Raw genomic sequence first — 131,368 nt, 5'->3', positions numbered from 1 at the left:
CTCCCCCCTCTCCACAACACACATGCAGAGCTGAGTGAATAGAGACTCCACCTGCACTATCAGAACAGATGGGTGCAGCAGAAGACAGTAGCGTTTCTCTCTCATCTCTCTCTTTCCCTACTCTCTCTACATGTCTTTTCTTCATCCCTCATTTTTCCCTCCCTTGAAGCTGTTTTGGGACAAAAATCAGTGTTCTAGCTTTTGTCCTTGTGAAAAAGGACTGTGTGTGTACATTCGCACTGGGAGTTTGCCATTTTAATGCAGCCAATCACAGCACAAAACCAAAATGGCAAACCATTAAAATCAGGGCGTAATATGTGGCCAATAATAAAGCAGGGAAATCACCAAAGCTGACTAATGGGTCGAATGAGGGACCCCTTCCTATTGGCTGGTGTTTTCCTCTACTACTGTCATGTGCAGGGCAGATGGGGGACTAGTAGTCGAGTCAGATGCACATTTTTGGATTTGGTTCCTGAATTGATCTGTTTTGATACTCAATATATACTTCAAACATGAAATGTTATGAAAATGAAGATAGGCAGGTTTTGTATAGAGTATAGACAAAAACAGCCCAGCCATGGCAGTGGTAGTTAGTATAGGACAGTATAGTACTCAATGTTTCTGAAACATCCTCCCTTTTGAGGAGTTGTCATCTCTCCATCCATCCCTCCCTCCCTCCATCCCTCCATCCTTCCTCCACAGCAGTGAGTGTGTGATGAGTGCAGTGCTGACTGAGACAGACTGTTTTGGTCTCATCTATAATGCATCCTCTGCCCCAGGACATGATGTGTGACAAATGACCCTATTTCAGTGCACAGACCGCCATAGGGCCTTGACCTTGAGGGTGTGTGTGCGTGACTGCATTTGTGTGTTCTGCGTGTTGGTCGTGTGTGTGTGTATGTGTGATTGTGCGTGTGTGTGTGTGTGTGTGGGGGGGGGGGGGGGGGGGGGGGGCGACGGGACTGTGTGTGTACATTCGCACAGGGAGTTTGCCATTTTAATGCAGCCAATCACAGCACAAACCAAAATGGCAAACCATTAAAATCAGGGCGTAATATGTGGCCAATAATAAAGCAGGAAATCACCAAAGCTGACTAATGGGTCGAATGAGGGAGGGGGGGGGGTGGGGGGGGGGGGGGTGGAGGGAGGATTATATACATAGGCAGTTGTTGTTGTTGAAGGGTTAATATGTTTTATATGTATATCGTATGTTAATATGTATATACCAGGCGGTGTCAGAGGTGTCCCAAAAGGCTACTTTAACAGCTTCTACCCCCAAGCCATATGACTCCTGAACAGCTAATCAAAGAGCTACCCCGACTATTTGCATTGCCCCCCCCCCACCCCCCGCCCCCCCCACCCCCCCCCTTTACGATGCTGCTACTCCCTGTTTATTATCTATGCATAGTCACTTTTAATAACTCTACCTACATGTACATATTACCTCAACTACCTTGACTAACCGGTGCCCCCGCACATTGACTCTGTACCGGTACCCCCTGTATATAGCCTCACTATTGTTATTTTACTGCTGCTGTTTCATTATTTGTTACTTTTATTTTACATTTTTAACTTATCTATTTTTTACTTAACACTTATTTTTCTTAAAACTGCATTGTTGATTAAGGTCTTGTAAGTAAGCAGTTCACTGTAAGTTCTACACCTGTTGTATTCGCCGCATGTGACAAATACAATTTGATTTGATGTGTGATTATATTTTTGTATATGTAAAATTACTACTTATGTGTTTAGTACTACTTATGTGTTTAGTGTTTGTGTATGATGTTAGAGTGTGTGTGCATGGTGTTTCACAATGTGACTCTCCCACAACAATGGTGTGTTTTCCTGCCTTCCTCTCCCAGACTGACCTTGATGTGTCCTTAGATGTCGCTGCCTTGAAGAAACGATGGGGGAATCAGGAGGGGGATGGGATGATTATTGGCATTGACTGTGCAGGTAGCAGGCATTTGCATTTAGTGTGTGGATGCTATTTTTGCCGTGGAGGACAGTAGTGATGCCCATATCAGGATATCTATCCATTTGTATCACTATGTGTGTTTCAATATTCTCACATTTGCATACATAAAACGAACATGCTTGTATAAGAGGCGGACAGTATGGACTGTGTAGGCGATAAAAGAGGGGACTGTGTGTGTATGTGTGTGTGTGTAAGTTTGTGTAAGTGTGAGTGATAATGCCTTATGTAGCTACAGTATGTCCGGATGTTTACGTGTGCTTATGAGCTTATAGATGTGTAATGTACGTTTTCTATGCCTATATACATTTAGCCTGGATACTGAAGTGAATGTAAATGTAATGTAAACAGTGTTGTCAGCAGTTATAGGCCATAGTATTTGTGGGTTACAGGTTCTGGCCTGAACACAACAGAACTAGTGTAAAGCTGGCTGCTCTAGGCTGATCTTAGCTGCTCCACTGAGTTGAAATAGATGTTAATTCACCACATAATTGTATCGTAACTTCCTGCTCTTTTGCCTCTCTCTCCCTCCCTCTCTGTTTGTTCCACTCCCTCTATCCCGCCCTCTCTCTCTCTCTCTCTTCCTGTACCTCTCTTCCTCTCTCGGTCCTTGTCTTGCAGCTCTCTCCCCCAGCCCAGTCAATTTGTGAATGTGGGCCCTGTCTGATATTTTACATAATTGCCTTACATAAGTAGCCAGCTCAGCTCAGAGCTTGGATGATATTAGCGGAGATGAATATTGCATGAGGAAAGCACTCGTTAAGCGATAATAAGAGGATAGAGATGGGCCCCGCTGTCAGTCTGTCTTAACCCCGCCCCCACTGTTCACTGTTCTGTCAAGCACTGACTCTATTCAGTCTGTACTGTGTGTGTGTGTGTGTGTGTGTGTGTGGTGTGTGTGTGTGTGTGTGTGTGTGTGTGTGTGTGTGTGTGTGTGTGTGTGTGTGTGTGTGTGTGTGTGCGTGCGTGCGTGCGTGCGTGCGTGCGTGCGTGCGTGCGTGCGTGCGTGCGTGCGTGCGTGCGTGCGTGCGTGCGTGTGTGTGTGTAGCCTATGTACTGTACGTGAGTGTCTGCTAGAGAGGCAGATTTTGTCATTAGGTGCTTGTGTGTTGTGTTTTCTGCTTTGTTTGCTGAATAAAAGCGGCTCTTGTGACACAAAGGCGCCCAGGTCTTTTAACTGACTGCAGCCCCTGGCATTTGCAGTTCACACTTAGTGTGAATAAACAGGCTTAATTGCGGTCCCTCATTAGAAGGCCCTGGCTGGCAGCAGGGCAGGCTGCAGCTGAATCCTCCCTGTGGGTAGGAGGAGAGGGCACCTCAAGCACCTATTGTACATCTCTATGAATTAAAGGATCAAGCATTGCTTTTAGCCTGAAAACCTTTTGTTGTTCTACTGATTATTTTCTTATTTCTAGGGGCCCTTCTCGCCAGTAGAGGTGATTAGGAATCCTGTTGCATGGGTTGGGATTCTGAAGGAGCCCTCAGGCATTCTATTGTTCTAACTCATATACGTAGCTGGCTTAATGTACTGATTTGATGTCTGCAGAAACCGTATAGAATGCATATTTGGTGGCACTGGGAGAAATGTATACATTTTGAGCAGCTTATTAATATGTATGTAAAGTTCACAGATTCTGAAATACAATATTCATGTGATATATATCAATTTCTCTCTTAGGTGGAGAAAATAGAATGCTGTAGTTTTTCTGCAAATGTATGAGATACAATACTATACAGTCAGTGTATACTAAAATGAGATTGCCATTGACTATACTGTTTATTTTTGCATCAATTTCATAGAAGAAAACCTGAAGGCTAGTTCAGCTATTAACTTTTTAGATGGATCATTTCATGGCACTCCTATTAATTGAATCAGTCAGACACTTCTCTTGTCATGTCAGGTATGTCCAATGAGTGAAGCACTCAACAGAATATTCACATTCAAGTGCTGGGCCCCAAATGATATGAGGATTAGAAAAGCCAGTGTTAAGATTCATTGAAAAGATGTACTTGTGATTAAACAATTACCATTCTAATTCGGTATCCACATCACACTCCTGTCAACCATAAATGGAACTGCAAGAACAGGCACTACAGTGCATCAACACATTAATGATAACTGTTGCTAGTTGCAAATGAGAAAATTATCATAAATTACAACAATTAGAAATGATAAAGGTGCTGTGCAAAATGCCTACATGAGGATATCAAATGTTTGTTTTTTAACTTAAACTGGTGATGTTTTGTAGTTGATAAATCTCAATAGCTTTTAGCGGTGTTCTCCTAACTGAGAAACATCCCAGTTCTTTGTTTAAACAGAATAATGGAATCTGGACTGGGAATGTGTTCAGTTTCACATGATAATGGCAATGACATTAATGACAGAACAACCAGAAGTCTGAATCAATTATGCATTAAGTTAATAATGTGCTCACTTCCTGTACTAGTGTTACATCACAATATATCACAATACACATTACCTCTTCATTACATGGCGATTACATTACATCATACATGAAGGTCACATTGCATTAAGGTTGTTATTTACATCTTAATGGCTGACAAGTTATTTCTCTCCTGTTTGATTCAATTATCAACCCTTGGTTGCCTTATGACACTGTAGTATGTATTAATGGATGCATGTATGAGTCTGTTTTGTGGGTGTTTTGCGCATGCCTGTGTGTGTGTTTGGGGGATGGGTAGTGATGGAGCAGACAGCCTCAGGTTAATAGTGGTCTCTCTACTGGGGTGAGCTCTGGGCGATGCAGGGTTTCATGGTACAGGGCTGAGGGGGCTACTGCTTTTAGGAATGGATCCACAATTAAATCAGCCCCTCTTTGAAATGACATTTGTTGATAATGGCTATTGGCTTAATTCAACCCCCGCATGTATTATTTGGCATTTCTCTTGGGCTCTCTCTCTCCCTTTCTTCATCTCTCTCTCTCTCGCTCTCTCTCTCTGGCTAGTTCTATCCCTCTATCTGTCTCAATGTGTTGTCTCTGGGCTATTATTAGAGTAGACTGGCTGGTGGGAGGAAGACTCTGAACTTAGATGCCTCTTGTCATCTTTTTACTTATTGATTATATTCTGCTTTCCAAGCTTCTGGATGAGTGTGTGTGTGTGTGTGTGTGTGTGTGTGTGTGTGTGTGTGTGTGTGTGTGTGTGTGTGTGTGTGATTTCAAGCCTGAGTGTTAATGTAGTGTATCCTGTGTTAATGTGGGCCATAGGTGCATAACATGTAAGTGCATTATATTTTGTCATGCGTAGGAGTGTATGCAGTCTACATTAATTATGAATGTGCAAACCCATTATATGTTCAAAAAGTCATAGTGCATTGTGTATTTGTGTGTATGTGTGGGGTTAGAGGAGGTGGGAGTGGGAGTGGGGGTGTGTGTGTGTGTGTGTGTGTGTGTGTGTGTGTGTGTGTGTGTGTGTGTGTGTGTGTGTGTGTGTGTGTGTGTGGGGTTAGAGGAGGTGGGAGTGTGTGTGTGTGTGTGTGTGTGCGTGTGTGGTTAGAGGAGGTGGGAGTGGGTGGGTGTGAGTGCGACCACCCTTTCTGGTAAGGAACATGTTTTACTCAAAACCTCGTTAAATATAGATGTTTATTAATCTTTCATCTCGACCCGTCTGCGTTGGTATCCAGGGAGAAAACCTTAAATACACCCAGCTCTTAGACAATCTCTCTCTTTTCTTCTTCTCCCTTTCCCACTCTCTTTTCCTCTGTCTATCTGTCACATACAAACACCATCACTAAGACACTAAACTAAATGCAATAACGCAAGAGTGTGGGTGTTTCTTCAGCTCATTGTTATTCATATTGTGTAACAGTTCTGACTTTAAAGGCCCAGTGCGGTCAGAATTCTGTTTTATATGATATTGTACAACAGCTGATGAAACTAACACTGTAAAAGTGTGAAAAAGTCAATGTTATTTCTTGATAGTTGCTGGTTGAAAATACAGGACACAGGACCTTCTAAACAGCAGGTTTGCATGGGCTGGGAGTTTGGGCTTTCCATGGTGACATCACCATGCAGTAAATAACAAAGAGAGTTCCAAACCTCTCTGTCAATGACAGCTAGTTTTTAGTTCCCCCCTCCCCACTCAAACTACTCCCAGACAGTCCTAGCTAAATTCGTGCTTGAGAAATAGTAAAAAATAATCAATAAAAAAATAATAATATATGATTTTTGGCCATTTTAATGGAAATCTATTACAGTAAGGTACTTAATTGTTAACCAGAAATGATTGGATATTGATATAAAAACAACTGCATAATGCCTTTAAAAAAAGTCTAATCATTGAAAACGCTTTTGTTTTCACTGTCTCAAATGTTCTCCCTCCACTGTTTCTAATGGAAGCTGTAACATGACTTTGGTCTAAAATATTATTTCATGAGAGAGAGAAATAGAACTCCAAAATAGACACCACAGTCAGTCTGAGAAGACATACGATCCTGATTCTCGATGTCCGTGCTCCTCAACAGCACCCCCACGGTATTCTCTTCCACCTCTCTATCTTCCACCTTTTCCTTCTCCTCACCCTCTCTCATCAGTCCCTCTCCATCCCTCTCTCCCACCCCAATCTCCCAGCTCCAGTAATAGGAGACTTGAAATCAATAGCACATTAGTCTGGCCGGAAACTCCTCTGGAATTAAATATGAATGACTGAGATTGCGGCTCTAGCAACATGCTACTGCGAGAGAGTGAGAGAGAGGCATATGGCCCACAGGGGATATGGGGTTTAGCTGAGTTCTCTCCATACAGACCCATTCTGTTAGCCAGCCCCATAGTGAAATTACTGGGGTGTCTGTTGTCTTGTTCGGTTGAGAAGCAGTGTGCAGTGATTTGTTGATGTTGTTGTTGTTTTCTAGGATCTCCTTTAGCCCATCATAGGCTAATCATCCGTGACATACATGTTCGTACCAATATAGTTTAGGAGGGTCATTCAGTGCTCTGTACTGAACAAGGGCTTTGGCGTAGTTGGACAGAGTGAACAGTGAAAGGGCACGTCACAAAGAGGCGACGGCTAAGGAAGCAAGAAGAATCCGCCAGCCCCGCCCATCCTCCCGTATCAGAGGCAGCAGAGGCAGCAGCCCCATTTCAATATGAAAGAGCCCTGTTCAGTTATGAACAGATTGCATCTTACATTTTCAACATTACCTCTGAGTACAATGTGCTCTCCTTTTCATCAAGCTTTCACATCCATTCTGTGCACTCTCCTAGAAACACTCTCCATATATTTCCTTCTTGTGTCGAGCACCATTTCAATTCCCTGATTTAATATTGTGAAATTAAATTAGTTCCTTTTGCACAGAATGGCTAGATTTTTATGATGGAAAAGTCTATTATGTGCATGTGCAAGGTGCAGCTTGCTGGGTGGATGGATGGATACACTAGAGGTAGGGTGTGGTTAGGCAGAAGCAGACAGAGTGTCTGCTGGGTATACTGTAGGGGATTGGGGGAGCCGTTGCCCCTAGTAAACTAATGCTCTGTAATCATCTAAAGGTAGATGTTTTTAGGAGGTGTCTTTATCCCATCAGAGATGAAGCAGTTGGTTTGTGACAGATGGTGTGATATTGTTCCCCTGTACAGCCCACAAGTACAACCCCTCCCTCTCTCTCTATGACAGATGTAGGGGGAGGAACACAGCCCTCTTCTCTTTTCTTTACATTGATTTGGGTGCTTGAACCCTTAGGGACTGGGAGGGGGTGGTGGTAATGGGGATGAAGGTTTGGTCATTTCTTGCTGGTCAGATAAATAATCTATAGAGGGTACGGTCGAGGGAATCGTAAACACATTGCATGCATTATACTGTACCACAATCTGCATGTCCTCCACCATGAAGCACCCTTCAACAAGCCTGGCTTGTGGTAGGCATTAGTGAGGGTAGAACTGTGGATATCCACATAAATCTTGGTTAGTGGGACAGCGATGTAAGCAGCCATGCATGTAATGAAGGCAGGAGAAAGTGGAGCTTCTACTGCTGCTGCTCAGATCGGTGAGTGTGACGCCTCAACCGCAATTTCCAAACACACGTCTTCAACGCCATCCAACATATACTGAAGGCTACGCTACGGCTCCAGGTTGTTCGACGTATCCTGTACCCTCTGTGTGTATACTGAGTACTAGTGCACTGCATTTTGAAATAATTTAGCTAGCATCATGATTTACTTTGTTAAATGTCTCTCTGTCTATTAGCCAAATCTGCTGAGTGGGAAGTGGAGGGATGTGTACTGGCAACTGGGGGATATAGATTTCTGTATTCTACAGTAATTAACCAGATTTGAAAGGATTTTAGCAGTGATTATCTGACCCCCTCCCCCTGCTTCCCCACCCTCTTAATGGTAGGACAAGTTCCATTAAAGTTCTAACAGCTGTCCGGTGGGGGTGGCAGATGAGGCCTGGTGCTGCACCTCTCCTCTAGCTCCCTGGAGGGTCAGGGGTCAGTCCAGGGGTAGAGGTTAGAGAAAACACTCTCCTGAAGATGTAACGTGTTGATGCCTTTCGATCAAATAAGCATCTGCCTGCCCCTCAGTGGAGGACAGCAAGAGGTACTAGTGCACATTAGCTTGAACGTTATTGATTATAGCTATTGTCATGATGGGTAATTCCTTCATCATCAGTGTTCCGCTTGTGAAGGTGATTGTGAACCTGATACCATTATGTCATCCTTGTTAACACTTTACTTATAGTCAACAGGTGTAATGCTTTATTACTTGTTATAGACATATGAGCCTGTCTTATTTTGTATCATTTCTTTGCATTTGCATTAGTTTCGTACATGTAGCCAATCATACAGAATCTCTGTATATTGATAAAACCTTTTAGCATGTAATTTACGCATGTTTGTTTTCCTCCCCCGACATGTGGTTTGCTAAATTGTGAGGGCTTTCATATGTAAAAACACTAGAGGTTTGTTCTTCCTTTTCTCTCCCTCAGCACTTAATATGGTAAAAGCCTTTTTATGGCTGCTGAAGTAATGTCCTGGAGCTGGGCCACAGTGAGCAAGTGGTTAATGATTTTAATGGGACCCCCCCCCCCCCCCCAAGGCCGATAGGGAGAGGTAGAGGGGAGGGGGTGGAGATGGGGCGTGCTCTGGGCATGGGCGCGTGGTGGGCGAGCAGGTGGATGACGGGCAGCTGAGGAGTGGATTCTGGGGGGGAGGGGAAGTGACATCCATTTTGAAGGACTCTTGGGGTTGCGAGAAACCCCTGAAAAAAAAGCTAAGCCCATCTGGAAGTGAGGTGGGGGCTGTTGTGTGAAAGAGATCCAGTGGGTGGTGTCTGACACGCTCTCTTTTGTTCTTTGGTAATGCAGTAGGGATGGAAGGGCTGGGGGGGAGGGGCAGCGACTCGAACAATAGTGCCGGTCTAGGAATTGAAAGCCTTCGATGAACAGAGGAGGGCTAAGGAGGAGACAAAAGAAGGAGGCTAGAGAGGTGGGAAGAATGGAGCAGGCGTAGGTACTGTCCACTGACAGTATTAATCAGTGCTATACGAACAAACACAATGCAAGGGCACCACAATGTCATTGCCAAACATTCGAGCGCTTCATTAAATTGTTGATTATTGTGTATTTGTATTGTATTTGCTAGACATTCTACTGCACTGTTGGAGCTAGTAACAAACATTTCACTGCACCAGCTATAACACCTGCAAATCTGTGCACGCGACCAATAAACTTTGATTTGATTGGATACTGACATTTAATTCCCAAATATGACATCAGCGTGATATTTATAGATTTGTCTGGACAGTGTCTCTAAGCTTGATGATAATGATGGCTGCATTGTAGTGTGCAAGATGCTTTATGTAATATCCAATTAAATGTCCAATTAGTAATGTGTTCTGACTTACCAATGGGGAAAAGGATCATGGTGATCGACATTGTCTGGTTGTCATGACGGAAGCTCATAGTGGTCGACATTGTCTGGTTGTCATGACGGAAGCTCATAGTGGTCGACATTGTCTGGTTGTCATGACGGAAGCTCATAGTGGTCTACATTGTCTTGTTGTCATGACGGAAGCTCATAGTGGTCGACATTGTCTGGTTGTCATGATGGAAGCTCATAGTGGTCTACATTGTCTTGTTGTCATGACGGAAGCTCATAGTGGTCGACATTGTCTGGTTGTCATGATGGAAGCTCATAGTGGTCTACATTGTCTTGTTGTCATGACGGAAGCTCATAGTGGTCGACATTGTGGTTGTCATGATTGAAGCTCATAGTGGTCTACATTGTCTGGTTGTCATGACGGAAGCTCATAGTGGTTTACATTGTGGTTGTCATGATTGAAGCTCATAGTGGTCGACATTGTCTGGTTGTTGTCATGATGGAAGCTCATAGTGGTCGACATTGTCTGGTTGTCATGATGGAAGCTCATAGTGGTCGACATTGTCTGGTTGTCATGATGGAAGCTCATAGTGGTCTACATTGTCTTGTTGTCATGATGGAAGCTCATAGTGGTCTACATTGTCTGGTTGTCATGATGGAAGCTCATAGTGGTCGACATTGTCTGGTTGTCATGATGGAAGCTCATAGTGGATTACATTGTGGTTGTCATGACGGAAGCTCATAGTGGTCGACATTGTCTGGTTGTCATGACGGAAGCTCATAGTGGTCGACATTGTCTGGTTGACATGACGGGAGCTCATAGTGGTCGACATTGTCTGGTTGTCATGACGGAAGCTCATAGTGGTCGACATTGTCTGGTTGTCATGATGGAAGCTCATAGTGGTTTACATTGTGGTTGTCATGACAGAAGCTCATAGTGGTCGACATTGTGGTTGTCATGACGGAAGCTCATAGTGGTTTACATTGTGGTTGTCATGATGGAAGCTCATAGTGGTCGACATTGTCTGGTTGTCATGATGGAAGCTCATAGTGGTTTACATTGTCTGGTTGTCATGATGGAAGCTCATAGTGGTCGACATTGTCTGGTTGTCATGATGGAAGCTCATAGTGGTTTACATTGTCTGGTTGTCATGACGGAAGCTCATAGTGGTCTACATTGTCTGGTTGTCATGATGGAAGCTCATAATGGTCGACATTGTCTGGTTGTCATGATGGAAGCTCATAGTGGTCGACATTGTCTGGTTGTCATGATGGAAGCTCATAGTGGTCTACATTGTCTGGTTGTCATGATGGAAGCTCAAAGTGGTCTACATTGTCTGGTTGTCATGATGGAAGCTCATAGTGGTCTACATTGTCTGGTTGTCATGACGGAAGCTCATAGTGGTCGACATTGTCTGCTTGTCATGACGGAAGCTCATAGTGGTCGACATTGTCTGGTTGTCATGATGGAAGCTCATAGTGGTCGACATTGTCTGGTTGTCATGATGGAAGCTCATAGTGGTCGACATTGTCTGGTTGTCATGATGGAAGCTCATAGTGGTCGACATTGTCTGGTTGTCATGATGGAAGCTCAAAGTGGTCTACATTGTCTGGTTGTCATGATGGAAGCTCATAGTGGTCTACATTGCCTGGTTGTCATGACGGAAGCTCATAGTGGTCTACATTGTCTGGTTGTCATGATGGAAGCTCAAAGTGGTCGACATTGTCTGGTTGTCATGACGGGAGCTCATAGTGGTTTACATTGTGGTTGTCATGATGGAAGCTCATAGTGGTCGACATTGTCTGGTTGTTGTCATGATGGAAGCTCATAGTGGTCTACATTGTCTGGTTGTCATGACGGAAGCTCATAGTGGTCTACATTGTCTGGTTGTCATGATTGAAGCTCATATTAGTCTACATTGTCTGGTTGTCATGATGGAAGCTCATAGTGGTCGACATTGTCTGGCTCAGTGACTCTTGACTACCTGAGAAAACATTACATTACAAATACAATACCTAGGCTCTCACAATCACTAATGCACACGTGTCGCCTTGTAAGGCAATACTCTTCATTCTTCATTCTCAGGACAACCATGGTAGAGAAAGGGCTAGTGTGGGCATTGTAGTGGAAGCAGTGGACCTACATAGAGGAGAGAGAGAAAGTGAGATTCATTTGTCTTCATTAACATGGTCTCTGGCCCAGACTCCTGCCTGCTGTTAGCACTGAGCCTGCCTGCTACCCTGCTCTGCTCTGAGAGAGACTGGTTCCATGCGCACACAAATCCCCAAGATGTCCGTCCTTCCTCTGCTACAGCTCCAGCCTCTGTCTGTCACACAAGGTTAATTTATCCACACCACCCCCGCCCCCAACCCCCTCTCTCTCTCTCTCTCTCTCTCTCTCTGTCTCTCATTTTTCATAAACCTCCATACACCCCATTATTCATCTGGCATCTTGCAGACAGAGCAGAGCGGGAGCTGAGTACCTGCAGCAGCAGGCCAGGCAGGCTGCTTTCCCTGGTGCTGAATTGGTGGACCATGGGGCAGAGGGAAGAGGGGTGGGGGCAGGGTTGCTGCAGGCAGCTCTATTTGGTTCTACTTTACTGATGGAGGAGATGGGGGTGGGGAATGAAGCCAGACAGAGCGGAGGGAGTGGTTTTACAGTAAATTGACAAGTGGTTCCTGTGGAGAAGGGTCGATAAGAGAAGGAGAGAAGGATGGAGAAAGAGAGGGAGAGAGAGAGATACATAAAACAATACTTACCTTACTAGCTCTGACTTTGCTGAGAGCAACTTTGAGGAAGCATGTACTTACTATGACTGTGACATGTAGTTGTCCCTCCTAGCTATCTTAAGATGAATGCACTAACTGTAAGTCGCTCTGGATAAGAGCGTCTGCTGAATGACTAAGATGTCAATTGTAAATACAATAATGCATTGATTCATTTCCCATTTAGTGTTACCTGCTAATTTCAATTTGAGATGAAAGATGGACCAGCTATAAGACATCAGGGACAACCCTGTGGGGACACATTGTGTCCTGAACTTTGGTGTACCTCCTTTTCATTTGCTTGATTGTAAGTAATTGGATTCCATTTGAAAGGAGGCCATCTCCTTTTGGTCTTAAGACCAACGTTTGTTGTCTATATACTGAAAGGCCACAAAGAAAATCAGAAACAGTGCAACATAACGCTAGAATCAGAGTCTGTCACTACAGTACTAGCTAGTTCTGTTGAGCACCATGAACCACGAACTCAGAAATCAGAAAGAATCATGACTCTGAAGACCCGCCTTTCTTAGAGAAGAGGCTTGGGCCCTACCCCTTTCCCCACAATCATGGTGAACATCTCCCTCTGCTGGTCAACAGCTAGTAAAGCACACTTGCTGAAGGGAGAGGCAGCATTTTGACTCCTGGTTGACGTGATGTGGGAAATGTGATACAGTATATTACATAGATTCCCTCCAAGAGGGGATAATGGAATAAACATGAAATACTTGATCGTGTTATGAATATGAATGTGAGGTAAACATATGATGCTGCTGTAGAGATACACGTAGAGGAAATAACTGTTTAGGGGATGGGCATATGATCATAATACATATTCATCCCAAATATGAACACACTATCCTTGTGTAGTGTGAAGACTATTTTAAAGCACACAACATGATCGAGGTAGACAAATACTTTAAAAGGTGTAAATTAGCACACCACAATGTAGCTCCGCTGAATTAAAGGGCCAGTACACATCCTCTTCGATAGACCTTGTAGGCGCATGCCAGACAGAATTAACAGGATTAGATCTACTTAACCAAATGACGAATGAAATGGCTCCCTCCCTGGCAAAAGGCAGATTATTTTTTTCATCAATTGGATTAGTTGACCGCTGGGTGAGGAAAATAGGAATCAGACCACAGTCTGGTTGACACAGGCCTAGGTCTATTGGCTCAAAAAAGCCTAGCAGTTGAACAGTAGGCTATAAACCTATTTAATCCCTAGCCGGCGAGCCTAGTACTTCACAACCCTACCTTTTCTCTTGATAGCATTGCTTGATAGCCTACCATCCTCTTCAACCTCCTTGACCTAAAAAAATATTGACCTTGTTCAGGTGCCACCTGCCTGCTGTGTTGCACCTGCCTACTTGCATCACTGCAGATTTCACCAATGGGTGCCAAGTAACAAAAAAATGGCCTACTGCAGATCCATATCCGTATTATAGGCCTGTAATATATGCAGTGTGATTTATGAATTTATGCATTCATTGTAGTGTTTTGCTTTTGTTTTGACAGGTAGCTAGGACAACAAATCTGTCAACAGATAACACACCTACGGGCTTTGACATGATGTTTTTCACCTGGTATACATGTTGAACTAAAGTAGTTCTCGCTGTTCAGCAAACGTCCTCAATTTTCACACTAATGAAACCCTAACTGTTGAGGATATGGGCCATTCTCGGGCGTGTGACAGCGTTACTGAAACCGGTCAGGTGAGAATTGCACTGCGGACGATGCCATACAACACAACCTTGTATTTCTGCTCCCAACCACTAGGAGGACCACTGGGATAGGCACCGTAGCGTGGTGTACAAGGAAGCGAACTCCAGCAGGACGACAACGGTATCGAAGTGCAGGAGTGTGAGAGAATAGTTCGAAGACTACACTAAACGGGGACGCGAAATGGCATCTTCAACCAACGAGAGGAGGGCATTTGCACACAAAATTAATCGGTGAGACTCATAATTTGTATGTACTCTGTAGGACAGCTAGTTCGCGTGACATGACGGACAGACCGGGTAGTGCAGGATTTGAGGGTATCACTGATCGTAAACCGCGCAGACTGAATAGGAACTGAGACAGACGGAGGCTAGTCTATTGTTCAGCATATGGGCTTCGAATTAAATGTGAATTTATCATTCACCCTGCCATTGTTTAGAAAACTAAAACGAATTTTCATACCTTGCGATTGTTTCTTTGTTGCACACAGATAACTAGATCACAGCTATCCTTTTGCCATTAGGCTGACAGTCGAGCCATCAAACATGTTGGCTACTAGTTACCTACATTAGTTTATTTTACATTATCTTGAGGAGCCCCAAGTAAAACGGATATAAAACTATAATTAGTAGTTATCTAGCCATACCAGCCGTTGAATTGGCTTTCCCGTCGACCTGTGGGATAACAAGGCGTGGGTTAGGTTACACTAATATTGTTGCGCTGCAAATGAACTCATCTTGATCCTCTTTGCGGTCACTCCTAGTTCAAATCAGACTGTAGATCTCTTCCTGGGGGTAGGTCTGTAGATGGAACTGAAAAGTCTAGTTCTTATGGAGTTCTGCTACACAATGACAACAGAAGTAGGCAAGATGGAGTAACCCCTTTTCCTGTGGGAAAGTAAAGTAGCTAAGGACAGTATCTTTATTATTATCCACAGAGTTAGATCAGACCTATAGCTGAAATATCACCTTGCATGACATGATGAATTTTCCAGTTCCACCATTGTTGAGTTCATACTTGTGTTCATCAAAGCCTTGACCAGGGAAGGCATGCTAAGCCATTGATTGCGTGTTGTATGGTGGGTGGGTATAGGCAGTACATGGTAGTACATGCTAATAGCAGGTGTCGTTCCGCCTCCGTCACACACAAACAAACACTTTCAGAAAAAAAGCACTAGCCTAGCTGTTCACCTTGCAGCCTTCATAGAATCGTCTGAGAACCTCCTTCATATTATGGGTGCGTGGCCCTTGGAGGCTCCTGAGAGCAGTCTGGATATTTGATTAGAGACATGCAGGTGAACATGTCACATCAAAACCAACAGGGAGGAAATCTCAATGACATCATGGAATGTCAGCAGTCCAGTACGAAACAGTCAACAACACCACAACAGGCCCATACCTTGTATCTCCTATTAGGACTCTCCGACTGGGCCAACCAGACTTATTATACTCACCATGGTATGTACGCATATTTCTCAGTCTCACATGATTATCATATTGAGTTAGCCCAGCTAATGGTGAATGGTGCTGCTCCCTCTGAATGTTTACTGCAAGACTACTAGTTCAAATTGTATCAGCTAACCTACCACTAGGCTATAGCCTAACTTAGTAGTAACCGAGTAAGAGTGCTGAATTCAACAGCTTAGGCCTAATCATTGCTACAGTTTCTCCTCTCTCCAACTCTGTTATTGTCCAGTCCTCTCTCCCTCTCCTCAGTGGGAGCCAGTCCATTGTATCGGTTCAGGATGCAGGAAAGGGTGTGACGGGGTGTTCCGTCTATTAACCTTGGAGGCGATAGCTTTTCCTTTATCCTGTTTAAAGTGGGGATTGGAGAAGGTAGCACATTTTAACGGCAGAATAACACTATCACAAACATATTGTTGTGACTGACGCCTCCGTCAAAAGATTGTAGAGTTCCAGCTTAAAAGGGTTGTGTGATTTGGGGTAGCAGAGTTATTATTTCTGAGAGATGGGGGGGGGGGGGGGTGTAGTATGTCATGGGGGAAATTATATTTGAGGGTCTCCTTTTGAAGCAGAGAGCAGTAGCATTTAACGTGTGGAATTAAGACATAGTTTGACCACAGCGACCGTGCCCAAGGAATTTCGGAAGCGTTATGTGTGCGTGTAACTGTACGTGTCTGTGAGAGAGAGAATGAGATGACCAGTCCGTTATAAGTTTGTGGAAGAGCAGCTGCATGCTGTGTCTCTGAGAGGATTGGGGGCCTAGTTTGACTTTGTCCCCCTCTCTAAGCCCCCCATTTGCTGGTCCATAAAGGCCCAGGCCAGGGGTAGTGAGAGAGTTATGGCTCTCTGCCTGGTTTCTGTACTAGGCCCAGCCACCGCTCCTCTCTTCTCCCACAGATCCGGCTTGACTCCCATTCACAACAGCTGCTGGCATTCAGCACTGCTTCTGATACCAGCTGCTTGGACCTGCGTAGTGGGGGGAGAATGGATAGCATACATGGCTGCTCACATCTGATAAGAAGTCAAAACTGGAAAGCTATTATTAAATCTAAGGCAGGCTCATAATTATGTATAAAACACATCCATCTAGCATTATGTCTGGGAGGAGCCTACATATTCAGAATGGTTTAAAGCAGCAATAAGCAAAATGTAATAGGTTTAACTCTGGGTTATCAGCAGCAAGGGTTTGGTTTAGCCTATGTTAATTGGCTTATTTGCATGTGCATGATAATGGGGAGGCAATTAGATTTTTGGCACCTCGCTGGAGAGATTTTAGCTGAGTATCTAGATTATGGAGCATATTTGCATACGAATCTGAGGCTGGCGTGTGCAAGTTTGGGCATCAAATCAGTTCTCCTCAAGTTAACCGTCTTTATCCAGTGACAGAATGATTTCTGTTCTGGTATTTATTATGTCTAGACTTGTTTCTGTTTGGCTTCCTGAAGATACAGCTCTGAATGAAAAACAGTTTTTCCCCTGTTTGAGCGTAACTGTACTCTACCGTTTCCTGTCCGTCTCTGTCAGGACGGTGGCTGCAGAGGTCAGGAAGCAGGTATCCAGAGAGTATGGCTCCCCTCAGCTGTCCAAAAAACGAGGAGCACACCAACCTGTAAGTAGCAGTGTGTTTTATGTTTTTAGGTATATCACCTTGTCTTTGGTCAAAGATGAGGATGGACTTTCTATGGATGAGTTTAATTTACTGCTTTGGAAACAAACAACTTAAGAAGGTCATCAACCACTTAGGATGTCATCTGTTTGTGTATAAAAAGGCTATCTCCGCAGTGCTCTCACTGAAGTGGAGCCAGTGTCTATGTATATGACCTGCCTAGTTAAATAAAGGTTACATAAAAAAGTGTGTCAAAAGTAGGTGACGTAGGCTTAATCACTCATATTATCCATATTTTTTTCTTTGCTCACTATCTCGGTGTGGCCTGTAGCTTGTGTGGTCCTGGTGGAATGTTTAGATGTATGAATATAATGCATCTCCAGGGCTGCGTTCAGTAATAAAAACGGTTAAAGTGAGCAGAAACGGTGCTGTACTGAATGACCAGTTGAGGTTCAAAATGCACCGCTGCCCTTTTAAATATGTCACCCATTGCTTCAAGGCGCACCCACCGAACGGAGCAAACCTCTCAGTCTGTTCAAGAAAACGTGTCGTTCAGTACAAACTGTTCCGCAAACGTTCAAGCAAACTGAATGCACCTCAGGTATTGATTGTTGTGTGTTATTGATTGATTGGTTGTCAGGTGCCGCTGACCGAGGTGGTGGAGCCTGTGGACTATGAGGAGTATGTGAGTAGCCACGCCCCTGGGGCGGAGCCTGGCCCCCTCAGACAGCTGATGGAGTTCCCCCCAGACGACCTGGAGCTCCTCCTGCAGGACAGAGAGTGTACTACACTGGAGCCCCCTCTGCCCGAGGAGGAGTGAGTCACTCTAACACACATACTATGTACAGTACACACACCAGTGTTTCCCCTAGCATTATGTCCCCTTGCTTAGCTCTGTTTCCACCTGCCTAAAAGAGTTTGGCTTCAATGGGTTTCAAATGGTAATTTTGGAGACAGGGGCCTGGATGTTGCGTTGAATTCCTTTGTGCCCCGCCTAGAAAATAATCTAGAGGGTAAGACTGACACACACATGCTCACTCGCATAACTAGGACTTCTTGACACAGCATTATCATGCTACTGGACAGGCAGAACACCCTGTACCTTTCCTATGCCATTGTAATATTTATGTCATACTATATAATTCATGCGTTTTTTCCACAGCACATTTGACCCAAGAGTGAGAGATGCCTTGGGTGTCTACACAGATGACTGGTTGATCATTCAGAGGAAGTGAGTGTCCCTCTATCATGTGTCCCATATGCCTCCCTCTTTTCCATTCCTTTATCCACATTGATTTACAACTGATTTGGTTGCAATGGTGCCCATGATGTGCATTATCTCTGTGATTTAAAGATGAGGATCATGTATTTTGTCATGTCTGTAGGTATCAACGTTACAGTACAACCCACACCCCCCACAACTCTGAGCGCCAGAGGGAGAGGCAGCGAGGGCTGGTTAAGCAGACCTTTGAACTGGACGAGGCTGCGGCCACTGACCGCCAGGATGACCAGGACGATGCTAAACGGCGGTCAGTCTCTCTGGATGACACGCCCCGGGGTAGCTGGGCCTCCAGTATTTTTGACCTGAAGAACTCGTCGCCGGACGCCCTGCTGCCCTCGGTGTTGGAGCGCACGGCTGCAGAGGACATGGACCGCCGCAACGCTGAGGCCCGCCTGCAGGGGCGCCACTCTGACCTGCTGGGGCTCTTCCCTCCTCCCGACGAGGTCTGTCCCAAATAATAATATTAATATCATCCATACACTTTTCACTTCTGTTCAGCTCAGTTGTCTGTCAGCATGTGTTGCTAAAGTGGTAGCCGACTTTGTGTAGAATGATATAGCTATAACATAGAAAGCTACGGAAGCGATATCAAAACTTTATTATATAAAAAAAAAAACATTTTTAAAAGTTAATTACATGTAGATTCTATTGCTAAAAATCAGGCAGTTCCACCATAGACATTGAAGCACATCAATGAAGTGGATGTACAATACCATGGCCTTCTCCTCAGCCATGTGTGACCATCTGTTTGCATATCTTGCCTTGAGGGCTGGGCGATATGGCCAAAATATAATATTAAGGTATTTGAAAAATATATAATGTTTTTAGGGTATTTGATGTTGTTTTATGTTTTTGAATAATAAAAGTTCTACATTTGCTTTGAGTAGTGCGTGACCTTATGGTGGCAACACATTGTTACGTTACAGCCTTCTAAAATGGATTAAATAAAAATCAGAAACCCTCATCAATTTACACACAATAACCCATAATGACAAAGAGAAAACATTTTTTTTTTACATTTTTGCAAGTGTATTAAAAATAAAAAACCGAAATACCTTATTTACATACATTTTAAAACCCTTTGCTATAAGACTAGAAATTGCGCTCAGATGCATCCTGTTTCCAATGATAATCCTTGAGATTTCTACAACTTGATTGGAGTCCCCATATGGTAAATTCAATTGATTGGATGTGATTTGGAAAGGCACACTCCTGTCTATATAAGGTCCCACAGTTGACAGTGCCAAGCCATGAGGTCGAAGGAATTGTCTCTAGAGCTCTCGAGGTGCAGATCTGGGGAAGGGTACCAAACAATTTCTGCAGCATTTTCGGTCCTCAAGAACACAGTGGCCTCCATCATTCTTAAATGGAAGAAGTTTGGACCCACCAAGGCAAAACAGCAATCGGGGGAGAAGGGCCTTGGTCATGGAGGTGACCAAGAACCTGATGGTCCTTCTGACAGGACTTCAGAGTTCCTCTGTAGAGATCGCAGAACCTTCCAGAAGGACAACCATCTCTGCAGCACTCCACCAATCAGGCCTTTATGGTAGGGTGGCAAGACAAAAGCCACTCCTCAGTAAAAGGCACATGACAGCCCGCTTGGAGTTTGCTAAAAGGCACCTAAAAGACTCTCAGACCATGAGAAACAAGATTCTCTGGTCTGATGAAACCAAGATTGAACTATTTTACCTGAATGCCAAGCGTCACATCTGGAAGAAACCTGGCACCATCCCTACAGTGAAGCATGGTGGTGGCAGCATCATACTGTGGGGATGTTTTTCAGCGGCAGGGACTGGGAGACTAGTCAGGAACGAGGGAAAGATGAACGGAGCAAAGTACAGAAGGATCCTTGATGAAAACCTGCTCAGGACCTCAGACTGGGGTGAAGGTTCACCTTCCAACAGGACAACGACCCTAAGCGCACAGCCAACACAATTCAGGAGTGGCTTCGGGATAAGTCTATGAATGTCCTTGAGTGGCCGAGCCTGAAAATAGCTGTGCAGTGACACTCCCTATCAAACCTGACAGAGCTTGAGAGGATCTGGAGAGAATAAATGGGAGACACTCCCCTAAAACAAGTATGCCAAGCTTGTAGTGTCATACCCAAGAAGACTTGGGCTGTAATCGCTGCCAAAGTTGCTTCAACATAGCACTGAGTAAAGGGTCTGAATACTTATGTAAATGTGATATTTCATTTTTTGGAAATTTACAATAAAGTTTTAAAAAAAATCTCATTTTGCTCTGTCATTGTGGGGTATTGTGTGTAGATTAATGAAGAATTTAATCCATTTTAGAATAAGGCTGTAACGTAATAAAATGTGGAAAAAGTCAAGGGGTCTGGATACTTTCTGAATGCACTGTACATTCTAAGTGATTTCAATGGGTCTTTCTCCATTCTGATTGTTTGTTTTACATTTATTTCCATCAATTTCTGCACTCATTTGAGAATTTTCACTCTACCACATAGGGCTGCATGATATGGGCAAACAATCTAGGCCTTATTTTTAACAAAATGTTACAATTGCACTCGTGTGAACTTAAAAACATTTTATTTTTTATTTTTATTTTTTAAACTAAGCAAGTCGGTTAAGAACAAATTCTTATTTACAATGACGGCCTACCCGGGCCAAACCCGGACGACACTGGGCCAATTGTGCGCCACCCAATGGGACTCCCAATCACGACCGGATGTGATACAGCCTGAATTTGAACCAGGGACTGAAGTGACGCCACTTGCACTGAGATGTAGTGCCTTGGACCGCTGCGCCACTCGGGAACTGTTGGAATCATGGAAATAGAATGATTATTCTATAGTTAGAATATGATGGTGGCACTTTGAATACAGTGTTGTTTGACATGACAATGAATGAAAATGCCAGGGAGGAGTTATTGTGACGGAGTAGGAACCAAATTGTTGATAAGTGTTTCCTAGGGGACCCTATAATCTTTGGCTACGTTGAACGTTTTATTTTAGCTACTTCATGTAGTTAACATTCATGCTTTGCTTATTCCTCATTGATTTAGAAGATACTGTTGCACAGACAACATACTGATTTAGGTATACACCATCACTGGTATTATCAGGCTGTATAGCTAGTTATGTTTGTTCTGACTCAGTGCATTTATTAGCCAGCTAACCTCTATGGGCTAGGTGGGACGCAAACCACAGCTAAATGCAGCACTAACCTTTGATGATCTTCATCAGATGACAACCCTAGGACATTATGTTATACAATACATGCATGTTTTGTTCAATCAAGTTGATATTTATATCAAAAAACAGCTTTTTACATTAGCATGTGACTAGCATTCTGACCGAACACTGCCGGTGAATTTACTAAATTACTCACGATAAACGTTCACAAAAAACATAACAATTATTTTAAGAATTATAGATACAGAACTCCTCTATGCACTCGATATGTCCGATTTTAAAATAGCTTTTCGGTGAAAGCACATTTTGCAATATTCTCAGTAGATAGCCCGGCATCACAGGGCTAGCTATTTAGACACCCAGCAAGTTTAGCACTCACCAAAGTCAGATTTACTATAAGAAAAATGTTATTACCTTTGCTGTTCTTCGTCAGAATGCACTCCCAGGACTTCTACTTCAATAACAAATGTTGGTTTGGTCCCAAATAATCCATTGTTATATCCAAATAGCGGCGTTTTGTTCGTGCATTCAAGACACTATCCGAAAGGGTAAATAAGGGTGACGAGCATGGCGCATTTCGTGACAAAAAAATTCGAAATATTCCATTACCGTACTTCGAAGCATGTCAACCGCTGTTTTAAAATCCATTTTTATGCCATTTTTCTCGTAAAAAAGCGATAATATTCCGACCGGGAAAGCGTGTATACGTACAAAGGGAGAGAAAATAAAAACATCTCGTGCCCTCGTGCACGAGCCTGAGTCTCAGAGTACTCTGACCAGCCACTATCCAAACGCGATAATGTGTTTCAGCCTGGGGCTGCCTCGATATCATTCAGCTTTTTACCGGGCTCTGAGAGCCTATGGGAGCTGTAGGAAGTGTCACGTTACAGTAAAGATCCTCAGTCTTCAATAAAAAGAGCCAAGATGAACAACTTGTCATACAGGCCACTTCCTGTTCAGAATCTTCTCAGGTTTTTGCCTGCCATATGAGTTCTGTTATACTCACAGACACCATTCAAACAGTTTTAGAAACTTTAGGGTGTTTTCTATCCAAAGCCAATAATTATATGCATATTCTAGTTACTGGGCAGGAGTAGTATCCAGATTAAATCGGGCCGTGTCAATACTGCCCCCTAGCCCTAACAGGCTAACTAGTGATTAGCATTAGCGACTAAAACAATTTAGGCCCAACTTGCTAAGCAAAGATAAACGAGCTGTTTGCAAATGTAAGAAACACAAACTAATTGTGTAATTCTGGAACACTAGTTAATTTATATTAAGAAGCAAATAGAAAACACATCGCTGTCATCAACATTGTCATTACAAGCATTTTGCTACGCCCGCAATAACATCTGCTAAATTCTGTGCAATTCTGTATACTTCTGGCCCCTCTTTGGACACTGTGTTAACTAACCTCCAGAGAGTTTCAATGCCATACAACTCTCCCTCCGTGGCCTCCAACTGCTCTTAAATGCAAGTAAAACTAAATGCATGCTCTTCAACCGATCGCTGCCCACACCTGCCCGCCCATCCACCATCACTACTCTGGACGGTTCTGACTTAGAATATGTGGACAACTACAAATACCTAGGTTTCTGGTTAGACTGTAAACTCTCCTTCCAGACACACATTAAGCATCTCCAATCCAAAATTAAATCTAGAATTGGCTTCCTATTTCGCAACAAAGCATCCGTCACTCATGCTGCTGCCAAACATACCCTCGTAAAACTGACTATCCTACCGATCCTCGACTTCGGCGATGTCATTTACAAAATAGCCTCCAACACTCTACTCAACAATTTGGATGCAGTATTTTACAGTGCCATCTGTTTTGTCACCAAAGCCCCATATACTACCCACCACTGCGACCTGTACGCTCTCGTTGGCTGGCCCTCGCTTCATACTCATCGCCAAACCCACTGGCTCCAGGTCATCTACAAGTCTTTGCTAGGTAAAGCCCCACCTTATCTCAGCTCACTGGTCACCATAGCAGCTCCCACATGTAGCACGCTCTCCAGCAGGTATATTTCACTGGTTACCCCCAAAGCCAATTCCTCCTTTGGCTGCCTTCTCAGTTCTCTGCTGCCAATGACTGGAACGAACTGCAAAAATCGCTGAAGCTGGAGATTCATATCTCCCTCACTAACTTTAAGCACCAGCTGTCAGAGCAGCTCACAGATCACTGCACCTGTACATAGCCCATCTGTAAATAGCCCATCCGACTACCTCATCCCCATACTGTATTTGTTTATTTTGCTCATTTGCACCCCAGTATCTCTACTTGCACATTCATCTTCTGCACATCTATCACTCCAGTGTTTAAATGCTATATTGTAATTACTTCACCACTATGGCCTATTTATTGCCTTACCTCCCTTATCCTACCTCATTTCCACATACTGTATATAGACTTTTTCTACTGTATTATTGACTGTATGTTTGTTTATTCCATGTGTTACTGTGTTGTATGTGTCGAATTGCTTTGCTTTCTCTTGGCAAGGTCGCAGTTGTAAATGAGAACTTGTTCTCAACTAGCTTACCTGGTTAAATAAAGGTGAAGTAAAAAAATATGTGTATGTCCTCAATAACATTTTTTGCATGTGCTGCATTGACCATGCAGACGGAACATAAGTGTCTTGTGGTCAAAGAACAACAAATGTGCTCCATGAGTGACACACACGGCGTATCACATTTAACAAACAAAACATTCAAATACCGTTAAAGAAGGTAAAGTAAACGCCCAAACCGGTTCGTGCATCAATACCGGTATACCGTTTACTGCCCAGCCCTTCTTGCCTCTGTCTCCTTCTCACGCTCTCTCCCTCTTTCGTTATGTCTGTGTACACACTACTGTGGTGTCTGTGTCAACGTTGCCATGGCGTCTGGCTGTGTAAATGTTGCCGTCGTGTTTATGTTCTCACGGCTATGTGTGTGTTGTCTGACAGGATGAGGCTGTGGAGAGATGTTCTGTCCCAGAGGTCCCCAAAGAACACTGTGGTCAGAGGATCATGGTCAAGTGTCTGTCCCTCAAGTGAGTGACCATCTGTCTGTCCTTATCGTTCCTAAAATGATCCTTGTCGGTCACTCTCACTTATACCCTTTTCACACTAATGTAAAGAGTCACAGTTCAGGTTAGCACAATAGTAAATACATTTTGGCATTTTATTAATTTATCAATCATATTTCCTTCTCATCCAAACACATGTTGTGCTTTTTGAACCCCCTACAGATTTGAAATAGAAATTGAGCCAATATTTGGGACTCTTGCTCTCTATGATGTCAAGGAAAAGAAAAAGGTACCCATGAGTTTTCTAGAAATGTTTAGACTGTACATATACAGCATGTTTATTTTTGAATGATCATATTATGCTTATGTCATGCTGAGCTCATGCTTTGACTGATTACATTATTCTAGCTCTCAGTATGCCTCAAAGGTCTTGTGCTTTAAATCTCAGTCAAAACATAATTAATATCCCATGACGTACATTTTCTCATCTCCTCCCCCTCCCAGATCTCAGAGGACTTCCACTTTGACCTGAACTCAGATCAGATGAAGGGCTTGCTGCGTCTCCACACGCCCCACACAGCCATCTCCACCCTGGCCCGCTCAGCCATCTTCTCCATCACGTACCCCTCTGCAGACATCTTCCTGGTCATCAAGGTACTGGACATAGGGCCACTAGGGGGGGCACATGCAGAGAGTCCAGAGAAGGCTCTATGTCACATTACAAACTACTGACTCTCTGTAGGACTTTCTCTTGGTCTGGTCACATGTTCAGGGGAAAACCCCTAGTCCTGTCCATATGAACTGTTAAAGATACAAAATATTTTATCTTCGATCCACCTACCACAATGTTTTTTAGGTGTGAACTGAATTACACAGCAAATTCTCCGCTGTTAAATAAACACAGTGTTAAATTTAACTCTCTTCCAGTGTCAATACGGGTCCACACTTTTCGGTGTGAAATTAACACTTTGCTTAGTGTAAAGCCTTATTTGCATATTTCCCAGTGTGCCTTACCTTTCGTGTGAGTTGTAGAGTTACCACCCATGACTGTATTTGTTACTTACAGAGACATGGCTGTTGCATTCATTCATTTTCAGTCCTGTAGCCTTCACTAAGTGAGATCCCAAGCGAATATGTTATCATTAAAATTACTATATTTTAAGACAAGACAATCCATATTTTATAAGCCTTATTTTGAGGGCCTAGTTTACCCTAATACAGTGGCCTGCAACTCATGATTTACAGGCCACATCAGGTGTACAAGTCATATTTTTGGGGTACGATAAATATTTTGTTTTTACAAAACATACACATACAAACGACAGCGTACAGACGCACACAAACATCAACGACACCATATCTTTGAACGCGACCCAGTTGTTTGTTATAAATGTTCTATTGCCATACTGGCTGGCAACATTCTTATCGCTTGCTTGCTTGCTTGCTAGCTAGCCAACTATGGCTAACTTGCAGTCATGTCAAAAAGGAGCAGCCAGAATAACAGCAAAGTAGCTGCATTTGTTTAAGCTGTTTTCTAGTGACCATTTATTTAGATGCGTCCATAACAATGAGCTAATGATGCGTGAATTCGCCTGGCATAGAAAATGTGCTCACTCGTCAGGACACTTGTTCAGAGGAGCTAGCCAACAACACAGCTATAGTAACACAATCACTTCAAACTGAAGTTGGAAAGACTGCAAATTAGCTGTGTTCCATTTGACCTTTTTTCAATATAATTTTTTTTGTAAATATCCATAAAAATGATGCCAGCTGATTTATGATTTTGACTTGCATAGAAACGCTGCCTGCCTGTCTGTCTCGTCCCGACTCGTTCATTACTATGGGACAGTAGGAGATCGAATTTGAATATTAAAACAATGTTGCAAATGTCGAAGACACAGACAAAGGTTTATACAAATCTCTGCTGCTGAAAACAAAATGTTACTCTAAAAGAAATGAGATAATGTCTAGATGCTTTTTATATTGGAGATCAAGTTTGTAAGTTGTCTGGCTGGGCTGATGAGACGGTGGATTGCACAGTTAGATGGAACAGAGTATAAAGGTATTTCGACGTCCTAGATTTAGCCGGAGGCAACTTGTGGAATAGACACCGACTGGAATGCGGTTTTAACCAATCAGCATTCAGGATTAGACCTACCCGTTGTAAAATTAAGAAATGACTCTGCCGTTGTACTGTAGAATTTGTGAATTTTGTCTCTTGTATAATAAATTCTATACATTAGTTTATACTGGATTAAGCGTACATTTTCATGAACTGTAATTTAGTGATGTTCCAACATTCCCTCCAACTTGTGCCAATATCAGTTATATTTTGGATAGGCTCTCTGCAAAGTTTTGTATATCTTACCTATCATATTTATATCCGTTTCTGACTCAAATAGGATTCCCTCAAGATTGCTCCGATCTCCAAATGATTTCAAATCGAAACTTTGTGATATTAAACTTTTAAGTTGCATGTATTTGAAAATATCTTCACTGGTCAGTCCAAAATTGCTTTTTAATTCTGTAATGGAAATACATTTATTTCCTATTACCAAGTAATTTACTGTTTCTATGCCTTTAGTTTTACTTGTGGACCAATTTATCAGTGAATTATGAAAGCTATCCAAGGATTGTTCCATAGGATTGTGTTTTAAAGAGTGATTTTGGTTCTTGTAGAATACATTTCATTTTCTTCTATATTGTTATAGTGTTTTTAACTATGAAGTTGTTTCCTGGTTGCAAAAATTCTAAAAGTTCACATAATTTCAGTTTGTGGCAAAACAAACAAGTATAGTGTAGATAGTCATTGTACCATCTAAACCGCTGTGAAATATATTTTCTATAACCAAAAATATTGTATTTTCAGCTGTTTGAAGCTGGTGTACAAAACCAAAAGTAAAAAAGACGCAAAAACTAAACTTAAGAACAGTCAGCATAGAAATAGCGCACATAGAACAGATCTACCGCTTCTTAGAGTTGCTTTCAATGAGAATGACATATCCATGTGAATTAGGTCGGGTTGCCCAAAAATCTATGTATTGCTGCTTTAATGTTCTCAGCTTTATCCTTTGAAAATAGACACATGAAAAGATTCTGGGGATAAGCATGCGCATCTTCAATATGTACCCATTGTTCCTCTGTAGTGCATTTAACTATATGTCACAAGTAGAAGACTTACAATTCCATGTCTGGAAGGTTTAAACCACCCTCAGACTTAGGAAGATGTAAGACTTTCCTTTTTATTCTTTGAGTTTTATTTGCAAATTCAAAGTCAAATTAAGCTGGCTTGCAAAGTGGTGTAATTTCCATTTGGAATCAAGCTAGAGTGGAGATATCCAACATTTTGAAATGTTTTCACCCACAACCTGCATTCAGAATGACTGCCATGGTCAGGAGGACTAAGATGTGACACTACCTTAACCATCTAAACTGGAACAATCATTTCAGTAACGGGTGCAATAAGTCCAACTAACAGATTGGATTAGTTTAGAAAAATGTATGTTATCTTTGTGTAGCACAAGACTAATTAATCAATCAATTGAAAAAAAAATCCTAAAATCTACCTGCAATAGAACACTGGGTACTGTTAACACCCAACACTGGGTACTGTTAACACCCAACACTGGGTACTGTTAACACCCAACACTGGGTACTGTTAACACCCAACACTGGGTACTGTTAACACCCAACACTGGGTACTGTTAACACCCAACACTGGGTACTGTTAACACCCAACACTGGGTACTGTTAACACCCAACACTGGTGTTCTTATGTAACACCGTCAATCAATACAAGGTAACACTGGCCAATTTGCTGTGTAAACTGTATTTGAGCAGACCATCCCAGACAAATCAGTGGATATCCTTCAGCCACCAGAATGATTCATGCCAAGTGGCTTTGCAATACCTTATCATGGCTGCATTATACCACTTATTTACTTTAGATAAAGTTCTGTAAGCTTTGCCACATAGGTGACAGTGAAGTGCAATGACCTATTTGTCTTTACCTAGTGAATGTGACATTAGTTATTGTGAAGATGCATCCAATATTTGCATTTCATATATTGCTTTAGAAATGTATGTGCATGCACCATGTGTGCACCATTTGCAAATAATGGTCAGGTCAGCAATGTTCACCGTTACACACATGTCTTGTCTGTATGTATATGTTTTGTGTGTATGTGTGTGTGTGTGTTTCAGCTGGAGAAAGTCCTTCAGCAGGGAGACATAGGGGAATCCTGTGAACCCTACATGGTCATGAAAGAGTCGGATTCATCAAAGGTAACAGTAAGTTCATAGTATCTATCTTCTATTGGTATTTTCTTTGCATGTGTACATGCCTGTATGGGGTCATGCACATAGGACTGTCCAGCTGGGTAGCCATCAGCATTTCTCAATTCGGCTTAGTCAGACAACTGCAATATTTGCAATTCCCTATTCTGAAGATCAATGTCCAACTAACTCTAAAACATTATATAAATATTACAGTATCACCTTGCAATGGCCTTTTCTCAAGGCCCTTGATAGCGCAAGCTCCCATCCAGGTTTCCAGTCCCCACCAGTCAGTCTGTCTCTCTCTGTTTAGCACAAGGAGAAGCTGGAGAAGCTGCGTCTGCAGGCGGAGACGTCGTGTAGCAGGCTGGGGAGGTACAGGATGCCCTTCGCCTGGACGGCCATCCACCTGGTCAACATCGTCAGCAGTGTGGGGGGGCTGGAGCGCTCCGACCCCGACTCTGACTCTGGTACTTATGACCTCTGACCTCAACCAAACACCCCCTGGTTTAATCACAGTTTGGATATCAAGCACACACACACAGATTCTCTCTTAATATACAGATGGAAATACACATGGAAACACATGGAATTCCTTACATCAGACACTTCTTGTTGAATTGTGGATGTAACAAAAGTGTCATCATTTCATAATAAGTATGTAATAATTGTTATTTATTGTCTAAACGGATGACTTGTCTTTTTGTCAGAGCGGAAAGGCCATGGAACTTGGAACGAGAGAAAGAAGAAAGGGTTTGAGCGGATGAGTGTAGGAGAGGACATGTGTAACTTTTCCACCTTCCGTCCAGCCACTCTCACAGTCACCAACTTCTTCAAACAGGTCAGTCAGAATGTTGTGTGTTTCTGCTACCCAGGTGTACATCATAAGTATTCACCCCTCCTGGATTTCTTAAGCATTTTGTTGCGTTACAAAGTGAGATTGAAATGTTTACAAAATAATACAACTGAATATAATGTCTTGGTTATGTAAGTACTCACCCCCTTCGTTGTGGCAAGCCTAAATAACTTCAGGAGTAAAAATGTCCTCAACAAATCACTTAATAAGTAGCATGGACTCACTCTGAGTGCAGTAATAGGGGTTAACATGATTTTTGAATGACTACCTCATCTCTGTACCCCACACATACAATTATATGTAAGGTCCCTTAGTGACGTAGTGAATTTCAAGCACCGATTCAACCACGAAGACCAAGGAGCATTTCCAATACCTCGCAAAGAAAGATGGGTAAAAAAAAATCAACCAGACACTGAATATCCCTTTGAGCATGGTGAAGTTGTTAATTACACTTTGGATGGTGTATCAATACACCCAGTCACTACAAAGATACAGGCATCCTTCCTAACTGAGCTGCTGGAGAGGAAGGAAACCACACAGGGTTTTCACAATGAGGCCAATTGTGATTTTAAAGCAGAGTTTAATGGCTTGCTTGCCAAAATGTTGTACTATCCCTTTAAATCTCCTAGAAAATGTATGGCAAGACATGAAAAGTGCTGTCACAAAGATCAACATTCATTTGGACAGAGCTTGAAGAAATTGGAGAAGAATAATGGGCAAATATTGCACAATCCAGATGGGCAAAGCTCTTATGAGACTTACCCATGAAGACTCACATCTGTAATGGCTGCCAAAGGTGTTTCTAACGTATGGTGAAGGTGAATACTGATTTTAATCAATATATATTTTTCATCATTTATATTTTATACGATTTTATCTTCGACTTTGACATTGCAGAGTATTTTCTGTAGATCTCTGACATAATAAAGAAAAAAGAAATCCCACTTTGTAACAAAATAAATATGAAGAAATCCAAGGGGTATGAATACTTGTTATAGACACTGTAACCTGTCTCAGTGTGGTTTGTGTCTGTGTGCCAATATACTATGATCTTTGTATCTGTAGGAGGGGGACAGGCTGAGCGATGAAGACCTCTACAAGTTTCTGGCAGACATGCGCAGACCGTCCTCTGTCCTACGCAGACTGAGACCTGTCACAGGTACCTACTACAGTACCTCCTCAGCACACACATATATGTTTATATATAATCACCTGCACAAATTCTATAGGCTAAATAGAGAATATATTTTATGTTTACTAGTGTAACCTTGTTTTTCTCTCTTCCTGCTCCTTCTGTCCCTAGCCCAGTTGAAGATAGACATCTCTCCTGCCCCAGACTCTCCTCACTACTGCCTGTCTCCTGAGCTGCTCCATGTCAAGCCCTACCCTGACCTGAGGGTGCGCCCCACCAAGGAGGTGCTGGAGTTCCCTGCCCGCTACGTCTACACGCCTCACACCACCTACAGGTCAGTCTACACCCCTCACACCACCTACAGGTCAGTCTACACCCCTCACACCACCTACAGGTCAGTCTACACCCCTCACACTACCTACAGGTCAGTCTACACCCCTCACACCACCTACAGGTCAGTCTACACCCCTCACACCACCTACAGGTCAGTCTACACCCCTCACACCACCTACAGGTCAGTCTACACGCCTCACACCACCTACAGGTCAGTCTACACGCCTCACACCACCTACAGGTCAGTCTACACCCCTCACACCACCTACAGGTCAGTCTACACCCCTCACACCACCTACAGGTCAGTCTACACGCCTCACACCACCTACAGGTCAGTCTACACGCCTCACACCACCTACAGGTCAGTCTACACGCCTCACACCACCTACAGGTCAGTCTACACGCCTCACACCACCTACAGGTCAGTCTACACGCCTCACACCACCTACAGGTCAGTCTACACGCCTCACACCACCTACAGGTCAGTCTACACGCCTCACACCACCTACAGGTCAGTCTACACGCCTCACACCACCTACAGGTCAGTCTACACGCCTCACACCACCTACAGGTCAGTCTACACGCCTCACACCACCTACAGGTCAGTCTACACGCCTCACACCACCTACAGGTCAGTCTACACGCCTCACACCACCTACAGGTCAGTCTACACGCCTCACACCACCTACAGGTCAGTCTACACGCCACACACCACCTACAGGTCAGTCTACACCCCTCACACCACCTACTGGTCAGTCTACACGCCTCACACCACCTACAGGTCAGTCTACACGCCTCACACCACCTACAGGTCAGTCTACACGCCTCACACCACCTACAGGTCAGTCTACACGCCTCACACCACCTACAGGTCAGTCTACACGCCTCACACCACCTACAGGTCAGTCTACACGCCTCACACCACCTACAGGTCAGTCTACACCCCTCACACCACCTACAGGTCAGTCTACACCCCTCACACCACCTACAGGTCAGTCTACACGCCTCACACCACCTACAGGTCAGTCTACACGCCTCACACCACCTACAGGTCAGTCTACACGCCTCACACCACCTACAGGTCAGTAGATTTATACACTGTCATAGATCATACCACAGCTCAGAATTTTTTTTTTCTGATTTTTATTTGCACACAAAATATACAAAATGACAGCAGTAAGAATGAATTAGAATTAAAATAAAGAACACGTACAATAAAAAAGGGCATGTGTTAAACACAATTAAAAGTATTCAGAAGTATAATACAGTGGTATAAATATATAATGTTATTGTAATTCAGTTTATTGGGTGGGAGTTTTTGTTCTGTGTGAATTATGCTTGTATGAGTAGACAGGGTACTTAAGCACCAGGGAAAAGTCATGGAGTGTAGTTTCAGTAGCTACAGTAGCTGGTGTTAAGATTCAGTCGAACCATCAGGTGATGTGACAAAGGACTGGCTATCTCCTGGCTTCACTCTGAAATAAAAAACAAAGCAAACTTAGTCAAACACAGCATCCATCACTACATCAATCATGGGCAGATTCTATTTAGAATTGTTCAAACTATGTCCAGCTATTATACCCACCAGTTTCTGTAGCTTGGTCAACTGTTGGCTCTGACTCTCAATGCTCTGTTTTTGGAACTGTGTCCATGTTAGCAGGCCCTCCAGAACACTGGAGTGTTTTAACGCCCTATCCTGAAAACACACACGCACATATTAATTTATGAATGGAACAGAACCGATTGAGCGTGTTGGCATTGGATTGTTTGGCATAATCTGTGTGTGATTGAGAAGTGTACCTTACCTTTAATTCTTGAATGCTGTTGGGGGGGTAGTTCTGAAGGAATGTCTCCAGGTTGATCACCTTGGTCCTAAGCTCTCCCTCTTCCTGCTCCACCCGGGCCACCTTGCCCTCGGCCTCCTCAGCCTCTGACTGCAGCTCAGCCATCTGGCCCTTGGAAAAGAGCATCTGGCTTTAAATCCTCTCCCTCCCACTGATCTCAGACCAGCTGCTCAAACTGGCTTGGCCTCAATATACACTGGCTGGCCAATGTCATTCTCACACTCCCTCTGTTCTCAGAACATTAGGATCTATATTGAGTAAACAAAACTAATATGTACATGGCTTTGTGTTTATGTTGAAAAGCTAGCCAGATAGTTCAGTGCTCAGGTTCATGGCAGTTATTGGCCCATTCAGCCAAATAGCCAATGGTGTCTGTTCAGCTGCTCTCTCTCCCTGTTGGAGCCCAGAGGAATAGAGCTTATCTGACTGACTGGGATTTCAGATTGTTGGCAAAGCAGGGTTATCTCTCTGCCCTGTCGCTCTGTGGAGTGAAATCCACAAAATGATCATCATTTTAGATGCTTAACCCTCTCAAAACGCATCTACCAATTGATGACACTGTCAGAGTTAGTTTGAGGTGTCTGACTGGGTATGTTTTCTCCAGTAAATATATATATCTACTGTACACCTGACAGAGTAGGTAAGGTGCAAGATACAAATTCTACTGAATAAAAAGCCTCTGCACACTTAGATCTATGCACATTTCAGTAATTTAATTGGTAAGTTTTGGTTCACAGTAGACCTTCGTCAGAGCAGGACGAGTACGTTTCCTCACCTGTATCTGTTCTAGCACCTGTCTCATCTGTCTTTCCTTCTCTGCGGCCTGGCCTGCCTCCTGCCCCAGCCTCTCCAGCCTTTCCTCATGTCTCCTCAGCGACCTCTCGATCCGAGCGAACTTGGCATCTGTGCTCTCGTAGACGTGGTGGAGGGTCTCGCTGAACTGCAGCACGCCGTACATCAGCACGTTCATGTCATCAATGGGGGCAGCCTGGTTAGTCTTCTGGGCCTTCCGGACGGGGCTGGCTGGGATCCCTGCTAAACACATGGCCATACACAGCAGGCAGAGTAGTGTGGCCCTCATCCTGACCTGAGGACAGAGGCTATATAGAGAGATTATTTATTTGTCTCTTCAGAGAGACTATCGACTCCAAATCTAGTGAGAATCGCCCAGTGCCCCTTCCTATGCCTGTTTGTCTTAACGCTTTGTTAAGGCTGTTACTCCTCAGTTCTCATTATAAAGTTTCCCTGGGTTCATTTTCTCATCTGTATGTCTAAGTGCCTCAGGTCTGTAGTATCTTTTTCGTCTCACCTCGGATATCAGTAATGACACGACTCTTTTATATCGGGTGTTCAAAATGACTGTGAAACATTAGCTCAGTCGTGGTCCAATCAGAGATCAGCTCTGTGGCCTTAGTCAGGCTGACCTTGGCATTCATCCCAACCTCTGGAGTAACTCTGTCAGGCCTCCAGGTGGCAAATACACATGACCTACATTAACATCAACTGAGTCTCTGTTTGTCCTGGTAGATATGGACCAGGGCCTGGTTGCATACAACATCTCAAGTTTAACTTTAAGTCAGATTCACAAAACATTTTAATGTGAATTTCTCTCGTAAATGAAGTGAAAAAGTTAATGGTGCCCATGAGGTCCCTTAAGTGCTTCATTCAGTATGGATATCAATGTAAACAGCTTTTGTGAAGGTGAATGTTTTCCTCTGCCCTGGTTGCAGAAGGAAAACATCAACCAGCTAGCTAGCTACTTAGCTAAACAATGGAAGGTGCACAATCAATGGTTACAAAGCCAGCTGGCTAGTTAGCTACCTACTCTGTAAGTTAGCTTGATGTTTTAGAAAGTAATAGAAAGAAGTTGAGAAAAAGGTAACTACAATAAATGTTTTATTTGTTTCTTCTGTCTTGAATGTATAAGTTATATTTTGCAATCTCCCAAAATAAATGCTCTTTGACAAGACCTTCAGTCAGTAAATCAGGTCGTCTCCATGGTAACCAGAAATGTTCTTCCGTATATGCTTTCAAACTACCGTAAAACCCCTTAAGTATGCCCTTACCTATGGGGAAACGTTTGAGGGGTTCTGCAACGCCGTTCAACAATTATCTTAGGTAAGGGAACATTATTCCTTAAGGTAAATCCTTAAGAGAATCACTTAAGATGTTTTATGCAACAGGGCACTGTATTATATTGGGCTGACCATCAGACCATGACAATATAATGTCACACTGCTCTGTGTTGTTGAGTGTGTGGATTAACAATGTTCTTGATAAGTAAATGACATTTTGGATCGGAATATACTGGTATGCTCGGAAGTTCTTTCACATGTTTGACTTGGACAGGAGTTGAAGGTCACTCACACCCTGCTAGGTCTCACATGGTTTCTCTCTCCCAATCCTTCTCACTTTATAGGCCTATTTGTTAAGATTTATTTTTGATTTGCTATAAATCTGTGGCAATTACCTAATACTACCCTCTAATTTAGGCTAGATATTCTGTTTTTGTTCCAGAAATGTGGTAAGGAGTCACATGCCAGATAGAATTGATTTGACCATGCGTGCTGCCTGTGGTGCGTGCCTTAGTCAGTAGGGAGGATATGTTGGCAGACAGCCGCAGCGTGTAGGTTAGCTGAGCTGAAACTAGAGTGTAATGACCCCTCTATGCCTTCCGGGTTGTATTATGGAAATCAAATTCACTGCCATTTCTTTCTTCTCCCTCATCTTGTCCTCCTCCTCCCCATTCCAGGAACCTGCTGTATATCTACCCCCAGAGCCTGAACTTCAGCAGTCGGCAGGGCTCAGTCAGGAACATTGCTGTCAAGGTGCAGTTCATGGCAGGAGAGGATCTCAGTCTGGCCATGCCGGTGAGTGATTGGCCTGCTTCACCAGTCCACCAATCACAAAACAGGAAACCTCTACAGATTTGTAACACAGTGCTCTCAGGACAATGGCGTCCCCCTCAAAAAGAAAAGCCTGATGCTGTGAAAAAATGATGTGCCCCACAAGAGTAGGTCACTCTACAATAATGTCCAGTGTAGGTAACCCTAGTTCCTGGTTTTTGGAAACAGACAACCTTTTTTGATTGTTAAAACAAACTGAAGGAGGGATTTTACTGCATAATTAACTTCCTGTCGGAAAGCTGTGGTGTTGTTTAGTCTCAGTGCAGTGGATTCTTAATCCAATTGGAGCCTTTAGGACACACCCTAATCTAATCTGGGACCCTGGCAACAATGTCACAATCCATTGAAGGAGCCCTGTGGAGACTTCTCAACAACTATTGGACATATTCCCAGTCAAATTCAATTAATGATGTTTAGAAACCAGCTAATTATAAATGACCTAATTTGGAAGACTTCCAACTGTAATGCTAAAGAACCGTAGGTTACATTTCATTTAGTATGACATGTTATTTACATAGCAGTTGTGAGAAGGATTCTGGTAAATTCCTATATGGACATACAGAGTTACAAAACATTAGGCCATGACAGACTGACCAGGTGAAAGCTTTGATCCCTTATTGATGTCAATTGTGAAATCCACAGTGTAGATGAAGGGGAGGAGACAGGTTAAAGAAGGATTTTTAGGCCTTGAGACAATTGAGACATGGATTGTGTGTGTGCCCATTCAGAGGGTGAATGGGCAAGACAAAATATTGAAGTGCCTTTGAACGGAGTATAGTAGTAGGTGCCAGGCACCGGTTTGAGTGTGTTAAGAACTGCAATGCTGCTGGGTTTTTCACGCTCAACAGTTTCCCTTGTGAATCAAGAATGCTCTGAGGGCAAAAGGTGGTGCAGGGGGGTGTTTTGTACAAGGGCATAGATCCAATAAAAACTGTCTCCTCTCATCATAATAGGTGATCTTTGGGAAATCCAGCTGCACTGAGTTCTTTACTGAGGCTTATTCACCCGTCATCTACCATGACAAGTAAGAGCCTGTTCCCTTCCACACCTTTCCTGTTACACTCCTCTCATCCTCTCATTCTGTCTCTTTCCTCCTCCCCTTCCCTCTCTCACCTATCTCTCTCTCTCTCTCTCCCCCCTCAGGTCTCCAGAGTTCTATGAGGAGGTGAAGATGAAGATTCCAGCCAACCTGACAGACAACCACCACCTCTTGTTCACCTTCTACCACATCAGCTGTCAGCCCAAACAGAACACGCCCCTGGAAACGCCCGTGGGATACACCGTGAGTACGCTTCACTAGGACCCGGAGGTTTTTCCACTTGCCTGACCAGGGAAAACTATGGACCCAACTTAGGGTGCTTCCCTACCCATTACATACCTCCGTTACAAGCTACTAATATTTAGGCCTTTGAAACACTAAACGTGTCATCAGTGATTAGCTGTGCTGTGTCTTATTTATGTGTTATGTAATAATGTGCATTAAATTGTCTGTGTCCACAGTGGATTCCTCTGATGCAGCATGGCCGTCTACGGACCGGTTCCTTCAGTCTGCCGGTCTCTGTGGAGAAACCCCCACCCAGCTACTCCGTCCTCACCCCTGACGTAAGTGTGCGAGCACATGCATGATTAGTTCTCATGAAGTCACGAGTTTGCATGCTTAGTCTGTGTGTGGCTGGGTTTTGATGTAGGTAGTGTGTGTGTATTGCAGGTGCAGCTTCCAGGCATGAAGTGGGTGGATAATCACAAGCAGGTGTTCAATGTGGAGGTGACAGCTGCCTCCTCAGTTCACACTCAGGTAACTCTCTCTCTCCCTCTACCTCTCCCTCTACCTCTCCCTCTACCTCTCTCTCTACCTCTACCTCTCTCTCTCTCTACCTTTCTCTACCTCTACCTCTCTCCTCTACCTTTCTCTACCTCTACCTCTCTCTACCTCTACCTCTCTCTACCTCGCTCTCTACCTCTCTCTACCTCTACCTCTCTCTACCTTTCTCTACCTCTCTCTACCTTTCTCTACCTCTACCTCTCTCTACCTCTCTCTCTACCTCTCTACCTCTCTCTCTCTACCTCTCTCTCTCTACCTCTCTCTCTACCTCTCTACCTCCCTCTCTACCTCCCTCTCTACCTCTCTCTCTACCTCTCTCTCTATCTCTCTCTACCTCTCTCTCTACCTCTCTCTCTACCTCTCTCTCTACCTCTCTCTCTACCTCTCTCTCTACCTCTCTCTCTACCTCTCTCTCTACCTCTCTCTCTACCTCTCTACCTCTACCTCCCTCTCTACCTCTCTACTTCTCTCTCTACTTCTCTCTCTACCTCTCTCTCTACCTCTCTCTCTACCTCTCTCTCTACCTCTCTCTCTACCTCTCTCTACCTCGCTCTCTACCTCTCTCTACCTCTCTCTACCTCTCTCTCTACCTCTCTACCTCTCTCTCTACCTCTCTCTACCTCTCTCTCTCCTCTCTACCTCTCTCTCTACCTCTCTCTACCTCTCTCTCTACCTCTCTCTACCTCTCTCTCTACCTCTCTACCTCTCTCTCTACCTCTCTCTACCTCTCTCTCTACCTCTCTCTCTACCTCTCTACCTCTCTCTCTACCTCTCTACCTCTACTCTCTACCTCTCTACCTCTCTCTCTACCTCTCTATCTCTCTACCTCTCTCTCTACCTCTCTCTCTACCTCTCTCTCTCTACCTCTCTCTCTCTACCTCTCTCTCTACCTCTCTACCTCTCTCTCTACCTCTACCTCTCTACCTCTCTCTACCTCTCTCTCTACCTCTACCTCTCTACCTCTCTCTCTACCTCTCTACCTCTCTCTCTACCTCTCTCTACCTCTCTCTCTACCTCTCTACCTCTCTCTCTACCTCTCTCTACCTCTCCCTCTCTCTCTCCCTCTCTCTCATCCTCTCTACCTCACTTTCTCTAATACTCTAGTCAATGGGATTGTAAATTAAATGAATACCCCCCGTCCCCCCCAATGTGACTTTGTCTCTTAGGACCCCCACCTGGATAAGTTCTTCACCCTGTGTTACGTCCTGGAGGAGTACTCGTTCCCGTTTCGTCTGAAGGACTGTATCATCAGTGAGGCCAATGTGGAGGGTGAGCTGAAGGCCAGCATGACGGGCCTGCGGGGGGCGCTACTCGACACATGCGTCCGCTTCCTCCACCAGCTGCTCTCCAAACTCATCCTGCTCATCGTCCACCCGCCCGTCATCGCAGGACAGATCGGTGAGTGGCTTGGCGACTTTACAGAGGGCGGGCATCTTAGATTGACTCATCCCTCATGGCCCTTTCAAGATCCTCATCTCTCCCGCAGAAAGACTCCTGGTCAAATAGTTCTCCCAGATCTAGGATACATTTTTTAAATAATTTACGTCTACACTCGATTGAGCTTGCCTTGTACAATGGAATAAATGGAACAGTCCCAAAAGTGCAAACCCAGGTGTGATCTCTGCCTCTTTTTCCCCATTCCCATCTCTCAGTGAACCTGGGCCGTGCAGCGTTCGAGGCCATGTCCCTGCTGGTCAACCAGATCCATAAGAACCTGGAGGGGAACCAGGACCAGCATGGCAGGAACAACCTGCTGGCCTCCTACATCCACTACTGCTTCCACCTGCCCACTGCTGAGCCTGCCATGCCCCCTACTGGTGAGGAATGGAACAGCAGGCACTGAAGATTCACTATTTCTCCACACCAGCTGTAATGATGTAGTCCCAATGCTTTCAAGGAAGAGTATTTTCATCTATCCATGTCCCTGATGTGCTTGGGTGTGATTCATTTAACCTTGTGGTTGGAGAATTCTCACTCAACTACTAAAATGAGCATAAGTGTGTCTTTTGGTATCAGTGTCCTCCTCTTCCTCCTGACCCAGACGGGGCCACCCCGGCCTACGAGCTGCCCATCCAGTACGCCACGTTGTCCAGGGCAACGGCCCGCCCCAGCACCCTGCACCTGGCCCGCTCCAAGAGCATCAGTAACTCCAACCCTGACCTGGCCAGCACCCCCACGTCACCTGACGAGGAAGTGCAGAGGATCATCTCCAGCAAGGTCAGTTCTACCTCCAATACAAATCAAATGGTATTGAATTGAGTTCTTTCATTGGCTTCTCTCCGGTAATACAGCTATCTTAGACATTGCCTCTTTCCTGTCTAGGTACTGTAATTACAACCTGTGCTGTACTGTAAATACATCCTGTTCTGTCCTCTGTTCTGTCCTGTCTAGGTACTGTAAATACAACCTGTTCTGTGCTGTCTAGGTACTGTAAATACAACCTGTTCTGTCCTGTCTAGGCACTGTAAATACAACCTGTCCTGTCTAGGTACTGTAAATACAACATGTTCTGTCCTGTCTAGGCACTGTAAATACAACCTGTTCTGTCCTGTCTAGGCACTGTAAATACAACCTGTTCTGTCCTGTCTAGGCACTGTAAATACAACCTGTTCTGTCCTGTCTAGGTACTGTAAATACAACCGGTCCTGTCTAGGCACTGTAAATACAACCTGTTCTGTACTGTAAATACAACCTGTTCTCTTTCTCCTCTAGTTGGGGAAGTAAAGGCACTATGTGACGAACTCCTGAATATGTTATCTGTGTGCTTATGATAGTGTTGCTGCCTCTTCCAGTCTAAACATAGACACTTTTTCAAGTTGGGGTTAAATGGCATTCTGGCTGTTTAAATGTACGCTGAATGTCTGTCCAACGTGTTTCCTGTGAATAAACATACAATCAGACTCTCCTCGTCCTCCTGTAGTGACGCTCCAGTGTCGTATCTTGATGTGCATGTCTGTGATTCCTGTCTGTCTGTGCCAATGGTTGGTTGGTTCCACATCTGTGGTCAATTATGCAATCTTGTGGTGTGCCTATGTATGTCTGTCCCTCTGTGTTCTATCCCTCGCTATTCCCCTCGCTATTCCCCTCTCTCTCTTCCTTCCTTCTCCTCCCTCTAATTTGACCCTTGTCTCCACCCCTCCCTGATCCTCCCACCCTCCCTAACCTTCCTTCGCTCCCTCTCTCCCCCATGGCCTGTGGCTGCCTGTGTGTCGGTGTGGTGGCTGATGTGATATGGTGTTCAGGGGATAGACCGCTCCCACTCCTGGGTAAACTCTGCTTATGCCCCCGGGGGCTCCAGAGCTGTGCTACGCCGGAACCCCAACTTCACCTGTGAGCTAAAGCAGGTGCCAACAACCCTCCTTCCCTACCTTCAACTACCTACCTACCTACCCCTCCACCATGGGTGCCGGTTCATTCAGTAACGAGAATTGTTCAGAACGTTGCAGAGAGAAATATAATGACCAGAGCGGACGTGATTCCCTATTCTACACGAGTCAATGACGTCTGTTCTACCCGATACATTTCTATCTGAACATTCTGTAACGTTTTGGCCTCCGGAACAAACCCCATATTCACCCCGTACCCAACAACACCCTCCTCGCTCCCCTTCCCTCCTCCACTCCTATGTGGCTGCTGCGCTGTGTTTGTCTACGCTCCGTTTTGTCAGCTGTCTTGTCATTGGTCTGTTCCTTATCCCCTCCTTGGCTTAGCTCGACTCAGCCTCGTTATTCACAATTCTGCTTTTCACTAGGATCACACTTCATCCTATCAACCGCATGGAACATCTGAACGTCACTGGCACTAATGTCAGTTCTATCCAAGCTAGTCATTTGAGTCCAGGAAGTCCTCCAGCCATCCATCACGTTTCTTGTATTTTTCATTCATCTTTTTCCACCTTGCTCACTCCTGCTCTTTGTCTTCATCACTGTGTTTCCATCGCTCCACTACTCTGTCAGGCAAGTGATCGTGGCTGCAATCGCATGTCTGCCTTTGTGGACAGCGCCACCTTCTGTTCAGCTCCAACAAGACAGATTGCCAAGAAGGTACCGTTGTCATACACTGTCTAAAACACTATATTAACACCCTTGTTCATCCTCATCCATTCTGTCTTTGTCAGTATGTGTAACACACACACAGATGCTTATCAGTTCATACTGTGTGTGTGTGTGTGTGTGTGTGAGAGAGATAAGTAAGTGTTTAATGCATTATCTTTTGAATCTTGACACAGTCATCAAAGCCATGTATGAGTGAAGTTTGTTATCTGGGATCTCCTAGAATAAGCCTACATTTATAAGACCTGTCTAGAGTCTCATGTTCCTCTAATGCTACCTACAGGATTCATCACGCTAGTGTTCTACAATAATCCTGTTGTTAGCACAGTAGTAGCTTTTCTCACTGTGTGTTTGTTAGCAGACAGACAGCCCGACCTTTTTATGAGAGATTATATGGTACTAGTGTTAGCTCAGTATTTTCACATTTTTACCTGGGTATTTTAGCTAGCTTTTCCTGCGTTAGCCTCTGTGTTGCTAACGGTGGTGTACTGCACTCAGAGTGTTTCTCTCTGACCCTGTGCCTGTTTACTTCCTGGTGTAGCTGCTCCATGAGGAGCTGGCTCTGCAGTGGGTGGTGAGCACCAGCACAGTGAGGGAGGCAGCACTGCAACAGGCCTGGTTCTTCTTCCAACTCATGGTACGTGTCTGAATGATGCGGATGATGATGATGACGGTTGCGTCTGTATGGCATCGTTCATGAGATCTTGATCTTACTCACTCGTCCTCATCACACAGGCCGTTTATGGATTTCCGTAAATCAAGAAACAGTTGGTCAAATTCCTCATTTAGAGAAAAGCGTGAAGGAATATGATGTTTTACATAGCCAGTGTTCATTTGAAGAATTAGATACAATCCGTGATCCCTCTTTTTCTCCCTCCCTCTCCTCCTCTCCCAGACGAAGAGTATGTCCCACCACCTGTTCCTGTCCTCCCGGATAGACCTTCCCAGACGCCAGCGCTTCCCAGACCGCTTTGTGGATGACATCGCTGCTCTAGTGGGTGCTATCAGTGCTGATGTAGCAGGGCGATACCACAAGGTACAGTGGCCACAACCCAAGGGCCATTAGAACGGAATTGCAGAACATAGGAGTCACGTTTCCCTTTTTTAGGGAATACATAGTGTACCTTCTATGTCCTCTTAACCCTTCCCATATTCTCTAATCACTGACTTTCTCTCCCTCCTCTCTCTCTCACGCTCCCTTTTGTTCTCGCTCCCTCCCTTTCTCTCCCTCCCTGTCTCTCTCTCAGGATGTGGAGCTTGTGGAGAGGTTGAACAGCAGTCTGGCCTTCTTCCTGAATGACCTGCTGTCTCTCATGGACCGTGGCTTTGTCTTCAACCTCATCCGCTCCTACTACAAACAGGTACACACACACACACAGGTCCTGTCATCTGCTCCAACGATAAACACAGACACCCACTCACCCACTCTCAGACACTGAGTGTCTGGTTGTACTACAGACAGGCACGTACGAACATGCATACAGACAGTGTCACTATTCTGCCACTAAAGCCAGTATTTACACCCACTGTCAGTCATCAACGGAGTCATCACAAATGACATCATTTGCTTTTACTGCAACCAGTCCCTGAATACGTTGTCTTACACATACCTGAACCATATGTCTCTCTCTCTCTCTCTCTCTGTCTGTGTGTGTGTCAGATTGCCAACAAGTTCCACACAGCCCAGAACCCCAGCTCTCTGACTGCTCTGAGAATGGACTTCACCCGCATTTTGTGCAGCCATGAGCACTATGTCACCCTCAACCTACCCTGCTCCACCCTCAGCCCTCCCGCCTCGCCCTCCCCCTCCACCTCCTCCACCACCTCCCAGGTAACTCCACTGGACTGGAGGCTCCATTCATTACTAGGCAACACAGTGATCTTGACCAACGGCCAACTTTGTCATCGGCTGACATCTGTAGTAATACTCTTGCTAGAAAGTCCTTCCTCTCCCTCCTCCCACCATCCATCCATCCATCTCCCTCCCTCTCTCAGGGCTCAGCGTTCTCCAGTATGCACCAGGACCAGGGTGTGGCCAGTATGTTTGAGCTCTCTGTCCCCTTCAGACAGCAACACTTCCTGTCTGGCCTGCTACTGACTGAACTATCCCTCATCCTGGAGCCTGATGGGGAGGGGTGAGGAGGCTTCACACACACAAGCTCTCTCACACACACCCAACTAGACACACACGGCACGTACTGACTCATTCAGCCTCCCCCAGGGTGTTTTTCCTGCATAAGAAGGCCATCAGTGCAGTCCACTCTCTGATGAGCAGTCATGATGCGGACCCTCGCTACACGGACCCCCAGGTGCGAACCCACATCGCCCAGCTCTACCTGCCCCTCATCCCCATCGTCATGGACACCCTGCCCCAGCTCCATGACTTCACAGGTGAGAAGGACACTCTGTAGGTCAGGGGTCGGCAACAGGCTGACCACGTGCCAAAAACGGCCAGCAAGTCTTTTGGGGTTGTACTGAAAGACTTAGGTTGATAGAATCAGCAGTATGTTTTGTTCCTGTGCTTGTCAGACACTTCTCAAGCCCGGGGCCGCCACGCCCCCGCTATGCAAGACGACGGGGACCCAGACAACGGAACCATCAGTCAATCTGTCGCCATGGCGATCGCTGGCTCCCCGCTGCCGCATGCCAAAGCCCCCAACTTCACCATGCCCACGGTGGTGAGTAATGAGACACCATCAGCCCCCCTCTGCTGTGTGGAGCTTACTGCCTCAGGCTTTCATATCTCAGGCATTTTTAGTAATTCCAGTAACCCTGGTAACGATTGAACTTATTATCCCCCTCCCTCTGTTATTGAGATCCTTTGTAGTACACTTCCACACTAAGGTACAGTACCAGCATGGGGCAAATCCACAACACCAGAGGGGGTACAGCATGCCTTCTAATGACAGCCTCCATACTGAATGACCCCTCACTACCTGTAGATGGCTCACTGCTCATGAGCTCCTCTGACACTCTTTCTCATCCACATAGTTTGGAACGTGACATAGTTTGGAACGTGACATAGTTTGGAACGTGACATAGTTTGGAACGTGACATAGTTTGGAACGTGAGATCAGGAGAAACTCCTAGCCCTAATGTAGGCGTTCATCTCTCTCCCAGGCTGGTCGTCAGTGCAGCTCTCTGTCGGCAGAGTGCAGTAGGACTCTGCTGGTGTCTTTCCTGTGGGTTCTGAAGAACGCAGACGCTGCTCTGCTGGAGAGCTGGGTGTCAGACCTCTCTGTGATGCAGATCAACAGGCTGCTAGACCTGCTGCACCTCTCGGTGTCCTGCTTCGAGTACAAGGTAGGCACCACTCCTGTCCCCCCCTCACTGATCAGACCGCTGTACCTCTCGTCCTTCACCTGTTACCCCTGTTGGACTCTCCGACCTGAATACCTCCTATTATAGCTGTTCTGACTGCTCCATCTCTGATTGGTTGTCCCAGGGGAAGAAGGCTCTGGAGCGTATCAACAGCCTGACGTTTAAGAAATCTCAGGACATGAAGGCTCGTCTGGAGGAGGCCATACTGGGAACCATCGGAGCCCGACAGGAGATGGTCCGTCGCTGCAGAGGTACCAGCACCGGATGGGCCACCGTAGTTTGAGATTTTCTACATGCAATGTTCCTTTGTGGTTGTTACAAGTGTCCGTATATTTTGTTTTTGTTCAGAGCGGAGTCCGTATGGCAATGAGAACGTCAGATGGAGGAAGAACGTCACTCACTGGAGACAGAACACAGACAGAGTCAACAAGTAGGTCCTCGCCATGTGCACAGATTAATGCCGAGGTAGACCAACGACTTGATAGAGCTTATCATCAACGGTCTGTGTTCAGTATTTGTGTAGGCACGTTGTATAGTGAAGTTTGTACGGATTTGTGGGTGTCTGAGGGACTGTAAACCCTGTTTCGTTGCAGAACTAAAGCGGAGACAGAGCAGGAGTCCGTGGTGGATGGAAACCTGGCCACTGAAGCCTCTCTGGTCGTCCTGGACACGCTGGAGATCATAGTGAAGACGGTGCTGGTGTCAGAGCTGAAGGAGAGTGTTTTGGGCGGGGTGTTGAGAGTCCTCCTCCACAGCATGGCAGGGAGTCAGAGTGCCCTCTTCCTGCAGCACTGCTTCACTACACAGAGGGGACTGGTCTTCAAGGTGTGTGTGTTTCTGTGTGTGTGTGTGTCCGTATGTTAGTTACACACACAAAGCTACGTGTGTGTGTGGATTAAGTGTTGTGTGTGTGTGTGTGTGTGTGTGAGTTCCCAGAGATGCTGTTTGAGGAGGACACAGAGCTGTGTGCTGACCTGTGTCTACGTCTGCTCCGCCACTGCAGCAGCAGTGTGGGGTCTGTCCGGAGTCAAGCCTCCGCCTCCCTCTACCTGCTGATGAGGCAGAACTTCGAGATCGGCAACGTGAGTCTCACTCATACAGAAGCTTGTCATCGCCTGGAAAGACAAACCGCATTCACACTCCGTTTAACCGTTATGAAGTGAAACAATAGTGAAACGAAGCGTGAATTCAGTTTGGATTTCCAGGCTAATAATACAAATCCAATCCAGTATACTTGTCCTATGCACAGGATACACGTGGTGTATATGTTATAATGAAATGCTTACTTGCAGGTTCACCTGTTCAAAATGCAGCAACAATAAGAATAGAAGTAAAGATGATTCCAGTTCAGTCTCAACACCATCAACTGACATGTTGTGGAATCTGTATTGGTCACATCTCTTCTGTAGTCTTGAGTATTGACTCATCCTCTCTCTGGTGTAGAACTTTGCTCGGGTGAAGATGCAGGTCACCATGTCCCTGTCCTCCCTGGTGGGGACATCTCAGAACTTCAACGAGGAGCACCTCCGACGTTCCCTAAAAACCATCCTGACCTACGCAGAGGAGGACCTGGAGCTACGGGACTCCCCGTTCCCAGAACAGGTCCAGGATCTGGTCTTCAATCTGCACATGATTCTGACTGACACAGTCAAGATGAAGGAGCACCAGCAGGACCCTGAGATGCTCATTGATCTCATGTACAGGTATTACACATACAACAGCTGTCTCATCGGCACAACCGCTTTCTCTCAAACACATTCACATCCACAAACTGAGTAAAGAGAAATCCATTGGGAAAGGGGGATACCAAGTCAGTTGTACAACTGAATGCCTTCAACTGAAATGCATCTTCTGCATTTAACCCAACCCCTCTGAATCAGAGAGGTGCGGAGGGGCTGCCTTAATCGACATCCACGTCTTCGGCGCCCGGGGAACAGTGGATTAATTGCCTTGCTCAGGGACAGAACAACAGATTTTTACCTTGTCAGCTCTGGGATTTGATCCAGCAACCTTTCGGGTTACTGGCCCAGCTCTCTAACCACTAGGCAACCTGCTGCCCCGGCTTGGATTGCATTACCTATGTACCGCCCTGATATTCTGTCTTTCTCCCTTCCCACCTCCTTTCTCCCCCCCCCCCTCAGGATTGCTAAGGGCTACCAGAACTCCCCTGACCTGCGCCTGACGTGGCTGCAGAACATGGCGGGGAAGCACTCGGAGAGAGGGAACCACGCGGAGGCAGCCCACTGCCTGGTGCACAGCGCCGCCCTGGTGGCAGAGTACCTCAACATGCTGGAGGACTGCCGCTACATGCCCATTGGCTGTGTCACCTTCCAGGTCAGGAGTGTGTGTGTTTTCCTGTCCATTATAGTATACCTCAAAACCTCAGTTGAGTCTTTTCCTGACTGCTATGTCCCTTACCTGCTGTAGCACATCTCGTCTAATGTTCTGGAGGAGTCAGCGGTGTCTGATGACATCCTGTCCCCAGAGGAGGAGGGTATCTGCGCGGGGAAGTACTTCAGCGAGTTGGGGCTGGTGGGACTGCTGGAGCAAGCTGCAACCTCCTTCCACATGGTATTACTCAGATTTTCTTTACATTGAGATTTTCTTAAATATGTGATGAATAACTTTTTGGATCTCTCTTCGAGTGGGCGCCCTACACAGCATCAGGTTGCCTTACCACCTAGTATATAGTTAGAGCTGTATGTTCACGTAGAGGACCAGGTTTTTGTAATGTATATATGAGTTGTAGTATGCTGTAGGTAGACTTCTCACTGTTTCATACTGTATCTCCCCTGCAGGCTTCCATGTACGAGGCCATCAACGAGGTGTATAAGATCCTGCTCCCGGTCCATGAGGCCAACAGAGACTTCAAGAAGCTGGCTACTGTCCATGGAAAGTTGCAGGACACCTTTAACAAAATCTACAACCAGAGTTCTGGATGGGAGGTAAAGTAAATGAAATATGATGTTTGTTTGTGTAACTTAACGGACATTGAGTTTATTTAATCAATAAGGCACGCGGGGTTGTGGTATATGGCCGATATACAGTTGAAGTCGGAAGTTTACATACACCTTAGCCAAATACATTTAAACTCAGTTTTTCACAATTCCTGACATTTAATCCTAGTAAACATTCTCTGTTTTAAGTCAGTTAGGATCACCACTTTATTTTAAGAATGTGAAATGTCAGAAGTGATTCATTTCAGCTTTTATTTATTTAATCACATTCTCAGTGGGTTATAAGTTTACATGCATTCAATTAGTATTTGGTAGCTTTGCCTTTAAGTTGTTTAACTTGGGTCAAACGTTTTGGGTAGCCTTCCACAAGCTTCCCACAATAAGTTGGGTGAATTTTGGCCCATTCCTCCTGACAGAGCTGGTGTAACTGAGTCAGGTTTATAGGCCTCCTTGCTCACACACACTTCTTCAGTTCTTCCAACAAATGTTCTATGGGATTGAGGTCAGGGCTTTGTGATGGTCACTCCAATACCTTGACTTTGTTGTCCTTAAGCCATTTTGCCACAACCTTGGAAGTATGCTTGGGGTCATTGTCCATTTGGAAGACCCATTTGCGACCAAGCTTTAACTTCCTGACTGATGTCTTGAGATGTTGCTATAATATATCCACATAATGTTCCTTCTTCATGATACCATCTATTTTGTGAAGTGCACCAGTCCCTCTTGCAACAAAGCACTCCCACAACATGATGCTGCCACCCCCGTGCGTCACGGTTGGGATGGTGTTCTTTGGCTTACAAGCCTCCCCCTTTTTTCCTCCAAACATAACGATGGACATTATGGCCAAACAGTTCTATTTTTGTTCATTAGACCAGAGCACATTTCTCCAAAAAGTATGATCTTTGTCCCCATGTGCAGTTGCAAAATGTAGTCTGGCTTTTTTATGGCGGTTTTGGAGCAGTGGCTTCTTCCTTGCTGAGCGGCCTTTCAGGTTATGTCGATATAGGACTTGTTTTACTGTGGATAAAGATACTTTTGTACCTGTTTCCACCAGCATCATCACAAGGTCCTTTGCTGTTGTTCTGGGATTGATTAGCACTTTCGCACCAAAGTACGTTCATGTCTAGTAGACAGAACACGTCTCCTTCCTGAGCGGTATGACGGCTGCGTAATCCCATGGTGTTTATACTTGCGTACTATTGTTTGTACAGATGAACGTGGTACCTTCAGGTGTTTGGAAATTGCTCCCAAGGATGAGGTAAAAAAATGTTTATCTGAGGTCTTGGCTGATTTCTTTAGATTTTTCCCATGATATCAAGCAAAGAGGCACTGAGTTTGAAGGTAGGCCTTGAAATATATCCACAGGTACACCTCCAATTGACTCAAATGATGACAATTCGCATATCAGAAGCTTCTAAAACTATGAAATCATTTTCTGGAATTTTCCAAGCTGTTTAAAGGGACAGTCAACTTAGTGTACAGCTGTGGCCAAAAGTTTTGAGAATGACAGAAATATGAATTTTCACAAAGTCAGCTGCCTCAGTTTGTATGATGGCAATTTGCATATACTCCAGAATGTTATGAAGAGTGATCAGATCAATTGCAATTAATTGCAAAGTCCCTCTTTGCCATGCAAATGAACTGAATCCCCCAAAAACATTTCCACTGCATTTCAGCCCTGCCACAAAAGGACCAGCTGACATCATGTCAGTGATTCTCTCGTTAACACAGGTGTGAGTGTTGACGAGGACAAGACTGGAGATCACTCTGTCATGCTGATTGAGTTCAAATAACAGACTGGAAGCTTCAAAGGGAGGGTGGTGCTTGGAATCATTGTTCTTCCTCTGTCAACCATGGTTACCTGCAAGGAAACACGTGCCATCATTGCTTTACACAAAAAGGGCTTCGCAGGCAAGGATATTGCTGCCAGTAAGATTGCACCTAAATCAACCATTTATCGGATCATCAAGAACTTCAAGGAGAGTGGTTCATTTGTTGTGAAGAAGGCTTCAGGGCGCCCAAGAAAGTCCAGCAAGTGCCAGGACCATCTCCTAAAGTTGATTCAGCTGCGGGATTCGGGCACCACCAGTACAGAGCTTGCTCAGGAATGGCAGCAGGCAGGTCTGAGTGCATCTGCACGCATAGTGAGGCGAAGACTTTTGGAGGATGGCCTGTTGCCAAGAAAGGCAGCAAAGAAGCCACTTCTCTCCAGGAAAAACATCTAGGACAGACTGATATTCTGCAAAATGTACAGGGATTGGACTGCTGAGGACTGGGTAAAGTCATTTTCTCTGATGAATCCCCTTTCTGATTGTTTGGGACATCTGGAAAAAAGCTTGTCCGGAGAAGACGAGGTGAGCGCTACCATCAGTCCTGTGTCATGCCAACAGTAAAGCATCCTGAGACAATTCATGTGTGGGGTTGCTTCTCAGCCAAGGGATTGGGGTCACTCACAATTTTGCCTAAGAACACAGCCATGAATAAACACATCCTCCTCCAACACATCCTCCGAGAGCAACCTCACCCAACCATCCAGGAAGTTTGGTGACGAACAATTCCTTTTCCAGCATGATGGAGCACATTGCACAAAGGCAAAAGTGATAACTAAGTGGCTCGGGGAACAAAACATCGATATTTTGGGTCCATGGCCAGGAAACTCCCCAGACCTTATACCTCTTGAGCATCTGATCCCGTTAGCGGGATCAAAATCCAGCGAAAAATCATATCGCCAATTAGCATTAAAAAATTATCATAATTTTTTACAAAAATTAAAAATATTTTTTTTTTTTTTTTATAGATACACCTCTCCTGAATCGACCCACGTCGTCCGATTTCAAAAAGGTTTTACAGGAAAAGCAAATCATTAGATTATATTAGATGAGTCCATCGTAAAAAGCAGCTTCATAGCCATTTTCCGACCAACCACTTCCATCACATATTATCAATAAACAGCTAAATGTAGCACTAACCTTTTACAAACTTCATCAGATGGCACCCCTAGGACATCATGTTATACAATGCATGCATTCTTTTGTTCAATAAAGGTCATATTTATATATAAAAACAGCATTTTACATCTCTGTCTGACGTTGACTACCTAATTTCCCCTCAAAAGCGTCCCGGTAAACAATGCTACGTTTCAATAAATTGCTATACTATAACGATTTTTTAAATGTATATTGTCAATCTAACATTTATAGATGAATATCTCTTGAGAACACCCGTCATACCAGATTTTAAATTAACTTTACTGGGTAATCACACTTTGCGATAAAAGGAGATGCGATACTCAGAAAATCAGCTAATATACAGTGCTCGGCGCCATCTTGGATGCAACAGTATGAACCATCTCATCTTCAATAATATTGTCAATAATCGCCTACCTTTAGTTGTCTTCATCAGAAAGCATCCCAGGTCCACAACAGATGTATTTTCGGTCAAAAAGTCCATACTTCACGTTCCATTAGCCTGATGTTGGTAGCGCGTCCTATGGCTCTCTCCAAACGCAGCTCTGCACTTCATACTGAAAGCAATCCTCGCGCATGTAGGTTCGTTCAAACATGTCAAACGTTGTATAAAATAAATGTTCAGGGCCACTAACACCAAGAGAGCCAATAAGATTCGAGGGGGATGATTTCATTGCCTTTAAAACCGTTTCCAAAGGTGGGGGCAGACATGGCCGCCGGCGTCATAATGGTGATGGCCCATCCCCTGTGACCAATTTCAAACTCCTGTCATTCACTGAGTTTTGACTCTATAAGGCTCAAACCACTGTGAAAGGACTGGCGACATCTAGTGGAAGCAATAGGAAGTGCCAAAATATTCCTAAACCCCTGTGTTTTTCAATGGGATAGGTTAGAACTCAATACAACACATCAGGTATCCACTTCCTGTCAGAAAATGTCTCAGGGTTTTGCCTGCCAAATGAGTTCTGTTATACTCACAGACACCATTCAAACAGTTTTAGAAACTTTAGAGTGTTTTCTATCCATATATAATAAGTATATGCATGCCCTATCTTCTGAGTTTGATTAGTAGGCCGTTGAAAATGGGAACGATTTTTTTTCAAAATGCGCTGTGGCGCCCCCTATCCTAGGGTATCCTCAAGAGGTTAATGCTATTGAGAACTTGTGGTCAATCCTCAAGAGGTGGGTGGACAAACAAAAACCCACAAATTCTGAGAAACTCCAAGCATTGATTATGCAAGAATGGGCTGCCATCATTCAGGATGTGGCCCAGAAGTGAATTGACACCATGCCAGGGCGGATTGCAGAGGTCTTGAAAAAGAAGGGTCAACACTGCAAATATTGAGTCTTTGCATCAACTTCATGTAATTGTCAATAAAAGCCTTTGACACTTATGAAATGCTTGTAATTATACTTCAGTATTCCATAGTAACATCTGACAACAATATCTAAAGACACTGAAGCAGCAAACTTTGTGGAAAATAATATTTGTGTAATTCTCAAAACTTTTGGCCACAACTGTATTTAAACTTCTGACCCACTGGAATTGTGATACAGTGAATTATAAGTGAAATAATCTGTTTGTAAACAATTGTTGGAAAAATTATTTGTCATGCACAAAGTAGATGTCCTAACCGACTTGCCAAATCTATAGTTTGTTAACAAGAAATTTGTGGAGTGGTTGAAAAACGAGTTTTCATGACTCCAACCTAAGTGTATGTAAACTTCCGACTTCAACTGTACCATGGCTAAGGGCTGTTCTTACGCGTGACGCAAAGCGGAGTGCCTGGGTACGGCCCTTAGCCGTGGTATATTGGCCATATACCACTAACTCCGAGATGCCTTATTGCTATTATAATCTGGTTACCAACGTAATTAAAGCAGTAAAAATACATGTTTTGTCATACCCATGATATACGGTCTGATATACCACGGCTGTCAGCCAATCACCATTCAGGGCTCAAACCACCCAATTTATAAATGCATTTAAACAATAATATTTGATTTCTCTTTCCTGTGGTTTCCCTGCCTTTCCTGTCCTTTCTGGATGATGTTTCCTAACTGGTAAGTGAAATGTTATAAAACTCTTCCCAACACTTATTCAAACCACAGTATTGCATTCACACTTTCACACACTTAACCAATACATAGTTGTGTAAAACAGTTGCACAAGATTGACTGGCTCCAACTCTCTGGGGTGTCTTTACTGGTTGCTGTGGTAGCATATGGTTTCAATGTTTTAACTAGGGCTCTAAATTAAAAAATGTCATTGGTAGCATGGATGTTGCCAACTTAAAAAATGTAGGAGCAGCAGAAAATATGATTTTAAATTGTTTTTATTGAGATACAGACTATATGAATTCAATCTACTTCTGAAGCACATGTTGTGCTCTAGAAATTAATATGTAACCCTTTAAATATGTGTGTTTTATTTCACACAAATACTTTTCATTGAATTTAAAAAGTTAGTTGTGGAATTTTAGGTTTCTACATTGTGGAAAAGCACTTTTCCGATTGAGATGCATTGCATTGAAAATTGTACACAGTTTCTTTAAGAGTGTCAAGTTTGATGAGAACATGCAAGACATTTCGGGGATATGGGTTAGAAACAAGCAGTTGTTGCTGTATTACTGGTGCAAGCATGATGATAATGAATATGTGCTTGGGAACAATGGTACAGTGAAGCCTTATCATTACAAAAATGATTATTGTAAAAATGATCTGATTTAAAAAAAAAAAAAAAAAAAAATACAGTTCCTTCAGAAAGAATTCATACCCCTTCTCAGGGAGGTGACCAAGAACCCGATGGTCACGCTAACAGAGCTCCAGAGTTTTTTTTTTTTGTGGAGATGGGAGAACCTTCCAGTAGGGCAACCATCTCTACAGCACGCCACTTTATTGTAGAGTGGCCAGATGGAAGCCACTCCTCAGTAAAAGCCACATGACAGCCCGCTTGGAGTTTGCGGAAATGCACCTGAAGACTCTGACCTTGAGAAACAAGATTCTCTGGTCTGATGAAACCAAGATTGAACTCTTTGGGCTGAATGCCAAGCATCACGTCTTGAGGAACCCTGGCACCATCCCTACGGTGAAGCATGATGGTGGCAGCATCATGCCATGGGGATTTTTCAGCTGCAGGGACTGGGGAGACTATGATCGAGGGAAAGATGAACAGAGCGAAGTACAGAGAGATCCTTGATGAAAACCTGCTCCAGAGCGCTCAGGACCTTAGACTGGGGAGAAGGTTCACCTTCCAACAGGACAACGACCCTAAGCACACAGCCAAGACAACGCAGGAGTGGCTTCGGGACAAGTCTCAATGTCCTTGAGTGGCCCGGACTTGAACCCGATCAAACATTTCTGGAGAGACCTGAAAATAACTGTGCTGCAACGCTCCCCATCCAAAGTGACAGAGCTTGAGGGGATCTGCAGAGAAGAATGGGATCAACTCCCCTAATACAGCTGTGCCAAGCTTCTAGCGTCATACCCAAGAAGTCTCAAGGCTGTAATCGCTGCCAAAGGTGCTTCAACAAAGTACTGAGTAAAGGGTCTGAATACTTATGTAAATGTCATTATTTCAACAACAACAAAAAACAAATAAATATATATATATTTATTTATTTATTTTTATATTTATTTATATATTTATTTATTTATTTATTTTAGCAACAATTTCTAAAACTCTTTTTTTGCTTTGTCATTATGGGGTATTGTATGTAGATTTATGACGGGGGGAAAACAATGTAATACATTTTAGAATAAGGCTGTAATGTAACAAAATGTGGAAAAAGTCAAGGGGTCTGAATACTTTACGAAGCCACTCCCAAATTAAAACGCAAAGTCGCACAGCAAAATATGTTGTCATGTATGGTGGCACTTTAGATGTCAATTTAGGGCAACTTAGACCAAATTAACATGTCAATTTAGGGCAACTTAGACCAAATTAACATGTCAATTTAGGACAACTTAGACCAAATTAACATGTCAATTTAGGACAACTTAGATCAACGTAACATGTCAATTTAGGGCAAATTAGATCAACGTAACATGTCAATTTAGGACAACTTAGATCAACGTAACATGTCAATTTAGGACAACTTAGATCAACGTAACATGTCAATTTAGGACAACTTAGACTAAGTGACTCTGAAAGTAACCTCTGTATTCTGTTTTCCTATTCTTCCCCCTCTCCCCTCTCTCGGTCTTCCATTCCCCTCTCTATAGTGTGTAGAGGATGTTTGGGACCTACTTCCGGGTGGGCTTCTACGGCTGTCGCTTTGGGGACCTGGATGAGCAGGAGTTTGTGTACAAGGAGCCCTCTATCACCAAGCTGGCTGAGATCTCCTACAGACTAGAGGTACGGTCTGAGGAGAATGTTAATAATCATTTATATAGCACCCAAAGACATCAGTGATCCTTTCTGAAACTCACTGGATCATTGCATTGTGTTATAAGCTGATACCAGTTTTTTGAATGTCTCTCTACATCTTGTTTAGGAGTTCTATGCTGAGCGGTTTGGAGATGATGTGGTGGAGATTATCAAGGACTCCAACCATGTGGACAAGAACAAGCTGGACCCCAATAAGGTAAAAGGCCCAAAGTCTCAGAAAGAGAAATGACTGAAGGTTATAGTTTTTACTTGGGGACGTTAGGAATGACCCGTAGTACTGATCTATGTGTTGTATATCTGCGTGGCTATCAGGCCTACCTCCAGTGCTTATATATGTGTTGTATATCTATGTCTGTCAGGCCTACCTCCAGATCACCTACGTGGAGCCCTTCTTCGACACGTACGAGCTGAAGGAGAGGATCACCTACTTCGACAAGAACTACAACCTGCGCACCTTCATGTACTGCACCCCCTTCACCCTGGACGGGCGCGCCCACGGGGACCTGCACGAGCAGTACAAACGCAAGTCCATCCTCACCACGTCCCACGCTTTCCCCTACATCAAGACACGCATAAACGTCATCCACAAAGAGGAGGTGGGTCACTACATACATGTATGACTGTAGTGTGAAACATGGTGAGCGAACAGTGAAATGATTTATCTTTAGCGGTGTTTTTCCAGGTGCTCATAGAGCTTTACAGTACATAACATTAGCTTAATCCACTCGCAGTGAAGCAGTGCTCATGATCATGTCGCTTTCCCCTCTCCAGATCATCCTGGTGCCCATGGAGGTGGCTATAGAGGACATGCAGAAGAAGACCCAGGAGCTGGCCTTCGCTACCCACCAGGAGCCTGCCGACGCCAAGATGCTGCAGATGGTGCTGCAGGGCTCCGTGGGCACCACTGTCAACCAGGTACTGTGTGTGTGTGTTGTGTGTTTGACATGCTGGAGCGTGTACGTAACTGTCTCTTTCTCTCTCTCTCTCGTGTGCAGGGCCCTCTGGAGGTGGCCCAGGTCTTTCTCTCTGACATTCCTGATGACCCCAAGCTGTACCGTCATCACAACAAGCTACGCCTCTGCTTTAAAGACTTCACTAAGAGGTGATGACACCTTCCAAAGCCTGTACATGGACTATACAGTCTGACACACACACACACATTTCAATAAGCCAGTGAACAGACTTTGACTCCCCGTGTGTGTGTGTGTTTGTTCCTCCTGCAGGTGTGAGGATGCCCTGAGGAGGAACAAGACTCTGATTGGTCCAGACCAGAAAGAGTACCACAAGGAAATGGAGAGGAACTACAATAAGCTGAAAGAGTCTCTGGGACCGCTCATCACCCGCAAGATCCCCCAGCTCTACAGAACACTGCCGGCTGCAGGGCTTCAGTCTGCTACACAAAGGTTACAAATCAAAGGTTATTGGTCACGTACACATATTTAGTAGATGTTATTGCGGGTGTAGCGAAATGCTTGTGTTTCTAGCTCCAACAGAGCAGCAATAGCTAACAATTCACAACAATACATACAAATCTAAAAGTAATAGAATGGAATTAAGAAATATATAAATATTAGGATGAGCAATGTCGGAGTGGCATTGACTAAAATACAGTAGAATAGAATACAGTATATACATATGAGATGAGTAAAGCATTATGTTAACATTATTAAAGTTACCAGTGATTCCATTATTAAAGTGACCGGTGATTCCATGTCTATGTACAAGAAACTGGATTCAAACACTTATGAACATGCATAGACACACACACTCATAATACACAGACACACACACACACACACACACACACACACACACAATATGAGCGCATCCCGCTCTACAGAGCACTGACATCTACAGCCTACACAATAGTAACTCGACACCGTCTAACACAGATGCAAACACACACGCTGTGAGCTAATCCATTTGAACAACCCACTGCCAGCCTCTGCTTTGAAAAACACCGTAGTAACTCGACACTTTACATACGCGTAGTCACACAAACATGCATCACGCCCCACTGAGTACCACTGGTAGTACCCCTTCATCCACACACAATGCAGCTGCTGCTTCAATCATCTCAGCAGATCTGTTTTGGAAAGTGTCAGCACATTGTTGGTTGGTTTTGACTGGGTGTTTTTGGAGGCAGCTGCGTGTCTTATGTGAGAGCTGGAGGATTTCTAATCACAGCCAGATACAGCCACACCTGCCAGAACACAAAATGACATACACCATACCAGCAATTACGAGGCTCCTTCATCCACACATTGCAAAAACCCTCATCCAGATAGCAACATTTTAATCCGTCTTTTGATCTTTCTATGTCTTCACAGAAATTCCTTCAGTAGTTCCAGTCTCCGCCGGGGGGACTGTTGAAGCACAGCAGACCTCGTCAACGGAGAAGAAACCGAGAGCTTGAGACGTACTCTTGATTTCAACTGGTCTGTCTGTCTCCCCCACCCCCTTCACACACCGACAGTCTATCCTCAACACTCACACCATCCTCCTCCGTCTCCCTAGCTTGTTATTCCCCCCCCCCCCCCCCCCGGTGTCAGGCCATACCACCTCTCTCCCGCCTCACTCACTCGTTTCTTGTCTTCCTCTCCTGGTCTGCTCTACCTCCCCCCCATTCTCTCTGTCTCTCACACTCCTATAGGAAAAGCTCCCTCTGTTTATACTGGAAGTTTATCTGCACTGTAAACAGTCGTTTGGACCATCTCTCTCTTTCTCCTGGGCATTTACAGAGACCAGCTTTCAGGAGGAGTCTCTCTGCATTGAGGAGGACCCAGAATGATGCCTCTCCCTCTCTGTTCATCTCCGCTCAGTTTAATTGTAGATTTTCCTGAACTGGAGAATCCAAAACAGCTCCTAGGCGCTTCCCTAATTGTGTGTTTGTTTTGGGCCGCGTTTGAATGTGTGCGCTTGGAAGTTTGTGTTTGAGTGTGTGTCTTGCCCCGACTGCACAGGATATAGGCTTCTTTCCATGTACTTTTGCTGTGGAAGGGCCTGGGTGGTTACACTGTGTGGTTTAGCAGGCCTGTACCCTGTGTTTCGTGGCCTTAGTGAATTTGTGTGTGATTTTTTTGGTGGGGGACCAGTTGCTGCCAGACGTAGTCATTAAATGTTCCCAGAGAGTCGTTCTGTAACCAACGATCCTCATACCAAATAACTGACATTCTTTCACTACTGACTTCTCCTTTTCATACACCCTGTATCAGGACAGGAATTCATTATGATGAAGTATGACATTTTGATCATTAGAGGCCCGTCTGCTCTAGATGAACATACAATGGACACATTGTAGGTTGGAGAGATGTGGCTTTGGGAAGAGAGGGAGCCTTACATGTGGTCTCTGGTGACACTGTGAAATGTTATTTTTACTGCACTGACCAAAAACACTGTCGCATCACTGATGTTCACATGGTAAGCACTGCCAGACAGGCAATGACCTCCGTCTGTCCGTCCGTCCGTCCGCCCGTCCGTCTGTCCGTCTCTTGTCCGTGCTGACACACTCCACATGTTCTGGAATGAATCTTCAACCCTGTGGTTGGTGGAAACATAATGTAGGTCTTTTTAACTACTGTATTGGACTGTGTCTCCTTTATTGTATTGCACTATACTGTATTCACACTGCCGCACCTACGTACCACTGTCTGTACCTACTGTATTTCCTCTGTTTATTGTATTTTCACGAGGCTTGTCTAAAACTGTATTTTTACCAGTCAGGAAAAGAACAAAATGTTTTATTTATTCACTTATTTTGTTTTTTTTGTACTGTTCTGTATTAAAATGTTCTCTCAGTCTTAAGAGGTGAGCTTTCAATCTTAACAGTATGCTTTTATCAGTGCTGATTAATATACAATGTTTTGGGAAAGTATTCTGACCTCTTGACTTTTTCCACCATTTGTTACGTTACAGCCTCGTTCTAAAATAGATTAAATAGTTTTTCACCCTCATCAACCTACACACAATACTTCATAATGACAAAGAAAAAAATTGTTTTTAGAAATTTTTGCAAATGTATCAAATAAAAAAAATAATATTACAATTACATAATTATTCAGACCCTTTTCCCAGTACTTTGTTGAAGCGCCTTTGGCAGCGATCACAGCCTTGAGTCTTGGGTATGACGGTACAAGCTTGGCACATCTGTATTTGGGGAGTTTCTCCCATTCTTTTAGTTTGGATGGGTAGCGTTGCTGCACAGCTATTTTCAGGTCTCTCCAGAGATGTTAGATCGGGTTAGAATCCTGGCTCTGGCTGGACCACTCAAGGACATTGAGACTTGTCCCGAAGCCACTCTTGCGTTGTCCTGTTGGAAGGTGAACCCTCGCCCCAGTCTGCAGTCCTGAGTGCTCTGAAGCAGGTTTTCATCAAGGATCTCTCTGTAGTTTACTCCGTTCATCTTTCCCTCGATCCTGACTAGTCTCCCAGTCCCTGCCGCTGAAAAACATCCCCACAGCATGATGCTGCCACCACCATGCTTCACCTTAGGGGTGGTGCCAGGTTTCCTCCAGACGTAATGCTTGATATTCAGGCTAAAGAGTAAAATCTTGGTTTCATCAAACTAAAGCATCTTGTTTCTCATGGTCTGAGAGTAAAAGGCTGTCGTGCCTTGTACCGAGGAGTGGCTTCCGTCTGGCCACTCTACCACAAAGGCCTGATTGGTGGAGTGCTGCAGAGATGGTTGTCCTTCTGGAAGGTTCCCCTATCTCGACAGAGGAACTCTGGAGCTCTGTCAGAGTGACCATCGGATTCTTGGTCACCTCCCCGACCAAGGCCCTTCTCCCACGATTGCTCAGTTTTGCCTTGGTGGTTACAAACTTGTTCCATTTAAGAATGATGGAGGTCACTGTGTTCTTGGGAACCTTCAATGCTGCGGACATTTTTGTACCCTTCCCCAGATCTGTGCCTCGACACAATCCTGTCTCGGAGCTCTACGGACAATTCCTTTGACCTCATGTCTTGGTTTTTCCTCTGACATGTACTGTCAGCTGTGGGACCTTACAGTTGAAGTCGGAAGTTGACATACACCACAAATGTCTTGTTAACAAACTATAGTTTTGGCAAGTTGGTTAGGACATCTACTTTGTGCATGACACAAGTAATTTTTCTAAAAAATAATACAGATTATTTCACTTAACTCACTGTATCACGATTCCAGTGGGTCAGAAGTTTACATACACTAAGTTGACTGTGCCTTTAAACAGCTTGGAAAATTCCAGAAAATGATGTCATGGCTTTAGAAGCTTATGAGAGACTAATTGTCATCATTTGAGTCAATTGGAGGTGTACCTGTGGATGTATTTCAATGCCTACCTTCAAACACAGTACCTCTTAGCTTGACATCATGGGAAAATCAAAAGAATTCAGCCAAGACTTCAGAAAAATAATTGTAGATCTCCACAAGTCTGGTTCATCCTTGGGAGCAATTTCCAAACACCAGAAGGTACCACGTTCATCTGTACAAACAATAGTACACAAGTATAACCACAATGGTTACCGCGCAGCCGTCATACCGTTCAGGAAGGAGACACTTCCTGTCTCCTAGAGATGAAAGTGCTTTGGTGCGGAAAGTGCTAATCAATCCCAGAACAACAGCAAAGGACCTTGTGAAGATGCTGGTGGAAACGGGTACAAAAGTATCTATATCCACAGTAAAACAAGTCCTATATCGACATAACCTAAAAGGCCGCTCAGCAAGGAAGAAGCCACTGCTCCAAAACCTCCATTAAAAAAAGCCAGACTACGGTTTGCAACTGCACATGGGGACAAAGATCATACTTTTTGGAGAAATGTGCTCTGGTCTAATGAACAAAAATAGAACTGTTTGGCCATAATGTCCATCGTTATGTTTGGAGGAAAAAGGGGGAGGCTTGCAAGCCAAAGAACACCATCCCAACTGTGAAGCACGGGGCTGGCAGCATCATGTTGTGTTGTTGCTTTGCTGCAGGAGGGACTGGTGCACTTCACAAAATAGATGGCATAATGAGGAAGGAACATTATGTGGATATATTTAAGCAACATCTCAAGACATCAGTCAGGAAGTTATAGCTTGGTCGCAAGTGGGGCTTCCAAATGGACAAGGACTCCAAGCATACTCACATAGTTGTGGCAAAATGGCTTAAGGACAACAAAGTCAAGGTATTGGAGTGGCCATCACAAAGCCCTGACCTCAATCCTATAGAAAATGTGTGGGCAGAACTGAAAAACTATGTGTGAGCAAGGAGGCCTACAAACCTGACTCAGTTACACCAGCTCTGTCAAGAGGAATGGGCCAAAATTCACCCAACTTATTGTGGGAAACTTGTGGAAGGCTACCCAAAACGTTTGACCCAAGTTAAAAAATGTAAAGGCAAAGCTACCAAATACTAATTGAGTGTATGTGAACTTTTAACCCACGAGGAATGTGAAAGAAATTAAAGCTGAAATAAATCTTCTCTACTATTATTCTGACATTTCACAATCTTAAAATAAAGTGGTGATCCTAACTGACCTAAAACAGGGAATTATTACTAGGATTAAATGTCAGGAATTGTGAACAACTGACTTTAAATGTATTTGGCTAAGGTGTATGTAAATGTCCGACTTCAGCTGTATATAGACGGGTGTGCCATTCCAAATCTTGTGCGATCAATTGAATGTACCACAGGTGGACTCCAATCAAATTGTAGAAACATCTCAAGGATAATCAATGGAAACAGGATGCATCTGAGCTCATAGCAAAGGGTCTGAATATCAATGTAAATAAGATTTCTGTTTTTTATTTTAAATACATTTGCAAACATTTCTAATCCTGTTTTCGTGTTTTCACTTTGTTATTGGTATTGTGTGTTGATTAATTAGGAATGTTATTTAATCCTTTTAGAATAAGGCTGTTATGTAACAAAATGTGGTCAAAGTCAAGGGGTCTGAATACTTTCCGAATGCACTGTACTGTATATAACCTTGAGAGGGTTAATCATTCAGACACATGGTTTCACTGTCCTGGGAATATGAGTCCCTGGACTGGATTTTAGCCAGCAGCAAAAATATTTAAACAACTAAATTATTAAACATCTTCGTTTATTAATTGATAGGCCTATAGTATATTGTGTTAATAATGCAGATGGGTATCTGATTTTGTATGTGTCTCGACATATGGCATATTGCTTTATTACATTTTTTGGGAGAAGAGTACATTCCATTTGGAGTGGATTATGAATAGGCTGTGGATGGGTTATCCTGGATCAACTGATCGGGTATAGTCATCTGGCTCTCAGGACGCATCTTTGCAGACATGAACCAACCTAATTATTGGCCAGACGATGCAGAGCGGATCCCTCAGATCTCCATTTGAACCTGATGTCGGCTCAAGCCGGACTATGCGCCCCTTTCTGTTATTTTTCATCGTGCAATTAATTTCCTGTGCCGGTGTGCCTGACATTGTAGCCATAATGTTTGTCTGCTAAAGGAAACGCCAATCGTATGGATGTAGTGTGTGTTATTGATATGTAACACGCTATACAGTACCACTTCAATAAAAACACACCCACCCTTTTTAAGCATTATTCAATCAGTGATATAGCTGTGGTGTATCCATTCTCTATAAAAACAGTAACCACATTTACGTCCCTCAATTGACTATTTAGTCTTCTCTAAGACACGGTTAGATTCCAGGGGAGACTAAAGTATGACGTCATGTTACGGGGACCATGGAAGGAAAGAGCAATGCTGACGGACTTTAGGTCACCCTTGCATTAGGCTATATTTCTATAAGTCACACTGAGCCATTAATACGACGACTCTCTTATTCCAACTCTTATATTTTACTATTTTGAATGAATATGCAGAGACGTCTGAGTGGAATGGGGCTTGTAGCCTAAGGTACTAGTCTGGTCTAAGGCGCTCCTGGCCCTTTAAGAGCGGAGGGAGGGGGTTCTGAACAGCTTGGCTGCGGTGTTTTTGTCTTTATCTCAGTGAGCGCTCCTGGCCCAAGACGTCTGAACGGATTTATAAGGAGAGGTAAGTACAACAGCCTTTTGATAAGATCATACATTCTTAATTCCCAGCAGCCTGTATGTTAACATTTACTCAATTAATAAGTCCAAAATGATGTCTTGGGTAAGATTTCTTTTGTCCTATCCGTTCCCCGGTTTGTGTTTTACTTCTAGAAGTAACGGGTTTCTTATTGCCCATTCTCTACCTATTTAACTGCGTTATGTTTGTATGAATTGGTGTGCACTTTTCCCTAAATATTACTACAAGTATTAATGTCCTAATGAGTGGTTTTGTTCTCGTGCATAGTAGGTTATTTGGCTGAGCATCATTGGCGATAATGCTCTCCTCGAGGGAGCGCACACAATGCATTAGGTACTGGCGCGTGTGTTATAGCTAAGACGTTTTGTGTTAATAGGTCATTCATGTTGACTGAATTTTATTGACAGCTGAGAGAGCGGTCTCACATTTCACTGAGGTTATTGTTCAAATTGGAGAGAAGATCTTAAGTTAATATTTGCGTTCTGGAACATTTTGGAAACTTGCCACCCTCACTCTATTGGCTAAGCTTTAAAAAATTAACAACTTTAACTAAAACGTTTTTCGATCAGGTTCTTTCTTCAATCAAAGTTAGTTTTGAAGTTGAATTCCTGAATACTTTAAGATTATTCCCTCATTAAAAGAAAACCCCGTGATTGCCGTTACTCAAGGGAGAGGGTGGGTCCTGCCATTCTTCTACTTTTCATTAGCCTACTTCCAGATGTTCATCACTTTCTCATTGCCGATCTGCCCTTAACTTTGGTCTGGTTTAACCGCCCGTCCGTGACTGGTGGTCAGTTCAGTGAACGGATGTCTGCCTCAAAAGCTCTAGGGCCCAAGGGACTGATGCCTCATCAGAAAGTTGAATTCATTCTATCGGGTTTTCCTCCTCCCTAGAAGAAGCAGTGTCTGGAAGAACATTTAACGCCTGTAGGCCTAATAGGCTACTAATGATTTTCACGATTTGTCTATTGGTCATTATTAAACTGTTGAACTTTGGGGAAGATGGATACAACCCAAGTGTCATTTTGTGGGAATAGGCTACAGTCTAGATAGGTCCATATAATTGTATGGGGTCCTTTGATCAATCATTGATCACTTGATAGCAGTCTGCTTTCACACAGACTAGGACTACTTTATAGGTGACCGACACAGGCCTCCATATGTGTCCTAGAATGTAAGGTGCCCAGTTGGAGTTATCCCATGCTCGTGCCAGCAGCAGCGGGGATGGAATGCGTACCCTGTCTCACCGACCAGGACCACATTCCCAATTACAACGTTTGGAACGAGGGGCGCTCTAGTGGAATTCCAAATGGAGGAATGCAAGGTTATAAAGCCCATTTGTAGCGGTGGACCACACGCTGGGCATTTAAATGATTTAGCTAGACTAATGGAATTACGCCATTAACCTGCATGAAGCTTCATGTCTGTGATTGTCTGGATTTATTAGAATTTGCGGACAGGTCATAGCGGGCCAGACTGTTCCTTTGTTGACACCTCTCTGTTCAGCTGAAACCATGGTTACACACGAGCAATTCATTTAGAGTTGCCTATCATCTTGAATCAGGTAGTGGAATATAATTACAGACGCTCTGTGAGTTAATGCGTGTAGGCCGTCAAGTTATATTTCACTCTACCATTTTACAGTTCATGTCCGCTTGTGGAGTCTGGAAACTAGTCCTATCACATCAGTCAATGAACAATTGTTACTGATTCAGTGAGCAGAAAGCCTTCTACTTCTGCACAGAAAGGCATGTTATACTTGAGCCTTACACTGCTGCCATAGAAGGTGTATAGTAGGCTACAGCTCAAATACACATTTGGACATCATGTATAGTTATATGCAAATTTCACCCAAACATAAGTTTCTTGTTTTGGTGGGAAAATGGATCACTGTTTGTGCACCTTTTTATTGATAGAATATCAATATTTGTACATGAATATGAGAGTAATTTATCACCAAATTCTCCATCAGTATTAATAACTGTTTTGGTGAAGCCTGTAGGCTATAGTGCCTCGCTTATGACCGTGCTAATCACTCATTGTTGTGGAGAGGTGCAGATGTATTTAGCTATAGCAGGGGATGATTACATAGCTCTGATATTAGAATGGGGCCAGATTGGGGGATTTGGCCGTTGAGGGTTAATACCCCTGCTTATTTATCCAGACCTACAGCCAGAGACAAATCCTTTAATGTTTTCAGTCAACATATTCCTTGATCATGCATGTTGAGTCCAAGGAAGCATGAAATCATTATCTGCTGGACTAATCTCTGGAGTAATCCTTCTTAATACATTAATCGTTCCAAAAGGGAAGATGGATTTTTCTATTCACTGACTCGCAACAACCTCCCAATGCCTTGTTGTGTGTTTGTGTATACCTGCTATGTCTATAGGTGTGGTTCAAGTCCTGCTTGTTGTTATCTAATTTACTTCACTCATTGAGTTAGTCAGGAAACAATCAATGAGGATCCCGGTGAACAGATCACTTAAACACAACATCAGGGCTTCAATGCTTGACTACTTCCTTCCGTTACCCCACTGTGCTGCATGTGACCACCACTGACTGGCTCCACTGACCTGAGGCTTTAACCCCAAAACTGCTGTGAGTCTGATCAGCTTTCCCCTGCCTGACCGGACTAACAGCTCTGCTCGGGTCTTCGTCTCCGTCTCTGTCTCCCCTGAACCTTCCCCAAATCCTTCCAGAACACTACATCTCTGGCCTCCATCAACCCTTATCCCTCTACCTCCCCCTCTGCACAGGAATTCTCCCTCTCTCTCTTTCTCTCACTCTGTCTCTCACTCGCTGTCTCTCCCATTCCTTCCATCTCTCTCTCTCTCTCTCTCTCTCTCTCTCTCTCTCTCTCTCTCTCTCTCTCTCTCTCTCTCTCTCTCTCTCTCTCTAATGCATACAGTTTTTCTTCTATTGTTTCTGTTGCAATTCCTGTCTCTAGGCCCCACCCTTAGCCAGGCAGTTTCCTTTTGGAGGGGTCAACACAATGACCAATGGCAGCTCTGATGTTGATGTTTATTCTTCTCCTGTTCCAGACGTAATGTGAGCAGGCAGGCAGGGCTGAGGCCAGGTCAAGCAGTAAGGCCACTCCCTGGCTGTATGGGCCAGACTATTTCTGCAGCATGCCGTCTTTCTCTACATACCCTACTCCTGCTTAATGTTAAAAACAGTCGTCCTATTTGCTTGCAGTAACAGGGCATAGTCTACATAGCTTGGCTGGGTTAAGGCTTCACTGACATTTTCAACCTCTCCCTGACCCAGTCTGTAATACCTACATGTTTCAAGCAGCCCAACATAGTCCCTGTGCCCAAGAATGTCAATGTAACCTGTCTAAATGACTATTCCCCAGTAACACTCACATCTGTAGCAATGAAATGCTTTGAAAGGCTGGTCATGGCTCACATCAACACCATCATCCCAGACACACTGGACCCACTCCAGTTCGCATACCGCCCCAACAAATCCACAGATGACGCAATCTTTATTGTACTCCACACTGCCCTCTCCCACCTGGAAAAGAGAATGCTGTTCATTGACTACAGCTCTGCATTCAAAACACCATAGTGCCCACCAAGCTCATCACTAAGTTAAGGACCCCGGGACTTAACACCTCCCTCTGCATCTGGATCCTGGACGGTCTGCCCCCAGGTGGTAAGGACAGGCAACAGCACATCTGCCACGCTGACCCTCAACACAGGGCCCCTCAGGGGTGTGTGCTTAGTCCCCTCCTGCACTCCCTGTTCACCCACGACTGTGTGGCCGCGCATGACTCCAACACCATCAATAAGTTTACTGACTGCATGACGGTGGTAGGCCTGATCACCGACGACGATGAGACTACCTATAGGAAGGAGGTCAGAGACGCCAGGACAACAACATCTCCTTCAAAGTCGGCAAGACAAAGGAACTGATCATAGACTACAGGAAACAGAGGGCCGAACAGGCCCCCATTCACATCGACGGGGCTGTAGTGGAGCGGGTCAAGAGCTTCAAGTTCCTCAGTATCCACATCACTAAGGATCTATCATGGTTCAAAAACATCAACACAGTCATGAAGAGAGCACGACAACACCTCTACCCCCTCAGGAGGCTGAAAAGATCTTCAAAAAGTTCTACAGCTGCACCATTGAGAGCATCTTGACTGGCTGCATCACAGCTTGGTATGGCAACTGCTTGGCATCCGATCACAAAGCTGGGCCGTAGTGCAGACGGCCCAGTACATCACTGGGGCCGAGCCTCCTGCCGTCCAGGACCACTATACCAGGCGGTGTCAGAGGAAGGCCCTAAAAATTGTCAAAGACTCCAGCCACACAAGTCATAGACTGTTTTCTCTGCTACCGCACGGCAAGCGGTACCGATACACCAAGTCTGGAAACAATAGGACCCTGAACAGATTCTACCCCCAAGCCATAAGACTGCTAAATACTTACTTAAATAGTTAACCAAATAGCTACCTAGACTATCTGCATTGACCCTTTTTGCATTAACTTTTTTTTACTCATCACATACGCTGCTTCTACTGTTTATCTATCCTGTTGCCTAGTCACTTTATTCCTAGTTATATGCACTAGCTCAATGACCTCGTACCCCTGCACAATGACTCAGTACTGGCACCCTGTATGTATATAGTATGGCCAAGTTATCGTTACTCACTGTGTATTTATTATTACTTTTATTATTATGTGTTATTACTTTTCTATTATTTCTCTATTTTCTCTCGGCATTGTTGGGAAAGGCCCGTAAGTAGGCATTTCACTGTTCATCAACACCTGTTGTTTACCAAGCATTTGACAAATAAAATTTGATTCGAAAAATTTGATTTGACTTCACTGTTCCTAGTTCAAACCCACTATTATTTATTCAGAAGCACATCGCCCACAGTAATTTGTTATACCCTGGTCATATGAGAGCATCTGTCCTCCTCATGCACATGTGAAAGTCTTGTTTTTCATGCGAATGATGCATGACATTGGTTCTAGAAAGAGTGGTTTACTTGTAAAGTAACCACATGATGATAAATGCTACCATCTTTGCCACTTCTGAGTAGACAGCAATTCATTGGTTATTAATTCATGACCAGTTGGCTAAATTAAGACATCTATTAGAATGCGAGTTAGGGTCACATACAGCATTCCCCAGCAGATGCAGAAAGCGCAATGGTTTCTCCTCCAGTGAATAATGTATTACCAGCATGATGTATGTATTTGTTGGTTTCCAAAATAGTTTTCATAATAGTTCCAATTTTACCATGTTTAGTTCCAGTTTTTTTTTCTCCATAGTATTATACTCATTGGACAGGTCAATCATAGCCTGGGTGCTGACAAAATAACATTCAGCTTCATTTAGGAACTAGAAGTGCTGCCTCTATGTGTGCTGGGTTTCTATTGTGAGTCTCTTTTTCTCCTTAAACCAGTAGTGGAATGTTCAAAATATGATCGTAATCTTACAGACGGAACAAGTTCAGATGATGAAGAAAGATCTTTTGAAACCTAATTCACCCTTGGCCAAGAGCTCCTCTTAACCCTCTTGAATCCCGGGGATGTCTGCCCTGTTTTGGCAAGAGCAGAGGACCCAACATTATGGTGTGGCCGCTGGGAGTTTCAATGACTCATACTGGTGGATTCGAAATCTCAGAACAGTCATGGTGTTCTCATTCTAGAAGTTTCCATTTAAAAGTGATTCTCTTCTCCCTCCCTCTTTTCTTTCTCTCCCCCACTCCAGTCTCGCCCCTCTTGTTGTTCACCCCCACCCCTCTTTCTTTTCTCCGTCTTTCACTCACATACTGTACCTCCACTCTCCTGCTCTCTCTTTACTTTACTCCCTCATTCTTTCTCCGTCTCATTTTCCCTCTCCCTCTCCTTGTTACTTTTTCTCCTGGGCTTGGAGGAAGTGACTGGGTTGTTTCTGGGTCCTGAGGGAATACAGAGATGGAGCTCCTTTTCCTGTAACCCTTTCTTCATCAGACCTCAGGAAATCACACAGTAAGCTATTTTAATGGCACATCAATGATATATATCCTTTATAATGAACAGTGGGAAAGGGTGACCCATGATGTACCCTCTTCCAGTCTGGGTCTAGTGTTGAGGGGTTGTGGTGTTCAGTGCCTCTGCATGGTGATATCTTTTGAGTGGGTGTACTGTATACATGTCGTCATCTCACTGCTGCCATTGAAAGGTTACTACTGTCATGGTGGATTTGGTACTCACCACTACAATTTCCCAGTATGTTTAGATGGAAGATAAGAACAGAGTTACTGTATGCCCTCCATATTTGTTTCTTCAGAGCTTATCCCTGAATCAATGAACTGAAATGATTCAGCTGTGTTTGTGGATCTGTGGGAGTCCCATGGGTTCAAAGGATCCTGGAGTGTGTGCGTGTGTTTGTTTGTATATGTGTGTGTGTGTGCGTGCATCTGTGCCTGTGTGTGTGTGTGTGTGTGTGTGTGTGTGTGTGTGTGTGTGTGTGTGTGTGTGTGTGTGTGTGTTTTTTCAGCTGTGTGATGAAAGGGTAGCCGGTGCAGAGGTGAGAGTGTGTGTTAACCTATCTCTTCAGAACTGTTTGACTCTTTCACAAAAACAAGAATGTACAAAAGTTTGCATAGCCTACCTCCTACCTCATAACACTGGGCACCGCATACACATTGGTATATACTGTTTATGTTGGTATATACTGTGTATGTTGGTATATACTGTGTATGTAGTTTTAGTTTAGTTATGACATTTTATAGTCTGTATAGGCTAGTTATTCCACTGTTATTATACTCTATTGTGATGTTTACTGACGCCTTCTAGTATGATAGAATCACATTTGTATTGATTTGTGATGACTGATAAGAGTAGGAGTCTTAGACATGTACACAAACTTCCCAGAGATTGGTTGCTCGTCATCACTGGGCCTGTTCGTATTTCCGCTCTCTGAGTGTCTGGATCCACAACAGGGCCTCAGACACCATTACGTTTGTTTTGAGGCTAATTTTCTTGGCTGTAACAGTCTCTCATTCTCTTATCTCTCTCTCTCTGTCTATCTATCTATGTGTCTCTCTCGCCATCTCTCTGCCTCTCTTTCTCCCTCCCTCTCTTTCTTTTATTTATGTATGTAAATATGGGTTGATCGTGTGTGTGTGTGTGTGTGTGTCTCTCTCTCACTCTCTCTGCTTCTCGCTCTCTCTCTCTCTCTCTCTCTCTCTCTCTCTCTCTGCCCCTCCTAGCTCTATATTAGAACCAGCTGTGGAACTAGGGGCTGAATGAATGGCTCATTGTGATTTGGCTGTCGTTCCTCTATAAGGCTCTGTTTCTCTCACTCTCTCCTTCCCTCCCTCTGTCCCATGACAAAAGTATTCAACAATGGACTGAGGAAGATAAAAGTTCATAATGTGACATTCTGTAAATGGAAACCCCTGACGTTATTTGGCCACAACTCCACAATGAAATGTACTAGTTAAGTCCCAGACTTTGCAGTGAAAGCCAAGGTATGAGAAAAAGGAAGAACCTCCATTATCACACAGCTTATCTCCTGGAACTTGCACGTATTTGTGACAGGACGAATCTGAAATCACATGGATTTGCAGATAGGGAATATGGGCTGTATTCCTTGCAAATCACGCGTAAGTATAGGTAATGTTGTGGAGATGCCTTGGCAAGATACTGGGGTGTTCCTGTAACACACCCCTCTGGTTTCACATGGCACTGGGTTCAAGAGTGTGGGTCAAGAAGTGCATGAAAACATTGCTCAGTGTCATGACAGGGAGGTTCCCAGCCATACAGCAGTCTGTGTTGTTGTGGTTCAGACTCAGACGGATGAGAAGCTTTCTAAAGGCACTAGCTGCATGGAGGTCTGTTGTTGCTCTGAAATTAGGTCCATCTACTCCTGAGTTTGACTGGCATGGAAAGGATGTTTTTCATGTGAGGAGCTGTCACTCTGAGGCAGTGGAATGTGTTTCTGAGGTTGCTTTTCTACTGCAGACCTGGGTGTTTTAGTCTTACAGTAACCAGTTCTTGGTAACCTGCCTAAACATTGGGTAATCCCTGTTTTGTAAGAGAGGCCTGTTTGTAGCCCTCTGGAGAGGCTGGGATGGACCTGTTAGAGTTGTCATGGACGTTTTGAGATTTGATGGCTGGTTAAAGATTCACCTGGTACCTCAATGATGTGCTTCATTTGGAACTTGGTTGCATTTATCCCAAGTTTATTTTGTGGGTCTTTCTGGTCTTTTCTGTTTTCTGATCGCTATCTCAGTAGGATTATGAAATGGATGTTATGATTTCTTAATTTAAATGTTAATATCTTTCCATTATTTTCCTCCATGCTGTGCTCAGGTGCTGACCGTGAGAAAGAGGGGAGGGAAGAAAAAGAGGAGAGAAGAGAAGCCAGAGTGAGGAGATTGGGGAGGAGAGAGACCAACCCTGCAGCACTCTGAGCAGCTGGTATGGAGCAGAAAATAAATCCCTCTTTTCCTAATTCATAAACCATTCCCATTCCCAAACTTGTGTAGAATAGCAATCACACAAAAGGCAGCAATTTAAGACATGGGTGGAAAATTCCATGATTTTCTCTTGTTAGTGGGATTCAAGGTATTTCTTACTTCGCTATAAGCACAGCTTAATCCATGTGGCAATAAAAAGGAGGTAAGACGGTGAATAAAGACAATGTGTTGGACATACAGTCGGGTCCAAAATTATTGGCACCCTTGATAAAGATTAGCAAAACAGACTATAAAAGAAATAATACAAATACTGAGACATCTTGTATGCTCAAAGAAATTGGGAAATTATTATTATTACTTTTATTATTATTATTATACTAATACAATTGCTCAGAGAAAGCGATTTTGTTTAACAAAATAAAGCAATTTTTCTAAAAAAGATAGGGTTCAAAATGTTTGGCACCCCTGTTTTCAATAGCTTTCAATACCTCACCTTGCGAGGATAACGACACTGAGCTGTTAAAAAAAATATATATATATATATATATATATATATTGGAGAACACATTGGGAGGGATCTTAGACCATTCCTCCACACATAATCCTTCCAGATCTTTGATATTCTTCGTCTGCGCCCTCTTCAATTCAAACCACAAGTCCTGGTACTGGGTAAAGTTCATAATGCCGTTGACCTTAACAAGGGCCCCAGGACCAGTGGAAGCAAAATATCCCCATAATAACATCAAGATCCACCACCTTATTTTACAGTAGTTATGTGGTTATTTTCTTCATATGCATCTTTCTTTAGATGTAAAACCCAGCACTAGTGTGCGTTGCCAAAGAGCTCTATTTTCATGTCATCTGACCATGGCACTGGTTCCAATCCAAGTGCCAATGCCTTTTAACAAACTACAGGCCTTTACATTTTTTGGATGACATGAAAATAGAGCTCTTTGGCCACTGTTGAAAATATATATCTAACTAAATTCCTACATTATAATCATACATCTTTAGAAAAGTGTGTCTTTAGCAGCGATTTAAAAAGAGGCACAGAATCTGCCGGATCTACTCTAGACTTTGGAATGGCCAACAGTGCCCTGCCAGAGGATCTCAGGCTGCGTCCTGGCTCGTAGGGAGATAAAAGATCTGAGATATAGGATTGGGCAAAACCAAGTCTAGTCTTAAAGGAAAAATCCTCCCAAAACCACACATTCCTATAATTTACTGTGTTAAATAACACTAATATGTGATAACAATATTTGTTGTGATTTTTTTTTTCTTTGATTTTGTTGTTATATTAAGGTTGGTAGCAATAATGAAATGTGAAAATCATTTTGGAAATCTGTTGCATCTAAAGTCGACTACAAAACCCACAATGCAATGATCTCTCTATGGGTTGGCCACCCAGTGGCCAACCCATAGAGAGTGTAGTGAGAGTGCTGGTCACAATGCCATGTCATGTCAGCTGTCTTTCTGCTTGTGTGAATGGCAAGAGATCAAATACACATGAAAACATGAAATGACCCCAGGAATCGATAGAACATCGCTCAGAGATACCCAAAAACAATATAACATTCAAAATGGGTGAATCTTTCCTTTAAATGTGATTAATACATCTATTCTGAAAGTGACTGGAAGCTAAAATAGGTGTGGTATGGTTAAATTTTTTAGTGCCTGTTAAAACCCGAGCTGCAGCATTTTGAACTAACTGTAGACGATGGAGTGATTTCTGACTGAGACATTTATACAAAGAGTTACTGTAATCTAGGTGTGAGGAAATTAAATCATGTATAACTTTCTCCAGATCAGTGATTGAAATAAAAGACTTGACTTTAGCTGTATTTCTTAGATGATAAAGGCAGGACTGGACAACTTTCTTTACATGCAGCTCGAGGTTTAGGTCAGGGTCAAAGAAGACACCAAGGTTTCTGGCCGTAGGCTTTACATTGGTCGACAAAGTACCAAGGTTATTTACAATCTGGGTTCTAGCAAGGTGGGGCACAAATAAAACAGCCTCTCTGATTTCTTATCATTGAGCTGAAGAAAATTGTCAGACATCAATCATTTGATGTCAGCAAGACACTTCTGAAGGGTAGCTACGCAAACTTGGTCACTGGGTCTGATTGGTAAATAAAGCTTTGTGTCATCTACATAGCAGTGAAACTGAATGTTATTATTGTGGATGATGTCACCAAGGGGAACCATGTACAGGGGAAAAAGGATGGGGCCCAGAATTGACCCCTGAGGGACACCATAGTGAATAGATGCTAGGGATGATACTGAAGCATCCATGCTCACTGAGAAGCATCTACCACATAGATATGACCTGAACCAGTCGAGGGCAACGCCGGAGATTCCCCCCCACCTATCCAGCTGGGCAACTAGGATGTTATGATCAATAGTATCAAACTCAGCACTGAGATCCAAAATAACTTTACCCAGTAACAGGGCATTTTGGCCAAAAAACTGGTTGCCTCTGCCCGGAGGCTGAAACTTGGTCGCAAGTTGATCTTCCAGCAAAACAATAATCTCAAGCACACACCAGAGCCACAAAGAAATAGTTAATTGACCACAAAATCAACATTTTGCAATGGCCATCTCAGTCTCCGGACTTGAACCCCATTGATAACCTGTGGTTTGAATGGAAGAGGGCAGTCCATAAGAGCAGATGAAGGATCTGTAAAAATGTGTTATGGAAGAATGGTCTAAGATCCCTCCCAATGTGTTCTCTGAACTCATAAAATGTTTTAGAGAAATAATTTTGACCCCTCTCCTTCTCTGAGCAATTGTATTAGTATAAAATAAAATTCCCCAAAAACATCTGCATACAATATAGCTCAGTATTTGTATTATTTATTTTATAGTCATTTTTGCTCATCTTTATCAAGGGTGCCAATAATTCTGGACGTGACTGAAGTACTAGCCCTGAGAGTCTTCTTCCAGAACTAAACCTACTGTATCTTACCTACTAACCATGATGGTCACCCTCCTCTGATCACAAAGATATGTGCATTGTATATGTGTGGTAAGAAATGTGGTATGTATGTTTTGATACAGGTGAGGGACATCTGTAGCTTTTATTGAGGGACTGTGTAATAACAATGTAGCGGTATATTAGCACATTCTGAAACAGCTTCGGTGTATCAATGTTGCAACAAGTCACAATGATTAAAAGTAGAAAAGCAGCAATCACGTAGCCACACTGCCATCCAACAGGACATCAGCAGTCTCAGAGACATCCTATTTTGTGCTTGAAGGATCTGAGTTTTTCTCCACTTGATTTCTAATCATAATAGTCAGAGTGGGGGACCCTGGAGGCGGGCAATGTTAACTTCTGCTGGTCTGGAACGTGGGGAGGAGGGGAGGCAGGCGGGCAATGTTAACTTCCGCTGGTCTGGGACGTGGGGAGGAGGGGAGGCAGGCAGGCAATGTTAACTTCTGCTGGTCTGGAACGTGGGGAGGAGGGGAGGCAGGCAGGCAATGTTAACTTCTGCTGGTCTGGAACGTGGGGAGGAGGGGAGGCAGGCAGGCAATGTTAACTTCCGCTGGTCTGGGACGTGGGGAGGAGGGCATCAGTCTGGGGCAACTCATTCCTCCTGGAGGAGGGTAGAGAATGGCTGGAGGAGGAGGAGAGGAGGAGGTTAAAGTCCGGGTCTGGGAGTGTATCACTGAAGAATGGTTGGCTGGTTGTGCTGGTGCTGCTGAGGAGGAGCAGGGGGGTACACTGGACTCTGTTCACTGTCATCTCAATGGAACACTGTTTACAGCCAAGAGAGAGGGAGTAAGGTTACCCACATACATGGTGGAGCCCACAGACACAGCAGACACACACGGGTGGACACGCACGTACACACACACACACACACACACACACACACACAAACACCCAACGAGGCACTGTTGTAGAGGAAGATGCAGAAGGTTTGGGGGAGGATAGGAATTGGAGCACCAGGCAAAGCGTTAAATACAGAGGAGAGAGAGAAGAAAGCGTCCCGTAACAGAGTACGTGTGCACTTGATGTGAGTAGGAAAAGAAAGGAATATTAAACTAAATTGAGAGTTAGTATGAGAAGGAGAAAGAGAGCGAGAAGGAGCGTGTAGAGGAGAGTTTTGGCCGTCGTCATTGCTGAGGGCTGGGATGTTTGTCACGCTGTGAAGCTGAAATGAACACTCTAATTATATCTCATCAACTGTGCCCCTGTCAACCAGACCTCCACCTTCCTGTACTCTCTCAATGACACACACACGCCACCTTCCTGTTCTTTCTCATAGACACACACACACACACACACACACACACAGAGACATCTGACACACTCACATTCCATATTTCAGATATGCTCACATAAGCATTTATACTGTACTCATACCAGGAAATACACATTAAACAATAAATCTCAGAAGGCATTTGATTTGTTGCAACTACTTTGATACTAACACTACATGTCCTGCCATCATTTTGCAGAGGTCACATTTGATCATATCAAATTGTTTGCTTGCTTTGTTTGTGTGTGTGGGAGGGGGGGTTCGTGTGGGCACGTGAGCGTGTGCGTATCTGTGTGTGTGTGTGTTTGCATGGGCGTGCATGTCTGTGTGTGTGGCCATATCAGTGTGAGAAAGACAGAGATGGGGAGAGCTACAATATACAGAGAAATTCAGGCTTCAAAAATACCAAGTCAATTTCGTCAATGTTTCCATGTGCCCTACTTTCCCTGAAATGGGCAAGAACATAAACAGGCGCTGACGAGAGTCATGAGATTAGAGGGAGGGAGAGGACGAGCGAGGGGAGAGAAAGAAATTGAAATGAGCAGAGAGAGACTCCTTTCTTGCTGATGGAACAGAACAGAAAACTGGGCATGAACTATAAGTATGCCCTGAGAACAAAATCAATTCAGGTCCAAACTTTTGATGTCTGTTTTACAGATTCAGCTGGTGAGCTCCAGTGGCTAATGCAAGAGATGTAATGCTGAAAAAGTTCATCCCCAGTTCCCACAAATGAATGACCTAGAAAGTTAATATTTAGCGGCCGGGGAGACGCACGGAATCAGAGACCCCTCATTGTGGGCAGTATGTCATCGCTGGCAGCATGTCACTTTCCTCTTACCACAAGCAAACATAAACTGCAAAGGGTGTCAGAAAAATAGCTCGGCCATCACTATTAACTTCCAAACAGAAATGTTAGTACACCAATAGCAAGACATCTAGTAGGCTAATAGAAAGAACATTCACAACAACATGAAATATGCATTGGTTTTCCCAGTGTCGATCCCAGTGTGCATTTGGTCATTGTTTTGATTGTGTTTAATGTGGTGAAGGTACTATCCTGGGTTGAGTGTATGAGAGCAAGAGGAGGGGGAAGGGGGATGAGGGGAGACAGTGGTCAGATGAAATCTCTTTATCGTCAGCTGACGAGTAGAGGGGGAGAGAAAGAATGAAAGAGGGAGGGAGGGAGAGACAGAGAGAGGGAACAGAGAGGGGAAAATAAATGGAAAAAGAGTGGGAGAGAAAGAAAGGGCGAGAGTGTCTGTAAACCCTAAATCGAGAACCTCTGTTAGTGTTCACAAACGATTCCTAATAAGGCTGTAACTGGCAGCCTCCAACCTCTCTCTCCTGGAATAAGCTGCCTGGAAACTTTCCCCTTCTTACTCTTCTCCTCCTCGGAATATTAGAACCAGAAACAAACAAAAGGTGTACTATCGAGCAGAAAGATGTACTATCGAGCAGAAAGATGTGCTATCGAGCAGAAAGATGTACTATCGAGCAGAAAGATGTACTATCGAGCAGAAAGATGTGCTATCGAGCAGAAAGATGTACTATCGAGCAGAAAGATGTGCTATCGAGCAGAAAGATGTGCTATCGAGCAGAAAGATGTGCTATCGAGCAGAAAGAACATAAGCAGGCAGAGAAATGGCTAATTGAGGCTAAATATATCACAGAGAGATTCTTAGGGACATACACAAGATGTTAGATATAGCCAACCCACCATATGACCATCCTACAGTATGACCAATTAAACTCTCAGGCCATCCCAACAAAGAAGCAGTATATTGACCAATACAAACCCGGCTTATACACTACGCCCTCGTGAGAGAGACTCTTCAACTACAAGGGTTGTCATTGTGACCCTACACTCTTAGAAACAAGGGTTCCAAAAGGGTTCTTCGGCTGTCCACATAGGAGAACCCATTTTGGTTCCAGGTAGAACCCTTTTTGGTTCCAGGTAGAACCCTTTTTGGTTCCAGGTAGAATCCTTTTCGGTTCCAGGTATAACCCTTTTGGGTTCCATGTAGAACCCTCTGTGGAAAGGGTTCTGCCTGGGATGAAAAGGATTCTACCTGTAGCCAAAAATGGTTCTTCAACAGGTTTCCCTATGGGGACAACCGAAGAACCCTTTAAGGTTCTAGATTTCACCTTTTTTTCACTGGCCTTTCCCCTGCTGGTGTATCTATCCCCTTTGTGTACAATGTATTGGCAAATATCTTACAGTGGGTTGCTCCATTAGGAGTAGTTCTTCTGACTGTGTTGTGAAAGTGTTTGATAGGTTTGAATGAATGTGTCTTTCTCTCCCCCCAGGTGAGGTTTTGTGGGTAAACGTGTGACATCATGGCTCAGGTGCTGCACATGGACCCCAGCTTCCCAGGAGGTATGGTCCTAACTCCACTCTTTCTATTTCTTAACATCATAATACTGAATCATCTCCCACAAACTATCATGTGAGTGAATAATCTATTTCTCATGTAGGGACTGTTTCCCAGACACAGATTAAGACCATAAAGTCATTTCACTGGAGTTTCTCCCTTTGGCATGCTTTTCAGTCCAGGATTTAACCTAATCTGCCTTGGCCTAAAGTGTTTAACATCCAAAATAACTTAGATCAACCTAAAGTCTTTAGATATCTTAAACCAATCAAGGTCTGGGTATAACCGACTACTTTATTTATCAAACTTTGTTTCTACCTAATTTGTGTAGCTACTATTAGAGTGCATACCCAAGCACTCAGTATCCCCGAGAGATAATGCTATTTTCTGAAGTCTGAGTCCGAGATTAGATGGCAGATTTCCGCTTGTTTTAACTCTATTCCTGTTCCCTGCAGGGAAGCTTACCCCATCCGCTCCCCCCTCCCTGCACGGGAAGGAGCAGGAGGCGCCCTACTCTGTGGAGACCCCCTACGGCTACCGTCTGGACCTAGACTTCCTCAAGTATGTCAACGACATTGAGAAGGGAAACACCATCAAGAAGGTGCCCGGTCAGCGCCGGCCCCGCTACGGGTCTCTCCCCCGGGGGTACGGCTACACAGGCTCCTGGTGGACCTCCACAGAGTCCCTGTGCTCCAACACCAGCCAGGACAGCCGCCAATCATCCTTCTCCTACTGCGCCCCGGGCTACCACCCACATAACTCCCACTCCCAGAGGCCCAGCTTCAGCACGGCCCGGGTGGAGAAGACCCTGCTGGACGCCCGCAGGAAGTTGGAGGAAGAGAAAGAAGGGGGCCCCAGGAGGTTCTCCAGCACACTGGGTAGCATGCACAACAGCATGGCCGGATCCACCACCTCCCTGAGCAGCGCCCACAGCTACAACCGCACCCATGGAGGAGGAACGGGCTCCTTCACCCCCATGAGCTCCGGCCTGTCCACGCCCGTGTCGCCCACCCCGGCCCACCTGCAGCATGTGAGAGAGCAGATGGCGGTGGCTCTCAGGAAGATCCGGGAGCTGGAGGAGCAGGTGAAGACCATCCCCGTGCTCCAGGTGAAGATCTCTGTGCTGCAGGAGGAAAAGAGGCAACTAAGCGTCCAGCTGAAGAGCCAGAAGTTTCTGGGACACACCCTTGGCTTCGGCAGAGTGGGCCGGCCCCGAGGGGAGCTCTACATCGACATCCCAGAGGAGGAGGTGAACTCTGGAGCTGGAGCCACCACCCGGGTTGCAGCAGGACCTCTGTCCCCCACCACCCCTGAGGGCTCCAGGCCGCAGGCAGACTCAGGCTGTGAGATTGAGGACACGGTGATCGTGGGTGGAGCGCGGCCGGCTGGGCAGAGGGAAGTGCGTACCATTGGGGTGGGACCAGAGGAGGCGATGGCCAGCCAGCAGGTGGATGTGGGCATTGGGGTGCAGGAGCAGGACCTGGGGCTGGTGCCGGAGACAGAGGCCCTGAAGAGCCAGGTGGGCCAGCTGGAGGGCCAGCTGAAGAGGATGATGCAGGAGCTGCAGGCTGCCCAGCAGCAGGTGCAGGCAGCTCAGAGGGAGAGGCAGGCTCTGGCCCCCCAGGCAAACCACTCGGTCAGGGCCACCAGTCGGAGCTGGCAGGAGCAGCAGGGACGCAGCCTGCAAACGGTAGTCAGCTTTACCCAGCAGCCCCATCACCGGGCACAGAGGACTGTGGGAATCCAGGTGTACACGCTGGAGCAACCAGCCACTGTGGTGGGGGTGGGCACGTTGCTCCGAGCAGAGGGGTGCAGCTCCCCCTCCCTCCCTCCAGGTGGTACAGTCCTGGAGGGAACCCACAGAGGACATGCACAGGCCCTGGGCCCAGAGGGTAGGTCTGACTTCAGTGATAAGTTACAAGTGATATCAAATTAAATGAACTAGGTTTAAATGGGGTGGCAGATAGTCTAGTGGTTAAGAGCGTTGGGCCAGTAACCTAAAGGTCACTGGTTCAAATCCATGAGCCGACTAGGTGAAAGATGACGTCGATGTGCCCCTGAGCAAGGCACTTACCCCTATATGCTCCTGTAAAATGTACAAATGTTTTCAATAACAACTAGTTGTTAGGTTGAAAAACCATGTGTTTTCTTTGATTGTTTATCCCTTCCATCTTTTGTCCTCTTCCTTTCCATTCCTCCAGATGCAGCTGTTGAGCTGCCCATCGCCATCTCCTCCAAACAGGTCCGAGAGGTCCTAAGAAGTGAGCTGTCCACCTCTGTGCCTGTCACTAATCCTGCCATCGCCATTGATACCATTGGTAATCAGATGGCTTTGCTGCATCTGAAGGAAGGAGAGACACCCCAGCACACTGCCATAAACACCATCCAGTCTCAAGAAGACCCATCAAAGCCAGGTAGCTATCGACCGTACGACTCCTTACCTTAACCCTCCCGCTAACTGTCTGACGTAACATAACATTGTGGCAACATTGGGTGTTCTCTCCAGCTGCAGCAGCCTCTCCACAGACCGCCCCGAGGTCCATTATGAAACATAAGGCTGAAGGAGAACCTGGCTCTCCATCCACCAAGAAGAACCTGCAGTTCACTGGAGTCAATGGAGGGTACGTGTGTTATTGATAGTGTATGACATTGCTTATGTGTAACAGTGTATTCATGTTACACTACAGAGATCGTGAGTTGACGTGTGTGATAGATCAGTTCTGTCCTGCAGGTATGAGTCCACCTCCTCAGACGACAGTAGCAGTGAGAGTTCAGAGGAGAGTGATGCCAGTGAATATCATGAGACCACAGAGAAACTTCCAGAAGCACCAGAGTCTGCAGCGGGACAGCACCAGCGAGCAGCAGCAGTCCCAGTCTCCTCCACAAGGCTAGAGCATGCCACCCCGCTCCCAGCCACTACCGTCCAACCACCAGCCTGCGAACCTGCCTCTGAGCGGAGCACCAGCCAATCAGCAACCATAAGCATAGGACTGCAGCATGTAGCCACCTTATCACCAGCCTTGAACACTGCCGTGCAACAATGTGCCTCTGACTCTGCCCCCACTGAGACTACCTACCCGTTTCCAGCCAATGACTGTGTCCGTCAGGGGAGTATTGTCCAATCATCGGTCCCAGACCCCATCCCTCAGGAGTGTACCTCCATAAATACTAGCACTGAACCCACTACACCTGAGCAGTGCACCATCCAATCAGCAGCTACCTGTTCTGCACCCCCCAAGCCACCCAGATGCCAACCAGAAGCCACTAACCCGGAAGTAAAGCAGGGTGTCACCCAATCAAATACCACTGATGTCACCGTTCAGCTAGATGCCATCAAATCACAAACTACTGACCTCGCCCCTCAGCATTGGGCCACCCAATCATCAGCTACTGAACAAAGCTCCCAGCAGAGGAGAGTCCAATCATCAGCCTCGACACCAGCACCTGGAAACGCCCCAAGTGCTACTGGAGCAGCCAATCAAGAAACCAGGTAAACCAGCACAAACATTTAAAAACTCTAATCAATAGATCTATCATTCCATTAATGATCTCAAGTGCAGTATGATATTGTGTATGTGTGTGTTTGAATTTGCTGTGTTTTCTTTCATTTCTGTCAGACTGGAGTTCAGTGAGAGCCTGATGGCATCTCTCCATGCCCTGCAGAAAGCCCTGGGTGAACCCAATGCTTTCAGCCAGCCAGCAGCGGTATGCTATTCTCTTTTACTCTGCCCACCATGACAGTTTACATGACTTCATCTGTGATTTGTCGTTTCATATAGTCACTTTCTACATAATTGTGTTCATGTAACCGACGGGGATTTGAACTCTGGTCTCCTGCACTTTACAATACTGGGTTATCCCATTAAGCTAAAGCTGTTAGGCCTAGATTCATCTGTGTATCATAAACAGTGTGAGTTACTTTGACCAGTCCTGTCTGGTTGTTAGTCTGAGACCGGTGTCTGTGTTTTCCCTCCCCAGAGGACAGCCTACACCACGGTGCTCCAGGAGTGGCTTCGTGTGTCCTGTCACAAGGCAGCTGACACTGCCATGGTCAGGGCCTATATGGATACCTTCTCCTCCGTCTCCCCACAGCTGCTGAAGTTTGTGGTCAATATGGCTGACGGCAACGGCAACACGGCCCTGCACTACACCGTCTCCCACTCCAACTTCCCTGTGGTCAAGCTGCTGCTGGACACTGGTGAGTGACTGGGGGCTGTGTGTGTTTACAGACAAGAGAATAGTGGTTTACTTTTATGGTGGACAAGTAAGTGTTTGGTTTGTTTGTACAGTACATGGATCAGCACTGTATGAATGTGTATATCTAACACAGACTTGTGGTCTGACATAGATACAATTGACTGTCTGTATAACCTTTATGTACTGCATGACTGTTAGTGGAATGGTTTAGGAATATAATTCCCATGATAAACGTGTCCTGGTCTCTCTCTCCCTGTCAGGCCTGTGCAACGCTGACAAGCAGAACAAGGCCGGGTACACAGCCATCATGCTGACAGCTCTGGCTGCCTTCCACTCTGACAGTGACCTTCACACCGTCCTGCAGCTGCTGCGCACAGGGGATGTGAACGCCAAAGCCAGCCAGGTACACTATGCCCCCTGCTGGACAGCAGGCCTCCCTGCACACAGCCAAGCTCAGGCAGACCAATGACGTCCCTCCCAAGCCCCTGACAAAATGGCTATTTCAGCTACTTCAGTTAGATGGCTCCTTTGCGTGTATGTTGCTGATAGCTCCACATTGTATCTATGTTCTGATGGAATTTAAATTCTCAATTGGTTATGTTGGGCCAGGACATGTCTTTTCTTGCCTCCGATGGTTTTGTAATTTTCTGTAACAAAAGCTGACTGTTGATGTTAGGCCAGCTCTTATAACTACTGCCTGGAGTTTTTCCAGGTCAGAAGGTCACACGGTCAGGAGACTGGTAAAACTCGTGGCCTTCCTAACGGGTAACTGTTGTATGTTGTTAGGCGGGTCAGACGGCGTTGATGCTGGCAGTGAGTCACGGGCGAGGGGACATGGTACGGGCGCTGCTCTCCTGCGGGGCACAGGTCAACATCCGCGACGACGACGGCTCCACGGCGCTCATGTGTGCCTGCGAGCACGGCCACGTCGACATCGTGCGTCAGCTGCTGTCTGTGCCAGGCTGTGATGTCACCCTCACTGATAACGTGAGTCAACAAGCCTACTCCCAAACTTCTAGGATTTTACATAGCATTTTACTTGTTTTCCCACCCCGTTTTCCCTACTCTCTAACAGCATCTGTGAGTCTGTCTCCCATGTCAATACAGTGTCTTTGACTGTTTGTTTTCTACTTTCTCTTCTGTCTCTCTATTTTGCTCTCGGCGGTGCAGCTCTGTGCACCAGCTCCCAACCCTGTCTCTCATCCTTCCCTCAGCCTGACCTACTTTGTCTTGCCTTTCTCACCCTCTCTCTCTCTTTGGCAACCAACCTATGGTTATTATCTCTCTCTCCACTAGGATGGCAGTTCAGCCCTGTCCATAGCCCTGGAGGCCAGTCAGAATGACATCGCTGTGCTTCTCTACGCTCACCTCAACTTCGCCAAGCCTCCTTCGCCTGTAAGTGTTGTCAAACAGAGAAGTTCCGTTAACATTTCAACAAAAACAAACACACACTCATTTGTGGGTGCATCAGGTGGTGATTTACAATATTGTTTTACCCTCAAGGTATCACCAAAGTCTCCTCTTTTGGGATCCTCTCCACCCTCTGGTGAAACAAAGTGACCACACTGTTAGATACCTTTTGGTGAATTTAACAGCACCGCTTCAACCAGCTCCTCAACCATTCCACCACAAGTGTTGATATCTGTGTATATATATGTGTGTGTGTTCGTGTATGTGTGTGTGTGAGTCTGTCTGTGTGTATTTGTGTGTGAGAGAGTGATTGTAATGGTATTTTCCTCTTCTCTCTGTCTGTTCTCTCTGTATGTACTGTATGTGCACGTCGGCATGAAACCCAGCACTTGACACAATCCTAACGCGTCTTTTCTTTAAACAAAAAGGAATTCATTGTGATGCTATACACACATATAGTTGTTTACGCACAAGAGTCCATTTTTTTTGTTGCAGTGTTGGTTGAAATCAATCTCAGATAATATTCACATGACAGAATAAGCAGTTCCCATTGCAACAGCTCAACACACAATCTCAACTCAGCAATAATCCCACTTAAATTAATTTTGTTTTTTTTATTGCCACTAGATAAGCAAGATTGTATTACTTTACCGTAGTTCATTATTGTAGCTTATTTTTTGTTTCCGTTGAATTTGTTACTTATTACTGTACAAGCAATATATGTCATTCTATATATCATTGATAATCGATCAGTTGCAATGACACAGTAGGAATATGTTGTGTCTCATCACAATCATTTATGAAATGCCGAAAGTCACCCATATCACTGTAAAATGATTAATTCACCCATATCATTCTAAAACTACAAAATCACCCATTTCATTCTAAAATACACATATCTCCCTGAAGTGTCCTTTATCGATTGTATCAGTCAGCTGATTGGTGCTAAAACAATTCTGATACAGGACTCCAGTTTAATTTAGTACAATAGATCGAGATTTCTACACAACCTTTATTTACCCTAGAGTATTTTTGATAGTGTCTTTTTATTCAATCCAAATTTCACATAGATAACGGTATGAATCTCCAACACTGTTAACAGATGACAGACTTTACACACAGCATTGCTACTTTAGATGTCAGACAGCTAGCTGTGACGAGGCCTACAGCACCCTTACCAGGAAACTGTTTGAAATGATGGTCTTACTGGATAACTTCCAACCACATTTTAGTCGTGGTAACAGGTAACAATTTTTTCGAATTTTTATCCAAAGATCTTCCCCTCGTAACAACTCTTTTTGTTACACTGTATGTTGTGATCAGTTTGAGTGTAAAGATAATAATATGTATTGACCAGACAGATAATTCCCAACAAAATATTTGGTGACAGCAACATTATCTTTGAGGTCAATAACAGTTGTATTGTTCATGAGAAGGCAACTAGAAATGGTAGCTACTTTAACTATCCAATAAAGGTACTACATTTCTGAAATGAAAGATTGTTTATTTTTTGGAATAAAGATTTTATGAGTGGTTTTACTGAGGGAGGGAGTGACGTGGGGTGGTTGGGTACTGACTAGGGTGTGTAAGGTGGTAGGCAAGGTTAAACTTCCTGTTCAGTGGTCACCCTTTTAGGATTGGTTGGTAACTAGAAAGTGACAGAATGGACTATGGATCTAATGAAGAATGTGCATTGTAATATAGGTATACCAAAATTATAATAATATATGACATTATTCTACAGTAGTAGTGATGCATACAATTATCATTTAAAAATGATTGAAGTCCAGAATACAAAAATACACAGAGTATACCAAACATTAAGGACACCTTCCTAATGTGGAGTTGCCTCACCCTCTGAATGGCACACATACACAATCATCTGTCAATTGTTTCAAGGCTTGAAAATCCTTCTTTAACCTGTCTCCTCCCCTTCGTCCACACTGATTGAAGTGGATTTACAGGTGACAATAAGGGATCATAGCTTTCACCTGGTCAGTCTGTCATGGAAAGAGCAGGTGTTCTTAATCTTTTGTATACTCATTGGTGTCTCAATTTGGATTTCTCTTTTTTAAGTAATCCCCCCCCCCCCCCCCCCCCCCCACCTTTATTACAGGATTTCCTTCACAATTGGATTTTATAACGTTTTATATTTGTTTTACTTTCTTTTTTATACATTTATATTTGTATTACTTGTTCACAACTATAGGTTTACCTACTCCACATTTGTTTTTGTTTTTTTGCCTTCTGTAAAATGCTCAGTTTGTATTTTTCACCATTTTGTTTTATGGGTTTTTGGAAGAAAATAATAAATCAGCCTTCATCGTAAATCGTCTCTGTGAGTGTTTCTAGTAACAGAAGAAACTGGACCAATCTCTCTGATTAGGCCTTCTTGAATCTTCAATACAACGTGGATGATACTGCAATTATAATACATTCCAAGACAATGTTCCTCTGCCCTTACGTAGGCTATTAGCCTAATCCGTGAAACTAATAATCACAATAATAAAAGTAGGCTATTAGCCTAATCCGTGAAAATAATAATCACAATAATAAAAGTAGGCTATTTCCTACTCTGCAGTGGGTATTAAACAGGACCTTGCACGTATTTAACGTTAGGCAAGGAGTTTGAACAGAGCATTTCTCGAGCCAGCTGTAGCCTAATTGTGGATGATTTGACCAACAGAGCGTGCTGTTGCATTTAGTGTAGTAGATGTCTTGGGAACGCTGCGCAGGCTGTCATGTCTGCAGCAGACCAGCAGAGGACACTGGTAGACTGTATTTGTGTTGGAGACCAAACTGTTGTTTCCCCGATTTCCCTCAAAAACAACAAAAACAAAACCATCAAAAAGGCAGACTTCCACTTTGGCAAACAACCCAAATCCACTGCACAATGCAATGCTTAGGCTGCCTATAAACCCCTTCTCAAAATCAAACCGCCTGCTGCCAATGCCATCAACATTATAAACACTTGAATCTGGTCTATTAATCATTACCTCGTGCATTACAAATGTTTCATTACGATTTCCAATTGTATGTGACACATAGGCCTATTGTAAACTAAAGTTGTAAGTTATTAACATGTTCGTCTTGATTTAGCTATGTCGCGAAGAATATAGATTTGCCTCAGAAGAATCAATCATATTTTACATTTTGACACAGTTGACACCATTGATTGATTGGTTTTGACTGATTTACTGGTCTAATGATTGATATGTCGATTTTAAAAAGTTATGTGAAATTACGAAATGTACCTTCATTGTGATACAAAAATGTTAAATAAATAAGTGAAACAGTAAAGCATTGATGAAATTTAGATTGTATGGCCAATGAATGCCCCATGTATGGCCGATGGTACAAACAGGATAATCACAATCAGCATGACTTTCTTACAAAAAGGTAAAATGTTCAGAATGTGCCTATATATGCTATTAATAGCCAATTGACCTCAAACAAGGAAAGTGACTCTGATGTCATAGGGCATACTATCACGGACATATTCTCTGAATTGAAGTACATACATGCCGTGCCAGTGCCACGCTAACTGAGCGACTAGGGTGGGACCAGAACACTGTGATAAAACTGACTCATGTTTCCTGTTAGATAAGCAAAGACAGAGATAGATGCCCTTTATCAATGTGCACCCCACCTTTCGTTAGAGCACCAAATCATCCAAATATGAGCTCATTGCTAGACACGTTTAAATTCACATTCTTTGTAATTGTGTGTTCGTTTTATAGGCCTGTATATACAGTACCAGTCAAGTTTGGACACATCTACTCATTCAAGGGTTTTTCTTTATTTTTACTATTTTCTACATTGTAGAATAATAGTGAAGACATCAAAACTATGAAATAACACATATGCAATCATGTAGTAACCAAAAAAAGTGTTAAACAAATCAAAATATATTTTATATTTGAGATTCCTCAAAGTAGCTACCCTTGTAGCAAAGTAGCCACCCTTGTGACAAGGTAGGGGTGATATACAGAAGATAGCCCTATTTGGTAAAAGACCAAGCCCATGTTCTGTCAAGAACAGCTCAAACAAGCAAAGAGAAATGACAGTCCATCATTACTTTAAGACATAAAGGTCAGTCAATGTGGAAAATGTCCATAATTTGAAAGTTTCCTCATGTGCAGTGGCAAAAACCATCAAGCACTACGATGAAACTGGCTCTCATGAGGACCGCCACAGGAAAGGAAGACCCAGAGTTACCTCTACTGCTGAAAATAAGTTCATTAGAATTACCAGCTTCAGAAATTGCAGCCCAAAGAAATGCTTCACAGAGTTCAAGTAACAGACACATCTCAACATCAACTGTTCAGAGGAGACTGCGTGAATCAGACCTTCATGGTCGAATTGCTGCAAAGAAACCACTACTAAAGGACATCAATAAGAAGAAGAGACTTGCTTGGGCCAAGAAACACGGGCAATGCACATTAAACTGGCGGAAATCTGTCCTTTGGTCTTAGTCCAAATTTGAGATTTTTGGTTCTAACCGCCTTGTCTTTGTGAGTCACAGAGTAGGTGAACAGATGATCTCTGCATGTGTAGTTCCCACCGTGAAGTATGGAGGAGGAGGTGTGGGGTTGCTTTGCTGGTGACACTGTTTGTGATTTATTTAGATTTCAAGGCACACTTAACCAGCATGGCTACCACAGCATTCTGCAGCTATATGCCAATGCTTTCTGGTTTTGGCTTAGTGGGACTATAATTTGTTTTTCAACAGGACAATGACCCAACACACCTCCAGGCTGTGTAAGGGCTATTTTACCAAGAAGGAGAGTGATGGAGTACTGCATCAGATGACCTGGCCTCCACCAAATTGAGATGGATTGGGTTGAGTTGGACCGCAGAGTGAAGGAAAAGCAGCCAACAAGTACTTAGCATGTATGGGAATTCCTTCAAGACTGTTGGAAAAGCATTCCAGGTGAAGCTGGTTGAGTGAATGCTGCAGGTAGCCTAGTGGTTAGAGTGTTGGGCCAGTAACTTAAAGGTTTCTGGATCAAATCCCCGATCTGTTGTTCTGCCCCTGAACAAGGCAGTTACAATGACAGCCTACTGTTCCCTGGTAGGCTGTCATTGTAAATAATAATTTGTTCTTAACTTACTTGCCTAGTTAAATAAAGGTTACAAAAATAGAAAAATGCCAAGAGTGTGCAAAGCTGTCATCAATGCTAAGGGTGGCTATTTGAAGAATCTCAAATATAAAATATATTTTGGGATTTGTTTAAAACTTTTTTGGTTACTACATGATTCCATATGTGTTATTTCATAGTTTTGATGTCTTCATTATTATTCTACAATGTAGAAAATAGTACAAATATAGAAAAACTCTTGAATGAGTAGGTGTGTCCAAACTTTTGACTGATACTGTTTATGCAAATTCCGCCTACCTGAGGCAAGTAAAAGTTAACCTGGGCGACATATTTTCTGATAGATTATGTTACTTTTCCTACGGTAGTGTATTAGAAAACAAGGAATGTTTTGATATAATTACTAAAATAACATAATACCGAGGAATATATTGATTATTCCGTTGATAAGAGCTCGTTGCTACATGTGATATTTTACCAAATCTACTCTCTCTCGTGACCCCAGCGTCAAAGAGAGGTTTCTCAATCTCACTTAGGCCAACGACATAAGAGTTAAAGTAGGCTTGGCTACATTTTCTAATGACCCCTATTTGACTTCCCCCTCAAACAGAATAAAGTTCACCCTGACCATCACTATCTCTATGCTGCTACCTGACCGATTAGCGGAGCTGTCCTTTCAGCACCACATTTTCACAGTCTAAAGAGAATCCTTGTGTTGTCGTGGTATGGCCAAATGTTGACAAAGTATAAACTTAAATTATGACACAGGCTTTGACCCTACTGTCCAGCTCTAAAGTTTTGTGGACTGCTGCGTTCATTCACCCGTTTTCATTGAATATCCATATCTCCAGGGGCCAGGGGTCTTCAAAATTGTCTTGCCCAGGCAAACCGGCTGCCCAAGGAAGTTAGCGGGAAAAAATCCACATCTTGTCTTATGATCAGGTGAATGATACACTATACTGTATATACAAAAGTACACTACATGACCAAAAGTATGTGGACACCCCTTCAAATTAGTGGGTTCGGCTATTTCAGCCACACCCGTTGCTGACAGGTGTTTGAAATCGAGAACACAGCCATGCAATCTCCATAGACAACCATTGGCAGTAGAATGGCCTTACTGAAGAGCTCAGTGACTTTCAAAGTGGCACAGTCATAGGATGCCACCTTTCCAACAAGTCAGTTCGTCAAATGTCTGCTCTGCTAGAAGCTGCCCTGGTCAACTGTTAGTACTGTTATTGTGAAGTGGAAAAGTCTAGGAGCAACAACGGCTCAGCCGCGAAGTGGTAGGCTACACAAGCTCCCAGAATGGGACTGAGTGCTGAAGCGTATATCGCGTAAAAATCGTCTGTCCTTGGTTGCAACACTCACTCTGGAATTCCAAAATGCCTCTGGAAGCAACGTCAGCACAATAACTATTTGTCAGGAGCTTCATGAAATGGATTTCCATTGCCGAGCAGCCGCACACAAGCCTAAGATCACCATGCGCAATACCAAGCGTCAGCTGGAGTGGTGTAAAGCTTGTCGACTCTGGAGCAGTGGAAACGCGTTCTCTGGAGTGATGAATCACGCTTCACCATCTGGCAGTCCGTAGGACTAATTTTGGTTTGACAGGTGCCAGGAGAACGCTACCTGTCCGATTGCATAGTGCCTACTGTAAAGTTTGGTGGAGGAGGAATAATGGTCTGGGGCTGTTTTTCAAGGTTTGGGCTAGGCCTTTTAGTTCCGGTGAAAGGAAATCTTAACGCTACAACATACAATGACATTCTAGACAATTCTGTGCTTCCAACATTGGGGAAACAGTTTGGGGAAGGCCCTTTTCCTGTTTCAGCATGACATTTCCCCCATGCACAAAATGAGGTCCATACAGAAATGGTTTGTCGAGATCTGTGTGGAAGAACTCTGACCCCAACCTCACTGAACACCTTTGGGATGAATTGGAATGCCGACTGCGAGCCAGGCCTAATAGCCCAAATCAGTGCCCGACCTCACTAATGCTCTTGTTGCTGAATGGAAGCAAGTCCCCACAGCAATGTTCCAACATCTAGTGGAAAGCCTTCCCAGAAGAGTGGAGGCTGTTATTGCAGCAAAGGGGGGACCAACTCTATATTAATGCCCATGATTTGGGAATGAGATGTTCAATGAGCAGGTGGATACAGACTTTTGGTCATGTAGTGTCAATGGCAAGGAGAAGTAATCAACATTTCAAAATGAATATATATAATTTGGTAGATTGTTTTTCATTATGTTGACCACCTCCGTTATAGGTGGAAGAGGAAGTGTAAACTCCAAACACATTTTCGCTAAAAGCAGCTGTTTAGCTGGATTAACAAAGGTTGGCAAAAATGAATTTCCAAGTCAAGAAAGCTTAACAGCAGCCAGCAGCACTATTAGCGGGTCCTTTATCAAAGCATAGGTCAGATTCTCCAGTGAGTGTTATTGGGCTCAATATTAGGAGTTGAGAAATAAAGTTGACATCCTTAAAAATAAGATATGCTCCTCTTTTCTACTGTCGGTATGTCATTCAACATTCGTTTATTCTGTTTTTGCCAGTGATTTTCATAACATTCTAAATAGAATAATAATAACAAATCCACTAAAAGAAAGAAGAAAATAACGGTTGAATAACCCTGCCATACGCCCATAACTTCATTTATCTATACTTGGCTGTGTGCCATGAGTTGTAAACAACTAAGATGACACGCTATGATAAGAGATAACCAACGGGTCTCTTTTGGAGGTGGTTTCTGGGCAACAGCATTGTGCTTGGACAGATCAGACATAAAAAGGGACTCGAAACAGTGAGCTCTATTGAGTTGGTTGGCAGCAAGTCAAGAAGTTGAAGCAACAACGAGTCTCTCCGCTAAGGACAAGGCAGGTGCACGTGGCCACAGACAAGTTTGTGGCCCAGCTGGCCCTGGCTCTGTCTGAGAAGTACCGTTAAGCAACGAGCCAGACTTCCACTTGACAATCTTTGTAGGGTGCCAATTGAAATGAAAAGTTGCAATAAAGGAATCCTACAGATCGACTCTGAAACGTTGTTGTCCTTGGTGATTAATCGTAGGCTATATGTGTTTTAATGTTTAGTTACTTATTTATTTAATTAATAGACCTAGATTATTGATAGTGAAATAATTACACAAATATATCCACTATCCACAAAGTTGAAAACTCCCACTACTCCACTGTGGGTCCACATTGCCATTAATAGTAATAGCAATTATATAGTAATAGCTAACCACCGCCTTCATTATCATTATTGTCACGTCCTGACCATAGAAAGCTGTTATTTTCTATGGTAGAGTAGGTCATGGCGTGACACGGGGGGTTTCTAGTTTGGTTTTTCTATGTTTTGTTCTAGTTTTGTATTTCTATGTTGGGTTTTGTTTGGGATGATCTCCAATTAGAGGCAGCTGGTCCTCATTGTCTCTAATTGGAGATCATCCTTAAGTAGGGGGGTTTTCCTTCCTGGGTTTGTGGGAGATTGTCTTTGGGCGAGTGTATGTTTCACCTCTGCGTCACGGTTTGTTTTGTTATTCAGTTTATTTTATGTATTGCATAGTTTCACTGTGAAAATAAAATGTGGAACGACACATGCTGCACTTTGGTCTGCTTAGGCTACCATTAGTATATCCCAATCATTATGACTGTACGTTTGTTTATGTGTAACTCTGTGTTTTTATCGCACTGCTTTGCTTTATCTTGGCCAGGTCGCAGTTGGCCTACCTGGTTAAATAAAGGTGAAAAAAAAGAATGATATGACCTTACATCCTTATATGATAAGTCATTACTGTTTGTCTTCTGGATGGCTACATTACCAGTATTTAGACCAGGTTATTATTTCATGAAATAATCAATAAGCCAGAAGCACTGGTCTTGGATCAGATTTCTCACCCAAACTTTACATGAGAATGGCCCAGCTCTTATAGAGAACTACAATAGGTAATTTATAGATATAGGTTAGTTTGCACCATTTAATATTATACAACTTCATACACCAATCATTATTTCAATATTTGCTCAAACTTGCACTTGCTTGAAAAAACATAGGCACACACATCTTGATATCGTAATTTTAAGTCATATTATTCAATAAAATACTATATCTTTTTTTATTGTGAATGAAAACATGCTTTATCATAAAATGTAGATTAATAAAAGGAAAATATATATATTTTTTAAAACAACTAAAATGCATGTTTTATTAGGCCAAAATAAAAGGCAGGCAACATATTTTCTTGATCGGCTTTTGGCAGAACTTTTTTCTTAATTTGACTTTCTGAAAACCAAAGTGTTAATTATTTGTCTATACATTGGCAGTCACAGGGATATTAAACTGTCCACATTTCCACCAACGCCACTTAAATAATTTTACAAATGGTAATAAATAATGATCATTAACGAATGAGCATAAAAGGCACATAACAGGGCTCTCAGGGCTCTCCAACCCTGTTCCTTTGTGTCATGTTTAATTCATGCATAATGCTAAGCCTGGCTGTTTTCGCCACACAATTGTTTACATTGCAAAATCCGCTGTCCCTTTAAATAAAAACGATCACGATAAACAGTTGATGGGGGTATTTTTATTCCATGATTCATATCATACAACACGTGCAAATGTATGATCAACACAGAAAACCGAGAGGATTTATTTTCTCGCCTTTTAACGATACTTCTCAGAAAGCGCCAGGGCCAACTTGGCGAGGAACTTGTCCACAGACAAGTGCACCTCAGGGGTAAAGTCGTCAGGGAACATCATGGCCAGCACCACCAGGATGTTGTGGTTGATGATCTGTAGATGTAGAGGGAATAGAGTTATTATTATCAAGCGTTTTAGGCCTAGTCCATATGCGAAATATAGTGTTTCTGAAGATTCAATTGGAACCTTCACAAAATACATACATAGGACTCAAATTTGGACACGGTTGCCGCTGTGATATTTTGAGAAAGGGTGAATCGTTTTACTGATTCAGTGAGTTATTTTGTCACCTTGAAGTTGGCGGGATCCACACGCAGCGTGAAGGCGTGAAGCTCGCTGAGGGTCAGAAGACCACTGGCCAGGTCGTCGATCTTGGTCACGGCATCCAGGACGCCTCCCATGACGGTCAGACCGTGCTTCTTGACTGGTGCAGAGCCGGGGCTCAGGTCCGTCCAGTGGGAGAAGTAGGTCTTGGTCTGGGGGTACACCACCAGGGTCCTGGAAATAAAAACATGTGATTATGTATTATGATTTAACGTGCGTAAATGTACCGCATAACTCTGTTACAAAACAATCTGTTCAATATATAAAGATGTCGTTACCTAGAGAGAGCCTCATTTCCGATGTCCTCTGCTTTGCCAGCCACCTTTCCAAAAAAGGCTGTCACGATCTGTTTGTCCTTGGCTGTGAGACTCATTCTAACGGTTTCTATGACACAAGATACCATAAGAGGGGCACTGGGAGTATTTATACGGTCTCTAAAGATCTCTTTGGCTTAGCTCCACCTTCAACTGGAAGTCATTGGACGTACACAATGTAGAGTTTGGTGATAACCATTCGTTATGTACCATCAATAGATTGCTATTTCATTATGATCAATCACAAATGTTACCCTTTACGCACGGATATACAGTATGTGTAAGTGTCATGAAGATAGTGCTGGAAAACGGAACAATCATGCTTCAAACTGTCATGAATCTAAAGGCTACATTATGCATGATGCAACACTGTCTTTCATGCTTCTTCTAATATAATGAATACTGTAAGCTGGACGTTTTATGCACAAGGAATGGTCTTTGGAATATGTCTGATTGCTATTATTTTGGCTATTTAGGCGTTCATTTGTTTTATTGACTCATTCATTGATTAATTCGTTTATGTAATCATTAATTAAATAATTGGATAATACATTAATTAATTCATTCAGTAAATAGACCTACTCCAATGACCAAAATGTACAGAAGGTACTTCTTATTAATCTGACCCTGTTTTGTCAAGGGTGGTACCAAACAAATGATAATGGACATCTCTTTGGCAAAGGTTGAGTGCCAAGATTGCGTTCTTATCTCTGCAACAGCAAGGCAACAATGACACAGCACCCCCTTCCGGTAAGGTGTGTTGAAGGTTGATTGATATACATTTTCTCAGTAGGTGAATAGTTACGGTTAGGCCAGGTCTGTCGTTCAAGTCACATGCTGCTGAATCTCTATAGTCCTTACCACGTCGTGCGATGTCACTCAGATTTCCCTAAAAATAGGTAAATGCATATGTGTGTGCTTTGCATGAGGGTATATCCGGCATAGGCTTTGTTCACCAATATCTAGTCTGATGTTACAGTAGCAGCTTATAGAGAGCATGTCACCATTTGTTAGGTGCGTGGACAAAATCGGAGTCATACGTTTTGTCAAGAATAATATTGATTGTTTGGGTAAGCATGATACATGTATAATTGAAGTATATCTCACTTGCTTTTGAAAGGGTGGCACTGGTGAAACTACTGTGAAGGCTACTCTGACCTCGGCACCTCCACTTCTCTCGACCAGAGAGATAACGAGGAAAGGTGAGCCAATGATTGTCATGTTCCCAATATTTTTTACCCTTTTTATTTCCTATCCCATAGCATAACGCGATTAGCCTATTTCGTCACCAAATGTAACTAGTAAAATAGCCTATATCTGCATTTGTATTGAAAACATTACAGGCCTACTGATAGGATTTGCATGGCTCCAGCACCATGCCTAATGATAACGCTACACACTTCCTAATGTGTTGTAATGATGTTATAATAATGTTAAAGTCCTCTTGGGTCGTCTTGTTTAAATAGTGCCGTTGCGTAATTCAGGTGCTTTTCCGAACATTAAGCACGTTGCTCTTCAAACCCATTTTGAATGCCAACGTTCAGCTACAGTACCAGTCAAAAGTATGGACACACTTACTCATTCCAGGGTTTTTCTTTATTTTCTCCTATTTTGTACGTTGTTATAAGGGCACAAGGCGACACCCCGATGCAGACACAGGAGGCAGATGGTTAGAGTCTTTGTAGTTTATTTATAATCCAAAAGGAGTAGGCAAGAGAATGGTCGTGGACAGGCAAAAGGTCAAAACCAGATCAGAGTCCAGGAGGTACAGAGGGTCAGACAGGCTCGATGTCAGGACAGGCAGAAGGGTCAGACAGGCTCGATGTCAGGGCAGGCAGAAGGGTCAGACAGGCTCGATGTCAGGGCAGGCAGAAGGGTCAGACAGGCTCGATGTCAGGGCAGGCAGAAGGGTCAGACAGGCTCGATGTCAGGGCAGGCAGAAGGGTCAGACAGGCTCGATGTCAGGGCAGGCAGAAGGGTCAGACAGGCTCGATGTCAGGACAGGCAGAAGGGTCAGACAGGCTCGATGTCAGGGCAGGCAGAAGGGTCAGACAGGCTCGATGTCAGGGCAGGCAGAAGGGTCAGACAGGCTCGATGTCAGGGCAGGCAGAAGGGTCAGACAGGCTCGATGTCAGGTCAGACAGAAGGGTCAGACAGGCTCGATGTCAGGGCAGGCAGAAGGGTCAGGCTGGCGGGTACGGAGTCCAGAAAAACAAGCAAGGGTCAAAACCTGGGAGACTAGAAAAAGAGAATAGAAAACAGGAGCACGGGAAAAACACGCTGGTTGACTTGAAAACATACAAGACGAACTGTCACAGCGAGACAGGAAACACATGGATAAATACACTGGGGAAAATAAGCGACACCTGGAGGTGGTGGAGACAATCACAAGAACAGGTGAGACAGATCAGGGCGTGACAGTTGTAGAATAATGGTAAAGACATCAAAACTATGAAATAACACGAATGAATCATGTAGTAACCAAAAAAGTGTTAAACAAATCAACAGACATCTCAACATGAACTGTTCCTGAGGACACTGCATGAATCAGGCCTTCATGGTTGAATTGCTGCAAGGAAACCACTACGTATTAAGGACACTAATAAGAAGAAGAGACATGAGTGGGCCAAGAAACAGAGTAATGGACATTAGACCGTGGAAATCTGTCCTTTGGTCTGATGAGTCAAAATTGTAGATTTTTGGTTCCAACCTCCATGTCTTTGTGAGACGTGGTTCCCACCATGAAGTATGGAGGAGGAGGTTAGCATTTCCCTGTAGCTCAGTTGGTAGAGCATGGTGTTTGCAACGCCAGGGTTGTGGGTTCAATTCCCACGGGGGGCCAGCACAGGAAAAAAAGAAGAAAAAAAATGTATGAAATGAAATGTATGCATTCACTACTGTAAGTCACTCTGGATAAGAGCGTCTGCTAAATGACTAAAATGTAAAATGTAAAAAATGAGGTGTGATGGTTTGGGTGTGCTTTGCTGGTGACAATGTCAGTGATTTATTTAGAATTCAAGGCACACTTATCCAGCATGGCTACCACAGCATTCTGCAGCGTTACTCCATCCCATCTAGTTTGCGCTTAGTGGGACTATCATTTGTTTTTCAACAGAACAATGACCCAACACACCTTCAGGCTGTGTAAGGGCTATTTGTCCAAGAAGGAGAGTGATGGAGTGCTGCATCAGATGACTTGGCCTCCACAATCACCCAACCTCAAATCAATTGAGATGGTTTGGGATGAGTTGGATGGCAGAGTGAAGGAAAAGCAGCCAACAAGTGCTCAGCATATGTGAGAACTCCTTCAAGACTGTTGGAAAAGCATTACAGGTGAAGCTGGTTGAGAGAATGCCAAGAGTGTTGAAACCTGTCATCAAGGCAAACGTGGCTCTTTGAAGAATCTAAAATCTTAAATATATTTTGATTTGCTTAATAACACCTTTTTTGTTACTACATGATTCCATGTGTGTTATTTCATAGTTTTGATGTAGAAAATAGGTCAAATAAAGAAAAACTCTTGAATGAGTAGGTGTGTCCAAACTTTTGACTGTTTATTGTTTATGCAAATTCCGCCTACCTGAGGCATGTAAAAGTTAACCTGGGCAACATATTTTCTGATAGACTACGTTACTTTTCCTACGGTAGTGTATTAGAAAACAAGGAATGTTTTGATATAATTACTAAAATAACATAATACCGAGGAATATACTGATTATTCCGTTGATAAGAGCTCGTTGCAACATGTGATATTTTACCAAATCTACTCTCTCTCGTGACCCCAGCGTCAAAGAGAGGTTTCTCAATCTCACTTAGGCCAACGACATAAGAGTTAAAGTAGGCTTGGCTACATTTTCTAATGACCCCATTTTACTGTCCCCTCAAACAGAATAAAGTGAAGAGCATGGACGTGTGCATAACAATATATTTTATTATTCATACAAAATGTCTTCTATAATAAAATATATATGTGTATTCCACAATAGAACTTGTCTCTAGTGGTACTGTCTGCCCAGCGCAGAGACGACCACGGTCAGGAACCTCTGCCAGGCCGCTTGGACGTCTGGCGTGAAGGCGCGCCCCATCTGGCAGGCCAAAACAATGGAGAGGCAGTCGCCCAGCAGCTGGGAGAAGGAAACTATTGAAACGTTAGTCATTTATTTGCAACAGCAGTATTCTCTTGGATGTAAATCAATTAGGTAAAACGTATTGTTAATTTGTTTTAGGCACGCCCATTAGTACTCACATTACACGTCTTTTCAACTCCAAAATCTTTCCCTGAAGTTGTCGGGATCCACATGAAGTTTCTCAGAGTGCAGAACGCTCAGCTCGGCGTAGGTGTTCTTGATGTTATCCATATTCTACATAGCTCGCTCGAGACCGTTGGCAATTTTTTATTGCCCATGATAACCTCTGTGCTGTTTAAGTCTCCAAAGGTACCAAAGTATCTCTGAGTCCATGGATATACAATAAGACACCTGGAAAATACACATTACATTATGAGATGCATCATATAATGGGCTCCCTGCCTGTGCCATTAAACCCCTACAACTCATCCAGAACGCCGCAGCCCGTCTGGTGTTCAACCTTCCCAAGTTCTCTCACGTCACCCCGCTCCTCCGCTCTCTCCGCTGGCTTCCAGTTGAAGCTCGCATCCGCTACAAGACCATGGTGCTTGCCTACGGAGCTGTGAAGGGAACGGCACCTCCATACCTTCAGGCTCTGATCAGGCCCTACACCCAAACCTGCTGGCCCCCCTACCTCTGAGGAAGCACAGTTCCCGCTCAGCCCAGTCAAAACTGTTCGCTGCTCTGGCACCCCAATGGTGGAACAAGCTCCCTCACGACGCCAGGACAGCGGAGTCAATCACCACCTTCCGGAGACACCTGAAACCCCACCTCTTTAAGGAATACCTAGGATAGGATAAAGTAATCCTTCTAACCCCCCCCCCCCCCCCCCCCTTAAAATATTTAGATGCACTATTGTAAAGTGGTTGTTCCACTGGATATTATAAGGTGAATGCACCATTTTGTAAGTCGCTCTGGATAAGAGCGTCTGCTAAATGACTTAAATGTAATGTAAATGTAAATATAAATGAATCAATTTAATTCAATAAATCCATAGAATTGCACACACATCTAAAACAAGACTAGAACAGTCAAATGATATATTATCAATATTATTTATTTCCTTGCATTATTATAAGCCGACCTTCTCAAAGGATGGGGTCCGACCACTTTGACGTTGATTTTGTCCCAGGTCTCTATGATGAGCTTCCACTTTTCAGCTGTCCAGTCAACCATGTTGAATTTGTTATGTGTCCTCTGATCTGTGAGATCTGTCAGTGTCCGGCACTGGGGCGTTTTCATTTCTATTGAATCCCTCCGACCAAGTGGACGAATCAAAGTTGGAGGATTCATGCCAAAAACGACATTAAATGTCCGCAAAACGTTAATGGTAATCTACCATTCCTTGCCTGCCAGCTGGTCTTATCGACCAACAGCAAATCATCATAGTTCTGCCAAATGCCCAAACGGCAACTGAGGTCGACGTATGGAAAAGTTTCACACCGGCAATATGTGTCTCTTTCATTAGTACCTTATAAAAGCACCATCAAGACGTTTTTTAACCTTTATTTAACTATGCAACTCAGTTAAGAACAAATTCTTATTTACAATGACGGCCTATCCCGGCCAAACCCGGACGATGCTGGGCCAACTGTGGACCGCCCTATGGGACAATCACCGCCGGATGTGATACAGCCTGTAGATAACAGTAGTTGTATATTATTCAGTGCTAGCTTCGTGAACTACTATAACCACCAGTCAGTAAATCATTTTTTGATATTAATTAATTGCGGGGTCAGGATTAGAAATCAATTTATTCACTTTAGTCAATCTAAATCAGTCTCGCTCATATAAAATCATACAACATTCTTATTCCAATTATTACCCATTGTTTACGATAATTACGCATCAAATAAATAAGACATATACCAAATGAAATCTCTGTCATACATTGGCCCCATAAGCCTGTCCCCAATTATGGGTAATTTGGAGGGTCTTGTTTCATAGAGCCTTCTTAGCGTTAAGATTATCGTTAGAACCTTCTTGCGGTTTATCTTTAATAGCCGAGGTGATTCCCAGAGCCTTCGTCAGTAACGTGGCTCTTGAAAACAGCATATCTACGAGTGAGCCTGATACTTTTTTGCACTTCCCGGTCACTTTATTTCCAAATCTCCGCTAAACGTAGAATCAATATGTTTAGGCTATCTGTCTGACTGTGACTGCCGGTAACTGCAGAACGAAGTCGACAAAAAATACGAAGTTGCCAAAGTATTTGCAATTGTTACAAACAAGTGAAGGATAAAATCGAGATGACTGCATTGAAAGATACATAGGCTACATGGGCCTGTGTAGGCTATTTAAATCATATTGAAATCAATTTCATCTTCAGTCAATTGAGTTATATTTTGCAACTAGGTCATTTTTGTCTCAGTGTGTTTCATGATGTGTGACAACATGTGAGGAATGATGCGCCCAATATGTAATTTAGTGTATTATTTTTGGGAAAGCATAGGCTAAATAGCCTATTTGCAGCCATAGGTGGCAATTTGTCTCTAGGTGCTGATCCGTGGTCAGTATTATTGTGGAATAATTCTTATGTTAAGGTGAGAGAGCTGATCCGAGAGCAGCGCTGCTTATCTTTGTATTATATCAGCATCGACGCACTTAGCGAACATTCTCTCTATGTGCTTATTTGGGAAACAACACACTCTTATAAAGTTGGCTCGTAAATAAGGAAGCATCTGGTGGGATCATCGTAATGCTTAAATTACATCGCACCTGGGAAACGAGGCCCATCCCCGTACATCTCAATGTGTAAGTGTCTTGAACATGTTAAACCTTACGTTTTAAAAACGAGTCATTTGTGTTTCAACTTCTTATCTAGGAAAATTGGCAATACTCCAATTTCAACAAAAAAAATGGAATACGTTGAAGTTGGCACGTATCTTGGAGGTGGGTCTCGGGTGTGCCATGCGGCTTGTTTAATATAAAAGCGTTCGTTTTGTAACAGCTCATCGCTGAACTTTTACTTCAGTATCCTCTCTAAAGACAACAATGAGTCTCACCGCTAAGAACAAGGCAGTGGTCAGGGCCTTCTGGGCCAAGGTGTCCGGCAAGGCTGAGGATCTCGGATGCGAGGCTCTTTCTAGGTAATGGAATTATCCAACTACTATATTGTTGTTTTAGAATATACAATTTGGTGTTAGCTAGCCTTCAATCTCGACATGTATTTTTCCTCCCGTGCAGAATGCTGGTGGTGTACCCCCAGACCAAGACATACTTCTCCCACTGGCCGGACCTGAGCCCCGGTTCTGCCCTGGTCAGGAAGCCGTGGCCAAGATCGACGACCTCACCGCAGGTCTCCTCACCCTCAGCGAGCTGCACGCCTTCCAGCTGCGTATAGACCCAGCCAACTTCAAGTGAGGACAGTATAATATTTATTTACATTTTAGTAGGCTACGTTTTACAGTAAAATAGACAACATAGGCTAAAATACCCTACATTAAAGATGCATACGAACTAATTTCCATGTATTTCCTCTTGTAGATTCTGACTCTCCCACAACATATTGGTGGAGCTGGCCATTTTGTTCGCCGCGACTTCACCCCAGAGGTTCATGCGTCCGTGGACAAGTTCCTGGCCGCCCTGGCCCTGGCTCTGGCCGAAAAGTACAGATAAACTATGGGGCATCATCAGACCAGACATATGGCAGCATGTGCTCGATGATCTGTCTTGTTCTAAATTATGAATAAATGTTCAAACGCACATAACCACGTTATCTGTTCTTTACTTTGCTTTTTAATGAGTCGTGTTGTAGCGTCTAGACTTGATATGATGAAATACGTTGCTATTTTTAAGGCTGGAATAACTATTTCTGAAAATCTTGACGAAATGCAAAAACGTATTCATAAAGAAAACTGAGAAAATGCAAAACATTGCCGCATGTCCATGAGCAGTCCTCTAACAAGTTTGCAGTAAAGGTTTCGTAGGTAGTCCAAAAATATAAAAGAGGTAACGAGGAACTCACAGTACAAATACCGGCAGTAGCCTATAGATGAATCAAATAGCCCTCCTCGAACTTGCTATTGAAAATCAAGATTGAACAAACAATTTGACAAACAAACAAATCAAATCAAATGTTATTTGTCACATACACATGTTTAGCAGATGTTATTTCGGGTGTAGCGAAATGCTTGTAAACAACATCGAAAAAGGATTTGATAGACTACCAACATATTATTTGTAAACATTATGAATAGATTGTAATCAGATATTATCTATAAAACTAAAACGTGAAACATAATCTAATGATTTTGATTGGCTGATCATGCTATATTTGCAACATATTATTAATTAATTTTTATTAACCAATGTGGTTCAGTTTCCATAAAATGTCAAAAGTTAAATGTCAAATTTTGACACTATTTAAAATGAAATACACAGTATATCTTGTTTAATTTCTTAGAAATATTGGTTGATTCATTAATTGATTCATTAGTCTACTGTTAATGAGAAGTTAGCAGTAAAAGTTTAAAAAGTAACATTTAAAAATTCGAGAAGGGGAACGAAGTTGAAATAGTAGCTTATAGATTAATCAAATGGCTCACTTAGAACTTGCTACTGATAAACAATATTGAACAAACTATTTGACATAGGACCACATAAACAAAAACAATTTGATATACAAAAATAATATATGTTAGATAATTAGGCTAATTAAGGACTATATATATATATATATATATATATATATATATATATATATATATATTATATATATATTACGAATTGATTTATATTATTTATTAATTACATTTCCTATACACATAAAAATGTCCTAAACGTATATAACGTGTAAAACATAACCTAGTGGTTTTGCTGATCATGCTAAAGTTGTAACATATTGTTCATGCATTTTTATAAACAAATGTGGTTCAGTTTTCATAAAATGTGAAAAGTTACATGTTGCATTTATACATGATGTAAAATGAAATACACAGCCGCTATATCTTGTTGAATTTCTTAAGATTATTGGTTGATTAACTCATTGATTTAATAATCTGTATTCTAATGACTTTAATAGATTCCGATCTGAACACTTTTCGTAAGGTTATGACGGTTCCAAAGCTGGCCATGACAGGAGGTGCCTCTGATAAAGTATGTCATTTTGATCTGGTTAACCTCTCGACCATTCAACAATTCCTTGCCACACTAATACATCAACCAAACGTTGAATAACAGATCTGTTCTGAAAAGTTATGTTGAACCTTTATGAATGACGATTGTGTGTAATTGAACAGGAATTTATCATTGCAGCTCTGCTCTTATTTGACTCAATGTATCAATGCTGCATCTCTGGACACACGTTTGTCTTCATTATATGGTTCGCTCATGCACAGCTAATGTAACATGTCAGTGTTGTTAATTGCAAAAAAAATATTAGTTATTTGCTAAATATTTGTATATATTGCACATTATCCATATCTGGTTAACAAGGTTTTTGCGATATTCACACCCATAGCCTATCATATTACCATATTATACCTATTTGTCTGCTATATGTGCCACCGTATTTATGTTCATGCATGAAAAAAAAAGGCACAGATAAAAATATTATTTTGCAGATTTTATTTGCTTTAGTAGAAGGAACAACATGTGCCTCTAAACAAATGATCAGCGCGTGTTGGTCCTCTGAGCTTGTTGGTCCTCTGAGCTTGTTGGTCCTCTGGTGGTCGTCCGTCTCTGAGTGGAGGGGCTCTAGTGGTACTGTCTGCCCAGGGAGCTCACCACGACGGCCAGGAACTTCTGGAAAGCGCCCTGGACATCAGCGGTGAAGTCAGCACCCATTCTCGCAGCAACGACAATAGTAAGGCAGTCAGCCAGCAGCTGCAAAAGAAAGGAGCAAATGGACATGTAAGAAAACGCATTCTGCCACACCATAGATAGACAAGTACCTTGTGTGAAGTAGAAGATTTAACTTTACCCGGAAGTTGTCTGGATCCACGTGCAGTTTCTCGGAGTGCAGCACGCTCAGCTCTGCGTAGGTGGCCTTGATGTCATCCATGTTCTTGACAGCCCGGTCCAGTCCGCGCAGGACGGTCTTTCCGTGAGCGGCGACCATTGGGTTTCCCTGGATGGCAGCGGCGTTGTACAGGTTTCCAAAGTTACCGAAATACCTCTGGGTCCAGGGGTACACGACCAGACACCTGTAGAAATATTAAACAGTCAAGAATTACACAAACGTGATATCTGCATACACATATCTTACGGAAATCAATTAATGTGTAATTTGGAGATGTCAATTACGCGTTAATTACAAGCATGTCTCAAATACGACTTCGTCTTGAAAATCATATTAACAAGCGCATACTAATTTAATAACAATATAATAACATGACTAATTCCAATAATTTGTAGACCACAGTTTTAAACGCACTACCTGGAAAGAGCCGCGGGGCCTACGTCATCGTAGTCCATCTTCTCGAAGACGCTCTGAATGGTGGCGCGCTCAAAGTCTGTCCACTGGACCATGTTGCTAGCTGTGCAAGTATCTTTCACAGAGGCTAACGAATCATATACACTTGGTCTTAGTTTGAGCAGCGTTTTTAAAAGGATCGGAACGCTCCTCCTTAGAGACAGCGATGGGTGGGGTCATGGTAAGGGGCTGTATAAGCCAAGACTCACAGATTTTACTCAGATAATAATGTGAAGGTTTACTATTTACCATAGATGTTTAAAAGCAATTTGACAATAATACACTGTCCTAAAATCCATTATGAAATCATTAATTTAAGTATTATGTTACATACCAATTATTACATTAACATGATTAGAAATATTAACAAAAATAAGCCCAAAATAGTGGGGAAATATACAATTCTCAACACATGAAAATACATGTGTAATATGCCTACTATCTGGACTTATAGGCCTATTGCACATTAATTACACTTGGTGGGGATTCAATTACTTTGTCTGAGGAACATTTTTCAACTATCTCTGTGTATGCCTATAGTCAGATATTAGTAAGATATAACTACGATATGAATATATTACTAAGATATATTAAATAGCCTACTAAGATATTACATCATTTTTATCCTTGTAATACATTTCTAAACAAATAAATTGATATTTCACCTCTATGTTCATTCTGTGCTAGTAAGGTCGACCCATGTAATATTTATTTGTATAATTGCACTATTCCAATCTATTTTGGAGTAATGCATCGCTACTGCCAACTTTTCCATATTTCTGAATACAGGCTTCTATTTCTTACTTATGATACAGGCAATTTAGCTATTGACAATACAATTAGACTTTTCTCTTTATTGGGTAAATACCATAACGCCAGAGTGATCAATAAATAAACTAATATTGAATTTTTTTGTACTGAAATAAAATATGGAAATTACTGACTCCCTTGTGAAAACTACCAGCATTAAAAAACCTCTCAACACATCTCTAATACTAAATAATTTCGTGGACTTCATTGACTGTGATAATCATGTATTTCTTCATATTTTTTTTATCCATCTCTACCCTGTGTGTTTGATATTGTGTGCTGCTCAGAAGGTGCTAACAATGTCTTTGTAAGTCTTGTATGGAGGATTGTACCAACTTGTGTTTTTGTCCAGTAAAATAAGCAAATAAATGAAATAACTTGTGAGGGATTGTGCCTATTGAACATTAACAAAGGGCATGTTTTATCTTGTTTATCTTGGAGGTGGGTCTGCATTGGGTGGGGCTCGCGGCTAATATAAAAAGCCTTGGTTTGTAAGAGCTCATCACTGAACTTCTACTCCAGTATCGTCTTTAACGACAACCATGAGTCTCACCGCTAAGGACAAGAAAATGGTCAGGGCCTTCTGGGCCAAGGTATCCGGCAAGGCTGAGGACATCGGCTGCGATGCTCTGTCTCGGTAATGGCTGTCATGCTGCTAATCTTATAGCTGTTTTTGAAGTAAAAATGTAGACTGTTTGGTGTTAGCGTTCCATCTTTCTTGACATGTTTTTTTCTTCCGGTGCAGGACGCTGGTTGTGTACCCCCAGACCAAGACCTACTTCTCCCACTGGAAGGACTTGAGCCCCGGCTCTGCCCCAGTCAGGAAGCATGGTGGGACCATCATGGGAGGCATCAGTTTAGCCGTGGCCAGCATCGACGACATCAGCGCAGGTCTCCTCGCCCTCAGCGAGCTGCATGCCTTCAAGCTGCGTGTCGATCCCGCCAACTTCAAGGTCAGGACAGTCACAGCATTATTTATAATCATTTCTTTACCGTTGACACCAAATGAAAAGGTATAGTTAAAATGCATCTAAAATATATCGGGTACTCTTTACAGTAAAATGGACAACATAGATTCTTAAATAAAATATCCTATTAAAACATGTAGCGTACTAATCTCCATTCCTTTCGTCCTGTAGATCCTGTCCCACAACATCTTGGTGGTGCTGGCTATCTTGTTCCCCAATGATTTCAACCCCGAAGCACATGTGGCCATGGACAAGTTCCTGGCAGCGGTGGGCCGGGCTTTGTCTGAGAAGTACCGATAAGATGTGGACAGAAGGCATCAGACCAGACGGATTGCAGCATTGATCAACTCTGTATTGTTCTAAAATATAATTAAATGTTAAAACGCACATAATTTTTTGGTCTTTACTTTGGTTTTTAATTAGTTGTTTTGTAGAGCACAGGACCTGATATGATTAAATAAGTTGCTGTTTGCAAGTCTGAAAGACATCGAAAGTCAAAAAGGTATTCATAAAGAAAATGGAGACTATATGCCAAACATTTCCACAAAAAGCGGTCCTTAGAGAAGTTAGCATTAAAAGTTTAAAAGTAAAAAAACGAAATAGTAGCCTATAGATCAATCAAATGGCTTTCTTAGAACTTGCTACTGATAAACAAGATTGAACAAACCATTTGACATAGGACCACATAAACAAAATGGAAAAAACTATTTGATATAACAAAGTAATATATATTAGGCTAATTAAGGACTATGTATATATTAGGAATGGATTGATAGTATTTATAAAATACAATTTCCTAAACTCAAAGTTGTCAAGGACAGGAGGTGCCTCTGATAAATGTATTTTGTATTTTATAGGGTTCTTTTGACTAACTGATTTATTGTTATTAATAAACAAAAATGTATCTCATGTTGATCTGGATAAAGCTACAATCCTTAACTGAAACAATATCAAAGTAGTCATGGTCTGTTTTGGTAAAAAGCTGAGGGATGGGCATAGAGAAATGTGGCCACTCTCAAAATCGTAGACAGAGCTATGGATGCAAGGACTGACTATCCATGATATCAAAATGATAGTGTTAACCATGTTTTGAGGCTATACAGTGTCTGTTTACATTTAATTTGTTTGCAAACAGAGTAAAAGAGTAAAACAAGCTTATATTTTGGGTTCTAATGGGGTACCGACAGTTGAACTGAGCTAATGAGGCATTTACAAGTTATATTCTTTAAGAATCAATGGGTATATATTATTAATTCCCAAAATCGATGTATAGTTGAAGTCGGAAGTTTACATACACCTTAACAAAATACATTTAAACTCAGTTTTTCACAATTCCTGACATTTAATCCAAGTTCAAATTCCCTGTTTTATGTCAGTTAGGATAACCACTTAATTTTAAGAATGTTTAATGTCAGAATAATAGTAGAGAGAATGATTTATTTCAGCTTTTATTTCTTTCTTCACATTCCCAGTGGCTCAGAAGTTTACATACTGTACTCTCAATTAGTATTTGGTAGCATTACCATTAAATTATTAAACTTGGGTCAAACGTTTTGGGTAGCCTTCCACAGCTTCCCACAATAAGTTGGGTGAATTTTGGCCCATTCTTCCTGACAGAGCTGGTGTAACTGAATGCGGTTTGTAGGCCTCCTTGCTCGCACACACTTTTTCAGTTCTGCCCACACATTTTCTATAAGATTGAGGTTGGGGCTTTGTGATGGCCACTCCAATACCTTGACTTTGTTGTCTTAAGCCATTTTGCCACAACTTTGGAAGTATGCTTGGGGTCATTGTCCATTTGGAAGACCCATTTGCGACCAAGCTTTAACTTCCTGACTGATGTCTTGAGATGTTGCTTCAATATATCCACTAAATTTTCCCGCCTCATGATGCCATCTATTTTATGAAGTGCACCAGTCCCTACTGCAGCAAAGCACCCCCACAACATGATGCTGCCACCCCCGTGCTTCACAGTTGGGATGGTGTTCTTCGGCTTGCAAGCCTCCCCCTTTCTCCTCCAAACATAACGATGGTCATTATGGCCAAACAGTTCTATTTTTGTTACATCAGACCAGAGGACATTTCTCCAAAAAGTACGATCTTTGTCCTCATGTGCAGTTGCAAACTGTAGTCTGGCATTTTTTTGGCGGTTTTGGAGCAGTGGCTTCTTCCTTCCTGAGCGGCCTTTCAGGTTATGTCGATATAGGACTCGTTTTACTGTGGATATAGATACTTTTGTACCTGTTTCCTCCAGCATATTCACAAGGTCCTTTGCTGTTGTTCTGGGATTGATTTGCACTTTTCGCACCAATTTACGTTCATCTCTAGGAGACAGAATGCGTCTCCTTCCTGAGTGGTATGACGGCTGCATGGTCCCATGGTGTTTATACTTGCGTACTATTGTTTGTATAGATGAATGTGGTACATTCAGGCATTTGGAAATTGCTCCCAAGGATGAACCAGACTTGTTGAGGTCTACAATGTTTTTTCTGAGGTCTTGGCTGATTTCTTTTGATTTTCCCATGATGTCAAGCAAAGAAGCACTGAGTTTGAAGGTAGGCCTTGAAATACATCCACAGGTACACCTACAATTGACTCAAATGATGTCAATTAGCCTATCAGAAGCTTCTAAAGCTATGACATCATTTTCTGGAATTGTCCAAGCTGTTTACAGGCACAGTCAACTTAGTGTATGTACATTTCTGACCTCCCGGAATTGTGATACAGGGAATTATAAGTGAACTAATCTGTCTGTAAAAATTGTTGGAAAAATTACTTGTGTCATGCACAAAGTAGATGTCCTAACCGACTTGCCAAAACTATAGTTTGTTAACAAGACATTTTTGGAGTGGTTGAAAAACAAGTTTTAATGACTCCAACATAAGTGTATGTAAACTTCCGACTTCAACTGTAGCAACTAGGGAGTTTAGGTTTAAACAACAATTTCTTGCCACACTAACAACTAACATTGAATACCAGATCTGTTATGAAAAGTTCTCTTGAATTTTTATGAATTAGATGATTGTTTAATCAGGAATGAATCATTGAAAGTCATGATATCATTTAAACGCATTATATCAATTCTGCACCATTAAACACACGTCTGTATTTATTAGTTGCATGGGTTAGTTCATGCACAGCTAATGTTACATGTCTGTGTTGTTATCTGAAAAATATTTTAGTTATTTGCTAAATATTTGTATATATTGCACATGATCAATATCTGATTCATAAGGTGGAAATATTTACACACTTAGTTAATAAAGCATATGTGCCATCCTAATGAGGCGGCAGCCTAGCCTAGTGGTTAGAGCTTTGGACTAGTAACTGAGAAGTTGCAAGTTCGAATCGACAAGGTACAAATCTGTCTTTCTGCCCCTGAACAAGGCAGTTCGTACCTTGTCCTTCGTTGAAAATAAGAATTTGTTCATAAATAACTTGCCTAGTTAAAAAAAAATTGATGTTCATGCAAGAAAAATAAGGCACAGATAAAAAATATTCACTTGCGGAAGATTTTATTTGCTTTAGTAGAAGGAACAACATGTGCCTCTAAACAAATGCGCTTGTTGGTCCTCTGAGCTTGTTGGTCCTCTGGTGGTCGTCCGTCTCTGAGTGGAGGGGCTCTAGTGGTACTGTCTGCCCAGGGAGCTCACCACGACGGCCAGGAACTTCTGGAAAGCGCCCTGAACATCAGCGGTGAAGTCAGCACCCATTCTCGCAGCAACGACAATAGTAAGGCAGTCAGCCAGCAGCTGCAAAAGAAAGGAGCAAATGGACATGTAATAAACGCATTCTGCCACACTACTATAATAGATAGGCAAATATAATGTGACCGTGTGAATTAGAAAAGGATAACTAATTTACCCTGAAATTGTCGGGATCCACGTGCAGTTTCTCGGAGTGCAGCACGCTCAGCTCTGCGTAGGTGGCCTTGATGTCATCCATGTTCTTGACAGCCCGGTCCAGTCCGCGCAGGACGGTCTTTCCGTGAGCGGCGACCATTGGGTTTCCCTGGATGGCAGCGGCGTTGTACAGGTTTCCGAAGTTACCGAAATACCTCTGGGTCCAGGGGTACACGACCAGACACCTGTAGAAATAATAAACAGTCAAGAATTACACAAATGTGATATATGCATACACTTAACGCACAGAAATGAATGATTTTGTCGTTTGGAGATGTCCATTACGTGTAAATTACGCGCATATGTCAAATAATAACGCGTCTAGAAAAGCGTTAACAACATGACTAATTCCAATAATTTGTAGGCAACCAACCTGGAAAGAGCCGCGGGGCCCACGTCATCGTAGTCCATCTTTGAGAAGATGCTTTGGATTGTGGCGCGCTCAAAGTCTGTCCACTCAACCATGTTGCTGGCTATGAGGTTGCGTTGACAGGGTTCTTAATGGAGGTTAACCTGTGCACTTATACTTTGTTTGAGCAGCGTTTTTAAAGTACACTCCCTAAAGACAGCGATGGGTGGGGTCATGTTAGTAGGCTGTAAAGCCAAGCGTCACAGATTTTACTGAGATAATATAATGTGAATGGAAAGGTTTACTTTTGACCAAATGATTGTCACCCATTTTTCTTACTTACTCTGCATTGTTGGGAAAGGGCTCGTAAGTAAGCATTTCTCGGTAAAGTTAACACCTGTTGTATTCTGCACGTGTGACAAATACAATTTGATTTGATTAAGATGTGCACAAAACACTGTATAAAATACATAATACAAATACTGAGCGATATTGTATGCTAAAAAAAAATGGGACAATTATATTATTTTATAGGCCTACTAATATTCAAAATTGATCAGGCACTCGCACATCTGAGCTATCTCTAGTTCACATCTGAGCTATCTCTAGTTCACATCTGAGCTATCTCTAGTTCACATCTGAGCTATCTCTAGTTCACATCTGAGCTATCTCTAGTTCACCAAGGCCTTGAGGCCGAGACGTAAAGCTTAATAAAGAGCAGTGATACTAGTAAGATCAGTGTGCAGGTTTCTTATTTCCCCTCATCTTATAGGCCTACTAACATAATTGCTCAGAGAAAGAGTATACAAGTAATACAACATCTAAACATCTAGGGTCAAAATGATTGCCCCCCCCCGCCTGTTTTCAGTACCCCAGCACCCCCCCCAGCACCCCCCCAGCACCCTCCCCAGCACCCCCTGATTTGTTGATTTTGTGGTCAATTGACCATTTCTTTGTGGATTTTGATGTGTGCTTGGGGTCATTGTCTTGCTGTAAGATCCACTTGCGGCCAAATGTCAGCCTCTCTAGGCAACCAGGTTTTTGGCTAAAATGTCTTGGTACTTGGTGAAGTTCATGGTGCCGATGACCGTAACAATTTAACTCAAAGCAACATATCGTTATAGACCCCTAACTGGCAAGGAGGATTTGGAGTTCGACATATTCTCTTCCTTTATTGATTGTGCCTATTGGGGCTGTAGGGTATAGGCCTATGGATATTTAAGGATACTCTAATTTCAATAAAGGATGATTACAGGTTAGGTAAGTTCGTGGGCAAGTGCAAACTGACAATAATGATCCTCAATAGCCAATACGACACGTTTCATGTTTCTCATAGGCCTAATAAGTTCCATATTAGTAGAGTTGTAATATGGTCAGAAATGTGTACAATACAGCCACGCATCAAGGCAAAATGAGGTCTTCCTATTACAAATCTAGCAGCGCCCTCTGCTGTTACTATCTGGCACGTTGTGGCGCTTTCTTTTTATTGGAAGCAGTTCCTGGATAATTTCCCCCCTCAATCAAATCTCCAGCAGAGGGCACTCTCAACCTTTCATATAAGAGATACCTAGGCATACCATGGAGTTATCAAAGAGGCACACTCATAGATATAGATAGAGGACTAATCTTTATAGCTGTGCCATTTTAGCGTCTGTAACAGCAGCGCCATTGAGGCTACAGCCCATAGGAATCCCCACCCAGTTGACTACTTTGACTAGGCCTACTTTAAAATGGCAGAAGCATGATGGAAGCCCTCAACGGTGCTTTTGGCCACTAAAGGCCTCTATCATTCTCTATGGGCACAACAGAAAACTCAGAGAACGTACAGTATGAGAGCTCACGTTCATGTTGTGGAGCTTCCGTAGGCCGGATATGGAACAGAGGATCAAACCAAACCAGTCTGGTCCATGGAGGTATTGCGGGGGTCCGCAAACGTATCTCCAAATGAGTATTTCTAACAACAGATTAAACTAATTTTGGCCAAGGGATCCGTGGAATAAGTTTAGAGTGTGTAATACAATAAAATAAAATAAAATACAATACAATACAATGTAATATTATCAATCTCCAATGTATGTTCTTAAAGGGAAACTACATAATTATGAGTGATGAGAAGGTGTGTCAGACATAATTATGGCTATAGCTGTATTTATTTCATTTTTGCACCTGGGAGAGTTCAACCAATGATGTCATTGGTTGATTGAGCCTGCTGTCTGATCTAAAATGGAGTCATATTTTGTAGCAATTATTGTGGCCTTTGTGTTTAGCCGATTGCAGATCACACAATCACTCTAGTAGATATGGTTGTTCAATAGAGCCTTCGGACTTGTCTCAAAGATGTTCATATGCACAAGTGGTCCCGTGTGGCTCAGTTGGTAGAGCATGGTGTTTGCAACACCAGGGTTGTAAGTTCGTTTCCCACGGGGGACCAGTATGAAAAGAAATGTATGCATTCCCTACTGTAAGTCGCTCTGGATAAGAGCTTCTGTTAAATGTCTAGAAAATGTAAATGTACAAAAAGTTGCAATCAAGTGAAGGATCAATTTGTCACACAGGCTACCAGCAGCATGGTTACCTAGACTATTGAACAAAAACTGACACCTCAACATTTAAAAAAGAAGGACATGAAAAGTGTTTTGTAAATACAATAAATTAACTAACTTCAAATGATCATATTGAAATCTATGGGATGTAATTTTACATTAGGTTATTGTTATTAGTTATGTGGACTTGGAATGAATTTCTCTAATATTGATCAAAAGTTTGGACACACCTACTCATTCATGGATTTTTGTTATTTTTACTATTTTCTACATAGTAGGACAATAGTGAAGACATCAAAACTATGAAATAACACATATGGAATCATGTAGTAACCAAAAAAGTGTTATACGAATCCAAATATATTTTATATTTGAGATTCTTCAAATAGCCACTCTTTGCCTTGATGACAGCTTTGCACACTCTTGGCATTCTTTCAACCAGCTTCACCTGGAATGCTTTTCCAACAGTCATGAAAGAGTTCCCATATATGCTGAGTACTCGTTGACTGCTTTTCCTTCACTCTGCGTTTCGACTCGTCCATAACAATCTCACTTCAGTTGAGGTCAGGGGATTGTGGAGGCTGATAGTGGGTATGTATTTTTTTGCTGAAAATGTGAGGCATAAAACCGCCCTAAATGACGGGTCACTACTGCATAGGGTTCTGAGGTAAATAATGTTAAAGTGATAAAAACTAAGAAAGGATATTCAGCGTCTCATTACAACATATTTAGTAATGGTATGTAATTGTCAATCAAAGTGACTGCAAATCAAATCAAATTTTATTCGTCACATGCGCCAAATACAACAATGCAATTTTAAGAAAATACCTAAAAAAAGTAAGAAATAAAAGTTACAAATAATTAAAGAGCAGCAGTAAAATAACAATAGCGAGGCAATATACAGGGGGTACAGTACAGAGTCAATGTGCGGGGGGCACCGGTTAGTCGAGGTAATTGAGGTAATATGTACAAGTAGGTAGAGATATTAAAGTGACTATGCATAGATAATAACAGAGAGTAGCAGCAGCGTGGGGGGGGGGGGGGGGGGCAATGCAAATACTCTGAGCAGCCATTTAATTAGACTTCAGGAGTCTTATGGCTTGGGGGTAAAAGCTGTTTAGAAGCCTCTTGGACCTAGACTTGGCGCTCTGGTACCGCTTGCCGTGCGGTAGCAGAGAGAACAGTCTATGACTAGGGTGTTTGGAGTCTTTGACAATTTTTAGGGCCTTCCTCTGACACTGCCTGGTATAGAGGTACTGGATGGCAGGAAGCTTGGCTCTGGTGATGTACTGGGCCATACGCACTACCCTCTGTAGTGCCTTGCGGTCGGAGGCCAAGCAGTTGCCGTACCAGGCATTGATGCAACCCTTTTCAGAATGCTCTCGATGGTGCAGATGTAGAACCTTTTGAGGATCTGAGGACACATGCCAAATCCTTTCAGTCTTCTGAGGCGGAATAGGTTTTGTCATGCCCTCTTCACAACTGTCTTGGTGTGCTTGGACCATGTTCGTTTGCTGGTGATGTGGACACCAAGGAACTTGAAGCTCTCAACTTGCTCCCCTACAGAGAATGGCTGCATGCTTGGTCCTCCTTTTCCTGTAGTCCACAATCATCTCCTCTGTCTTGATCACGCTGAGGGAGAGATTGTTGTCCTTGATCCACACGGTCAGGTCTCTGACCTCCTCCCTATAGGCTGTCTCATCATTGTCGGTGAGCAGGCTTCCACTGTTGTGTCATCGACTAACTTAATGATGGTGTTGGAGTCATGCGTGGCTGTGCAGTCATGAGTGAACAGGGAGTACAGTATGGGACTAAGCACGCACCCCTGAGGGGCCCCCGTGTTGAGGATCAGCGTGGCGGATGTGTTGTTACCTACCCTTACCACCTGGAGGCGGCCTGTCAGGAAGTCCAGGATCCATTTGCAGAGGGAGGTGTTTAGTCCCAGGGTCCTTAGCTTAGTGATGAGCTTTGATGGCACTATGGTGTTGAACGCTGAGCTGTAGTCAATGAATAGCATTCTCACATAGGTGTTTCTTTTGTCCAGGTGTGAAAGGGCAGTGTGGAGTGTAATAGAGATTGCTTCATCTGTGGATCTGTTGGTGCGGTATGCAAATTGGAGTGGGTCTAGGGTTTCTGGGATAATGGTGTTGATGTGAGCCATGACCAGCCACAGCACTTCATGGCTACAGACGTGAGGGCTATGGGTCGGTAGTCATTTATCCTAAGCTGTTCCGGGAGGTTACCTTAGTGTTCTTGGGCACAGGCACTATGGTGGTCTGCTTGAAACATGTTGGTACTACAGACTCAGACATGGAGAGGTAGAAAATGTCAGTGAAGACACCTGCCAGTTGGTCAGCGCATGCTCGGAGTACACATCCTAGTAATCCGTCTGGCCCTGCGGCCTTGTGAATGTTGACCTGTTTAAAGGTCTTACTCACATCGGCTGCGGAGAGCGTGATCACATAGTCACCCGGAACAGCTGATGCTCTACTGCATGCATCAGTGTTACTTGCCTCGAAGCGAGCATAAAAGTTATTTAGCTCATCTGGTAGGCTCGTGTCACTGGGCAGCTCTCAGCTGTGCTTCCCTTTGTTGTCTGTAATAGTTTGCAAGCCCTGCTAGATCTGACGAGCATCGGAGCCGGTGTAGTACGATTCGATCTTAGTCCTGTATTGATGCTTTGCCTATGTGATGGTTCGTCGGAGGGCATAGCGGGATTTCTTATAAGCTTCCAGGTTAGAGTCCCGCTCCATGAAAGCGGCATCTCTACCCTTTAGCTCAGTGCGGATGTTGCCTGTAATCCATGTCTTCTGGTTGGGGTATGTACGTACTGTACAGTTACTGTGGGGACGACGTCATCGATGCACTTATTGATGAAATCAATTTTCTAAATCGGATAAAATGTACATCCTAAATTTCCTCAAATCTGCTATCAGCCAGCTTGCTAGAAATAGATAGCAAAGCTGCATTTTACTTAGAAAGATATTACCTCACCAACATAAAAAATCCTAGCTATATTCATTTCCATACTAAAAAAGTTTATTTTGCAGTATTTGACTCTGGTGACAATAAAACATTCATTGAAATTGTTAAGGGGTAAGGTCTTTCTGGTTTCATTCTAGAACATGTCCATTAGAGTGTATGTGGTGTTGAGAATGTTGAGCTGATAGGCCTACATCAAGTTCATTATATTTTATTTATAGGCTATACAATTACATACAGGCTACGTCATATAATTATAATCAGGTATGTTGATGATAAGAAGAAGAATAATAATGATAATAATTGTCACAACGTCCACAGAAGGTGGCGCCCCTCCCCGGTCGGGCGGTGCTCGGCGGTCGTCGTCGCCGGCCTATTAGCTGCCACCGATCTGTTTCATGTGTCTGTTAGTCATGTCTGTTTGTTGGTTGCACCTGTGTCTTGTTTGTCATTAGTGGGGGGTATTTAGTTTGTCTGTGTTTAGTTAGGATTCGTGCGGGATTATTCTATGTTACGTGTGGTAGGGGTTGTATTGATTTAACGTAGTTGCTTTTGCTACGTATCGTTTAGGCATTAGGGTTGCCGGGCTGCGCCCTGTCTGACTGTCAAAGTGGAGCTGTCACTCGTCATTTGACTTTTGTGCACCCTGCCTTATATGTGGATTTTGCCCCTTGGCAGCATTAAATACGTTTTGCTCAAACGGACCTGTCTCCTGCGCCTGACTCATCCTCCAGTGATTTATCTGCCCGTGACAATAATAATGATTATTATACATGATAATTCTTAATGTTCCACAATAATAAATAAATAAATAAATAATGTTAATACGTTTAATTTGTATGAATAATTGAAGTTTATCATTAAAATATTGAAATTACTCATATACTCTTTAATTTATCATTTACAATAAAGAATTAAGTGTCCCACTTTGCCAATCAAGGTGTCCCAATTTGCCAGTATTGACTTCAAAAATGTGGTCTCTTTATTTTGTATTTTGTATAGTGTAGAAGAGTTTGTAAGCTATTTAGAATGGTATCGTGTCAGGTGTTAAGAGAATGAGAGGATTCTGTAAGGTGTTCTGTAAATAACATGTTCTGAAAGTGTCACATTTTACAAATACTCACCCTAATTATATAATTTGGCAAATGTATTTCAATTTCTCTGCATCATTTCCAGGACCCCTTTCTGCAGCGCTGTTTTCTTCCATGCGCTGTGCTCTCCCCAAAGCCAAATAAATGTATCAACACTTCTTAATAATTCAATCGATTGTGGTCAGTAACGCCATATGAGGTTATTGTGTAGGTAGGCCTACTGTTACAATAATATTTAAAATAATCTATCAGCAAGTAGTCTCAGTAAGTCAATGAAGCCAATAGTGGTTTCAGCTATATTGTTGTTGAGACGACGTAGGCCTTACGACATTTTTAAACAGTATAAAATATGTCAAATGACTAGCCTATGAGAAAAGTGTAGGCTAAATGACTGACATGCATCAGAAAAGTATTGGAAAGTTCAGGAAAACATCAGGGAATCTCATCAGGTAGACTATACAGTAGACCTAACGTGTGTGCGTATCGAAGATCTGCGTTGCTTTCAATTACTAGACTAATGATCATGAGAACATTTCCCAGACTAATTGTAACCAAATATCCAAACGGAGATCCAGTGAAAACAAACATCTGACATTGATTGATTTCTTGATTTGTCCAGCTGAGTTCCTTGTCTCAAAGCAGCGCAGTGATGCTGTCCAATCAAAACGCTGCTAGAATTATCAGTTGACCACACATACCATCATGAAGCCAATTGGATAGAATCTAGGCTACATACACCGCATCATCCAAACTGCATGATTGCCTATGCCTACACATACTGTAAGTGGCTAAAGGAAAATGTTCCATTTTTAAAATATTAAAACAGCAAATTAGATCTACCTTATTATAAATTAGGCCATCATCACTGTCGATGATAATGATAATTATTCGCGTAGTACAGGTGAAACGTCCCTGCTGCATGCATGCCAACCATTTGATCCCAATCAGTTTCATTGGAATATGCATTTCTATTTTCTTGGATGATGTAAGTAAGGGTGGCTAACCCGCCTAACTAATCACATTTTAGAACAGTAAACACAGCCACCACATGATCATTATTTAAAAACATTTCAGCGATACAGACCATATTGATTGTGAAGTGTAATTTTAATGCCAGCCTGTTCTATTCATGTTTAGACTTCTGATCGTGTCTCCGTGGACTCAGAGGCACTTTAGCACCTTCGGCAACCTGTCCACACCCGCTGCCATCATGGGTAACCCCGCCGTGGCCAAGCACGGAAAGACCGTGATGCACGGACTGGACAGAGCTGTGCAGAACCTGGATGACATCAAAAACGCCTATACTGCCCTGAGTGTGATGCACTCCGAGAAACTGCACGTGGATCCCGATAACTTCAGGGTGAGTACTAAACGTTATCAGAAAATACATATAGCCTACTATTTTGTGCTTCATACAATTATTATTATTATTTTTTAAAGATATGACCAATTTTCCTTCGAGACATTTAGGAGAAAATAGTCTTATGCATTAAATAGCGGTGGGAGCCGATGTAGTTTATGCCAATATTATTTTACCGTCCCCTCTCCACAGCTCCTCGCCGACTGCATCACCGTGTGCGTGGCAGCCAAGCTCGGTCCCGCCGTTTTCAGTGCTGATATTCAGGAAGCCTTCCAGAAGTTCCTGTCTGTCGTTGTGTCCGCTCTTGGCAGACAGTACCACTAGAGCATCACTCGACAGCATCAATATTGAAGAGAGACGACACTCCAACTCCAGTCTGTTAGGCTGAAAATAATTACATCATTTTAAAAGCGTTTATCTTTTTGAAGTGTTCTGTTTTATGGAAAACGTTCTTCTGCAATTGTACTGATGGCACATGGTTTCTACACTCTAAAAATTAGGGAATGTGAATGAAAAAAACTGTTTTGATGATGGTTTTCATAAACATACTTTGTCCATGATCTAGAGGCCTATGGGGTATTCATTGATGAGATAAGGAAAGAGGTTGCCAAATGTGATCTGCATAACATACCAATAGACATACCTTTGTATGCCTCCTTCTTGGAATAACCTATTGGGGGCCATTTTCAGAACCCTACGGTTCTTCAAATAACCTTGGGTATCTTAGAAGAACCCTTGTTGAACCCCTCATTTTTAGAGTGTATGAATTCTGCGGTGTGCTTGTTTCGTTAATCATCTGTATAATTACTATTTTGGAGATTCAGACTTCTCCCTCCCTACACCTCTGATGAATATAAAAGGAAACCTGTTCGGTTACCATACACTGAAAAATCATTCTGGCTATGGATACATCAACACATTAACATCAACACCCCAGAGGATAAACCCATTAGACTTGGGGCTCAGCTGAGAGTTTACCTCATATTTAGATTTTTTTATTCTGCTTTGCAACTAAAGTCATAATAAACACTGATAACTAAAATATAGTGTTATTGTTATTGTTATGCGTATTATTATTCATGAGAATAACTGAACCCCAAAAGGTTATTCAAAAGGTTATTCAAAATGTTATCCCTTTAAAGGTCATTCAAAGAGCTTATAGGGGTTCCCCCACAGTTTCAATTTGAAGAACCTCTGAAGGATACTTCAGGAACATTTTCTTTTTAGAGTGTAGTTAGGCCATCAGAGGGTTTAAATTAGTGAGACAGGCCTAAACCTAGAGCTACATATCTTCCAGTTTGAAATCGAAATGATTTCCTAAAACGTGGACAAATATTGACTAATCTTAAAGGGATATATAGGCTTAACTATATTTATATATTGTGACGACCTACCTGTTTCATTACAATATGTATATATTTATATTCTTTGTTTTTATATATTTATATATTGGTTTCCTTACAAAATAATTACTGCAATCCACTGTCAAGAAATGCTTTTACCGTTTTTGGACTAAAACCCCATGTAGCCTAAGTCAAACTTTTAAGTACATTTTTAAGGGTCATACCAAAATCATATAAATAATTTTAGTGCAATGAGCAACGTTATTTCTCTGTGTTTTATATATTTCCACACTATGAGGTTGAAATAATAATGTGAAATTGTGAAAATTATGATTATTCCCTTGTAGTGTAAGACTGGTTTGAAAAGTGCCTGAAATTCCTACTTGTTTTCATGGGATGGAGTTTGCAAATAAAAGCTAGTTTTAAGTTTCCCCCTCTCCACTCAGACCACTCTCACAGTCCAAGCAACATTCCTACTTGAGAAATTGCTCTTGGCTAAGAAGCTATTTTTGGGATAGCCTTCTTAATTGTTACTCAGAAATGATTTGATATTGAGATAAAAACAGCTGCATTGGACCTTTAAACACATTCATTGAGTAACACCAGTGGCAACTCCTCCTTCAGTCAGTTTAGAGCACCACACTTTTGGGGGGGCTTGCCTGTTTTGAAGGTTATTTTGGCATTAATCCGTGTCACATATCAGTTTGCAAACAATGCCAAAAAAATAAATGTAATTGAGTTAATAAAGCCCACATACAAACTTGGTCTCTTTTTTGCTTTCTTGAGTAAGGCCGCTCCAAAATGCAGGTGTTTCAGCTTAGATCAGAGCTTTCTGTGGTGGTGGGGCAGCCAGCAGAAAATACAGAGCTTTGCGCCTGATTGGCTCAGTTTTCTGTCACTCATGGGACAGTATGTCATCCCCAATTCTAAGGTTAGAGCTCGACTAGAGTTATATTAGAAGTGCCCATCCAAGAAGGCTCAAGGTCATTGGCCACAGATAGAATGACATCAAATCACATTATATCTACAGTAGCTTTGATTGGACTGGTCATGTCAACATCTTATTTTCAAAGTCTTAGCTAGCAGTCATCATCAGTTGTCATCAACTCCACAATCTACTGGCAAATCCTTTTTAATCCTTGTCATATGATGAGAAATAATGAAGAGAAATTATAGATAAAATGTGTCGGTGTTCGTCGGCCATTGTACGTAAACATTACACAACTAGTTGGAAATCGCAAATTCAACAATGAGTCGTTTGGAAGGAATCAGAGGCTAACTGCAAGCGTTGCAAAGAAACCACTAACGTTAGCTTGTTTGTGTTTTTCCCCCACCAGTTCCCACCCTAAATCCAGAAAATGCCAGACTTTGATGTCCAAAAATGTATTGTATGCTGCTGCATAAATGATGTAATATGCCAGGGAGAAATGTATACTGTAGCTAAGAAAATAATACTTCGTGTATGTTGTGTTGACAGCTGTCAGTAGCTCATGTGCCTCACCCTAATAATGTGGTCTATTTTCTCCAAAGCGAGATTGTAAACACGTCGCTGTACATTTCAAAAGTGCAGAACAAATTGTTATATTGACTATCGTCGTCGCTTGCTCATTAATGTCTTTATCGAAATTACGGATTTGCTCTTTTCCGCTTGTCGTCCCTTTATGTCATAGTTTGTACATCTCAATTGTCAGTAGAAACCACGTTTGTTTAAGCAAGTCTGCCATATCAGCTGTTTTTACGTGTAGTAGCTTTGCTGGCATGCTTCCCACTTTCATTTTTGTTGCCCCACCAAGAGTTACATGCTAAAATCGCCACTAAGTTAACCAGCCCAACCTCACAACCAATTCGTGCATATAATGTATTTCAGCAGATTTCGTGCGTTTTTGTGCATTTTTGTGTGGTGTAATTCGTGAGAAAAGACACAAATTGAACCAATAGGCTACACACAAGCCATAGACGCAACATCCGCAGATGCGATAGCCTATATTTTATATTATTATTATTTTTAATATATATATATATATTTTCGTTATATTCTATATATTCTCCTTAAATATATATATATATATGTATGTGTATATATGTATATATATATATGTATATGTATGTGTCTTTATTTAATCCCTATTAAAATACTGTTGTTGTATGCCTTATTGTACTGTTTTCGATTTTTCGGAACATACTTTTCAGAATAGAATGAATTTAAGCAATGCACGATGGCTAATGGTATTATTCTGTTGTAGTTCCATGTATTTCTTATTTAAAAAAAACAACGTGTAAACCATTTTCATTGACCATAATGTAACTGCAAATACAATAGCAGCCTTGCCATTGTCCATCAATACCACATCTTTTTTTCTCTCCCTATAACATTTTAGGAAATGTATGCGATCATTGTAGTCTTAAAATATTGTTGGCCAACCAAATGACCAAAACGTTAACCTGCAATAAGGCTGGGGTGGAATTGTAACGTTATTATGAGCTGGCTGAGTGTGAATACATGGCTCTGAGTGTAAGCACCTTTTCACTATAAACTTTCTTGTGTTCAAATTACCGTCAGTGCGAAATAGCTAGAAAGCTTTTGGATTTCCACTGGGCTGTAACTACGGTTATGAGAGCGATAAATCAAATGCAACACCTACTTCGACCTGGGACGAGCAGCAAAACACCAGAACGCTTGTAGCCTACCGGAAAGTTACAAGAAGAACAAGAATGGTTACCTCATCCGGTCATGTGACATATATTATTGTAGATTTTTCGCGCACACCAGATGTCTGGACCCTGGACAGATAACGGGTAGGTCGCCAGTTCGTGCCTTGTTGTAAGAAATACAGCATGCATACACATTTGTTTTGTGTTTGTTAAAGTGTTTGGTTTTAAAAACGTGTTAAACCAGTAAGGAAGGTTACGTAACTAAGGTGAATAAAGAAAGTTCCATACACAACTTAGAATGTGTGGATATTTTTGTTGCATTACTTGCATATATTTGGATATCATTCTCAATTATTATTTTAGCCACATATACATTAGGCTATATACATTCACCTTTTTCCTCTTTGCGTCTTCAAAGAAATACACATTGCCACTTAATCTGTCTTCATCTTGTGACTTCTCCTTGGAAGGAGGAGAGAGGGACCCTAGGAGGGATGTAAAGGAGTTGATGAAATCCTGTCAAGACAGACAATCAGGTGAGAGGAGGTCCTAACTAGTCAATGATCTAAATTGATCAAGCCTGTAGACACTGTAGCCTTTAAGGACCGGAGTTGCACACATGTCATAGAACATCATGAAAAGGAAAGTGACTGACTAATAATGCATTGTTGGTAAATGGTGACAGACTGACTCATCTGCAAGTAATAATAAATATGCATTTGTTATGCCAAGTGATTTGTAGATCAGTTAGTCTGCATGTGGAGGAGGATGAAGTTCTTTAGTGATGTGCAGGACATAGTAAAACACACGCTATCAATGACATGCAGCTTTTGTCATAGAGAGGGGAGGTTATGTGAAGGAATGTGCTATGATTGGAAATGGTCTCTTTATGTTTCTTTTGAGATTGTATGGCCTCTGAGGACCCCCAAGACCAACTGGATGAGGCTATTAAAAAGGCAGAATGCCTTGCTGAGGAGCTCAACCAATAGAAGGACCCACAAGCCCAACTGGAAGAGGCCATTAATGAGGCAAAAGGGCTGGCTGAGGAGCTCAACCCATGTAACAAGTCGTACATTACTGGTAATGTAACCCCTTTAGCTCCCATACGTGCAGAAATATTCCCAACACAACCCCAGCACCACAGCGTTATGATTCATCATTGCATTTTGTTTGTCAAAGTAGAACCCACATGGCACAAATGTACATTTACATGTAGACTCCGTGATATGACCTGATCACAGTCATCAATGATATTGCCCATTGAGCATGAGGCACAAGGGTGCACTTGTTAGCATCCTTGTGAACTTCTACACATGTTGGCTGTGTGAGTGAGCCAGAACGTGGGTCTACTGCAGGTGTCTTTCCTCAGCTGACAAATCACTTCACCTTATGTGAAAATAAAAGTCTTGCTTGTGCTCCATATGTGCATAAGCAAGCCATGCTTGTGGGAGACTTTTATTAGTGGGCCAGCCATGATGATTGAAATGCACTTTTTAGGAAAATAAGAAAAGACAAACAAGCCTCCAGGGATTAGGTTCAGATGGAGACAAAGGGATGAGAGAGGACAGATTGTTCCTCAAACCAGGAAGGCAACTACATCCACTTCTATAGGTAAATTTCATCCCGTCTGTGTTTAATTTTATTGGTCCCTGATCTGACTTTTTCCTTTCAAACATACTGTATCATAGCATATCAAACGTTTGTTGCCGTGCCATAGGCTGGTCTAGTGCCATCTACCCACAGCACATAATACATTACATGCAGGTCTGATCCCATCTTTCCCGGTCTCTAACTGTTGTCTGTCTCTGACGAAAATAAATATTTAATGAAAGGAGAGTCAGAACTCCAACAAATCTTTAGAATTAAAAACCTTTATATTAATACTTTTTCAGCTCCTAGGGCCAGCATACCAAGAGCCAGACTAGTGCAACCTTCTGGGCCAGTCACTGAGGAGGAAGAATCAGGTATTGATGAGCGATTGAATAGATTAATATATACAATTCCTTGTTATTCAGTGGCCTTAAATAATTTATTGTATTTTTATTTTTATTAAAGCCGTAATCAGTAGTTGAGACAATAACAAAGCACCCTCCCCTCTTCTGTTTTGGTTAAAAGCTGAGTGATGGGGTTGGGGAAATGTAACCACTTTCAATTTATAGACAGAACTATGGATGCAATAATTTACCATCAATGTTATTCAAATAATAGTTTTAACCATGTTTTAAGGCTATACAGTGTTTTGTTTTTGTATTTACTTTGTTTGCAAACATTGACTAAAACAAGCTTACATTTTGGGTTCTGATGGGTTATGACAGTTGAATTAAACTCATGAGGCATTAATAAATTATAATCTTCAAAAATCAATGAGTACATGTTATTAATATAAGTCCAAAAATGTCTATCAACTTCTGAATGCCCCTTTAAGTCTAATCCTTTATTGCATATCTTATTTTAGAGACAAGGACCAATGGATTGAAATCCACTCCAGTATTTAGCATTGATGAAGAAATAGTTATGTTTAAATTGTTTCACTGTCAAAATTGGGGTCATCTTGGTGTTACTGAATTATACTGCGCTTCCACAATTACAGGCAGTGGTTGCAAAAGGAAAGACACTGTGTAAACATTCCAATAGTGGATTTGAATGAATTCAACTAAGACTAATTCCATAACGTGGAATGGCAGATTGCTTCATATTCAAGGAAATGTGCAGGAAAAATCTCTGCCAGGATGTTCTTGCACTCCCCTACAGAACTATTTGGACAGTGATGCTAAAATGTTGAATTTGTCTCTATACTCCAGCATTTTCAATTGCATTGTCGAGAAGCAACCTGCAAGTAAGCATTTCATTAGATGGTGTTACCATCAGTATCCTGTACATACGACTAATACAACTTGCCCCACCATTTGACGATGTCATAAGTATTTAGACACATTTCATGTATATATTAAAGTTGTTAGAAGTTTAGTATTTGGGCCCATATTCCTAGAACACAATGATTACATCAAGCTTGTGAATCTACAAACTTGTTGGACACATTTACAGCTTGTTTTGGTTGTGTTTCAGATTATATTGTGCCCAATAGGAACTGAATGGTGAATAATATGTGACTTTGTAGTCACTTTTATTATAAGTAAGAATAGAAGATCTTGATGTAGTCATTGTGTGCAATGAATATGGGACCAAATACTAAACATTTGACAACTTTAACCCACTAAGTGATATGTGTCCAAATACTTAAAATCTTCAAATGGGGAGGGGGGGGGAACTAGACATATATAAAGTGCTTTCATTCCTAAACGGTAAATCAGACAATTCTGAAAATACCATGAATTAAAAGGTGACATTCTGTACTGTATTCTGTACTGTAACTGTAGAAAAAGCCCATGGAGTTGGTGGAATAATCCTTTAATTCACTGCCATTTACTCAGCTGGGCCAGGGGCGCTTTAATTAGGTCAGGTGGAAATATCCGACAGATCTCCACTCCATAAAAGGAGTAAATCACCATCGCCTGATCGCGCTGCTTTCTCTTCCTTCACTCTGTGCGTCCATGAATCCACGTAAGTCCACCGACTCTGTTACCTTTCATCTGAACTTTCATCTGAACTTTCATCTGAACTTTCATCTGAACTTTCATCTGAACTTTCATCTGAACTTTCATCTGAACTTTCATCTGAACTATATATGTTGGGATCGGGAGAGAGGGCCATCAGTTGTTGTTTGAAGTTGTTATCACGGAGCGCGGCTTGGAGCACACGCTTCAAACGTTTTGTGTAATGTGAATGGTCAATGATTCCGGCCCTACGGATCATAATAGGCCAATTATGCAATTGGTATGGTTAATATGTAATGAAATTACGTGTACACATGACACTTGAAGGGGTGAAATAAGAAAGTCATTGTTTGTTGAACTGATCGGCTCTGATATCCAACTAATAGCGATTATAGCTTGAATAACCGATCACTGTTTGTATTCTTTCATGATAAATAGTTACGAGCCTAAATTGCTCACCGATGGTTCCTATTGACTTATTAATGAACTGGATTGTTGAATTCCCTAAATGATGATAATGAATGATTGTTATTAGATCTTTGTGATGATGGATTTGATTGGATACACGTTATTCTGTTTCCTTTGTTATGCAGCACAGACTACTCAGTAAATATACCACTTCATGGTTAAAGGAATTCCTGCCTCAGTCTCATCCATTCCTCTGTCACCTGACCACCTGTTCACCCTCACTGTCAGTCATCCTACCTGTCCAGCTACCCACACAGATTCCTCTCATCTTTCAGTAACCTCATATCAAACATTTCATCTCGAAATTGTGCAGAATAGAGGCACATTTTAAAATGTTGCATCACTGTCAAAATACAGATGTAGCTTTCACCTGGTCATTCTGTCAGGGAAAGAGAATGTTTTGAACACCCAGTGTGTTTTTGCTATTTTTAAGAACATTCAGAATTTCTATTAGATGATGGGATCAAGTTCTATTGTGTGATATTACATTTTAGACTTAATTATCAATATTTTGGTTTGCCCTGTAATTGAATTTACTGTAGAATCAAAGCTGAGGTTTTTGGCTTGTCACACCATAGATTGTGCAGAGATATATTTACTTACAGCCCTATGTGCGTTTTTAATAGATTAATTATATAATATTCTTAATTTAATCCTTTTCCCATTTTTATTGTGTTTTCAAAAAAGCAATACTTCATCGAGAAACGAACATCCTCCTAGCTGACTTAGAAGACACGGAGTGTGCAAATCCGGCTCTGCCTGGTGCATCACACAGTTGGAGTGTGAGGAAGGAACTCTCACAGGATAGGTGAAGGGAGTCCAGGCCTGAGATCGTAGATTCTCTGCTGGCTGCAGAGCATGCTTCTCAGAAAATATGTTAGTCATACAATTTGAACAGGGCTATTCTGCGATGTAGAGACTGTCTGCCGAAACAGCTTTACCCTCGAGGACTGCGATGTCTCTACACATGCAACGTTCCCCTTGCACAACAGAGAGTCCATGATTGAGGGATTCTACCTGCCCCTTCCTCCAACTACAGCCATATCTCTCCACAGTCATGGCAAATATGCACTTCATGAACAGGGTGTTTTATATTTTTTTTGCGGCTGAATGTATTGTATCAAAGTTAAAATGTATTCATGTTTATTGTTGTGTAAAATATTATCCTTAGATTGTTTCTTACCATTGGACGTACCAGAGGTGATATGTGGTTGCCTGACTAGCACCATCCATGTTGGCCCTGGGAAACATATCATCCTTGTGGGAATAAATGGTATGTGCAATATCTACAAGAACCAAACAGTGATGTAGCAATGCAATGTAAAACAACATTAAGACTGTACTTTTTTTTTTCTTCTTTTTCCCTCAAGGTCGCTACAATGTCACAGTGCCTGTGCTGACCTGCACAACCTGTCTTATCACCTGGACAGCAAACTTGGCAGATCTGATAAAGAATGGGTACTGGCCTGCCACTGTCAACTGTGACACCATATAACTGGTAGATCTGTTCAGCTCTTGAGGAGCTGAAAGTGTTAGCCCCAGGAATGTCTGTCTGGCGTTTGTGTGGGTTTTGGAGCAGCAAACTGACTTCTTTGGCAGGGTAACAATAAATTATACTCAGCTTTACCAATGTATGACTACAAGTTAACTATGTTACATTTTGTTTCAACACTTTGTAATATAACTTTATTTCCAGTACTACAACTGTTAACTTCAGGTCTCTTGCTGCAGTATGTTAGCCTCCTGCACCACTGTCCTGCCATGCCCCTTATCTGTGCCCCTCTTGCATCCAATATTTCCTGTTTTTTACAGCATAAGTACTCATCCTACTTTTGCATTTGCTTTCACCTGCTTTGCTGGCAATGCTATGCACTGGCCCTGCTTTAACTCAAATCCAGTCAGCCATAGTGAATTATAATATGTTTTGTTTATAGTGTTGTTGTAAGTTATTTCATGTCTTTCCCATATGTATTTTTCCTTACAAGAACGGAATGTTCTGTGGGGACACTTTTTAAAAAAGCTTCTTTGAGTGGACGTACTGCCGCTCTGAAAATGATCAGGTCTGTGCTATACAGTACTTTGACTGCCCAGCCTGTTCACCCAGCATGCTTGCAGTGTCAGTGGATGGGAACAAGAAACTGTATCGATTCAAAAAAGGGTAGGTAAAACTATTCATAATTGATCAAATAACACTATTCTATATCGTTTAAACAATCCAAACAAGGTTTGCCTTTTTTTTTTGTTCAGTGTGAAAGTTTTCAAATGCAGTTGAGCTCATTTTTAGCTTAAATGTTTTGAGTTTGTAATGAAATGAATTATCAACATTGTCAAGTGTCCCCCAGGATCAGTTACTGAGGTTGATTTACATTTCATATGTCATATATAATGCATTTCATGTATCCTTTCAAGGGCTGATGACAAAGGATTCTTTGATGGTGTATTTATCTGCAAGGATGAGGATGTCTGACTTTGAACAATGTCCACACAAAGACTAAACATGTACTGTGGATCTTCTAATCTGTGAAATAGGACTGGTCTTGGGCCATCTGACTCAAAGGCAGACTAGTTATACACTATTCCAATAAAAAACTCACTTTGGAGAGATGGTAATCCTCTCTCTTCAAGTCCAGGGTCGTTACACCACTCCCTCTGTTCAGAAATGCAACACACTTTACAAGTGCATCTTTTTGACAGTCTCCAACTTCTGATCTCCTTTGTAGCGAACACAGGGGGTAGCTCAGCGCCCTCAGCTAGGTTTTAAAAACCTAACCACTGTCACGTTAACACCCCCCCCCCCCCCCCCCCCCAATTATTTTTTTCATTTTTCGACCTATACTCTTCTACTTGTCTAGGGTTATGGAATAGGGTTATGGAAAAGGGCTATGTGGAGCATCCCAGTGCACAGCAGCTAAAGAGTCAAGGAAAACAAACGACAAACTTGATGAAGAGGGACTCGAAGTTGCCGTCTGCCGCCACGGAATACTTCTGAGGAGCCTCAACATGATGCGTGGAGATATTTGCATACCCACTGTTCTTGCAGAAGGAATTGTCTGGCAGCAGGAACAAACAATTCATGTGTACGGATGTGATCTGCAAATTTTGTCCATACCTAACCAAAGTTTGCCTTCATTGTCCAGAGCTCGCCACTCTTCTAGACATGAAGCCACTTCTTTCCGTCATGCATGCAAAGGCACATCGTTTGAAATGCGAGGTAAGTTTTTCTTTGTTAAACTGTTGAAAGAGAATTTCCAGCTTCAGTCCTTTACAAGGCTTCCCATTTAGATGTTTGTTGTTGACATAATTGCAATATTAAGTCAACATTTTGGGGGATGTAAATTAAGATTAAGTGGGGAGGACGGAATCAGGAAGGAGCTGGCACAACTCTGGGGAAGGAAGTGGAACAATGGAACAGTTTCTTGTCGAGGGCTGGAATCTGTTCCAAGAAAATGTCCAAAGGAGGTAAACAATGTGTTTAAGGTTGTTCTATTCAGCTATGTTAGTACTTATCTGGAATAAGGAGTTCTATTTGGCTTTTCTAGCAAGAACCGACATGCTAACCATCCAGGCCGTGGGACAGAAGGAAGAACAACCTGCACAGAGCATTGTTCCCAAGATATTTGAAGGTGTATTGTGTGGATCAATACATTCATTTTAGAAGTATTATCTATGCATTTAATTTATTTTAAAACAATTAATTATTCTGTTTTGTTTTTGTCATAATTCCCAGACAACAGCAAAAATCAACAGCAAGAGACCTAGACTCAAATGTTTAAGAGTGATTTGGGTGTAGGCGATGAGACTCTGGACAACGGAAGTTCAGCAATGGGCTAATAGAGGTGAATGAATAAAAATAAACGAATGCAACTCTCCTGGACTGTCACCTTGACGTGGTGGAGAGGCCTGCATACTCCAATGACCCTGAGAGCTAACCCTTAGAGGGCGTATTCCACCGGCAGGTACAATCAAGCCGGACAGGTGGAAGGGTAGGAGGCAGACAAAACATTCCCTGGTTCTCCATGTTG

General features: G+C 42.9%; 8 protein-coding genes, 3 long non-coding RNA genes and 1 pseudogene across 20 annotated transcripts; 7 read left to right on the top strand and 5 right to left on the bottom strand.

Annotated features, from left to right (window-relative positions):
* Positions 1-14,339: 14,339 nt before the first annotated feature.
* On the top strand, positions 14,340-63,194 carry LOC106601059 (dedicator of cytokinesis protein 7). 8 transcript variants are annotated; one of them, XM_082973703.1, is made up of 46 exons: positions 14,340-14,525; positions 17,280-17,364; positions 18,002-18,177; positions 18,524-18,592; positions 18,747-19,086; positions 24,743-24,828; positions 25,027-25,093; positions 25,309-25,458; positions 29,008-29,088; positions 29,393-29,549; positions 29,790-29,920; positions 31,001-31,094; positions 31,239-31,401; positions 35,997-36,114; positions 37,104-37,174; positions 37,294-37,432; positions 37,651-37,752; positions 37,859-37,945; positions 39,139-39,370; positions 39,625-39,789; positions 40,014-40,189; positions 41,215-41,316; positions 41,929-42,015; positions 42,566-42,661; positions 42,920-43,060; positions 43,272-43,385; positions 43,685-43,855; positions 44,020-44,159; positions 44,246-44,415; positions 44,554-44,702; positions 45,145-45,327; positions 45,470-45,596; positions 45,694-45,775; positions 45,939-46,170; positions 46,275-46,427; positions 46,789-47,048; positions 47,487-47,679; positions 47,773-47,916; positions 48,144-48,290; positions 55,500-55,625; positions 55,765-55,854; positions 56,018-56,254; positions 56,430-56,573; positions 56,654-56,760; positions 56,882-57,075; positions 57,989-63,194. In XM_082973703.1, the coding sequence occupies exons 1-46, from the start codon at positions 14,476-14,478 to the stop codon at positions 58,072-58,074; spliced, it is 6,414 nt and encodes a 2,137-aa protein (XP_082829829.1). In that variant the 5' UTR covers positions 14,340-14,475; the 3' UTR covers positions 58,075-63,194. The 8 variants fall into 8 exon arrangements, with proteins under 8 accessions (XP_082829829.1, XP_082829830.1, XP_082829825.1 ...); XM_082973704.1 differs by lacking the exon at positions 41,215-41,316 and having other exon boundaries at positions 14,344-14,525; XM_082973699.1 differs by lacking the exon at positions 41,929-42,015 and having other exon boundaries at positions 14,344-14,525.
* On the bottom strand, positions 32,530-34,544 carry LOC145877595 (uncharacterized). Its single transcript, XM_082973697.1, has 4 exons — positions 34,020-34,544; positions 33,206-33,355; positions 32,986-33,096; positions 32,530-32,875 (listed from the first exon to the last, which is right to left on the bottom strand). Exons 1-4 carry the CDS (start codon positions 34,323-34,325, stop codon positions 32,858-32,860), a joined length of 585 nt encoding a protein of 194 aa, XP_082829823.1. The 5' UTR covers positions 34,326-34,544; the 3' UTR covers positions 32,530-32,857.
* A 326-nt stretch (positions 63,195-63,520) lies between the features above and the next one.
* LOC106601060 (KN motif and ankyrin repeat domain-containing protein 2) lies at positions 63,521-86,676 on the top strand. Of its 2 annotated transcripts, none has more exons than XM_014192971.3 (13): positions 63,521-63,659; positions 71,996-72,103; positions 78,675-78,744; positions 79,195-80,631; positions 80,941-81,153; positions 81,246-81,360; positions 81,471-82,229; positions 82,357-82,444; positions 82,718-82,937; positions 83,197-83,339; positions 83,723-83,923; positions 84,233-84,331; positions 84,440-86,676. In XM_014192971.3, the coding sequence occupies exons 3-13, from the start codon at positions 78,705-78,707 to the stop codon at positions 84,494-84,496; spliced, it is 3,372 nt and encodes a 1,123-aa protein (XP_014048446.1). In that variant the 5' UTR covers positions 63,521-63,659; positions 71,996-72,103; positions 78,675-78,704; the 3' UTR covers positions 84,497-86,676. The 2 variants fall into 2 exon arrangements, with proteins under 2 accessions (XP_014048446.1, XP_045571040.1); XM_045715084.2 differs by lacking the exon at positions 63,521-63,659 and adding an exon at positions 69,498-69,664.
* Positions 86,677-94,008: 7,332 nt separating this feature from the next.
* Positions 94,009-94,901, bottom strand: LOC106601061 (hemoglobin embryonic subunit alpha-like). Its single transcript, XM_014192972.3, has 3 exons — positions 94,747-94,901; positions 94,435-94,642; positions 94,009-94,237 (listed from the first exon to the last, which is right to left on the bottom strand). The coding sequence occupies exons 1-3, from the start codon at positions 94,869-94,871 to the stop codon at positions 94,109-94,111; spliced, it is 462 nt and encodes a 153-aa protein (XP_014048447.2). The 5' UTR covers positions 94,872-94,901; the 3' UTR covers positions 94,009-94,108.
* A 92-nt stretch (positions 94,902-94,993) lies between these two features.
* On the top strand, positions 94,994-99,035 carry LOC145877594 (uncharacterized). The gene is made up of 3 exons (XR_014391937.1): positions 94,994-95,681; positions 95,903-95,984; positions 98,769-99,035. It is a non-coding gene; the product is annotated as an uncharacterized LOC145877594 (long non-coding RNA).
* Positions 98,694-99,683, bottom strand: LOC106601050 (uncharacterized). The gene is made up of 2 exons (XR_006769189.2): positions 99,029-99,683; positions 98,694-98,920 (listed from the first exon to the last, which is right to left on the bottom strand). It is a non-coding gene; the product is annotated as an uncharacterized LOC106601050 (long non-coding RNA).
* A 194-nt stretch (positions 99,684-99,877) lies between these two features.
* LOC106601066 (hemoglobin embryonic subunit alpha-like) lies at positions 99,878-102,619 on the top strand (annotated as a pseudogene). The gene is made up of 3 exons (XR_014391936.1): positions 99,878-101,998; positions 102,096-102,268; positions 102,396-102,619. The product of XR_014391936.1 is annotated as a hemoglobin embryonic subunit alpha-like (transcript).
* A 1,843-nt stretch (positions 102,620-104,462) lies between these two features.
* On the bottom strand, positions 104,463-105,447 carry LOC106601063 (hemoglobin subunit beta). The gene is made up of 3 exons (XM_014192973.3): positions 105,289-105,447; positions 104,833-105,055; positions 104,463-104,735 (listed from the first exon to the last, which is right to left on the bottom strand). Exons 1-3 carry the CDS (start codon positions 105,378-105,380, stop codon positions 104,607-104,609), a joined length of 444 nt encoding a protein of 147 aa, XP_014048448.1. The 5' UTR covers positions 105,381-105,447; the 3' UTR covers positions 104,463-104,606.
* Positions 105,448-106,619: 1,172 nt separating this feature from the next.
* Positions 106,620-107,494, top strand: LOC106601065 (hemoglobin subunit alpha-1-like). The gene is made up of 3 exons (XM_014192975.3): positions 106,620-106,771; positions 106,880-107,087; positions 107,274-107,494. Exons 1-3 carry the CDS (start codon positions 106,677-106,679, stop codon positions 107,400-107,402), a joined length of 432 nt encoding a protein of 143 aa, XP_014048450.1. The 5' UTR covers positions 106,620-106,676; the 3' UTR covers positions 107,403-107,494.
* A 3,106-nt stretch (positions 107,495-110,600) lies between these two features.
* LOC106601064 (hemoglobin subunit beta-like) lies at positions 110,601-111,538 on the bottom strand. Its single transcript, XM_014192974.3, has 3 exons — positions 111,378-111,538; positions 110,967-111,189; positions 110,601-110,854 (listed from the first exon to the last, which is right to left on the bottom strand). The coding sequence occupies exons 1-3, from the start codon at positions 111,467-111,469 to the stop codon at positions 110,726-110,728; spliced, it is 444 nt and encodes a 147-aa protein (XP_014048449.1). The 5' UTR covers positions 111,470-111,538; the 3' UTR covers positions 110,601-110,725.
* Positions 111,539-119,083: 7,545 nt separating this feature from the next.
* On the top strand, positions 119,084-119,889 carry LOC106601051 (hemoglobin subunit beta). The gene is made up of 2 exons (XM_082973696.1): positions 119,084-119,329; positions 119,522-119,889. The coding sequence occupies exons 1-2, from the start codon at positions 119,099-119,101 to the stop codon at positions 119,651-119,653; spliced, it is 363 nt and encodes a 120-aa protein (XP_082829822.1). The 5' UTR covers positions 119,084-119,098; the 3' UTR covers positions 119,654-119,889.
* Positions 119,890-126,852: 6,963 nt separating this feature from the next.
* LOC106601069 (uncharacterized) lies at positions 126,853-130,844 on the top strand. Its single transcript, XR_006769190.2, has 4 exons — positions 126,853-126,885; positions 128,034-128,619; positions 128,717-130,557; positions 130,688-130,844. It is a non-coding gene; the product is annotated as an uncharacterized LOC106601069 (long non-coding RNA).
* The last annotated feature ends 524 nt before the right edge of the window (positions 130,845-131,368 follow it).

The sequence above is a fragment of the Salmo salar genome, chromosome 03 (genome assembly GCF_965601325.2).
Source record: "Salmo salar chromosome 03, fSalSal1, whole genome shotgun sequence".
Taxonomy (NCBI): domain Eukaryota; kingdom Metazoa; phylum Chordata; class Actinopteri; order Salmoniformes; family Salmonidae; genus Salmo; species Salmo salar.
Note: the sequence above shows the minus strand (reverse complement) of the source record. Positions and strands in the feature narration are given on the sequence as shown.

Coding starts and splice junctions, on each gene's coding strand:
- LOC106601065 (XM_014192975.3), top strand. CDS start 106,677: ATGAGTCTCACCGCTAAGGACAAGAAAATGGTCAGGGCCTTCTGGGCC. Junction 106,772..106,879: donor GGCTGCGATGCTCTGTCTCG/GTAATGGCTGTC, acceptor CTTCCGGTGCAG/GACGCTGGTTGTGTACCCCC. Junction 107,088..107,273: donor TCGATCCCGCCAACTTCAAG/GTCAGGACAGTC, acceptor TTCGTCCTGTAG/ATCCTGTCCCACAACATCTT.
- LOC106601064 (XM_014192974.3), bottom strand. CDS start 111,469: ATGGTTGAGTGGACAGACTTTGAGCGCGCCACAATCCAAAGCATCTTC. Junction 111,190..111,377: donor GGCCCCGCGGCTCTTTCCAG/GTTGGTTGCCTA, acceptor TTATTTCTACAG/GTGTCTGGTCGTGTACCCCT. Junction 110,855..110,966: donor TGGATCCCGACAATTTCAGG/GTAAATTAGTTA, acceptor TTTCTTTTGCAG/CTGCTGGCTGACTGCCTTAC.
- LOC106601051 (XM_082973696.1), top strand. CDS start 119,099: ATGTTTAGACTTCTGATCGTGTCTCCGTGGACTCAGAGGCACTTTAGC. Junction 119,330..119,521: donor TGGATCCCGATAACTTCAGG/GTGAGTACTAAA, acceptor CCCTCTCCACAG/CTCCTCGCCGACTGCATCAC.
- LOC106601060 (XM_014192971.3), top strand. CDS start 78,705: ATGGCTCAGGTGCTGCACATGGACCCCAGCTTCCCAGGAG. Junction 80,632..80,940: donor ACAGGCCCTGGGCCCAGAGG/GTAGGTCTGACT, acceptor CCATTCCTCCAG/ATGCAGCTGTTGAGCTGCCC. Junction 82,230..82,356: donor GCAGCCAATCAAGAAACCAG/GTAAACCAGCAC, acceptor CATTTCTGTCAG/ACTGGAGTTCAGTGAGAGCC.
- LOC106601063 (XM_014192973.3), bottom strand. CDS start 105,380: ATGGTCCAGTGGACAGACTTTGAGCGCGCCACCATTCAGAGCGTCTTC. Junction 105,056..105,288: donor GGCCCCGCGGCTCTTTCCAG/GTAGTGCGTTTA, acceptor ATATTTCTACAG/GTGTCTGGTCGTGTACCCCT. Junction 104,736..104,832: donor TGGATCCAGACAACTTCCGG/GTAAAGTTAAAT, acceptor TTTCTTTTGCAG/CTGCTGGCTGACTGCCTTAC.
- LOC145877595 (XM_082973697.1), bottom strand. CDS start 34,325: ATGAGGGCCACACTACTCTGCCTGCTGTGTATGGCCATGTGTTTAGCA. Junction 33,356..34,019: donor AGGTGCTAGAACAGATACAG/GTGAGGAAACGT, acceptor CTCTTTTCCAAG/GGCCAGATGGCTGAGCTGCA. Junction 33,097..33,205: donor ACAGCATTCAAGAATTAAAG/GTAAGGTACACT, acceptor GTGTGTTTTCAG/GATAGGGCGTTAAAACACTC.
- LOC106601061 (XM_014192972.3), bottom strand. CDS start 94,871: ATGGTATCTTGTGTCATAGAAACCGTTAGAATGAGTCTCACAGCCAAG. Junction 94,643..94,746: donor GGAAATGAGGCTCTCTCTAG/GTAACGACATCT, acceptor TTTTATTTCCAG/GACCCTGGTGGTGTACCCCC. Junction 94,238..94,434: donor TGGATCCCGCCAACTTCAAG/GTGACAAAATAA, acceptor CTACATCTACAG/ATCATCAACCACAACATCCT.
- LOC106601059 (XM_082973703.1), top strand. CDS start 14,476: ATGGCATCTTCAACCAACGAGAGGAGGGCATTTGCACACAAAATTAAT. Junction 47,049..47,486: donor CTCATTGATCTCATGTACAG/GTATTACACATA, acceptor CCCCCCCCTCAG/GATTGCTAAGGGCTACCAGA. Junction 48,291..55,499: donor ACCAGAGTTCTGGATGGGAG/GTAAAGTAAATG, acceptor TATAGTGTGTAG/AGGATGTTTGGGACCTACTT.